Source organism: Zosterops lateralis (assembly GCF_965231275.1).
Source record: "Zosterops lateralis genome assembly, chromosome: 2".
NCBI lineage: Eukaryota > Metazoa > Chordata > Aves > Passeriformes > Zosteropidae > Zosterops > Zosterops lateralis.
This window is the reverse complement of record NC_139763.1, coordinates 74,862,271-75,006,449: the sequence shown is the minus strand read 5'-3', so window position 1 is coordinate 75,006,449 and position 144,179 is coordinate 74,862,271. Positions and strand designations below refer to the sequence as shown.

Sequence of the window (144,179 nt, the reverse complement as noted above, 5' to 3'; positions counted from 1 at the left end):
TGGGTGTGTCATACAGCCACCAAATCAAGACCACCTCCTATGTGCCAGTGTGTCCCAGAGAGGAGCTGAAAGAAGGAAGAGGACGGTGCTGGGGCACTGAACCTGGGGGAGACCTCCAAAGCAGGACACAGCTGAAGGCAGGGCAAAAGGCAAAAGCCATGGGACCATGAACAGACCCATAAAAAGAGAAAAGCTCTCTGGCTGCACCTTTGCTTGGCCAACTGAGAATGTAACTTAAACCAGTCTCCCTGCATCTCCTATCAGCTCGGAAGAGTTGCCCAACTCTCCCAGGTCCTGAGCATTCACAGCCAGTTCCTTGTCTCACTGCTCCACTGAGCAGTGGCTCTCCCCACCCTGACAGCTGCTCTCAGATGGCACAAGGGCAGATGGCAGCAGTGATCACAGAGGCTGTATTGCCCTATGCTGCTGCAGTGCAAATTCTCTCATTTCCAAAGCCAGGAGCTACCCAGTGACTGCTCTTTTTGTAGGCTCAAGATGAACTGTTGACATGCAAATGCTCTGCAGCCACCTTCTGCTGGCTCTGTTCCTGTGTGCTCAGGAAAATGCAGCTCAGCAGCACAGCCCTGTCCCTGCTGTGCTCCTGGGCTAACAAAGGGATTGTTCCTCCTTGGCCATACCAAGGGATTTGCAATGACAGTAAAGAACCTCTCTCCTTTTCGATGATCTACCTTCTGCCCTTGTACTTTCAGTATCCTGTCTCACAAGGATAATTAATTTGTGATTGAGGTATTTTTCTTATGAGGTGTTCTGGGTTTTTTTCTTTCCCTCTGTTTGCAATCAGCAAATGGGTCCTTGGAGTATAAGGGCTACAAGAATATCTGAAACTCAGGCTTTAGCCTGGAGGGATGTTATTAAAGAAGAATTTTGAAGATTTTGAAGACAAGAGTAATGGGGATTTAACTATTCAAATGTCCAAAGTTCCCAGACAACACAGAAGATATCAGAAGGAAGTGCAAAGGAGGAGCTTGAAAGGATAAATCCGTGTGGTTTAGGAAAGAGAAAGGATGAGATAATGTCTGGAAATTGATTAAAGTAGAGAAGTGACTGTGTAAACTGGGAGGAAGAGCATAAATCAGGCAAGAAATGTGTTCAGAATTAACTCAAAGGACAAGTCCAGAGAAGAATTCTTCTGTCACAGTTATGGCAGTAACACTGCCATATATCTTCAATTCAGTCCAAACAACATCTCAGCAGACATGGCTTTTTCACAGAACCTGAGCACCCTGCTCAAAGGAGGGACAACTTAAAAGAAAGATAAAGATTCTGAAGGTCATATCCAGTCGAGTTTTGAAGATTATTTTCCCCACAAAAAAAATTCTTTTGTCAAATTTGTTTATTTTCACTCTTCAAAGTGAGCAAGAGCTGGCAGCAGTACATCATGCCAGGATAGCTATGGCTTTGCTTAGAATGAAATACCCACAAAACTTTGCCAGTGATAAAGTCCCCAGGGCTCACCACCTGGAAGGAACTTCTTGGCAGATTTAATAAACAATGAGAAGCACTTAATTCTCAATTTTAATTCACTTTTGCACCACCCTCCCAATCCTCTCTTCAGATCTTTATAAAAACTCTCCTAGTAATCTCTCCAGGCTGGCTGTGAAAATCTGTAGGGCCAGCTGATACTATAAAATATCACAGCAGATATGGCCATTTTTAAATTATTTATTTGCTCAGTGCTTATAGTGGAACAAACTTTGTGTTCAAATGGCTCCAGTCATTCTTGGGGTTAGGAGTCTTTTGAAAGATTAGGTAGAAATAAAAATTACTTCAGAAGACATTTAAAAAGTCACAGAGTGAATAACAGTGAATGACTAAGACTGATAATAATTGCTCAGGAGGTCTATGTCTCTAAACTGGAAGAGCTAAGATCATAGCAGTGATGAATGTGTCATTTAAAATTACTGGAAAGTTAAACAGGGGCAAATATGAGGTCAGTATTAAAATTTGCTCCATAGGTGATGGCAGTAACCACGTGCCTCTTATTCCAGCTTAGATACTACAATGGGGTCTGCCAATCTGTGCTGCATCCACGTGCTGTGGCAAAGGTCTTTGCTGGGAAACTGCAGGGGTGGCTTCTGTGAGAAGATACCAGCAGCTGCATCCCTGTCAGACAGAGCCAATGGCAGCCAGCCCCAGGACATATTCACCAAAGCTGAGCCCACCAGTGATGCTGGTGGCACCTCTCTAAAGCATATTTAAGAAAGGGTAAAAATCTTGCACATCTGTTTTTAGACTGACATGAGAGAGGCAGGAATACAACATTTCAAAGGATGACTGATGCCCTTGGCAGCACCCAAGAATTCTTGATAGTAGGTCTTTTATCAAAGAACTATCTTTAGTTTATAGATGTGGGAACAATTTAACTGGTTTTATCTCCGCCGACATTACAAAGGCCATTGCAAGAATGTTTTAAGCCCACACACAATTTAAAGTGGCTGTTTCTCACCACCATCTAAGAAGGTTTATGTTCCTAGAGAAGGTCAGCTGAGAACACAGCTCCTGGAGAGTCCCACCAACTTATAAATGGGCAGTAAATGACAAAGAACCTTCTGCCCTAGGGAAAGATTCACCTAACCTGCAGTTAAGAATCTACAATGTAAATGTGTACATGCAATGTCATTAAGGCTACTGCAAGCACTTCATTCTTTAATTTTTATGTTTTGGCTGTGTGATTACCTTTTATTCTTCTGCTGATTTCTTATTATTTGAGCACCTGCACTGTTTTCAAATATTTTGTTTTTGTTGTAACTCTCTTCTTTTTTGTCATAGAGTGGAGGACTTAAGTTGTCCAAAAAACCCACAGATATTTCCTTTTGTTTTATATGTTTGTAGAATTACAGAACTGATCTTTGCTCTTCACTGGCCATCATGTCTTCACTTAGTCTAATGCCATCCTGCCTTCCAATAGCTTGATTAAAAGAAGAAAGGACATGTCACATATCACCCTAGGACTAACTGCCATAGCTTACCAGCAGAGAAGTTGCTAGACTCACTGAGTTCAAACTCCAGCTTTCCAGAGTTACATAATTAAAAAATCCACCCACCCTTGGCTTGCAAGTCAGTACTTTTCCTGCCTGACTAGAAACCTGCAGGTTAACTGAAAAAGAAGCAGTGAGTGAAGAGCAAGAGCTTTCCCAAATGATGAAATGTTAATTAGCAGGGATGTTAGAGACATCACTGGACTCTCAGGGAAGTTCAGTGTATCAGCAGGTCTACCCAAAAGTACTCATTGGCCCTGCACTCCAGCAGCACAAATTCAGCTGCTGATACTGATCCCATCATTTTCATTTCAGTCCATTCCTTACTCCTAAAGCTGGAAAAGATTTCTGTAGGGAAAGGGATGAGAAAGGAGAGGAGGGGAAGTTCTTTGACCCACAAAGATTCATCACTCTGGCAGAGTTAAAAAATAATGAGAGACAGGAGAGGGAAATATAAATCTGAGATTAGTTCCTTGTTTGTTTTCTTGCTCCCCACAGTGAAGTTATAGAAATGCATCCAGTCTTCTCTTTCTCCCACAGGCAGTTAATTACTTGTGTGAATAGTTTTCACTGCTTCCTGCTGGAGTATCTCAGAACCACTGACCCAGTGTCACTGTCTGCTAGACCTCCTCCCCGCACAGCCAAAAGGAACAATAAAAAATCAGCTTAGCAGGGTCTTTCTGCAACCAGCATCTCCCTTCTGCCACCTGCAGAGGCCAGACTGTTGAGTCTGGAGTTCGGAGTTTAGACAGAGAGGAAACAGGAGAAGATGTGTGAAAGCAGAGGACAGAGAAAAGAGGCCCTGTCAATGAGAGGGACTCAAACAGAGAAAGGCTCAGCTCTCTGACTATAACTGCAAACTGAAACATCTCTATTTTTTTGGCATCAGTCATCTTGGGGTTTCCTCCTCCACCTAATTCCTCTTTACTGCTTTCTTTAAGATTCCTGTACAGTTGTAGGTATCTCTGACACTGCTCAACCCTAACTTACCACATATCCTGAAAGCTTTATCATGCAGCCAGCATGCTTAATGGAGGGGGCTGATAATATCATTTATTCACAGCTCTTCACTGGACACAGAACCTGGCAACAGCCCATTGCTCTTGCTTGTGCTTACAGCCACTCTTATGAAGAAATTCGGTCAACACCTTAAGCTTAGAAAATTCTATGCCCAGGTGTGGCAAAATATCCATAAGCTATCCATTCTCCTGAGCAGGGACCCTGCTAACACAGCCCTTAATTTGTGTTGTTTTCTTTCTGACATGTTCCTGCTGCCCATGAGAGCCAACAACACAGGAAGACATCTTTGTCTTCATTGGCTCCTCTTGGGTGCTGTGAGTACCTGAGGGCCTTTATAATTCTACCCAATGGACAACATTAGAGGGTTTCAGCTGAAAGCAATATTTCTCCCTTCACCTGCATTAAGTGGCTCTTACAGAAACAAGCCATTCCATTCTTCAGTAATTGAAGCCTGGAATAACTTTTTCTCCCTATTTTCGCTGTGCTTATAGTGGTGGTATATATGTATGTAGATAGATAGATAGATAGATAGATAGATAGATAGATAGATAGATAGATAGATGATAGACTGACAGACACATATATTATACTGCTGATATATGCTGATATACTGGTAGTATAAACCTCACAAGGCAACTCTCCCTGGTGACATCATCACTGACTCTTCAATGGAATGGAAGCAGCTCACTCTACTCTGAAATTACTCACAGGATACCCTTGAAAATTGCTGTCAGCAGAAGTTTCTTCTCTGGCTAGATACATTGGAGGAACAAGGAATGAAACAGAGAGTCACATCTGAGAAAGGCACCACAGCAGAAGTAGGATCTGCTTCTGCTGGACACTCCCACCCTCTCTGGCTGCTCACCTGAAGACACACCTGGGCAGCTGGAGCCTCACAGCTCCATGGGATGATGCAGCCACAGGAAGTTTTTCTCCCACTCCCAGTCCCCAGTACAAGACACCAGTAAACTGATGAGAGGTCAGCAAGGACCACACCAGGTGGGTGGAAGTTGTAGCACTCATTTTGCAAGATGTGGTTGACACACTTCACTTTGTCACCTACACTTGATGCATGTCCCAAAGCAAAATGGAACAGCTTCCAGTGCAGGCATTTTCTTAAGCCTCAGTGAGATGAGGAGGAGAAAAGGAAAGCAAGGAAGAAACAAGTGAGAACTTCCACAGGGTGAAGGACCCTGGGACTGCTCCATCTCAAGTTTTGCCTCAGCCCCTGAGAGGTTTCTTCCCCTTCCAGTCCATCACTTCTCCTCACACCTCTCTCTCTCTTCAACACCCTCCTTGCAGCATTGCCAGGACCCTCCTCCGAACAACCACCTCCTTGAGGAATTTCTTCAGCCCTGCCACCCTTTCCTTCCTTTGCATCCTCAGGTTTCCAGAGCCCATGAAGCCCCCCAGGCAGTGCACACCAGGAGCCTCCCCAGTGCAGGCAGGCAGTGAGCAGAGCAGTACATAGCAACAGGCAGCACTCCCCAGGAGCTTTGTTGACACTCCCCAAGGACTCTCAACCACCCTCCCGGTCAATAAATTCCCCTGTGCCAACACCTCCATGCAGAGAGGTACCGAGCAGGTTTCTGCCATGCAGCTGTTGATCCTGGACATCCTCTGCCTGCTAGGCTCCTGCCTCGGGGGCACAGAGGCAAGGCAGTATGAGTCCATCCTCATGGTGCCAAACGAGGGGCCCTGGGGCTCCTGGGGGCACAAGCAGTTCTGCCCCAGTGGCTACGCAAAGGGATTTGAATTGAAGGTAAGCTTTGACTTCCTCTTCAGGGTAGGGAACAAAACCTGCTGTGAGACAATGTTATTTTGTTCTGATCCTAGCAGAGCTGGCCACAGCACTTTGTCCCATCACAGCAGTTTGTGTTGTGTCTGCATCATGCAGGCTGCTCAGGAAGAAATTTCTAGCGCAGAGTATCTCTCCAGGCTCCCTGCCAGTAAGTGATTTCTTACCAGAGGGGTCTCTTGGGTAAGAAAATTCCTGGGGTTGGTACAGCAGAGCCTGTTCCCAGGGGCAAATCCCACCTGCCAGCACCCCAGCTCTGGGTATCACAGCACATGGTGACAGGGTGGGCATGGCCTGGGACAGCAGCCACCAAGCATTTCTGTTTCCAGAACACCTGCTCCACCATTTGGAGAAAGACAGAGGTGGGCAACAGCAAAATGGGCTTCCTGAGAAGTGTCATGGATCTGCCTCACAGCCCTGCTCAGCTGCACTAACATTCTTGCTCTGTCCTCAAAGCCTCCTCATCACTATGGCTCACCTCATCACCTCTTTTAAAAGGGTGACCTCTCCCTTTTTCTTTGCCTCTTCTAAGGTCCAGCCCCTCCAGGGATTTCGGCTGTTTGGTGATGACACGGCTCTGAACGGGGTCCGCCTGCTCTGCACGGACGGCACAGTCATCAAGTCCTCCGTGGGGGGGTGAGCAGCCTTCCCTTCCTCATCCCCCTGCAGGGCAGCAGCTCCTGGGGAGCTTGAAGGGAAACCAGTGCAATGGTTTCTCCATAGGCAGCCACATCTCCTTTGAAGGTGGCTCAACATGCCACTGGAGGTGGGTGGGTTCCCCTTGGCCACAAAGTGTGAAGGTTTCAGAATAAAGGTTTGGTCCCAGGGAAAGGAACAGTTCTTTGGAAAATGAGGGAAAGATCAGAAATTATAAATCTTAAAGCTGTACTTTCTCATTTTCCTCAAATTCTTACTTTGGAAAGTACATTAAGTAACAGGGACATAGCAACCAGTTGAAATTGCCAAGGGGTTCTGCAGGAACAGGGCAGAGTGGACCTGGTGGTTGCTGGGCATCCAGGGGATGGTGGGAAAGGAGAGTGAAGCAGGTGCTCCTGGAAACCCTCCACACCCGTGTACATCCCTTGCCCCAGGACTGCCAGGACCCCGGTCAAGTTGTGATGTTGACTGCAGCACAGCAGAGGCTGGACAAGCCTTGGTAAGTTGTTTTTCCCTCTGGCAGGTGGGGGAACTGGACCAAGGCCGAGCTGTGCTCCAGCAACAGGCTGGTTTCGTTCTCTCTGCGCGTGGAAAGGTGGCAGTACCTGTGGGACAACACGGCAGTCAACAACTTCAGGTTCGCCTGCTCCAACGGGACACTGCTCGAGGGCTGAGGACTCTCGGGGGGGTCACTTCGGCCCATGGAGCAGCAACTGCACCTCTGGGGCCATCTGTGGGCTCCAAACAAAGGTGGAGAAGCCTCAGGGAAAGTGGGATGACACAGCTCTCAATGACATGAGAGTCTGCTGCAAGTAAGCCTGACTCTGCAGCCCATGCCAGCATCTACAAAGCTGCACAGCATTAAACCTTGAATCTGTCCTTGCACAAAAAGCAGTGTACAATTTTTTTCTGTCTTATTTTACCAAGGGTAGCCAGATCCCATGGCTACAGCACTTCATAAGGGTCTTTGTGTTTATGGTGATTAAGCTGCATAGCAAATTTATAACCTACAAAATCCCTGTGAGGGAGCACAGGAGATTCCCACACTGGTTGATAAGGCAGGAGGTGGGACTATAAGGCCTGAACAATCAAGTAGAAGAGAGATCATCTGCCCTGGCAGAAACTGTGGTTTTAAAGGAGAGGAAGGGGAACTCTATTTGCATTATAATGCTTAGGATGTACAGGGATCACCATTAGACATCCATCCATCCATCCATAAATTCAAATACACCATGCAGCTGGTGGTCCCAGGTCCATGCCTCTCCTTCCAGCCTTCTCAGCACAGCACCTCAATATCTCCAGGTGCCCCGTGCAAAAGAGGCACCCCGAGGATTTTTGCTTCAAAGACTGCAGTAATCCACATGTACTGCAGTCAGAAATGTGCCACTGCATAGGTATTTTTCCTAAACCCACCACTATCTCCTTCAGCATCCAAACCTCCTGCTCAGCTCTTCTCTGGAGTTCATATTTTGTGCCCCTTCGTGGGGCTGTAGACAATACCTTGAGTGTGAGGACTGTGGCCAAAACAAGGGTGGGGCAGGGATTAGCCACAAACCTCACAGGGAACACTTTAGTTGGAGAGCATTGTGGTGCACATGTGCAGGAAGGACTCAAGGAGGAAAGGAACAAACAGCAAGGATTAGGAGAGTTCCAGAGAGAATTGCAAAGATTTCAACAAACCCTTTCCTCAGTCTCAGGAGTACCAAGAGCAGGCAGAAATCTGAGAAAGACATAGGAGGGAAGGAGCATATCCCCAACTCTGTAAAGTTCATGGACTTTTCCCATAATCATGTAATTGAAAGTTGTTTGCTACAGTATTCTCTCTGATAAGTAAGTCTTGCTTAGGAAGACTGTGAGTGGTCCCCAGTACCACCTGTGAGCTGAGACTTTCTGTGCACACATCTGAACACACAGACAATGTTATCTTTCCTTAGTCCCTGCTGGGATCCCAAATGTTCTAGAGGTTTCTGAAGCATTAACTGTACCATCATTGCCCTTATGCATCCAAAGGGACTGCTTGCCACTTGGCGTGCAGCCAGGAAAAGCTTAAAATATGTACATTTATAAACACATTTAACTCTTTCTGCCAAGATTTTTAAAACAGGGGTTTGAAAGTCCAAGCAGTTATATTTTTATTGCCAGTTTGGTTGGTTTCCATATACTTTTCTTATTCCATACCTATACTGGTAAGGCTCGTAGAGCCACCTATTATCTCAGGAGAGTACTAGATTTAAAAGCAAAAGAGAAACACTGAATTTGTGATCTGGCAACAGGGTCACACATCCACATGGATGATTTCCAATTTTGAGAGATAAAGGCACTCTGGAGGCAGCTCAACTTTTGTTACAGGAATCTCTCTCTACAATTAGATATAATAGGAAAATGCATAACTCAGGTTTTCTGGAAAAAAAGGTTCCCCTAGGGCACTTTGAAATGCACTGAGACAAAAAGATGGGATTCTTGTCATCAATGTCTCAAGGGGTTTTATGTTATCTTTGCATTATTATATCACTTTCATATTATTCATTATTCATTCACTTAAGCAAGTTGCTGTACACATGGCATTAAACATGAAAGAGTTTCTGCCAACAGGGGGGTTCCTGCAAGAAAACTAGTCTTGAAAGTCATTTCATGGTCTTCCCACTCAGGTCTTCACCCTCCTCATCATAACAAAAACATTTGATTGGGCTGAATCCAAATGCCATGGCATTTTTGAATAATAAATATTCCAGTTTCCAGGCAGAGGATATGTAATAATGAAATGCTGGAAGAGATCCCTGTCCATTACTCCTTTAAATTCATTATTTGACTAATATCAGATTTTCTATTGTGTATGTCACTACTCTACAGCAGTGAACAGCAGGGTTTGTCACAGTCCACCACAAAGTGGCAAGGCTCATGTCAAGCACTCACTTCTTGTGCACTCACACCAGCATGTGACCACTCTTTTCTCGGGGAAACCAGAACGGAATACCAGATGGAAATCCAAGGCTCTTCAAAATTCATCTTGCTTCTTGTGCAGTTACTCACCCTGACGCACCAGGAAGAGCTGGTTGAGATGTTTAATCTTACATCCCTCACTACAAACATGTTTGCCTTTAGGCATCTGTGGTGAAAAATAGCCAGCAGCATCCACTTTTTCCTCCATGCATGGGACAGAACATGCACAGTACTCAAAATTGTATGTGAGGATATTCACAGCCACACTTCCCCAAAAGACACAGGTGATGTGCAGCAGCAGCTGATAATGAAGTAACATCAATTATTCACATAAGGAGGGGTTTGAGCCTCTGGGGGATGGGGACTAGCAGTGAAATAACAACCAGGGCTCACCTTGTACGCATTTTGTTGGCTATGGGGAGGGGTGGTGGTCTTGTTCTACCCAAAATAACAGCTTTCCTCCACAGAAAGTCCTAGTTACTTGTCCAGTATGGACTGATTCAGCCAGAGAAGTGTCACTACACTACAGAATTTCACTACAGTAAACAAGTGCATCAGGAGATATCCTCAAGCTAAAATCTTTGGAAAGGGAGCAGGTCATAAAGGCAATTCAATGATGTAATTTACACTCCAGTGAGTGAAATACAAACCATGAGGGTGTCTCGACTGCTTAGACATGCACCCAACAGGAGCATTCCTGTGATGATACTGGCGTGTCGGCCTTAAGCAAACCGCTGATAGCCCCTGCTCTATCAGAGGGGCTCTGTCTCACTTTTACTGTCTGTTCTGGTGACAGATTTTACAGATAAAAACCACAGTGATGGACCAGGGCTCCTGTGGCATTTGGCATTGTGCAACCAGGGAGCAGAAGGAAGGTCCATGCTCTAACCTTTGCTGCAACTTGAGCACACACATTAGCAGGCATCCTCTTCATGTGCTAAGTGAGGTGACAGTGCACTTCTTAGAAGCCACAGTCCTGTCCCCCAGCTGTCACAACACCTGCAACACCCTTCCTTGAGTGAGAAAATAAATATGAGTAATGAAATAGAGCAGGATGAAAAACACCTTGGAAATCTTCCTGGTGTTTCTCCCAAGAGCACTGAAGGAAGACACAGAAGGTTTGGATCTTTCCTATTCTCATTCCAAGGTTTGGTTCCCCTGATGCATTAGCAGCCTTTGGACATCACTGACACATGGCACAGCTGAAATAATGAATTCTAAACCTGGGAAACTGCAGTATTCAAAGCTTTGAAAAATGTTCATGTCAGACATCAGGAACTCACCTCTAGCCACTGAGCATTTCAAAAAAAAACATGTCTGTAACAGAGAACAGCCCCAGAAGTCTCAGGAAGTTTGTTTCCTCCCTGAAAGCAGCAAGGGTTGGACTCCATTATAACTGCACTGTGAGATGTTCCAGCCTAGAAGATCTCTGATGCTTATCAGCATTCTCATCCTCTGAGACCACCACATTCTCTTCAAAAAAACTGCAGAGTTTGAACTTGGCTCCACATTGAGCAAATGCCCCCAAGGTTCAGAACTCTTCCAAGCCAGCTTATTTCCTCTAGAACATCTTTAATGAAGTACTTATTTATATTTTCCTTGAAGTAGAAATACTGTGCCTGATTTTATCTCTTATTTTTTATTTTAGTAGGAGATTTGGTTTTTCTTCCACAAGTGTGTCTTTGACCTGTAATAAAATATGTACCAAAGTAATTTCTAATTCTGAACAAGTAACAATCCCAGTAAATCCAAGGAAGGGTACAAATAACTACATCCCTCTGACCTTTCTGTGTCCCTTTTCAGTAACAAACATGTACTTTGAGCAAAAGAACAAAATTTCTTGTGCTGTGGTTCTGCAGGGCAATAGCAGAGTGCTGCCTATACCCACATAATTAGAAGAAAGTTTAATGAATTGCTAAAGCACATGTTTCCAGTAGATAATTCAGACAGAAAGCATATTTAGGTAGCCTAACAGTTTATTAAATGAGATTATAATGGACACTTTGCTCCTTGGCAAGTGTCATTTCAAGATAAATTGATGTAACTCTTTACCTCTGGAAAGTCCATTAGTAAAAGAAGGGCTGTAATCTCTACTGATGCAAACCAGTGTCAGCTGTCATTTCTTTTGGTATTAATATTTTCCCCTTTTTTCTTTTCTATACCCTGACATTTTATATCTTCTCTTTGATTTTCTAGCAAAAAATAGCATTCAGCCTCAGCCATGACTTCAGATACACAATTTCTAGCACTTGCTGCTGTATTGGATTTTTCAGGTGAGGTTTCTTCCTTGTGTTTGAAGGGATAAGGACATCTTTTGAAAGCTTCCCAGTACCAACCTGAAATGGTGATACAGTGGGGGCATCATCTTAAAAAAATAGTAGGAAAAAAAATCCCCTCTCATTCTCCCTCTCTCTGAAATTATTTTCAACTATATTTAAAAAAAAAATAGAAAATTGATTCTATGAAGAAAGCAGACAGCACCATTTGCTGTTCTCATGATGCTTTCAAGTCTCACATCTGGTTTTACAAGAATAAGACATCAAGGAGGTGCAATAATTTCATCATCTTGCTAATATCTGTGTCTCGATTGCAGTTGTACTACATCTACCAAAGTCTCATTATGTAGTTTTTTGCCATTTCATCACAATGGCTTGTCAAAAAACAACTACTGTCTAGGCACCCAATTGCCCTTCTTCTCTAAATATTGCTTGTCTGCTTATACAGCTTTATCTAAATGCACCTCTGTCATCTGTAATGCTGTAATAGGCCTAAAGAGTACTTAGTGTCATCTTGTGTTTTCCACTTAGATACAGAACCCATTTTAAACCTAAACTGATGCCTTTTCTACAGATCTTTCTTTCTGCTCCTTGTAGCAGTTTCAGATACCATGTCTCAGTAACAGCAACAGGAAGAAAGAACATAAAACCATTCCAATGTTAGTATAATTTTCTTGAGCTGATAAGTCAGAAAATCACAGCATATCAGGTTGGAAAGGGATTTCAAGGATCACCTGGGTAAATCTTGGCAAAATCATGGTGTAGACAAGATGGCCCAGCACCCTGTCCAACTTAAAATCTATAGTTGGTCAGGGAGCATTTGTCGTGTCATCCATAAATGTCAGTTTCCCCCCACTTCTTTCATCAGTTTGAGTTTTATTCTCTTTGGGCTTTAAGCTGTTTGGGCTGAGCATAATCTTATCATGTACATAAGGTGTCTACCATAAGAGGACATCTAGACCCTGCAACAAAGGGTTTGCCTCCTTCCCCAAGGCTTTTCATGCAAACTTAGATAATGCCAAGAGGAAGAAATGTTGTGTCTCAGGAGAACCTGCTTTTGACTAAAGAATCTGCATCCTTTTATACTCCTGGATAATTTTTCTATGAAAATTAGGGAACATCTTGAAGGTTGAACACTAATTGATGGAAATTTCGATAACTGAGTTGGAAATCTCTCAGAAAATGCAAGATTTATAATAGTAGAGAGAGACAAAGACCACAAAACTTGCTGCAGAGCAGCCATTACAGTGTCATATGTCTGCAGCATTAATTTTCATAAAAAATGAGTAATATAGTTTTAGTCAGGCCCAACAGCTGCAAAAACCTGAGTCATTCCTTTGCACAGGAAGAATAAGTTTTGTTAGGGGTCAAATTGTGTTGAGGTTCCTCAACAGAAAAACGTAATTAATAAAGAAGCAAAAGTCCCTGTTAGGTGATGTTGTCCTTAACAGCACAGAAAAAACAAGTCAAGAATTCTTGGAGTCTCGTCCCTATTGTCCTTGGACTTGCCAGGAAATCTTTATTGCTGACCTGCAGCCCATGGGTCAGGCAACCCATACCAGGTTGGTTAAAAGGCTGGTGGAAAGGTCATCTCCAGCTCCTTGGGTTGAATATCTTTCAGTCATTTCTTTCTGTATCCTCAACTTTAGCATCTAAAGAAACTTCTTTTAATACAGTTTCACAAAGAATAATTGGCCAAATGAAGGTTTTTTAAAGAAAATCAGGTTTGACTTTCTTTCAGAAAATCACATTAAAGGAAGCTAGAGCAAATCCCCTGCCAGGGAAAGGCAGACTTTGTTGTACCTAACCACGCTGCTAAAATCACTAATTAATGGAGAAAATGTATTTCAGAGACACTATGATCTGTAGGTCCAGATTAATTAGGATAAACTTTAATTATTCAGTGGCAATACATGCCACCTTTGAAACCAAAATCATCAAAAGTGGGTGCTTGCAAGCTCAGCAACTATCCCAAACACATTTACTGCTGCTTGTACTAAGGGAGCAAGTAGACTTAATGCAATTCCAATTTTCTCTGCAAGGCTTAAAGCCACCTCAGTTAGGCAGATTGGTTCCCAGAAGCACACATGGAAGAGAAGAGAGGACTTTGCAGAATATTAGAAGAGCTGACTCAGACCTCTTGAAAACTCTTTTATCTCTCCTAATCTTCATATTGATTGGGGTGAAAATAAGAGGGAAAGTATTTTTTCCCAGCTGTTTCTCTCAATTGCTCTTCCATTGTTTTCTTTTCCTTGCTATTTTCAAAAACCAGTTTCGTACTTTCTCCAAGCACCCTCAGCAACCTCACCCAGCATCATTTCAGGGCCATCAGAGCTCCTCCTTCATCCCCTCTGATCAACATTGCCAACAGCTAGAGCAGCTTCCCCTTTTGTGCCTTGTCTCTCTTTTGGGATTAGCTTCTCTTCAGGATGGCAGGACCTCCTAGCACAGAAGAAACATCACCACCAGTGCCATTAATCAAAGCTCTACCACAGGTAAGAGCAGACATCAGCAGACTACAGGCAGTCAGGAAAACAAGGTTATTTCATTAGCAAATTTCAGATAAAAGCTGGACATCAGTCAACTGGATAACTACAATTCCTTCTGGCTTCCAAATTACAGAGTAAAACAGCATCATTTTCAAGTCTGGGTCCAGCAGCACTGTGGGAAGTGCATGACAATGGAATATGTACCTGGAAGTGGTCATTTTCTTTATGTGGCTCTGCCTGTACCACCACATAAATCAGCAATTTCTCCCTTAAACCTTACAGTTTTCTTGCTTCACTTTCTTGGCATGTACAGTAGTTTCCTCTGAATTTTCCAGTCATTTTCTCTTCAGCTCTGAGTCAGTAGGTGCTGGAGCTGGGGATGGTGGAGGCATCCATCACTGGAAACATTTTTCCCGCAGCCTAATTCCATGCTTGAGCTCAAATGTGCCATGGAGCAGAGTCATTATGAAAGTCATGCCAGTGAGGTGTGTTGATGTAAAATTGAGACTCCCATATAGGAACTTTGTAACTAAGGAATAAACAGAGGCAATGAGTCATTACATTTGGTGCTGTGGAGTTTTAGAAAAGCAAGTTTTCTGTAAGTCATGGAAATAAGACACGACTTTTACACAACATTTTTTTCATTTATTGTTAGCAGCTGTAGGAAGCAGGACACAGATTTTTCCAGCTACAGGCATTTAGGTGTCTCATACACAGATGCTGACAACTGGACCTCCTCACTCCTTCCCCAGATGCTGACACTTGGACCTCACAGCTTTCACAAACAGCACAGGAAGATCACAAACAAAGAATGGTTTGGGGAAAGGATAAAATACAAAGATAAGACAGGAATGCTGGGCATGCACAGGGTTCAGTACACTGAGCCATTTCTATCCCTCTTTCTTGTTGCCTCATGCTTCTCACTCCTTTACCCTAATCCCTTCCCCTAAACTTCCCATAATAACTTTTACCTAATCTCACAAACCTCTTCTGAAATCCCATCATAAGCTTCACATAGACCCCAAATCCCCCTCAAATTCTGAACACGTTTGCAATAATCACGTTTTCCCTCTCTATCAGTGACAAAGCTGAGACTGATCCCATCAAGGCGGTGCCTGAGTAGGTTTTTTACTGGTCCATTTAACAGCAACTGAAGGTTTTTTTTGTATTAACTGGATTGTGTTGGCTTGAGTTCCAATTGTCTCTGTCTCACCAAGGAGGGAATCTAATTTCTAGGTATAAAGATTTTGATACAGGTAATTAAAAGTTGTTATGTACATGTCAACATGTCTCAAGATCAAATCTAAAAGACTTGAAAACACACAACAATCATCTTGAATACAAGTATCCAAAATCACATCTGTAGCATAATAGGAAAAGGTAACTCTATCTCAGTTTCCCATCTCTAAATAAAAGGCAGAGAATCTTTCCCACAAATTATGATGTATTTGGGACAGAAACTGCTCTGGTTCTGTATAATCACAGTATTTCTTGTCTCATCCTCTTGGACACCCAAGTAGTAATAGTGTACTATCTTCCCTGTTCTTCAAATAACTTTTGTTTCAGCAAAGAAATAGCTATTAGACAATAAACTCATCATGCTAACAGAAAACTGAGTTAGAGGTCTGAAACTGATATTACCAGGAATGAACAAAGTCAGAAATACCACTGCATATCATTCCCAAAGTCTTGAGCCATTCCACCAGAATAAAGTTATTTAAAAAACAAAAACAAAACAACAAAACACAAGGATATTGAAAACTTCTTCTGCTGTAATTGCAAGCACAGTGGCAGTCGAGATTCACAAAACAACCATATAATCTTCTCAAGCTTAGGGAAATATCTGTGCTGCTCTTTGCTTGGGGAACTTTGGAGGACAGATGCCACATGGCTGTTTAGTCTGGAGCCAGGGACTCTTCTCAGCCCCTAGAGCAATAGTTTACAAAAAAAGAGAGACCTTTTTGCAAATGTAAGCTGTCATGAATCCGTAATCAAACTCTTGACCTTTACAGCTGTATGTTACTTTTACTAAATTTTCTATTTCCTGATGCTCTTGCAATACATCCAGAAACACTGAGGCACAAGGAACACCAGATCCTCCAAAGATACATATCCTATCTGAAATAACAGGCTCACTGTCAGCATAAGACAACTGTCAACACCAGCAACTGCTCTTCCTTGCTGTGCTCAGCACAAGTACAGAGAGCAGAGCTACAGTGCCCCTGGGATTTCTGATGACTTGACTGGAAGTGCCATATTACCCACAATGGTCTGAAGCAAGAGATCTCATCTGTTCAAGGGCCTATACCAGGGAAAGGAAAAAAACAAAACAAAGCAAAACAAAACAAAAAAACCCAACCCAACCCAACCCAAACCAACCAACCAACCAACCAAACGAACCCTCCCCCCCCCCCCAAAAAAAAACCACCAAAAAACGAACCAACCAAAACCCCAAACACCTGAAGTCATTAAATAAAATGGTTCATAAAAGTCAGCAAAAATTAAACACAGGGGCTTATGCAGCCAGAGAGAGAGGCTACTGATGTGACCTAAGGGGATACATAGCATCATTTATACAAGAAGAACTTGAGAATCAGAACCCAGCAGAACACAACTGGCATGTTTAAATTTGACCTAAATGGGAAAAGGGAAAAAAAAAATCATGTTCTTTTCATTAAGGGCAGGGAGACAAGGAGGAGAGGCATCTGACTGCTCCTGTCCAATCTACATCCTTGATTATTTTCTATCACCTCTTGTTTTCTTATCATCTTGTTTTTATGTGAAAGGCAGCAAAATTACACTTCAGAAGCAACATGTGTTGCTACAATACCTCATCTCATCTTGAGCAAAATATTTTTACAAACTCGAAGTAATTCCCATTCTGCCAAAATAACCTCCCTGCTGTTCTTCACATTTTCAGGATTGTGCTAAAGCTATAAAAACCATATATCCTAAATCTAACAATCACATGACATTTAACAGCATTTTACGAGACCAAAGATGTGAATTGAATAGTGGAATGTACCAACATTTCCAAGGTTTCATTATCCTCATAGGTTGATTATGGAAGTATCACATGTGAGTTACAGAATCATAAAAATTCCAAATATATTTATTGCTTTCTCTGTAGGCCATTCAAACAAAAACCAGTTTCATTGAATTTTCAAAATCCTTTTTGTTTGTTTTTTTCTTACCCATATACATCAACCATTAGATGTTTACTTGCTTTTTTGCCACTTCCAAGGTACGGGATAGAAGAGTGCAGGTCCCTGGGTTCTCTTTAGTCTGTTTTTAGAAAAATATTTTTCTTCTGCAAGTCCTCTGAGACACTGTCCAATTCCTTTGACTTCTAAAATATAACTGCTGGTTTTTATGAAAACTTACCTTCATTTTTTAGGGGCTGGCTTCAGTTAAATCCTGTGGCTCTAGACAGAGGAGAGCTCAGTTCTCCCTGCATACCCCATCCCTCATTAGAACATTCAAATATATTACCAAACATCTAACATTCAATTTGTGAAACATATTGAACTTTCACACCTTTACTAAGACACAATTTGGCTAATATCTTAGAACAAGAAAATTCAGTAGTGTTCTGTTGGCTGCTGCAAGACTCACAGGAGAAAAGTTACATTCTAAAGGATATAACTCCTATATAGGAGTAAAAAATAATGGCAATAATTTCCTACATAAAAACACAGGCTACAATCCACCCTTCTTGGATTTGAGTTTCTTCAATGCAGGTGTGTCTGTGTGAGGCAGGTGTCTGAGTTCCCATCACAGCCCATGGAGGGCCAGGCAGGGCAGGGCATGGCTGGGATTCCACTGACTCATCCCAAGAACACCCACACCGAGGAGACTGAATCACTTTCTCAACTCTGCTTACCATGCTGACTGTAACAGGAGTTTAGACATCTTCCCTATACTGGTGGGAATCACCCCTCTCCCAAACTTAAGCTGAGATGTATTCTACTCCTTGCATCTCACTACTGAGCAGCAAAAAACCTACACTTTTTGAAACATTTCTTAGTGAAACTGCAGAAGTAAATTCCAAGCAAATTCTGACGCATTACAGAAGAATTGAAGGCTGAGGATTACCTGCCAACATGGGTAACACTGCCTTTGGTGGCTTCTCAGAGGACAAAAGGTAAATTGTTCCATGTAAAAACTGAATTCAAGAAAAATAAGGTGTCTTGATTGAAATACATCTACAGCTCCAAAGTCACGTATCAGGTTCTCTTCCAGAGGATACTGATGGACATTTGAAAGATATTTCTTTCCACATACGGACAAAGCATCAAACAGGTCTATGATTCAGCTGGGAACAAACTCAGGGAACCACGGAGGTATTCAGGATTTCACTACCTCTTGCTGATGCCTGCCTTGGAAAGAATACTCAAATGGTGTCAGCACTGTCTCCTCTCAAGAAGGCTTGTCCCAACAGAAGGAAGAGATGCAGACATGGAATCACAGCTCATTACTTTTAATTCCCAAGGGCCATTTTTCTGTGATACTACAAAACTTGCCAAAGGTGACAAGAAAATGCTGCAGGACTCCCCCTGCCTATGGCAGTTATTAAACATAAACATATTGTCACATGTGAGATTTACCTTTTCTTTTCCCCCAGCAGTGGGAGAGCACATTGGAAAGAAGAAGAAAATTTTCATAAAAGCTGAGAGTTATTGGAATATATCCTTTTGGAAACAGCTGTGGATTATTTGATTATAAGGAGAAAGCACAGACAGCTTTCAGAATCTGAACATTTTGCTTCCTGCAGCAATGTCTTCTATCTACTTCAGGGAATTTGGGACTAAAAAAGAAGCTTCATGGCCACTGGAGGGTGCAAAATTACCCAGCACAAAGAGCAGGTTTTGTGCACTTCAAAACAACCTTTCTGCTGCACAAATTCCCAAGAGAAAAGTGAAAATTATACTCTCTTTCTTGCCAGTAAAGCTCTATCTGAAAGAAATTTTTCAAAGATGAATTTTATTTAGACTGCATAATGACAGAAAACTCAAAGTAGAAATACTGAAAGCTTTGCTTGGATGGAAAGGTAACTTTGTAAGGAAGTGTGAAGATTGTCATGAAGAGAATATAAGAAAATGTATTCTCTTTGAAAGTTTACTTGTTTCTTCCCCTCCCCCACTCCCAAAACAAAGTCTTTGAGAACAGGAACAAAGCTATGGGATATAGGTCTAGGCAATTTTACGCATATCATATTTGAATATATCAGTAAATATTTATTAATGGTATTTTCACATCTCCCCCAAATATTCTACAGCATCCAAATAGTTACTTGCTGATTTTTAGACACTGACACACATATAAGTTACTGAATATTTTGTTCTAACTCTTCTTTCTTTACTGCTGACAACTATTTTCCCCTTTGAAAACTTGTGTTTAGAATTTGGTCTTTATTTTTTTTTTTAAATAAAGTTAAACGTCAAAATCACTTCATATCTCTTTTGCACCATCAGTTTTTTGAGAGTCTTCCTAACTCAGCAATGACGCCATGATATCATTGCCTTCCTTTTAGTGTGTTAAACTCCTCTCCTTGTCCTTCATGAGCCTAAAAGTCACTAGATCCACTTCACATTTTAGTCCTCCTGATCTGGTCCCTACACATTCCTGTTATGCTCTCACATAGCTCTCTAATAATTTTCCTTTCCCTAATTTTGAGTGGATTATCATCCCTCCCATCAAACATTGCCCGGTGCTGCCCAGCAGGGAGTGCACACTGTTAAGTGGAACCCTGCCCCGGCTCTCATCTTCCTCTAGGTCCTTCCTCATTAACAGAGTGGGAATGAAAAGTATGAACTTTCCTCTGCTCTGGGTGGGTTTTTGTTAATGTCTAACGACATGCATGGCCCAATTATGTGACTGGGCAACAGCCAGCACAACAGCTGCTTTGGTCTGCAGCATGCTGATAGCAATACAATCTTTGTAAATTCTAAATCATAATGTATTTGTGGTATTTAGAAACAGTTTCAAAATGTCAAAATTAATACTATTCCTTTCCAATTATAATGAGTGGAAAGATACATCAGAGACCTATGATAGTATGACTTTGTTAACAGCTCTCAGTCTTCACTGCACGCTGCAGACACCCAACTTTTCTAAGCCAACTAAATATTCTGAAGGTCAAACACTATGAATATTTTCTAACGTCCAACTTCAAGACCTGCTTGTTCAAGTCAAAGGATTTTTTCTCAGCTCCAAACTCTCTCTACACATCTTTATATTCTTTGTATATTTATTTTAAACAATAATCCATCAGGAAGACATCCTTTGTACAGATCAACTCCCTCTTCATGACTGCTTTTCTCATTGGCCATTCATGGCTGCTAAGAGTGAAATTCAGTCAACCTTTGGCCAATACAAGCAAAAGGCATGGAGTAGGCCTTCAAATATAGGGATCTGCACCACAGCATGGCAAAAATATTTTGCCCAGAATTGTGACTACTCACTACATCTACCACAAAAGAGAACTCTCCAGCTTCAAATGGTGACAATGAATCAGTGGGAAAGTCAGACTTCCATATCTCCAAACAAAATAAAACTCTGAATTAATTCATTTCTTTAATCAAAGAATTGAAAGGAATCGAAATTTTCTGCTAGGCATCCTGTCAAACTGACAAAGTGACTCAGCGAGCAGAATAATTGGTCTGTAATGTGATTATATTTGGGGATTCAGGTTGGGATTCAGACATGCTGTTAAAGACTAAACTGAAATAACTGATTTACTGACAACAAAGTTGTCAGGCCTGCAGTTTTAAAAGGTCCTGCTGTCAGTCATTAAACAAGTGGGAACTCAAGGCAAAAAATAATTGGCTGCTGTGTCACCTTGCTGGGGCTTCATTAGTAAATATCCTTAATAAGCTGATCTAGATGTGAAACACGCTTCCTGAGAAGGTGAGAGTGATAGTTTTTAGATTATTCCCCAAGACTTGTACTCTTGCACAACAGACTTCTTTAAGGAAAGGGAGATAGATGATCAATAACCACACAGCCCATCTCCAATAAACAGACCCTCTCCAAGATCCCAGCCATCAGGAAAGGGAGCAGCACAGGTCTCCAAGAACTCCACAGGATCAGGCAGTACCAATCTACTTAACTAAGAGTCAGTCATATACAGAGGAGCTAAGCACAATACCACGCAGGAGAAGCACTCTTATTGCCACCCTGAAAGACTGCAGTGTTACAGGGGAAAACAAAACCCAGCAAAACAAAAAACAAAAACATGCAATGAAAACTGTGCAGCCAGGAATCTTCTGTGCAGCTAAAACGCATCAACCAGAAGTTGCACGAAGATGTCTGCATAAACCAAGTAATGCATATGGCGTAATTTAAGAAAATTAAACATTGCAACTTCATTGCCCAAATAATGCAGACACACAAAACACCACAGGACCAGTAGCATCGGAACTGAGGATATGATGGTAAGAACCAGAGTAGAGCAGAGGGGCACAACCCCCTCCCTCACTCTGCTGGCCACACTGCTTTTGATGCATCCCAGGATACAACTGGCTTTCTGAGATGTGAGCACACAATGATATATCACATCCACCAGCACCACCACATCCTTCTTGGCTGAGCTGCCCTCTGCGACTTCTTTTCCAGTCTGTTCTCATGTCTGGGATTGCCCTGACCCAACTTAGACTTGATGAACCTCCTGAGGTTCTCCTAGGCCCACTTCTCAAGCTTGTCCAGCCCCCCAGGATGCAATCCTGTCCTTCTGTTGGGCCAACTGCACCACCCAGTTCACAAGCTCTTGTGAGTTCTCACAATCTTCTTGCATGTCCTCGCTTCCCAACATAAAAAAACAATCCGAGCTTTCTAGCAGTGCTGTTTTGTTAGGCAGGGACTCATTGACCTTTTTAAAGTTAATTATTTAATATGCCAGAATTATATTACTGTTCTCATCTGTACATCTCAAATGTATTCCTGTTTGATTTGTGTAAAAAATACGCTAAGGAAGACAACCACATGGTTTAACTGCAAGACTCTACTTGGTTTTCATTAGTGGAAATGAAGACAACAAAATCATCACAGACAGCAGTTCCCAAGATTTGATTTGGAAGCTTTGCACAGAAGCTAAAAATAAAAGACTGTGCAGTCATAAATCATTTAAAAATGTGTTCACGGTTAAAGAGCATTTCAAGAATGATGCGTTCAACTGAAGTGGATGGAATCCCAGGGATGCAAAAGGAGCTGGAATCTGAGAGGATTTTCTAGGTGCCCTAAGCAACCAATATCTCAGCCGCTGGGTTGGGGCAGGGCATGTGCAAAGGTTTGGGGGGAAATTCACTTTGTCCAAAGAGACAGCAGGTTTGCAGAGCTAGAAAGGAGGGAAGCTGCGTTTGTCAAAACCTTCAGACACACAAAGTTCATGTTTGTAAGGAGTTCTGAAGATCAAGGTCCTGAGGATTAAGATTTCCTTGGAGGATGATTTTTTGTTTTGTTTTGTTTTGTTTTGTTTTGTTTTAATACTGGCCAAAGTATTTTTGCTCCAAAGAGAAAATAATTAAAAAGGCTTCCACAGAAGACTATACTTCAATAAAAGTGGGGAGCTGGTGAACAGGAACCTCTCAAGAAGCCATGTGTTGTTTGTAAAAAAGAGACAACAACCAAATTCTCTTTCCACTCTGCCTTCTAAAGTGTATTAAGTTGTTTATGGCTTTTAAAATCTTGAATCTAGTTTTCATTACAGATAATATTTTCCTCAGAGTTTTCAGGAATGGCCAGTAGCCTATACTTTTAAATTCAACCAACCTGACTGTAAATCACTGCTAGAACTCATGGCACATAACTTCAACCAGATCTCAAAACTCCTGCTGAGTGGTGATCCCATCACTGCCTGCCAATAACAAAAAGAGCACAGCTTGCATAGTGCTGTCAATTAGGTCTGTGACCAAAACAATGCTGATAGGACACTAAAGTTTTACATATTGTGAGCAGTGTTTGCACATCAAGGCCTCTCCTGTTTCTCCCTCTGCCCCCTCAGTGCTACGAGTGTGCAAGAGGCTGGGAAGGGACCCAGCCAAGAAGATGACCTGAATAAGAATGGTATCACAGCCATGTCTGATTTTCAGCCCACTTTTTCCTATGGAAATCCAGACTACAATCCTAAGAGTTCATTTCCATCTCACCTTTTACAGACGATACTAGTTTCTGACTCTACTAAAGCAACCCTTCCTGTTGCATTTGGTACTTGAGATGCTCGCAGAAGCCAAATCTGTAGCAAGAATAAGGGGATAAGAAGTTGCAGCAACATCAGTAACAGTCCAAGTGACAGCAGGAAACAGTTTAGCCAGTGCACACAAATATTGCAGGGTGAACATGGATGTGGCACCAATTGCTAGTTGCTGCAATACAGCATTGATGCTTAATTTTGCAGATGACTCAACAGGGTGTAAAAAAAAAAATTAAAAGCAGAAGTAGAATTCAAAATTATCTCATCAAAATGAAAATAAAAAAGGTCTATAAAAAGGTAATGAAGTCAATAACGATAAGAGCAAGAACACAGACTTGGGTGTAATTTGCTATAATACCAAACTGTTGACTTGAGAGCAGGAGATAATCTAAAGACTGCAGGTAGTCATGGGCTTCACTATGTCAGAAGAATAGAAAAAACAACCTACAGGGAAACATTGAAAGAAAATGCAGATTTTATCCTGAAGACGAGAATTTGGAGACAGCCTAACTGCAGTCCTCAGATATGCAAAAGCAGCCTCCAAAGAATGAAATAATGTTTCACACATCTGTAACAGACAAGACAATAAATACTGAACTTGAAGCAAATGTTTCATGATGATAAACAGACCTAGGAATGCCAATGCGACAAATGTACCTGAATTTCTCTTTGGATTCTCTTTGAATTTAGATAAAACTATCTCCTGTCCTCCTCCTCTGATTCTACGGATGCCACAAACCACTTATGAAAGGCTTAAGGTTTACTTAATATATTTTATAAATCCAGTATTAGCGGATGAAGTACATGAACAATTAAAGTTGTAATTTCTTTTGCATACTTGAAACTACCTTCTCCTCATGATAACTTCTAACAGGGTAAGAAACATTTTCCTGTATCACTAACTCAAGTTACTCTTATCCCATATTTCAGAGTCCTTTCCAAACAATACCAGTAGTTTTGTAGTTTTGCTGAAACCAGAATAATAAAATATGCACAGACCATGAGTCAGAGGACTTTTCTACATACAAGTTGGATATTCTTTGTGAAACATAGCCCTTCCCTTGAGGAACACAAATTCTGAGAGAAGTGATGTCAGAAGAATTGCATTTCCAGCACAGCACTGCATAAAGACCTGAAAAGACAGCCACCTCTGCTGCTTCCAGCCATTATCCCAGGGGGCAGATGAGACTGGAGGCTACATATGCTTTCAGAGAAAACAATTTTAGTCATGCTTTACACGACCAAAGACTGCACTTGAGCTAAATTTGGTTCAGCATTACCACATTCTAAGCTACTACCAACAGCTACTATTTCACATCCTGTTTGCTAAGCAATCCTTCCAGTAACCTAAGGAAAATCAAAACTCACTGTCCCTTTTATCCATGGCTTGCTGGTGAACACAGTGTAAATCAGACATTAGATCACTACAATCATCATCAAAGCTTACTTTTAAGTTATTTCTCTTGCAGTGGCACCAACTGATAAAGGTGCTACGAAAAGTAATTCACAACAAAGCGGATTTCTGTCTCTACCAGACTTATTTGCCAAAATGTGGCAGTGGGGGAGGAACGGGGAAAGCATCAGATCTTCAGCAAAGCTGCAAAAGACCACCAAGGGACTAGAAATGAACACTTATTCAACCCTGTAATATTCAGTGAACTACCTAATCTGAGCAGCTCATAACAATTAACAGAGCTATACAGGGCAGTAGTTTAGCAGGAAAAGAACAGGAAGCACACTGAGAGACTTACACAAAGCCTTAAACTCTCCTATGCCAAGGACTTTCCACCTTCCACTGTTTGCAGCCTTTCCCTGGAGCACTGCAGCCTTTTGTTCACAAGTCTGCACCCTTTCTCTTGTGCTGCTGCAATGTTTCTGTCCATGTCCTTCTGTCCTTGTATCGTGTTCTCCTTGTTCTCCCAGCTCCCTACCTGCAAAGCCCAAGCCTGCTATGTCAGGGTTTCCACAGAAAGTGGTGGACACTGATTCAAGAATGATCCTTTCCCCATCTCACACTTCCCCACTCTCATTTAATATCTTTTACACAAAAGAAAAAAACAAAATCTAGCAAATAAAATGGTGGAAAGTGGTCCTTGAAATAGCATGCAGGCATTTCCTAGTGACATCATGCTTAACAATCAATTAACATGCAACTCTTGCCTCTGGTCAGAGCATGCTTCAAACAGCTCTAATGGCATCACAAGCAGGAAAAACAAGCAGGGATTTTGAGCTGCTTTTGATGAAAACTGTAAGGGCAAAGTATTATGACAAACCACCTGTGACACTAGAGGGAATGCCCAGGGGAGGAGAGTCACCTGGGGAGATTCCTGTGATGATTTTTTTTCTTTGCTGGCCATCAAAGAGTGTTTTCCCTTGAGATTCTTCTTTTACTGTTACCAAAAGTAACTCTCACTATTAAAGCTGTCATTAGCCAGCAGCTATGGACTGTCTCATTATCTTTTGTGCTTGAAAACACTACTTCATATTGAAAGAAAGTACAAAAGAATTGCATTCATTCTTGTGCAGGGGGGCAACAGCAGGTTTATCAAACACATCCTTCATGAACGTTTGTGTTACTGCAATGACCTCAATTTAAAGACCACAACAACACAAAATCAGAAGAGTATTTTCTGTACAATTTCCTTCTGCAGCAATGTATTTGTATTAATAAAAATGTTCTTAAAATGTACACCATTTTCGAGAAAAGTTCACCATGATAATTACACACTGGCTAAATACAATATAAAAAAAATATCAGTTGTCTCAAAGATTATAAAAACTCCAAAAGCAAAAGTTACATTTTTAAGAACTCTAATGGCCATGAGGATATTATCCTTTTGGTTGCTCAGCTGAAAAAGGAAAACCTAAACTCACTGTACAAATCTGGTTTTTCAGGCTTACAGCTACATGTGATCCAGTGTCCAAAACAGAAACAGATCATCAGCAATCAAACAATATCCTATATTTTACAATATATTAGCCACAAATAAAACATTGGTGTTATTCTTAACATCTGAAGTATCCATTAGTGTAATTCATGGCTTATACAGTCCTTGACTCCAGGTTGCTCTCATTCTTTCTTTTTGGTGAAGTCATATGGTTTCCACCACTGTGCAAACTGCAACACCTTTTTCCGCTGCTCCTCAAAGTTCTGTCTGATTCCTTTTCTCCAGAGCCGTGGTTCCAAGTCCAGCATGCCACCAATAATTTCCTTTGCAAGTAAAAGTAAGATAATGATAAATGCAAAGTTATCATATAACTTAACACTATCTTATCACAGAATAAAGAAATATGTATTTTCAAATTATGAGATTTCAAATTATTTTCTTCAAGTGCCAATTAAAACTTGAAGTTCTGAAAAATATACCAATTTAAACATAGAACTGCCTTTGTTAGATGGTTGCCTCAGCAAAATTCTTGTAAGCACAGCACATTAATGTACTGCTTAAATATCCTAACACTGCAAAACTGTTAATGCATTAGTGCATTTGTGATTAAGGTAAGTTCAGAAAAAGAAAGCTGCCCACTTTGCTGATTCTAGTGTTATATTTCTCCCCAATCACTCTTCATGTTTTTGCAACACTGACTCTTTCAGAAAATGTTTTCTGTGACATAATAAAGAAAGGAAGAATTTATTACAGCTCTCCCTGTATATACATTTTACACTATACATACTGTGAGTAGCAATTTAACCACACGAGGGTTTTAGTAGGACTTTCTATGTGTACACACACTAATTTATACAAGCGTCAGTGCACCTATGTATCAATACTATGGCCATGAAAATTCTTAAGTAGATGCAAGTATCTTCCATCTGTAAGATTATATACCTATAATGTCAAATATCAGCAGTTCAGATCAAGTGAAAAGAAACACCAATTTAGAGTCACAATCTCACTATCAGCTAGTGAAAAAATCAACTACTTCTTCATTCAACAAGCCAAGTTACAATGACTCATCAAGAAAAGACAGATAATAAACTGAGATAGAGTACATCAAAGTAACTGTTCTGGCAGCATCTTGGTTTAATTACTTAAATTTTCCAAAACAGAGTATAATTGGTAAATTAATCTTTTACATAACAATACCTTTCCAAAGTAATGAGGGAAATTGTGTTGATCTTCAATCACATGAGCAAATCCTCCCTGAAGGCCAAAGTCCACAGAAAAGTACGGCAACCCTTTAGGAACCTACACATGCAAAAGCACATTTTCAGATGTTTAACAAACATTGTTGGCATTTAGTCAACCTCCCCACAGGAGAATGAATTTGAACATGGCTTTGCAGTTGATAGTATAGTTTTATTTTAAACTACCTCTCAAACCAACTACATGAGGATAAAAAATTACAACAAAGAAATAGTAAAGCAATAGTAAAGCAGGTAAGGGAAAATAACAACATACAGCAACTGGACAAAAAGACAGTGAAGAAAAGATGACTGGGATGGCAGAACTTCCAGAGGGCACAGCTGGAATAGCAAGTAGATGGAAACCCCAGGCAGCAGTGTGCACAGTGGGCAAATGCCTCCTTGATTCCACATCTCTGAATTATGTAACTTTAAGAAAAAATTTAAGATAATCACTAGCAAGCTGCATTTATTAAAGATAAGATGTCAGAGACCGGTCATAGGAAATATTTATCCAGTGAAAAAACTGACACTTATGGGGAAGGGGAAACAACTTTTTGGACAACAGATTACCAGAAATCCCCTCTATGTGAATGGACAGATATTATCCTTAACTTGCCAAATCAGACAACTTAATAATTCCATCAGCCTTCCAGGGAGATAATGGATATCTGCCACAAGAAAGACCCTTCAGTCTAACAGAAGTGGATCCATTTATTGCTACAGTACCACAAGTAATTTCTGCTGTTTCACTGCAACAAGTTATTTTTCCCTCCTTTAATTGTTGAGGATGTTTCTGTACTGGTAAGACTTACAAAGACTCCAATTCATAAGCTTTCCTTTGCTACAGTCCAAATAACCATAAAACTTTCAGGAGGAGTGTTCCATGTATCACTTGAAATATTGACTTTAAAAATAATTAAGATTAAATACAGAAGAGCAATGCAGCATAGCAAGAGACATTTAACACTTTAAATGCACTTTTAAAAAATCATTAAATAAGAAAAAATGGCATGGCAGGTGATATCTTAAAAAAAAAAGTCAGCTTTGTCTTATTTCTCACAATTTCTGCACACAATCCTCTGACTGGGTGATGTCTCAGCCATGCCTGACCTTCCAGCCAGGTACCACCATCTCCCAACACAACTCTCCAAATTCCCAAACCTCAGTTCAGTCTCCAAGCCACACTCTCCCATCTTTGTGAAGTCTACAAACATCTCTTAGCCTACAATAATGTTAAAATCACACGACTGTGTAACAATTTATGTTCAGATACATTGTATTAATGTAAAGAACTGTCCTGATTTAATCTGAAAACTGGCCTACCTTCAATAAATATATTAATAGTCACAAAAATGTATGTCTCTATAACACACATCTTCCAGCTCAATATTAAAATGAGGAAACAATCTTTGAACAAAACAGATCCAGCATAATTCCTTTAAGATTTGTTTATATAAAGATGTTTCATCTCAGTATCCAGGAGACAGAGAAGGTACTGTTCCCTTGTTTTACAAAAGAAAGATTCATAATGCTATTTATATTTTCACTCCATAAACTTAGCAACACAAATGGCTGTTCTAGGTTAATGAAAAAGACACATCATATTTGTTCCAGGAAAGTAATTTGCAAATCTTTGATCTACCTTAATTCTTAAAGTTAATCAAGAAAATTATGGCAGTACATGTCCTCAAAGTGTCAGCTTTGTTCTCAGATAATGCTGGCAGCTTAGTCCACCAGTTGTTGAAATAAATGGGAATCTTTTCCCTGATGTCAGTTAAGAGCGCAGACTGATAATTCTCCTCATACCTATGCCATCTTCTGATGCACTAATCTAATTGTGTTTCCTTTCTTCTCTCTTTGAAACAGATAATAATGGAAAAATGTTAGAAGAATTTGATGATAAATTCAGGATACAAAGCACTTCATTACTTACAGATTTCCGAATATCTTTTGAAGAAAGATCAATTAACTTCTTGTTCATGGACCACTCTTCATCAGACTCCATTATAGCTTTCTGTAAAATGATTTTATCTAAAGGTGAAAATAGTCCACCATATAGCAAAGGAAGAACTAACTTTAATGAAGTACATTGTAGTAGTGCAAGTAAGAATTACTTCTTAACAAAATAGCTTTGTTTTTGGTAACCTTTCTCATTTCCACAAGCTACTTTATAAAGATACCATATAGTATCTTCAGACCCACCCAATACAGTTCCTCTGATTCTTTTTTTATTTTAAGTTTTGCTTGACACAAGTTTCAAATAAAAGGTCACATTCTCTTTTTACTCACCCACCCCACACAAAACCTCTTATGAATTTATTACACTAAATTAGCCTTCTTTCTCTTTTAAACACTAAGAGAAGAATCCAGCTTAGAAGGATGATTGCCCTTAAAAGCCCAAAGCTGACTCTGTATGAAACTGGGTATATATAGTGTAGGGGAAGTACCTTTTAAATTTCATTTGCTGTGCATTTGAATGATACTTCCAAAATAAATGACATTGCCTTAAATCTTGCTCTTTCCTTGTGTATTCAAAGAAAACACAAGTTTTACCAGCACCTGAAGCACAGCAGTCAGATCTAACAGGTGGAGGGTTTCAAATGTGGTAAAAGTTACTGTACTGTTGTTCCACATACTGCTGCCCCACTTCATCAAAACCTAATCATATTATTTCCAGAAAGCATAAATAGTATTTCAAAAATCAAATAAAATAATTTACTTATAAAAGGCAAATAATGAGTCAGTTGCTGAAAGCTGTAAGGACTGAGTTCCAGGCAAAAGCTTCAATAAAACTTTTCTTAAAAGGTCAGGGGAAAGAGCAGAAAAGCTATAGAAGAAATATCTATCATACTGTATAATGTTCATCAGAGGCCTAAGACACATTTAGAATTTGGACTTACTGAAATAAAGTGGGGATGAAACAATATCTACATTGGTATTTCTAAAATTGGGTAACATTATTTTCTCATTTAATGCTTGCCAAGGCACAAGTATTGTGTTTTAAGTTTATACTACAGGACTCAAGTAAGAAGTACTGCAATCCAAAGCACCTCAAGAGACTACAATTCTCTCATCTTCTTCTAGTATTTTCAGTGCAGTCAGACTTGGTACAAATGCTCAGTGAAAAACAGCTCTCCACTGACTACTTAAAAAACTGAATTATTTCACATCACTGATTTTAAGATCAAGGAATATTAGCAAAGACTGGATACAGAAGAAGGATCAAAGAACACATCTTTTCAAAAATAGCACTTGATTATCAAAAATGTTTTCCAGAAATAGATTAACTATGATATATACATTCAAATGATCTCAGAAAAAAATTTTCATGTACCTTAAAGTAGATTGGAGCCATATCTCCTACTTCTTTTGGAAGAGGAATGCATTCATACACCATATGATACCGCTTCTTCATACTCATGTTTGTTTCTAGGAACACACAGTCCAAGTCCTTAGCTTCAAACATTTTCACCAATGCATTTCGGAACACCTGTTTATAGAAAAAAAAGTGTTATTTAAACTAACTGTGCAGAACTTTCAGATATAATGTATTATTTCACTAGCATAGTATATTTGTAATAAGCTAACAATAAAATGGAAAACAGTAGCAATCATTATTAGGAAAATTCTGTATTATTTACTAATTTAATATTAACTGTATTTCCTATGATAAAGACATAGGAAGTCTAGGAAATTATTTTGAAATACACAAAATAATTAACACTACAAACTTAGTTTTAATAAATACCACATATTTTTACAGCTGAAATTGAAATTATGTTGAATTTCTTAACTGTAGTGCTCCATAAAACAACATGGCTTTAACAGTAGGTCTCAAGCCTGCAATTTCTAAGAAGGTAATGAGCTGGCTTTTACTGACTATAGTTACAATTACCCTTTTAGTACTCCTTCCAATTATATAGTTTAACAAAAAAAAAAAAAAAAAAAAAAAAAAAAAAAAAAAAAGAAAGTATTTTCATTAGATATGCTTCATCTTTAAGTTAGATACTAATAATTGCCTCAAAAAATAAAGCCAACATTCTCACTGTATGGAAGCAAACCAAATGTACTGCTGAATACATGTGGCCTCACACTACATTTCCCTGTCAGAGGGATGAGGTGCTGCACCTAATGCAAAGTATTTCAATTACTTCTGATAGCTCCAGTGTCAGGGTCCTGCACACACCCAGGAAGCCCTGCAGCCTCTGCCTGTTGGGGCTCTGGCTGCCCATGTAGGTGGGAAGCTCTGATGTACTGCAGTTGTGAACTGGATTAGATTCAGCAGAAAGAGATGGGGTATTAAAGAGTGGTGAAAAGTGTGGACCTGGCCTCGAATTCTGAACAAATTATCAAGAACAAGGGATGATCTCTGAGAATCATTCAAAGTCATTTTCAAGTGCACAAAAGATCTAACTTTCTGGTTGGGTGAATGCTTCTGCAAATTTCTCAAGATCTTGAAAAATGCTTTTTAAAAATAAAGATTTTTGTCTTACATGTGCTTCTACATCATTTCGAGTGTAAGCCAAGAAATCACTGAAACTGTAGGAGTCCCATAGATCAAGGCACCATAGTCCTAAGATTCACATAATTCACAGGTAGTCCTTTTTGCACTGGTATTTTTTCCCAGTTAACAATGCTCAGAAGTACAAACAGCACCATTAAAAGGCTAATCCTTAATCTACTTAAGATTCCTTATCTTAATGTAAATGGAGAGCTGATGAATCAAACACATCATCAATATCAGCAAGCACTGAAGTAAAATAGAAGGAAAACAAATCACTACCAGGTTTTCAATGCAACAGGACTAGAAATTGAGCTCTCCATCCTTCTCCCATCTTGCTCAGTATGAATCAAACTGAAAGTCTAAGAAACATGGCCAAATATCTATCTGAACTAGGTATTTCAGCTCTTCAAAGCAGGCCCTTGTGCCCTGAATTTCTCCTCACTAATGAGCTGCTCCATGCTGTGACAGGAGCATGCTACCATCAATCCCCTCAAGCAACTGCTGAATTACAGCCAGAAGACACTGTCCAGTGTTCCATGACTGATCTGGGGCTCTACAGCACAGGGTGACAGGCTACTCTGGACTAACAACTTCTGGTCTTCTTGTCGCCCCAGCCACCAGACCTCTACTCCTGAAACACATTGAAGCAAGCAATGTGGTGAGATACCAAAAGCTGAGAAAGACTATCACTTGCAGCTGCTACCCTGCAGTATTAACTGAAATACAAATCTGCCAAAAAGCCTAGAATATCAGCAGATGTTAGCTAAATTTCCCCAGTTGCATTTTCTTGTTTTAAAATACATTGGACTTCTCCTCCAAATTATGAACAGGCCAAAGCATCAAGAATAATTAGCACTAGAAAGGAGAAAATAAGAAAATAAGAGAAATAAGAAGGCTTAGCTTATGCTCAGATGCACACAACATCAATACATGCAACAGTTCAGTCAACACAGAATGTGTAAAGATTTATATATTTTCATATAAAAAATATTCCATGCATATTTGCTTGGGCAAGTGAGCGCATCAGTGTCTAAACTACACAATATGTTAAATTCAAGAGCTTGAAGGCATACAGTATAAAGGAGCTCTTTTTGCTTTACTCCAATATATTCTAAAAAAAAAAAAAAAAAAAAAACAAAAAAACCAGCAAAAATAGTTAGCTAAAACACATAGTTCATACAACATTTTGTGAATACTTAAAAGTGTGGTAATTTTTTCCCTTCAACAGTAATAAAAAATATGTCTCTGGCATCATAATGTTAGTTTAGTCATTGACTATCTGCTTATGCTCTTGCTAAAGCTTTCCAGACTCCTCCTTCTGTAATACATAGAAGTTGGCGAAAAAAAAAGTCATGTATCCATCACTTTCCAAAATACTTCACTGCAAAGAAGCATCTAAGTTGCCTATGAATATATTCATAGGATCAAAGGATAATGGTTTTAGCAACTAGCAACTACTAGCCCTTTCAAGCAAGTAAAAGACTAGTGTTGAAGACAGGGACTGCATCTGCTTATCTGCATCTGCTTATAATTGTTTAGTTAAAAGCTTAGGGTAAACAGAAGATCTAGGATAAACATATTAATCACTTTTCTGCATGCTCTTTTGTTCCTCCTGATCCTACTTGTTGCACTTATTTGCTTCTTATCCAACTTTCTTAGTCATTTCTGTCATATGCAAGAGAACTCATTTTCTTCCTGGTTGGAATGGAACATAATTTACTATATGAAACAGTATCAGACATGAGACTCGATGTGGGGAGCAAATTTGAAAAGTCAGAGAATCCATCTGCCAGACTTGAGGCAAGAGCAACATTATTTAAATTGTTGCAAAATTATTCTGGTTTTAAATCTCAGCAACTACAACAATGAAACCTTTCTCCAAGCTGATATAGTCTCCAATATTTCAATATAAGAGGTTGCATTATAAGGGGTTGTTTTCCCCTTGTAATAATCCTGATGGCATGACAGGGGGTTGACAAACACAATCAATCTCTTAGGCAGAAGCTTGTTACATCCCTCCCTTGATTTTCCATCTCCAAAGAAAACAGAACTCAAAATCTTCAAAATGTCTTCATAAGGGAGTTGGAAAGCACAACCCATTATGCTTGGCACTTTATTTTAACAATTCTTTTTAAAAAAAGGTAGAACATTGGATTTGAACAGGGATCTCATTGACTTTAAGAGTGAGATAGTTGTCTGTTGGTTTCCGCCCAAAAACAGATTAAAAAATTGAAGATATGTAAACAACATCATGGTATTTCATTTTAAGTAATCTGCCTGCTCTAACAATTCTTTTCTTTTCCTTGGCACTCCCAAGAAAATCTTATGAAGCCAGTTATTCTATTTACTGTAAGGGATCAGCTGTACCTACTTCATTTCCAATAGACATTCCTCTAACATGGTTTCAAAGACCTCCAAAGGATGCATGTTCTGCAGCATTCCAAGAAACTTCTTCTAGTGCTTACAAATTGAAAATTTGCTTCAGTATTTACCCTGCCTCTCTTTCCTGTTAATATTTGACCACTAATTTTCATTCACAATGTGAGAATGTTATGCCCCTTATTGGAATCCAAGTAGAGCTGCCAGACTGCAAAATATGAAAACATAATGTACTAATATTACTATCTACAACAAAATTATTTTACAAAAGTGTTAGAATGGGAGACAGTTTCTCAGCAGACCTGGATTTCTTCCCAGATGTCTTCATCCAAAAGAGTGGCTGCAGTGTGGTGCTGTAGAGGGGCTATCAGGCAGTGACCTTCAGTAAGGGACTGGCTGCTGGGTAGAGACAAGTATACCTAGGAAAGGCAAACAAAAACTCAAGTGCCCAGTTTTCCAGCATTAAAAACCTTCTCATTGCTGAAGCTAAGAAATTAATCATTTACTAAATTCAAACCAACAGCAGCCATTAGCTACTAATTACAGCAAGGTATTAGCAATTTTAATGCTTTTTAAAAGGGCCCATTATCCACCAGTAGCTCATATGAATCAGGAGTATCCAGAGAGCAGTTCCACCACCAAGGCAGTAATATCAGCCTTATAAACCAATTGGTTTAAGAGCTGTTATGAAAGCACACTCTTTAGTGCATTCCAGTATTTTTTTAATTTACATACATAACTGTATGCATTTTTATAATATATGTATGTATGTATATAAAAATAAAAATATATAAAAACTGCATACAGTGGGATAGGGGGAAAGAATCCAGAAAAAAAGTAGAATTTGTGGGTTGAGATAAAGACAGTTTAAAAGGACAGGAAATTAAATAACGATGATGATGATAATAACAACAACATACAAACCAAGTGATGCACAATGCAATTGCTCACCACCCACCAACTGTTGCCCAGCCACTTCCCATGCACTGGCCTCTGGCCAACTTTCCCCCAGGTTTATCCACTGAGCATGATTATCATCTGGTCTGGAATATTCCTTAGGTCAGTTAGGGTCAGCTCAACTTCTTGTGCCCCTCCTGCCTTCCCACTGGTGGGGCAGTAAGAGAAGCAGAAGAGACCCTGAGCACTACTTAGCAACAATTAAAAACATCAGTATCTTATTAACATTACACTTATCCTAAATCCAAAACACAGCACTGTATCAGTTATTGGGAAGAAAACTAACAATCCCAGCCAAAACCACGATACCCTGTATACTTATCTATCTATTAGATAGATAAACAGAGATTATATACACATACATACACATAGATATGCATCTGTGTTAATTTATATATATACACATATAATCTCTAAAAAAAGGAATGCAATGTACCTTAAAACATACCTAGACACCTAACCTCTTTACCTACAGTTTCAGCTCAAATGAAAGCACCAATAATAAATGAAAACTGTAGAGAAAAAAATTATAAAAAGGCTCTATTGAAGAATTTCAATGTTATAAATCCAAATATTTATGCAACTTTTAAAAGCATTACCAGAAGCAGAAAGGTTTCCAAACCAAATTTCTGTCTATTTCAAAAGATTTTAAGCTTAAAAATTCAATTCTCCAACTAATTTTCTTTGATATCAAGATACAGTTCTTTACCAGTTCAAATTTCCTCCAGTGAAGTTTGATTTAGTCTTCCACAAATCCACCTACAGTCTCATCTCTGCACTGAGATCTTTCATTATTACTCCTGTCTTCTACAAACACAACATCAAAGATTAGCTTTAAAATTCATGACAGATTTATATCTTTTTTCCTTCTCAGCCTTGATGAAGTTGTGGAATCAACTGAAAGGGCAAAGGAAAGTAAGATGCAGAACAATAAATCCTTCCATAGAACCTATTTTGTTCCTAATTTTAAACACTCTAGCATCATTTCTTTTTTACTTCTACATTTGTGTTAAATTGCTATTTTCTTACCTTGGTGCCAATTGCAATAATAAGATGTTTAGAAAGTTCACTGCTATCAAAGCAGTAGGGACACTTTTCCATGCTTGCAGCAAGTTGCTGGTGCTCACGGATTGCTTTTCTTCTTTGTACTTCCTCCTCCTCCCCACTGCGTGCTCTCTTGGCTGCTTTGGAAACAAACATGTCATCCAGAGTGTAGTACTCTCTGTCAGTTTTCTCCATGAGCTGAAAAGATATGCAGAAAAATTGCACATATTTATAAAGTAGCAAGCAAAACTACTTAGCTCTTTGTAGTATTCCTTACTTGAGAAAAGCATAGAGTACATAAGCTGTAGCATTTCTTCCTTTCATATGGCATCTGCTGCAGATGGAATCATCAGGTACCTCTCCTGAGAGCAGTCATACACAATCTTAGCACAGATATTAAAATATAGATATGTGACAGCAGTGAGAACAGTATATTACTATATTCCATTTCAAATTAAGGGCTAGGTATTTCAGTATTATCTTGACATAACTTCAGCTATCTTTAAATAGATGCACAATTTTATATATCATATATTTTATGAGTTATATTTTATCCTCCCCTTTCTCCTCCTCCTCTCCTTTTGCAACTACCATTAAATCATCTTTTGTGAAATAACTAGACCATGACTCTGCACTCATATTCACATTCTGTGAAAATATGATGACAGCTATTCTTACCAAGTGGACAGGACTAAGCCATTTTGGGAAGAAAACAGTCTTTGCCTTCAGTACTAAGTCTTTCTGAGTGCACTTGTTGCACACCACAACAAATCTTAATATATTTTAGGATTCTAATTAGGGTAGCCCTAGCAAAGGACTAATGTTAACTCAAGGCATTTGAAAAGCATGTTATCATAACTGAAACACAGTCTCCAAACTAAAGAAATTCTTCCAAATATCCCAGGCATAGTTCCCGTAGATTTTATATATATATATATATATATATATATATATATATATATATATATATTTGTAGAGTACATAAGGTACTTTCCCCAAAAAAGACAGCACCTCTTGCTTTTCCCAAATACTGCAGTTCCCTAGCACAGATTAATACCTTATTTTGAATATGCTCAGTAGTTTCCTTATCAAACAACTGAGGAGGAGCGTGCTTAATATTACTTTATTCAGCTATAATACACTTAATTGCTTATGTGCATTTCCTACTGGAAGCCACTGCAGACTAAAATCAACAGTTCAAGAGTTCAACTACATTCTTCTTCCTTGTCTTACTATAATGTTGTAATTCTACATTTAACAGAAAAAGGAGATTCCTAAGATTTAGAAAAAGTATGCAGTGGTTTGGATGTCTAAAATAAGTCTCTGTTCCTCTGTCATATAAGCATTAAAAAGGAAAAGTTAGACCTGCAGCAGAAGCACTGCTTAGAGAATAGCAGCATTTTGTTATTACTAAACATAAAGTTTGGGGTTTTCTTTTAAATAAAAAATCTGCCATGAGAATTGAAATACACAGGAAATATGACAGTTGGCAGACTAGAAAGGAAAGGAAGAGTGGAAATCACAACACTTTGTCTATCAGGAGTATCACAAATAGCACAGAATACCATTACTACTTTGCTCTGCTTGCACTTATAAGTAGTCATGGAAATTCCTGGTTTGTTACACACAACCTCTTTTAAAGAATAGTACTTTTCAAATATTCCACAGAATCACTTGTGATAGACTAAATATTCATCTTATTAAACAGCCTGGAAGATGCTTCCCTTCAACATGGGTAAATGGCTGTATACAACATGATATCTGGGATGCAAAGCAAAATTCTTACATACAAAGTAGCAAACTTTCATAAAGTAGGTGCTGTCTAAAATCCAGATTTTGTTTCTTCTGGTACAGTCATGACAAACAGATCATAGAACCAACAGTTTAGGTTGAAAGAGACTTTAAAGATCACCTTTGTCTAAGCCAAGTTGCTCAGGGCCCCATCCAGCCTGGTCTTGGACACTCCAGGGATGGGACATTCACAACTTCTCTGGGCAACCTGTGCCAGTATCTGAGTTCCCTCAAAGTAAGGAATCCCTTGCAAATAACTAAACTAAATCTACCCTCTTTCTGTTTGGGGCCATTAGCCCTTGTGGTATCTGCCTGTGTGAAAAGTTGCTCTCCCTCTCTTTTCTAATCCCCCTGTAGGTACTGGAATGTGTTATAAAGTCTACCTGGAGCCTTCCCTTCTCCAGGCAGAACAACCCCAACTCTATCAGCCTGTCTTCATAGGAGAGGTGCTCCATCCCTCTTTTCTGCCAATTGTATTATTTGGCCATAACTAAATCTCTCAAAAAGAAGTTAAAAGGAGAATTGAAAGAACAAGAAGAAATCATTCTCTAAAATGCCAGAAGGAAAGCAAGTAATCATTTAAAAACTGATTTCTTTCATACATATATTCTTTCATACAAGAGGCAGAGCTAGTACACATCCAAAGAAGGAACTATGCTGATGTATTAGAGCTGCTGGAAAGCTGCTGTTCTGCATTACAGGTGCAGCATCACACCTGCTGAACTTGAAGCCAATGCATTTTGGAAGTTGTGTATTTACTACCCTCACCATGATTGATATTGTTTGGTATCACCCTTGCTGCTCTGTTGCTGCACAGAGATCAGAAAAAAGCAGGAAGTCATTTTGATCTATCAGTTTAAAGTTAGGATGTCCTACAACACATCATTGAATTACCTAAAGCTAACACAGGAAATTCAGGTATTTCTAAGGGCAATACACCTGAAGTCCTTGTTTCTACCAGATGCTGAACAAAGCCCAGCGCTGTGCCAAACTGACATGTTCATAAGACAGATCAGCTCTACAGTCCCCATTCTTCTCCTACTTCACCTTTCTTTATTTTTGGCTTATTTGCCACATTCTTCCTTCATATACACCCTCTTTTTTTCAGCTTTCTTTTTTGGCAAGCACTGATTAACCAGAGGACACAAAGGCAGCTTTAGGACCAGGCAAAATGTCATGGCCTCCCACATCTCATAGCATAATTGTGCAGCTATCTCATTTCTACCATCCATCTGATTTTCCTCAGCCAGGATGCAGTTTTCATTTAATCAACAGAGAGGAATCATAACTGTGCTTGCCCTGGCCAAGAGAGGCCTGTAATACACAAACATTTAAACAGCAGTCAGGGAAGGCATCCAAACTTCTCTCAGGAGCCCTCTGGGCTTTCATTTGGACAGCTTAAATACAGTGCAAATGTGGCTAAAACCCAAGGAAAGGGGTGAGATCTCTAACCATTTAGCACAGGAGTTTAGAAAGAAATCAGCATCTGACTATGCATAAATTAGAATGATTTGAGAGAGGGAAAAATTACAGTGTTGTATTTTCTGATTAAATCCTTATCATGATAATTACCATGAATAGTATGAATATATTACATGAATTATTTCATTATATAACATTCTGTTTACTAAATAATTGAAGCCCTTCTTAATTTGTTACATTAATGGAGCCATCAGGCACCACGGCATGGGGCTACTTCCTAAAGTAACTCCTGCAAATCTGTGCAAGGTACACCTCAGGGTCAACCTCATTTTTCTGCCAACCTATGTTCAGGCCACTGGAACCGATCTCATAGCTTGATTTTAAACCAATTCTGTTTCTCTTATTCCACAGTAAAACCCCTGGTGTCTTATACACTGCTGGCTTCCCACACGCTCCCCCTGAAGCATGCTGCACGTTGTGTCTCTTATTTCTCCCTCTGCTGCTATTACTTGCTTTTTGGGTGGCCCCTTCCGAAAAAAAAACCCTGCCAGAGAATTTAGTATCATTGTGATGCTGAAAGGAAACCTTAAGAGACAGAACTCCTAATGATTGAGATTATACTTGTATAATACCTCAAGTATACTTTTTTGCCCTCTTCAAATTTCCTTTGAAATTTGAGGATAAAATGGGAAATTCTATTAAACACAATTAGCAGAGGAACAAAAGATACCTGCATGGTTCCAGTGTGGGTTATTTTCAGCTTTTCTGTACTGTTTCTTTTCTGCTTATTTTCTTGCTCCAATTTGTATGCAACTATTGAACTTCTGTTTTTCCTGTTTCCTTGCTAACGCAATCATAGCTAGAGCTACTTCCATGTAAGCTAATAAAAGTGCATCTGCTTGAAAAATTTGTGGAAAAAAAAGTCTATAGATTGTATAAAATGTATCAGTTTGGGTTTAAATTGTCATGGCAACACTGACGTCTTTAAATGACAGAGTTAATATTTGTGGAATGTTGTATCATAATGTATTTCAGGAAGCTGCAAAGAAGAATAATCTATTATTTTAGAATACAAACCTGAGTGACATAAGAATACATCTCATCACATTTAAATTTATTCAGCATTTAATACCTATTCTTAAGAACAAAATCACCTCAGAAAAGTTTTTCTGATCTCAAATAGTATTTGCTTAAGACAAACAAAGACAGAATTTTATCATGTAAACCTTTTTGCAATTCCAGTCTCCCTGTGAACACAGACATTTGAATTTGTATATTTAATTCATCATATAATTCAGCAAATAGGCATTTTCAAAACCTATCATCACACTGAAACAAAGAATATTTTAAACACATAGTATCAAAGGATTTTAAGCTATCACTGCACAGAGTGCTTTTAGGGCCTGTGTCACGGAAAAGAAAAGATTACCCACCACGCTGGTGAGCACAGTAGTTCAGGATTACCTTTGAGCAGCAGAAGTCAAGCAGAAAACAGAAGTCAGGGGACTGCTCAATGGCTAGGGACCAACCTCCTTTTTGTTTCAGCTATTTGAAATTAAAACTACACATCTTGGTATAAGTAGTTACTAGGACAGATAAACTTTATATAAAAGCTAATGGTATAAAATGTAAACCAAACAAAAATACCTTCAGCCATAGAATTCTACTATTAAAGTTCTGATTAGCATTTCACTTTACTGTTATTCCTGGCCATAATTTTAATATCTAGGAAAGACTGTCCTGCACAAGTCTTCATTTCCAACATATCATGTAATTTTAACAAAATCCTGGAAGAATCCTAAATGCTTCTTATTCAGTCATTTACTATGGGCTACATCTACACAGTTCTTAGTGTTCCCAGGTTGTCTTCCCTAATTCAGCTGTCACTGCTGTTGATTTGTTTCCACATGCAGGAACAGCTTTAACTTTGTGTCCACACAATATACACAGAAGGATTTTTAGTGCTTTGCATTGAAATGTAGCAGAACAAGGTGTTGGAAGTTATTTCTCTGGGGTTTTTGCAATAATTTTTTACAGCAAACCATGCACATGATCTTTAAGTAAATGTAAAAAGCAACAGGGCACCAGAGCTTTGCTGGCTTTATCATGTCTATTAAATATTGTGCTAAAATTGCTTCAGCGTGTGAAGAAGGAGAAGGAAAAGGTTCATTACATAATAGTAGCAGCAGAAGCAACATTTTGCATTTTTCACTTTAGCTTCTAAGGTTTCTTCAATACTATCATTTTGGTTTACGATGATGGAAATGCAAAAATGTGAACAGGCAGATTTGCACAGCAAGTAAAAATGATAAGGCTGAAAGTAATTTTCTATTTTACAGACTTTTACACAACCAAGGAAAGCCAACATGCAAATTTCCTTTTTGCAAACCTATAATACCAGAACATCCCTAGGCTAAATCCATAAAGGAAGGTCAGCATTACTAATAAAGCATTTTATTTTTCACTGCTGAATTCCTCTTAGGAATTACTGCACATATTTTAAAACAAAATTAGTTTCTGGCCAAAATTAAAATGTCATGATGAACAACACAAACTAATTGTTCTCTCTTTCTTTAAGTAAAATATAAAAAGGAAAGAAAAAGCTTTAGTAGAATTAATACATACAAATACAAGGTAATTTCTCTTGAGGTAATGTTCTACGAATCAGTCTCTAAACACCCACAAGCATCTATTGACATAAGTGAAAGGATTACATAAGTCTTAACAGCATGAATTTGGGAAAATTGAACCACTTACAACAGTCAGGGGCTGAAGAAACTACAGACAGGGTACTTAAAGCTATCAGTAGTGAAAATCTAAGACTTCACACATATTTTATACTCTAGAAATGTCAGAAAAAAACAGTTTTCAAATATTTTATTGACTTTTTTGTATCCTAAAGTCATGCTTCTACAACACTGAGAACCAAAACCACTTTTAAAGGTGAAGGAAATAAAAAGTAGAAATAGTGATTTAAATGGATGTTTTTTCCCTTGAGATATAACAGTGAAACATGAACAAATCAAACTCTAGTCCTGCTTTTTTTTCCATATATCAAAAAGATTAGTGTTCAGTTCTAAAGAAGTTTCTTTTCACCAGTGTAAATTAAAGATTTGGGGCTTTTTCATGGTATTCATAAATTTGACATAATAGCATGCATGGGATGGCTGTGGGAAAGGCAGCATTTCAAACTGCTGAGATAAATGACACAACATCAGCCACCTTCAAACAGAGGCCAAAGGGCAACAGGGGGTAAAAGCCCCAAGCACAGCAGGGCTGTCTTAGAACCCTGACTATAAAAATAAGAATGGACCAAGGGCAATGATAAGTCAGAATCTAAATTTAAAACAAAGAGTCAACAGGTAAACAAACAGCAAGGAGAGAGCAAAATCCCTCCATCTCATCTCGTTGAGCTCTTGAGAAAAGGAGAGGTGGGAAAAAGATTTAATAAGTACAAGTATGGCTTGAACACTGCAGATGTTTAGTCTGTCAATCTGAGTGGGAGTCTGGCATGAGATAACATACAGACTTTCATTTGCCAATGGGATTAGACAGAGGTTTCATGAAGAGAGACTTTGGGTCTATGTACTGATGTTTCTTCCAAGCCCCATTTTAAGGAAATAAATCCTTTCATGCATTATACCCTTCTATTTCAACATCTCCATCTCTCTCTACAAAACTGCAATTATGTTATTATCTTCAATAACAACTACCTTGTATTTCACTTGAAATACCATGAAAGCACTAAATATCAGGAGAGTAACACTGATCTAGAGCAGAGCATTCAGCTGTGTTTTTTAACACACTGGTCTGTCGCTGTCACTCTGTTCCCATTTGTGTGAGAGCAGTGCCTATTCCTTCCATCCTCAACAGCCATGGGGCTGGAAGTTTCTTTTGGACATAGTCTGGGAAAGTGACAGAAGCCCTGGGAAAATCCAGGAAGGAAATAATAGTGCCTTAGGTAATTCACAGTGATTAGATGAATTAAATTACTGAACAGAATTTAAGGGACAGAATCTCCTTTCTCCCATCCTAGGTAGGATATCATCTGCAGCAGTTTCCTCCCACCACTCTTCTGCAATAAGACAGATTAATTTTTGTGGATAATTTTTTCATTCCTCAAATGAAGGCAAAAAGAGAAAGTAATTTGTATGTGTCAAATTTGTGTACTATGTTATCAAACTAAAACTGGCAAAAGAGGTTTATTTGCTAAATTTCCTGCTGGAATAAAACACCTTGCTGAAACCACTGAGGAGAGAAGAATTTTGAAGACTAACTTACTGAGTCCTAAATCATAATGCAGATACTCCATGCAGTACAGGCTTATAAAGTACATAAATAATCATCTAGAATATCTGACATCACACCCAAATTTTTCAGACTGCTGCCAACACTTCAGTGGTAATACTGATCTTGTGCTGTGAATAAGAATGTATTCTACAGACATGGAAAGACATGGAAATCTCAGGGAGGCCTAAGAGCCAGTTTCTTAATCTAAAATCAAGAAACAACCACCATCTGGGGAAGACCATCACATTTTGTGGCAACAGGATCTGGGAATCACCTGCACAAAAACTATCAAAAGCATTTTAGATCTTAATGGAGAAGAACAATTGGCATCTGAAATGCTTCTTTTTATGAAAGCTAAACAAAAGTACTTTCAAAACCTAAATGTGACATTTCATAGGACTACAGTACCATGAATTAAAATATAGACATTGTAATGGCTTTGACAAAATATCTACTTGGACAAAAAATATCTACTTTGACCACACACTCCAATACACTCAGCCAGTAAATAAATAGCATGGCTCAATCTTAAAAGGTTAGTCAAGAAACTTGTTCTAATAAAATAATGTGATGTAGTAAATCTTTGCTTAGTAACAAAAAAGAAACACATTACATAGCATCTGATCCAAAGCTCACTGAAGTTTGCAGGAATTCAGAGCTTTCCAAAACTAAAATGAAGTATTTGCATAGGCTAGGAAACACGATATATTCTTGTAACACTATCCTTCAAAAAAACTAAACAAAAACAAGAAAATGAAAACAAAAATGAAACCAAAAAAGAAGGAAAAATGAATGAAACATACTAAACCCAGTTGCTTTCTCACCCAGTATGACCATTTCATGTTGCAAAATCAATCTCCAGCAATGGCTAAAATATACGGGGAAAAGTTCACAGAACTGACTCCTCTGCTACACAATTGCAGCTCTCAGCATTTATTGCGGAAATCCTGAGCCAAAACCTATCTAGATCTCCCTATTTCATATTTAACAATGAAACAGTATGTCACTAAGTTGCTATATCTTTTTTTGCCCCCACTCACAATTAAGGCCTCCACTGCATTTCATGCTCTACAACACAAGTTCTACAATCACCTTCTTCACTGAAAAAAAATCTCAAACCTTCATGTTAAACTCTGTTCTGTGGCCACTTCCCATATGAGAAACAAAAGTAGTTGTATTCTATTAAACTTTTATGCTAATTGTTCTAGCCTAGCAGCTGCCTTCCCCTATCCACCCACTCCCCTCAAGCTGAAGAAATTTTGTTTACTTAGGTTTTCTTCAAATGGTCACTGCTCTGTGCCCCTGATTAGAGGGTACGCTTTAACTGCTTGGGCAGCATTCAAGATATGGGCACACCATGCATTCACTACACACTTTAAAATGTTCCTAAATTCTCTCTTTTCATAACCTCCAAAATTCTGATTCTCTTTTTAATCTCACCAGCACTGAGATGACATTTGCAGACTCACAATGACTCTCAAATCAAGCATCAACAACCTCTTGTACATGTACAGTCATGGACTCACTCAGCTTCAACACTGCCAATATTTTGCTTTCATTACTCTGTCTTTCATCTGAATTTATTGTCTCAATACCTATGATGGGATGTCTTCCTCTTTATTTGAGTTCTATAGCACAATCTCCTGTGCCTGAACTAGACATTTTAATTCCTTTTATACCCATAATGCCTTTCAGATTTCATTTAAAATAGGCCAGGCGACTCACATCACTGAAATATGTACGTCTCTCCAGTGACTCTAAAGTGGATCTTAAGATGTTTCACAATGTTAGAAAAAATCCCCGCTTAGTAACTGGAAATTCTACAATTTACAATTTATAATTACCTCTATTTTTGACAGTCCTGTAACCATAAACAATTCCAATCTCCCTCCAGGCCTTCCCATTACTCAAACCTCATGTCCCCCCTGATATTTGTAATAATAACATGCTAATTAAAAAGTCATACACACAACATCTTACCTTTGATGCCATACGCATGAACAGTGAGTTTTGATCCTCTGCTGTTCTCATCTTCTCATTTTTGACCAAATCCTTCAGGTTCATACTATCATCATCCTGAAAATACCTTACTCTCTCCTTATCTACATGAGTAGGCATCTGGAAGCAAGCACATTAAAAATAAATATTAACCTAATGAGGAAGATCAGCTGTAAAATTCAGACCCTAACAATTACAACAAGTTTAAAGAATCATGAATCAAGCTAAACAGATCCAAAACAACTGGGCTAATAGCTCCATTTGATTTTAAGAGAAAAACTTCTTTCCCTTTCTTCAATTGCACCACTATGTCTAAATAAAAATATAGCCTCTTCCCAAAATCACTATATCCTTAACATCCTTAAGGTATCAGAGCTACAACATTATCACTCAGGAAAGGTAGACAGTATTTCACTGAAACAATTAGCTCATAAAATTGAAATATTCTAAAAAGTAGTTTTATTAGTTATTTTAAATTTATTATAAATTATTTACAACTCTAAAGCTTTTGTAAAGTCACAGACATTACTGAAACATAGTAATCACAGTCAGTACTGAAAACTTGTGTGAATATGGTACCTCTGGGAAATGTTGCCATCTTAGACAGAGTACACAAGAAAACAGAGATGTCCCTCAGGATAGGACTAAACTGAATTCTGAAGGAGTACAGGGAGTGGTCATTAACATAAAGCAGGATAGCATTTTCCAAAATGGAAACAACAGGACAACGACAACAAATTCCTCGTGTCTTTCACTTCCCCATAGCAGTGTTGCAAACTGATCTGTTCTACTAATCAAAAATGCTTGCTAGAATTATGAGTGTAGTGTCACCTCCTCTTATCTCAAAAAGATGAAAGTGCTACTATATTTACTATTGGAAGCAATCATGCTAAGAATAAAACACTGCTCCAGCTTCCAAGCTTCTTATTAATCCCCAAAGCACTTTGTTAGAAAGATTAGGCAATTCTTATCATTAGTAGCCATATTTTTTATTAGAACTAACGTGAAATTAGACCTGAGTATCTCAGCAAAGTCTTTCTTAATTTGAAAATATGTAGCTCAGCTAATCTTTTTTATTTACTTAACTTTATGTAATATAAACTCAGAGACTGATAATTTTTCCTTGAACATGCATTTAAATAAGCCCTAAAGTGATCCCTTGGGAAATGAAATCTGAAAATAAACAGAATACATGCTTAATAAATATGTACTCTAATACTTAATTACTATCATCTTCCAAAAGGAACTTTTTAATTACCTACTGACATTCTGATAAGATACTCATTAATTACAGCATCATAAAAGTAAAACTACAAAATCATTTAAGAATTGCAGTTCAATACTCAGATTTGTAAAACTTACCATCTGCTGCTTTCTTCGTCCTCCTTTTGGCTCCAGTGGCTCCGTTGGTCCCATCACAGGCCATGCCCTTCCACTTCCATCTGTTCTGACAAGGACCACTTGCTCTTCTTCTTGACGGCTCGAAGCCTGTGTCAGGTTTTAAGGCATATTTTAAAACAGATGGTACAGACAAGCCAAAAGAAATACCTAATCAACATTAAATACATGTTTTAAGTCCTAAAGATTAAGTAACAGATTCTTTATATTTTGTGTGTTCAGTATAGTTCAAAGTAGACAGTTTCACCTTAGTGAGGTATTCTTTTCGCATTCAAAAAGAAAGAAGTATCAAAAATACATTCAGTTAATTAAATGCAGGGCTTTTCTTTCCCAAAGAATCACGTTTGTATTCTTGGATTTTTCGCATAAAGCTTTATCTCCTGAAGACACACAATGCTTCTAGAAGAGTTAAACAGATAATATTGAATTAATATACATTACCATCATTATAGTGCTGTATTCCTGAAAACCATCCACAAAGCTACAGCCCACTACCACTACTTCTGTGGATTGGGGGTGTGGAGAATGACCACCCTCACCCAGTCCCCTAAAAAGTTATACAACCTGTCTTCATGGAAAGTTCTCTATAGGGCCCCCAATTCATAGGAGTGTTTTCAAACTTAAATAAAGATATATTATCTATATACACAACAGAGGTGGAAAAAAGGCAGAAATTCCTCACCAAAAAGTAAGTATTTTACTTTCTAAAATATTAAGAATAATTTAAAAAATAATTTAAAAGACTGTGAACTTCCTGATACACTCCAAAGATGTTTAGGGACATCAGTTGATTAAATTAGAGCACATAATGGGGTCACTACTTAATCAGATGATATTAGGACAGCTTTTGTCAAATCTTATAAACAATTTCATTAATCTCCATTTCAAGCTATTTTCTACCAAACTGCTTTCCACCTGCCATCCTTGCCTAAGGAAAGCTTGTACTGGAAACCCAAATAAAGTCTGGGAAAACCTGTAGATACTGAAGTATACTCAACAGCTTAATTAATTCCTGATATTTTTCCAGGAAAGGAAAGTCATATGAAGGTAGAAGTTATGAACTAAAAAGCTGCCTGGGTAAGCCAGACCTCTCTCTTCTGTAACACCAAAGGCAAATCTCATTTTGCAAAGCAAACCAAGATGTCCAGCACTACTTTGGCTCCAATAAGAATACTGATAGTTTCAGAGAATACAACAGGACTTACTTCTAGCATCAGCCAGATACATTGTCTGTGCGCAACCTGTACCTCACCTGTTACTTTTTGACCAGGTAAGGACTTTTGTCCCTATTGGGATGGGGAGAAAAGGTGGTTCATACCAATTGAGAAAAAGGCTGTGTGCATTCACCACACACACATCATGTGATAAAAAGATCACAGCTGACTGAGACACAAACAGCCAGACTGGGAGGACCATGTTTTCAGGCCATCACTATGCCACAAAATCTTAATTCACAGCAGATACAGAAAGCAAAAAAGTTAACATCAATAAGAATGTATCACAGGAAACTTCTCAAATGCCACAATTCCTTTAAAACTTCTCCCAAATCCACACAGCAGACTCTTTACAGTTTCCAGTGAATAATCTACCAAGTAACCACGTCTGAAGGGTCCTATTTATATGAAAACCTCAGTCAGGAGCATCTTTCCAATCATTCAGCTCCTTTTACTTGCTGCTTGTATAAAGTCTCCAAAAGGATGCTAACTTCAGGTGTCTCCTTCCCCACACCTTTGTGTTACTGAGACAAGAAAAAGGATGAACTTTTCCATTCCCAGTCTCTAAACTTTAACCTCACTGTATACTTGACTCTTAAAAATACAAATCATTAAAACCAATAGTCATTACAACAGCAGTGCTTCAACAACTGCAAAGAACAGTAAATACCAGATTCTTACATCAACTTACAAACATTTAGTTCCTCTTAAAGTCATCCATTCCAAAATTTGTCTTCACTAAAATTCTTAATACAGGCATTTCAAAAAGCATATCACGGATGTGGAGGCTGTTATTTTCTCAAAAGTTAATGGAATTCACAAGGTGTTCTATGTGTCAGACTGCCTTTGCTTTTGAAGAAGGGCTCTAAAATGTTAGATCCAAGCAACATTTGTACCTTCTTTTTTCTTCCCATTTCTGCATGCTTACACGCTAACATACAAGCAGCAGAAGAGTATCTTCTGGATCTGAACCATGGAATGAGTTAGGACAGGGACAGGGAATGGAGAGGGGAGCAACAGATATAATACACACTAAATTCTTTGAGTCATAACCCTACAGCTAGCAAGGTTTTGTCTGCCTTGTGAGGGTTTGAGTTTTTTTCTCCTTAATTTCCAAGAGTCCTGAGTCCTGACACAAAGAATGTAATACTGACTATAATGTATTTAGATTAAATATTCCAGATGGAAAAAAGGGCAAAAAATTACAGTAATTTTTAGCTTTAGAATACAAACTACAAAAAAATAGCAGTGATCCTTCAAAGAGAGATTAAAGGAAGCAGATAAAAGGATAAAATAATTATGGACAGTATGAAGACTAATGTGAAGTCATGTGAGAGACTAACAGCAAATGCACACTAGGAACCAAAAGGAATCCAACGGATGCAAGCCAAACGTGATTATTCAGAAGATTAAAGATATTATTAGAGGTAAAGACATCCTTCAGAACTCAAAACTCCATCTAAATAGAACTGACTTAAAAATACAGCATAACAGAAAATTAACTTTATTAACGTAAAAAAAAAATTATTTTTAGGAGAATCTTACTAACAGTAATTAGTAAATTTCTAAACACATCAGAAGCAAAAAGCTTTCTGGTAGAAAAGGATGCTCAGGTGGTTACAGAATTATCAGAAGGTGACATTTGAACAATATATTAATTAATTGTATTTTATTCAGCAACCCTTTTTGAAAGAAAAAAGAAAAATAAAACTAGAACAAACTTTAGAAATCATCTTTAAACTGTAATATCAGTAAAAAGCATTTTTTAAGCAAGGTGCCACGAAGTAATGATTTTCTCTAGAGCTTCCAAAAAAGAATTCCAATATGTCCACATCCTTCAGCATACACTGTATCCCTTAAACAGGTCTCAGTACAAAAGTAGTGGAAAGCAGCCAATATAATAAAAAGCTTTAAAATCTGCCAAAGGCTGATCCTGGGAATTCTGGAGCAATGTATCTAACATCTGTAATGGACAAGTTCACACAAGTGTAACAAAAACTAGACTTCCTCTACACTTGAACAGTAACACCATACTGAGAAAGAGCCTTTGCAGGAAAAATCCACAACTCACAGAAGTAATAGACTTTTTCAAAGCAGTGTGGATATCAATTTAAATGCAAGAGTTACTTAATGTTCTCTTTTTAGCTATTGATTTTTTTTTCACTCACATTCCCTTGACTGTATGACATGGTATATGGTAACACAATGTGGTCATTGTGGTATAATAAATACTCATTAATAATTATGATCAGATAAGTAATATTTCTATTAAGTACAACATAAATTTAAAAACATATATTAAAGTACTTTCAATATACCTATTGTTAAATGTTAAAATTGAAGCTGGAGAAGAGGGTCATCCACTGTCCCTGAATCTTGTGATGATTGCTAAACAAACAATATCATTTACAGTTTGAAACAAATAAAAATAGTGTCTATTTCCAGAATAAGAGAGGAATTGTTTGTTGCCATTAATTAAGGCACATGAATTTTTACTTCAGGCCAATTAAATATGCAAAGTACACAGTTGTTCTCACCAAATGTACGAACTGCTATATAGCAATTAACACTCAACTGAACAAAACAAGCAGACAAGTCTGGTTTTGAAAGATAAAAGCTTTAAATTAAATACATAAATAAATAAGATACAGATCTGAAAAGGGTTTTTGAACTCTCCAGAGATTATCCCTGCTCCACAATCCAGCAGAAGGAAGTGGAAATCCTCTGCCACACCAGGTGCACGGCTTAATTTGAGGAACAGACACTGGAGCAAGTGAACAAATGGAATAATCAGGCCAAGCATCTGAGATAAGATCCACTCAATTAGAACTGTTTTTCAATCCTAGTAGCTAAAGGGAAAAATATATTTTAATAGTCAGTGTACGGTGGGGTAGGGAACAACTAAAGCTAAAAAAACCCACTTTTTTTTTTAAATTACTGAGCCAACAAAAAGCTGGATGTTGCATGATTTGAAAGCTTTCTGCAAATGTTTACTGAGAGCTACATTCAAGTGGTACAAGTACAGTGTAATGAAGGAATAACAAAGGAACAGTCTTCAGCAAGGAACTAGCCTCTACAACCAAATGCTAGCTTTGTCAAATCAGATGCTGCCATTAAGCATGCCACCTGTTTCCTTTCCCCTACAGCCCTTAGTGAATGAAAAAGTTTTGAATATTGCCTTATTCCTCTATTGGATTAGTCTGTCCTTATGTTACAGTATCTCTAAGTGTCTGAAAGATATCTAGCACTTCTCAGAGTGCTGGACTCAGCTATTTCTTCCATCCACTGTCTCCTTGTTCTCTTCCACTGCTCTTTCTCTTCCCACTCCAGTTACCCTTCTCCTAGGCTCTCAGGTTACATTCATACATAATGACCAGTTACCAGAAGCATGAGTAAATCCTGTGTATAAAGAGCATTTGCCTTCAGTATTCCTAAGGGCACCATGTGTCATACTCAGGAGTATGACATACTCATTTTATTCCTAACCTGGAGTCCCCAAGTAACAATTCCAAAGCATCTAAGCTCCCCTTCAGACTTTAAGATTTGCTGTGAATAGTGGCACTGTAACCTACAATTTAATATCTATAAAAATCAGTAGATTAACCATTCTCCTTAGCAAGACTGAGTGAGGTGTGCAGCTCACAGGAAGATGAAATTAAAATGGTCAGAGGTTCTGTAACAGCAGCCCACTGTATACATGTTGTATCTTTGATTTGGTTTTTTTAAAGCAGAAAAAAGGTAAGAGTAAGAGAATCAGCAGCATGAGAAAGGAAAGCAAAAGCAAACTTCTAAAAACTAGGTTAAAAATTTAGTATTTCAAGAAAGACTTCATAAATATATTAATGAGTCACTATTACACATTCAAAAGGTGCTAACACAGTAATGGGATTTTTAAAAGGTTTTACAAGATCAGAAAGTTGGACTGCCTTAATTAGGCCCTTGTGTTTAACAGTGAAGAGAGCATTAGAAAATCTAAGGCAGGCTGCAACACAGAGGTGAACTATTCTACAGAATGGCACCTGTATCGGGTAGTGCTTGGCTTGTGTATAAACCACGAGACTAAAAGAAACCCCAAAACTCTAAACCATGGAAAAGGATTAAGTCTCTATCCTTTCCTTCTGCCAGTAAGTGAGTGATAGCAGTTAATAACACAATATGTAAAAAACTTCATTTGTTCTTATTGATATAATCAGTTGTCCCTTAAAATTCAACAATTCTTTGTTCTTATATTACAAAAAGATTATTTTGGCTAAACTGTTTATTCCTCAGAATAAGCAGTTTATTAATCCTTATTAATCTCCTCTTTACAACAAATGTCTCTGATCAGCCCTGCATACAGAAATCTTTCTATTTCTGCTCAGTACTTATTTTCTTAGAGCATCTTTAAGACAGGGTGATCAGAGTATCATCTCTTGAGTAGAATGACCACACACAAAAATCTAAAGTCAAATTCAGTAAGAGTCATACTGCCAGTCTGTGGAAGTAAAACTGGAACTAGTAATATATAACTTAAAGCAGCTTGTAATGTGTCTGTCCAGTGATGCACCTAGAAACTGGGAAAATTAAAGCAATTGAATCTAAATTTAAAATAATACTGGATATCAAGAAGCCATATAGCCATGAAAATACAACTTTAAAAAATGCTCTAAATATTCAGTTTGATACCCTTAAATCGTTAGCTACACTTTGAAATGGTTAGTCACTTACCCACATCAATGAGACACTGTAGGTATGAGATGCAAGAAAACTTGTAAAAAATGTAATGACTAGATGGCTTGTTTTTACAGCAAGAACATCTGACACAAAACATATATACTCAGACCATAAAAAAAGAGAAGCATTGCAGCATGTTGGTTCTTAAATCCACAGATTTCCATTTCATCTTATCAACTGATTTAACACAGTGAAAGGGTAAATATAGCAGTAAAAATATATAGAAATTGAACATGGTGTTGGGAGAAAAACAGAGCCAGAAAAAATGGCACCATCACTTACAAATGCTGCACTGGACTTGGATATGGGTTTTGTCTATGGTGTCAAAGCATACTTGCAAGTTTTTGTATTCTCAGTTAGAACTCTATGTTTTAGCCATTCTGCCCTCTTATACATTTTACATGGACTGAAACTGTAAGGTATTTTACATCGTTTAGTTACTGATACAATTTCTCCAACATGTTTTAATTGCAAAAGCCAATTTCCTATAAATTACACCCAGGAAGATAAACCACTTTGTCTTAGTGCGTCTTTGTCTTAAATAATTGTGTAACCCTCTCTTACTGACATCAGCAAGAATGTTCAGGAAATAAACAAATCACTAACAGCATACACCAATTCATTTCTAAAAGTATGCATGAAAGATATGAAAGCTGTTCTGCAGAAGTATATCCCCTTCATTATTCCATGTTACATTTAGAGCTAGTCAAGTCTGTATGGAAAACACAAACTTTTGCTGGAGAAAGAATGGCACAGCCATCTTGCAGACAAGATTCAAGTGTGATGGAACAGCAGGAATCAGGAATTATGACGAGCTGAAAACAGCTGAGAGTAAACAGGCAATGAGCCATCTGTTGCTGTATCTCCCCACCATCTGAAGTTCCAAATAAAATCTCAGATTTTTACTGTGCATTTAGTGAGGATCATTAATCCCCAGACTTCTAGTTTTTATACAAGTGTTTCAGCTATACTTCTCTGCAAAACAATTTTAAATAATTTTAAAGGATTCTTTATGTATATAAGCATTCCTACAGCTGTATTTAGGTTCTGCAATGGTAAAGTCAGAATGAAAGTTATGAAAACATATTATAGGTAAATTTTGACAACCAAATATTTTCATTGCAGAAAAATATCTGTGTTTATAGTCTCAATCACCAAACCTAAAATTAAACATCCTGGCACACCTGCAATTTTGAATGTTAATTTTCAGGGTGATTTGGCTTTTGCTTTCTGTGTGTTTGTTTAGCACTGCCTTGGTTTCTTTTTAAATAAAAAATCCCTACACATCATAAGCATTGATTATTTTCCTTCTTTCTTTCATTTCCCACTCTGAAGTACTAATCACTATCTAAATTTTACATGTATATACACACAAACACACACGTACATGCACACACACCACCTTAACTTTGAGATAACTGTCTCTTTCTCTAAGGAATCACTGTCATTTTTAAGCTATTTGTGAAAAGGTCAATCTTGAAAACATATGAAAAATAAACATACATTCTTGTTTTCCCCATTATCATTACTGGAACCAATAGAAATTATTTCAGGTTTGTTCCACACTGATTCCTCTCAGCTACTTACTCCTAATGTCACACAGTTTATTTGTGTCAGGATAGTAACTGTGCAGCAAATCATTTCTCTGGATAAAGATCCAGCATGTTCCATCCTGTCTCTCCTAATGCAGAACTATATACAATGGGATGCAATGGATGAAATCTTGTAGAATCAGAGAATATTAAGGGTTTGGGAGGGACCTTAAAGATCATCTAGTCCCAATAGGCAAGACTTCCCTATAGACCAGGTTGCACAAGGCCTTGTCCAACCTGGCCTTGAACATTACCAGGATTGGGGCATCCACAACCACCCTGAGCAACCTGCTCCAGTGTCTTACCACCCTCATAGTAAAAAAAAAAAACAAACAAAACTCTTCCTAATATCTAACCTAAATTTCACCTCTTGCAGTTTGTACCCATCACTCTTTGTCCTATCCCTACAGGTCCTAACAAAGAGTCCCTCTCTGGCTTCTCTGTAGCCCCTTCAGACAAGTATGATTTGAGATTTAAACCAAGCTGTTTTATTCAGTTTCTTTTTGAAAATCGAGTGTTTGTTCTTCAAAAAGAATTTTAAAAGTATTATTTATACTGAGCTAGTTTCCCTAGAATTATCCCTCAGTCTGGAATCTAATGAATCTCAGGAATCCAAATTAAACATCAGCCCTTCAATACATCAAAATTTCTGTTCAGACAGGAGGCATTGGAAACATAATCAACCGTATTATTTATACTCAAAAAAATAATTAAATAAAAATAGCAGAAGCACTTGAAGTACATGGAGCTCTTAATATTATGAATGTTTTCACTAAAAGCCCCACCTATGCCATAAAACTCACTAAATTAACTTTTCCCCGCACCATAAATCTTTTCCACCTGAGATGCACGAGCAGTAGCCTGGAGTCTGTTACTCTTACAGATGTGACAGGTAGCCTAGGAAAGGTTTTCTCCTTTAAAGCAGCATCGTGTCAGCCATTGTAAAGTGAAATGCTGTGCCTGCCAAAATTCAAGTCTTACTCCATGGATATTTCCTATGCCCAAGAGGCTTCACAGAAGCACTGAATACTCTTCAGCAGAAAAACACTCATACTAGACCAAAGGCTGAAGGACTTTCACAGAAAATTCACTTATTCAAAATGAAGAGTTTATGTGATTAAATAATTCATATTTTCCCTATATATTCTCAAATGCATAACAGAAAAGCCTATAGCTGTTTCTATTTTTCAGAACTCTCTTCTTTTAAGTAATCAGTGATACTATACCCTACCATGTTATTCTGCTTAAAGTACCACCTTCCAGCTTTCATTCAATTTTGTATTGATTTTGTCTTTCAAATGCAATTCATCATTATTTAAAACTGTCTCTAGCATTTGCTCAGCAGAGACTACTTTCTGTTTCCTGCATACTAATTATGTTCTGTGGAATACAGAAAAAAGCTTAGGGTTGAGAAGCTTTTCTTCTAAGTCATTTGGGACTGAAAACAGTTTTAAAAGATGCATACTCTTACACTACATTCATCCACCACCATGTTGTTGGACTAGATGTTCATGATAAGTCCCTTCCAAAGGATATATTCTATATTCTGCCTCTTCCTCATTTAAATTTTTAACATCCAATTTTTGCAGTAGCAAAACCCACTGCAAATTATGTGCCTCAAAGGAGTGCTAATGTTCCAGATATGGTTTGTTAAATAAAAATACTGAATGAAAGTATAAATTACATCAGTTGTGACTGGTACTGACAATGGCAGAGATGGTATCTTCAGAACCAATGTAATAAAATCTAGAGTTGTGCAGCACTTTTAGAACAGAAATACAAACTATATTTAAGAGGTAAACTATGAACACATGGAAGTTGTTTTCTAACAGCTGAAGTCTCCACAACTTTCTGCTGCCTCCTTACATTCCATAAGTATCATTTTCATCACCTATCCCAACTCAGAAACCCTATGGTATAGCAGCCTTCTCTTTACACAGTTTCCCTAGGACTCAAAGTGCAGCCTTGCTTTCTCAAAATGCCCACGAAAAATTAGACAATAAGCACGTGAAAATAAGCATCATTTTATTCTAGCCCAAGTGAAATCAAAAGCTTTTGACCTCCACAGACCCTGAAGGTGGCCTCCTGCTCAAACTTAAAGACAAAAGCACAATCTAAATGTGGCCCAAGCATTTAAGTACAATATCCATTAAGACCCCAAATTCTATTCACAGATAATTTAACTGTATTCATACTAAAATGGTTAGGGTTACATACTTAAGGCAGCCTGCAGTGAACAACAGAGGGTTTCTACCTAAACTGAAACTTGGTGAAATGTATCAGCTGAGACACACAACATTTTTAAACACCAAACATCAGTTTTTGAAAACTGTACCTTGCAACCACGTTTTTGAGATTTACTGGGGTAGAATTCTTGTCTAAGTCAAAAAAGTTACAAAACTAGTCACTAAATCGCACTGTTAAAGCTATATTTGCCTCTTCTCTCACAGACAAAATTAAATTATATAAAATTAAAAAGGGATTAAAGCTAGCACTTTATGGTCCCTTCAGTCTGTAGTTTCTCAATCACTTTAAGGCAGAATAAACCAGCACCTTTATCAAAAGAATTGATCCTGTCCTCTGTGCAAACCCCAGCCATTCATACACCCCCTTACACAAGCATAAGTCTTCACTCAGTCACACAGGGAACAGAATTGGAAAATTGATTCATGTCCAATTAATTAAGAAAAAAAACTTCCTAGGGAGATGCATTTAAAATTGCCTTCACTGCTTCCTCATTTATCTCCCCAGCTCTCCCAACAGAAATTGAAATAAGGCAAAGCCACATTTTAGGACCTCCCAGTATGAATTGGCCATGCTGCTCTGCAGAAGCAGAGACAGAACTGCCTGAAACAAAATGCTTCATGTTTTTTACTGGTAATGGAGGCAAAGCTATCAAACTTTGGGATCAATAAGATAGCCATTTGGAAAACCATTTCTGTGGAAACTGCTTCAGGTACCTCACTTGCAATACACCTGGCTGAAGTGCCTGAGGCTGGTGCTGGGGTGGTCTAAGCCACAGAAAGGCTGAGCCACGCAGAGTCAAACACATCCTCAAAAATCTGCTTCCCCTGTGTCATGGGATGGGCTGTTGAGACACACGGTGTGACACAGCTGGCCCTTGATACACAGGAGTACCAAACACATCCTGCTCCTGTCCCAGTAGTCAAAAACAATTTAAAGCTGTAAAATCAGTAAGAACACTCTGGAATTACAAAGACAGGGCTTATGACAGAGCAAATGCAAACTCTGCTGGACTGACACTCAAACACCACATAATACAGACTAGAAGAAGCCAGGAAAGAGGTACAGGCAAGGCATATTCATAAATACTTACATTTTGTATTTTTACAATGACTGTTAGTTGTAAACATGCTCTAATTAAAAATTAAGACAAAAATCAGAATATGGTTGAAGGCTAGGCCTGACCAAAATGATTATCCATAACTCAGTATCTAAGGAATAGGTGGCCACCAATATTTCTGAGGCCCACCCACAACATGCTCTTTACTTACCAGTTTTAAAATCCGAATGGATTTTTCCATATATGCAAAACATGCCAAAGAACTGTACTACAATGAAGAAGAGTCTACCTACACAGAGCTTTTGTAATTTTAAATTCTTGTGAATTCAGGGTGTGAGACTTAAATACTATTGTCACAAGACAGTCAGCAAAGACCACACATTATAATTCAGTTTAGTTTGTCTTTTAAAGACTGGACAAATACTACTTTATGTATGAGGTCTGACATGAAGCCCTTTTGGACAAAAAAAAAACTCAGTAGCTTTTCAAACTCAACTCACTAGCAGCTGAATTTTCACTGTACAACTGAGGTCAAATTGAACAAGAATATTAGTTTTTGCCTGAAAGTTTCCTCTCCATCATGAGAACAGAACTCATAACTTAAGATATTGACCCTATTTCCTTATATCAGTCTTAGTGCAGAAGAAGCTTTGTTACATTTCTTTAATACCACCTTTCAAAAGGAATAACATTTGAAGTGCCAACTTCTTCAGAGACAGCAGTTATGTAACAGTCAGCTTATATCAGTTTCATTTTTAATGGAAGATATATATCTTTGGTGAAGAAATATTATCAGTAAAAAAACCCCCATTGAATTTGCCAAAGCACCACGGAGAAAGTTTTGTTTACCAAGAAAAAGTACAATTCAATTTGGACACTCACTCACCTGAAATCACATTTTCTAATATTCCTAAGTACATCTGATGTTCTCCAATTCAGCTGCTACCTGTATCATACCATTGTGTTAGTGCAAAGAAAAGAAAAATATTTTTCCACTTACGTCTCTGGCAGCCTTTGCTGGAATCTGTCCTTGAGTCTCTCTCAACTTGCGAGCATTGTCAAGTTCTGCTTGAAGCTGTGAAGCTAAATCCTTCAAAGATAGTGATAGTACTCCATTAGTTTAACTATCTTAAAATTTCAGGAGGTTTCTATATCAAAATGAACTATTCATTTCATTTTTTGTGTTTTGATATAACATTTTAAACTCTAATGACACAGGAGACTAAAGAAAACATCAATATAATTTGCACAACTCTTTATAGGATATAACATTAAAAAAATGTTCAGAATAGAGGCATCTGAAGTATAGGAACAAGTATTGCCCTACAAAGACCAGAAAATATATTCCTAAACATTATTAAGTTCTACTAATAAATGCTTTGCATAACTACACATAGACATTATTTTATGTACAGGAAGCTAAATAAGGAAGCCTTAACACATCATATCCTTTTTTTCTTTTTCTTTTTTTTTTTTTTTTTTTGCTTTTTTTTTTTTTTTTACACACACACACAGATACACACCTTTACACACATATATCAGCTGTATGGGTCTAGGGAAATATCTCCCAGAAATTTTTGCTATGAAGTTTCACATCTCTCTACACTCGATGTCCAACTTCTGCACTTCAAACCTTATTTTGAGAATTAAAATGTACAAGAGGTAGAAAATAAGAACTGTTTACAGTCTTGTGCAAATTGGTTTTGATGCTCCTGCTCCCTTATCCATCTGCCTATTAAGTAAACACAAGTATTTCAGAATATCCTGGATTGCTAGGAATTGCCAGCCTATCAACCTGTAAAGAACAGAACCATTCATACTCTAACTCCTCTGCCAGTTTCATTGACTGGACTCCATTGTGCCCACACCTGCCACCCCAAAATTAAGTCATTTGATCAACACCAGGCAGCAAATCAGTAACAAAAACAGTTTGAGAATTCATTTGGCTATTATATATATTAAATTACCTATTTTATTATTTAAAATGTCGTTCTTTGGTTTTAGTTTGGGTTTTTTTAAACTAGGTTGATTCAGAGTGCATATAAAGAAAACTGTATCTATAAAAATAGCAATAAAATTGTAGTACTGGTTTCTGCCACATGATTTTGGGTCAAAACAAAACAAAACAAAATGATAGAATAGAAAATGAAATATGTTCTCCCCACAGAATACATGTGTATTTTTCATCAAATCACTTGCATTCTGTTCCTATCAGGTTGAAAAGAAAAAGGCCAGATTTGTGCCCGAAGTTTTGTTTAGGTGAAGCTACTGAAACTGAGAAGTATCAGAAAAAAAAAGTTAAAGTTTACAAATTTTTGCTGCTTTCCATCAGTCTTTGGAAAACCTTCACCTCCCCAGTACTTAAGCTAACTAACGTGTAGAGAGCTTACACTACACCAGTCCCTCACAAACCTATCATATAATTACTTTCATAAACATATTTTTCCTCACTAGTGTATGTTTTTCAGTATTAACTAAGAAAATTAGAGATTAACATATGGACATATCTATTTAAATCACTAATACTACACCTAAGTAGGAAATACATTGCTTCAAGTTGCTTTTCATTCACCTTTGAAGCTAGTAACATTTAAAATGGACAGGATTTCTAGATAAAGTACTGCTGTTCAAATGTTTAAAGCTACATACCCACATCTGTGTCTAAAGTCTGTGGAAAAAGAATTCATAACATAAAATTGGTTTGAAAAGAAAATATTTCTTTCCTCCTTAAAATTTTTGATTTATCTGATAGGGGCCTTAACAAGGATCAATACCATGTCCTAGTCCAGCAATAATGACAAAACATACTTAAACTTTTCACAAATCAAAGAATAAATAGCTCTTGAGAAATACTAATTTACTACTTGGAAACATAACATGTTTTATGTATTACTATAAATAAATATTTATTTATTATTTCTTAAAGATGCAGACTTTGCTGTAAATATTATGTCACAAGAGGCAAACTAAACAGGTGCAGTAAATATTAATCTTAAAAAAATAAATACAAAAGCCCACAGTGATAGCATGTGCTTCTAAAAATTATGAAAATAGTTCCTTAAGAGCAGCTATACAGAGCCAAGCACTTGAAAAACACAGCTTAATAACTAACAGACTCTGACCTTGTTATAACTGAAACTTCCAGACAGTACTACTGAAGGGAATTAACTCATTATAGCCATGTTTAATGTAATAAATAAAATACATAAACTTCCAAATTAAGTGTTGCACAAGAGTGAAATTCTTGTTCCTTCAGGTAGCTGGCTGAAACAAGCCACGTTAAACGTGCAACTGTTTCTCCCAGCTCCACAGACCAACCTCAACCAGGGCAGGGCCACAAGACATTCCACAGCTGTTCTCAGTGCAGAGCTGGCTGCAATGGCATATGCTATCCCGTTCAGTTTTACAATTTCTATTTCATAATTAATAAGCCTGCTGATACAGCAGAGCTATGGACCACAAGCACCAACTTGTGACAAACTGATGAAATAAGTAAAACCCCAAACACTGTTTACCTTGAAACAAAGACAGGGAGCTTTGTAGTTTTCACCTGCTCCCTTTTTTATAAAAAAGACAATAAATACTATAAAAAGGGCAGTGAACAATTTGTTTTAGATATGCTGCTTATCCTAAAAGCCTGGGGTCCTGAATCCTCTACTCTAGTCTATGAACTATTGTGTTTAAAGCAGAAATTGTGTAAAAGCAGTATCTTCAAATCCTACCAAATTTTTCAAGTCTTTATTTGCTTGAATCAATACCCTTTAAAAAAAAAAACCAAACAATTAAATCCCTGTGAGCTTTGAAGAAAAATTGCAGTAAATCATGACATTGTTTCACAGTCATTACCGTGTCTCCCATGAGTTCTGCTTTCACAATCCTCGCTCCCAGTCTGTTCATCTCCTCTTCACTAAGGACCCGAGGCGGCTCATCCTTTGATGATCTGTAAAACACCAGCTGCACTAAGGCCACAGAAAACCAGGGCAATATTCACCTGTGTAATTAAGTATGATAAGCATACTACACTTGTACATGTGCTTCTATTGGCAAAATAATTGAAAACAACATATTATAAAAATGTATTTGCAGACAGAAGTTGCCAAGGACTCTGAAACCAAAGAGCTTGAATAAAATTTTTATGAGGTCTTTGCTTCCTTTTACTCTTGAGATCAACTCAAATGAAAAGCACTATCTATGAACATTTTCCCAGCAGGAAAAAACAGTCAAGAGTCAGTAGCAGGTATATGCAGGAAAAAAACAAGGGAAAGAGAAACAGAAAGTGTTATTTTAACCCACTCTAATTCTTCTTTCTGGCTTTGGCCACGCTTTTACTTCTCGGCTCCCGCAAAATCACCCATTTCTGAGTTATTCTGTTTGTCAAATGGCCTTCCACCTCTTGAAAATTACTTATTTTCCCCTATTTATCTGCTCACAGTACAATCTTTCATATGAATATGCTATGGCTGATACAGTAGAGATTCCATGGAAAATTAACTGGTACCATTTTAAAAATATGAAATCCCCTTAGAGAAGCCACAGCTGGTAATAAAGAACATTGTACCCTAATGTTAATACTAAAAACTTAGCATACGAATTTTTATGATATTTATTAAATAAGAAAAGAAATAATGCAAAGAGGCATCAAGTAAGTTTGGCTCTTGCTCTCTGGCCCTAGTAAAGACTAAAACCAATTAAAAGTAAAATATCTAACACAAAAGATACACAAGAGTATAGTTATGATATTGGTTCCTACTGTTAGAGAGAGAATTCGCTCATTAATTGATTTGGTTAAACCCTGTAGGATTTGAAGAAATCTTTGAAGATGGTGTCCTCTTTATGCACCAGATCTCTCCAGTCCTGAGAAAATTACAAAGTTGCTTTTCATCATTTTTAGGATGGCCAACCCAAACCCTCAAAACTCAGGAGAATTTACTTTAATTTCACCAGAAACAAAACATTCAAAGATTATGTTCCCACTTTTCCTTAAACTGGATCTTTCAAAGCAAGGCAGACTACTTCAGAAAAGGGAACAAAAGGTGTTTATTAATTCCTGTATGCTTTTTTTAAGTGGTGCTAGTGCTTGAATCATTGTCTGAACTTTTTGAGACTTCGGACATTGTTTTGATTTGCTTTTTATCTTGTCTCAAACTCTGAAGCAGTCACATTATTAAGTGTGACTTCCAGCAAACACTAACTGATGGACTTTTCCATTAAGGGGAGATCCCTTGGACATCCAATCAGCACTTTTAATTAACCTGTGTCATAACTGTCCAAAACACTTTGATTTATAGGCTGAAGAAACTTCCTCTGTGCTTTAGAAAAGACAAAATTTAAAAGCCCTACTTGCAAGATGAGAGATGAGGAACTGAACTGGCAACACCTATTAATTCAAGCCTTCACCTCAAAGATTTACTTTTTGTGATTGACAACACTACCAGAAGAGTACATGTATCACAAGTCTTGAAACTTTAAGAAGAAAAAGAAAGCAGCAGCTTATAAATTACTCTCAAGAGGTATCTACTGCACATATCCAAACCTGAAATGTTCCAAAAGCCAGAATCTTCTACAAAATACAGTACAAGGAAAAAAAAAAATAGTTCTGACTCTAGGAAACAGAAAGACAGGTTATTCACTATTTGAAAACACACAGAATCTCAGGAGTTAAAAAGTCATCTTAGCAGAACTTGGAAATAAGTTATGTCAATAAGGAGAGGCTACATGGTTTTGCAGGCCTAAGTAATCCCTACTTTACAAATGAGTCAGCTTAGTAATTGCATTGGCTAAGAAATATGATTAAAATATCAAAGAAGATGCACAATTGGGTTTAACAGCACCAGAACGGAAAACACATGCAAAAGAAAATACCAGCTGAATAGTTTCTACATCTAGTTCTCTTCTGTGGGGAAAAGAATTATCTTTTCTATCATAATAATTGAATTCTTTGAACTTGAGCAAGTAAACCACTTCCGCACACAATCTCATTTCCCAAAATTTGCAGCTTTGTCCAGTTACAATTACCATTTCACTTAGTAAATGTGGCAGTTCAAAAAAAGTCACCGTTTTTGTACCTGCAACTAAAAAAAGTGAATCACCATTATTTCACAAAAAAAAAAAAAAAAAAAAAACAAAACACAAAAACAAAAAAACAAACACAACTTGAAAAGAGTAGCTGCTTCTTTGAAGAAAACAGTACTGAGGCAATGGTATTACTAACTTCTACTCAATGATTACATATTCTACTGTGTCTGACTGGATGGGATGGAATTTATTTTTTCCACAGCAATGTGGTACTGCGTTTTCCTCCACACTGTGCCTACCCCTCCCCTTCCCAGGCCATTCTGCAATCCCAGGAATTCCTGTTATGCTTTGGCCTTTGTGGACCAATGAAGTATCCCTTGACTATAACATGAATTCTTGCCAGGCTAAGGTGGCACCTGGAACTTTTTGGTGCCAGCCACAGTGGGAACAAAGGCAGAAATATTCAATCAGCCCCTGGCAGCCTCTGATCATTACTCACATGAACACAGCCTGAGTAAACTGTACCGTTGCTAGTGGAATTTCCAAAATTCCAGTGACTGAGCCGGGCTGTGGCCAGGATGCAGATGTACTGATGGCTGTATATATTTATGCATTTATACACTTCTATCCCTATATATCTTTTTGTCCATGTGTATGCACATGTGAATTAAGGTACCTTACAGCAAGCAGAGTATGAATGTTGCAATCTCAGATCTATAATTGTCACTGTTGTGATAGTAGATCCTACTGACTCACTATATAAATGTTATATTAGTCAATAATTAAGTACTGCTAAAACCTTGTGAATCATCTTAAAACTCTAAATATGTTCAGACTGCTGCTATATCAGAAGCCATGTAAAAATTTCACCTGTGGTGAACTGATACTTTTAAAACATCATACTAAGATCACCTCTTGATGATATCTTGGACAGTGGTTCTTCAGGTGATCCTAATTAATTACAGATGTAATCCTTGATATGTAAATTGTTGATCAAGTCTGAGACAAAGATTGGACCAAGCCACACCTAAGCTTCATCAGGAGTTTAGAAGCAAGGGTCTGCTTAGAACCTTGTGACTCAATGGAAGGGTCCCTCTAATCCTTTTGTGTCTTCAGACTCTGTGTAAAACATTCTAAATCAATTTTAACTCAGTTTTCCTTTATGTGTTTCATTCATGTAGTAAATAATAGAGTGAAATCGACCACTGAACTTTGTTAAGTCTCATTTTTATGACTTTTATAGATTTATATTAAAATTATATTATTTTTGCTAATACCTTAGATGGTGACTCTTTGAGCAACCCTAAACCACTCATTAGTTAGTGACCAGCAGCCCCTCTGGTGCTGTGCTTTGGATTTCTCTGGAGACAGTGCTGAAAACACAGCAGTGTTTTGGCAGTTGCCTACACAGCCTCAAGGCTTTCTCCAGTTCTCACGGTGCACCCCCAGCCAGCAGGCTGGAGTGAGCAGAGGCTTTGGGAGGGGTCACAGCCAGGACAGCCAAACTGGCCAAAGGGCTATTCCATGCTATATATTGTCATGCCCAAGAAAAAAAGCCTGGAGACAGCAGTCTTGCCAAAGTTGCTGCTGCTCAAAACCTGGCTGAGTATCAGTCTGCTCGTGGGAGGTGGTGAGGGACTGACTGCCTTTGTATCACATGATGTTGTCCCTTTCCTTCAGTCGTTAAATTGCCTTTATCCAATAATGAGGTTTTTTTCCCTATTGCTTTTTTGGTTTCCCTCTGCAGGAGTGAGAATGAGCAAGCAGCTGGGATGTGCTTAGCTGCTCACTGAGGTCAACACACCAAATGCACAAAGCAACAACCAGCTCCACACCTCCACCCCATCCCCAGCACGCAAAGGCAGGCAGGGAACAACTGTGGACTGTGACCTTGTACCTGAACAAAGTCATGAACAAACCAGGACCCAAGAGCTGAGGAAGTCTCAGAGGCTTCACTTCAGACATGCCATGGATCATTCTAACCAGATGGATCATTCTAATCAGAAGTTTACAAAGAGCATTTTACTGGTAAACACCAGGCACTTCAGTGCAATAACTATTGGGGCAATATGTAGGAGAAGAAAAAGGATCATTAAATTTGAATGCCTAATGTCTCATACATACCAGGTTTAGTGCTACCAGATCATTTTTTCAGAGTAATTAAAACAACTATAAAAATATACTTCTCATTTTCCAGCAAAATAGCACCTAGGCAAACAATAAAATAAACGATAAAACAAGACATGACAAACACTTATGAATGGAACATAGTGAGTACAAACTCGTCATGCCAGAATGTGGAACTACTCCTGCCATGACTTGTGCTCAAGCTCATGCTTTAAAAAAAGAAACAGATTAAGTGAGCATCATGCAAATAATTTACATTTTTGCTATCAATTGAAATTCAAATTTCATTGGCTTCTATCAAAGTATAGCAAGTAAAATCTGGAAAAAATACCCAACATACAAAATAAAAATAACAGTGTAGACTAAGATGCCTGCTTCTGGTTAGTCATGCAGTAGTCATTAATGTACATTTTTTCTTTGGAAATACATTATGAGGTATATAAATACTACACGTAGGAACAATTATAAATAAAACAAATACTTCATAACCCTGCTATAAGAAGTTTTTTCTGCAAGTAACTGACACAAATATACAAGAAAGAAGGAATTATATTTGATCATATTTCATTAAATGCTTTTTTCAACCAAATTATATCATTCTTTCATATTCCAACCAAGAATATTTACTTGTCCAGCTTTCCCAAGCAATTAAATAAAATCACTCTGACTCTAATGCACATGTCTACAAATTATTCGAAAGATCTGAAAGAAAGGATTCATAGTAACAACCACACTAGTCAAATCACTGGAAGAACCAGCAAGCTGCTGCTGCTGGAGCACAGGAGGCCTTCAGCAGAGCAAAAGGTCAGTTCTCTACAACTTACTTGTCTGACCACCTCGCCTAAGTACTCTCCGTTGTCTCTCACAAAATCAAGTCACAGAAAATTAAATTCCTGCTCCCTATTAAGTTTGTGTTTCCTTTCCCACTTCTATTAATGCATCCTCTCCAACACAGAAAATGCACTTCCTATTAAGTACTTTCTACTATTTTTCATATGCTACTACTTTACCATATGAGCTCATCTCACAAGTGGCAAACCTATCCCTGCTGTATTAATTATTTCAGTTTTTAGTCAGCATTTTCTAACGTTTCAAGATTGTATTTCATAAATTCAATGACTGTTAAGATATTCTGCAGGTTTTTTTGCCTAAGAGGCCAATTTTACTGCAGTGTGAACCAACATTAGAAAGAAGCAGAAAATAACTTATCATTAGTAATTCTCAAATGTGCTGAAGAGACAGATCAGGTAGGGGATGTTCACCACTTCTGCTTAATTTACTTCTAGGTGCCCTTAGCTGGAGGCTAAGACTCCTCCTCCAAACTAAAGAGATCTGATAGAATCATTGCTTATACTGTCAAAAAGGAGATAGAGCATTTTTATATCTTGCCATAAAAACACAGCAAATAAAAAGCAAGTTAAATATACCTAGAGGATGGTGTTTTACTGTCAGATAAAATCTGTTTTTTCTCAGGGGTATCACTTGCGTGTTCCTGTCGCGACTTCTCTTTTTCATCACTTGGAGCTCTTTTCCAACTTTTGCCATCAGTTTGTTCCCTAGTACCTGATGATTTTTGATCAGATTTTAATTTCTCATTGCTATCTTCTGTGTGTGTTTTGGTCCACAGTGCAGTATCCTCACCAGGTTTCTGGAAACGGCTGCTCAAAGAGCTCTGAGCTGAGTCCTCCTTGGACAAGGACTGCTTTAACTTGGAGTCTCTGGGTGCACTGTGAGATGTTAAATCATCTTCAGAGGGTTTCAAAAATTTGTGTTTCAAGTTGCTTAGAGATGAAGTCTTTTCCTGACTTCGTTTTTCACTGGAGTATTTTTCTGCTTTGGAGCTGTAGCCCCTTGATACTGAGTCCATGCTCCTGCGTCCACATTCCTGGTCTGCTCTTGACACATGTCTTTTGTAACCCTTGTCTTCCTGCTCCCACCCCTTGCCATACTTCTCCCTGGAATAGCCCCCAAACGTGTGTCTGTTTCTATCATCTTCATCTCGTGTCACCTTTTCAGTATGCTGTTCTTTCTTGTCTTTCTTCTCTTTCTCACTTTCTGAATAGTCGGTCTTCCTCCATCTTCCACTCCTATGATAATTTTCCTTTTTGGATGCAGCTTTTTCAGCTTCTTCTAATCGTGACTGAAATATCTCCACTGACTAAAAGAAAGAACAAGGGGTACTGTGTAAGTATTTTAAATTTGCTATAAGATCCCATCTATTAAAAACATTTAACAAGAAAAATATGTAAAAGGCTAGAAAGCTTTAAACCCTTCATCACTTGAGAGAAGCTTCAGAAGCTGTTTTTTCCTGCTTCTTTTCATGTGTCTTACTTTACACATTAAGTACTTGTGCCTTTATATGAAAGTAATCTTTTCCAAGCATCTATGAGTACGAAGAAAATTTAATTGAAGATCCTTACTCCGTATCTCTCAGCTACAATTTCCTCAAAATTTCGCTTCTCTCTCTCAGCCTGCTCCTTCATCCTTTGGTATGATTTTCGCAGCCAACTTAGTCCAGCATCTTCTACCACTGTAGAAACTAAAGTAGAAAACAGTGAGAGGTTGTAGTTTTACATCTCAAGTAATTTTTCCTATTTAACCTTATTCTGTATGTGACATTATAAAGTTTCACCTAAACTTACTGTAAAAACCGAAGGAGTGTAATAGAAAAACAGAATCCAAATACAATTACGTATTTTTATAAGTTAATGCTGGTTATACCTCAGCAATACCTGGTCTCATTTAATTTAGGCTTCTCTAGTTTATCACAAGCAGTTTCCAAGACAGTAGTGGCATATGAGAAGTTGTGGAGTTTCTTTATGACATTAAAGAACCTTCCTGTTGTTCTGTGTCCATTCTTGGGCATATCCCTTACACACAAACAAGTGAATTCCCACTTTTAGAAATGGAATGAGTAACCCACTGCTTCCCATGTGAGAAGCCAGCAGTGGTCTTAACAGTCTGAACACACACTCACTGATTCCTGTCAGCTCTTACAGATCTCTGATCTCTGTGACTCCTAGAAGTGGGCATGAGGCTAATGAGTTCTGGGACTGACTGTCCACAGGGAAAGGCTTTCAAAAAGCACAGACCCCACTCTATTCTGTTGACAGAATACAAGGACCATTCTCACAACATAATAAATGTTTCATGACATTAGGAAAAAGTTTTTGATTTCTGTGTTTGCTGGAAATGAGCAGGATAACCCTGGGGTAAGGAAAAAAGTGAAAAGGCTACAGAAATACTATTTTTCACAAACTTCATCTGTATTGTACTTCATTTTGATGTGACTCAGACTTCTGTGGGTGAATACTTTAAAACTGTAATTTGTGCAATGGAATGAAAGGAACCAAATGAGTTGACAACAATTCATCTTGTCTTGGTTAAATCATGCTTTACTTTAATTAGTGGAAAATGGAGAATTTCTGTAAGGATACTGAAGGTCAAACCACTCAAGACCAAAACCCAGTGAAGAGAAATTCTGCAAAACAACGTACTACAATACTAACCCAATATTCACAATGGAACTGCCATACAAATTTTACTTTATTATATATATTATTAATAATATATATCATTCATAATCCTGTTTCAACAACATTAGGAGTAATTTGTTAGCAACAGAGTCAAGAAATTGTAGACAGAAATTTAAGATTATTACTAAAAGCTGCTCTTTACCTTTTTTAACTGAAGCTTCTTCATCCTTCTCTGGTGGCAAACCGGTACCACCATCTTTCCAATAGGGATTGAGTTCTCTCTCAGACAGCATGGCCTAAAACAGAAATAATTTCAATGTGTGCATAGCATATGGTTCATATTTTGTAGAATATCTGATAAGTTTTGAGAGTTTTGTATGTGAAGTCTGTGTTATATTGTCAATTCACTACCACCACTTTCATGGGCTAAGCATCTGTTGTGCACATTGTTTTGGGTACCAAAGAAAAAGCAGACACTCTGGTGAAGAAAAGAGGAGTATAAACCTGCATGGAGAGCGAGTAGTTGTGTGGGAGAGTCTATAAAAATCACTCATATCTAAGATTTGGAATACATATAAATTGTCATTAACCATATAATACATGCTGACATTCTGGTTATTTAACATGTCCATATTAAATGGTCCTCCAACAGCTCTGAAATAATGTTCAGGAAAAAAAATTTCACAGAGAAAAAGATTTTAAAAATATTAATCCCTTGTCAAAAGACATTAACCAAGGCACTGCATACTACACAAGAACAGTAATCCACATCAGTCTGGTTCCCTATCTGGGAACTCTAATGGGAAATCTAATGGCAAGAAAGAGCCTGCTGTGAGATGTGTGGACAAAGAAATATTAGCTAGTGATCCGTCTTTATGTTTTCAGATCAGACTACCTAGCATTTAACAGGTAAATGAACAAATCAAGGAAGCATCAACTGTATGTAAAAAGAGTTAATTCAATGCCAGCAACTCTTTCGCCAGCCAGACCCTGAGTCAGCCATGTGTTCACCAACAACTGAGACATGAAAGGCACAACAACTGCTCTGAGTTCTTTCTTTAGGGAATAAAAAGCCTCAGTACCCTACACTTTAATACAGTAACTTACTTAAGTTTTTATCACACTAAACAATGGTGTTCCTTTCACTATGGTGTTTCCTCACCATGGAGAAGGCCAGACCAACAGTCTGTCATTGTCACTAACAGAACTAAATACTAACAAGGTTCTCCTTACCTAGAAGATAGTTAAAAGGCTTTTCTCCACAGGCCTGATGTATGAAGCCTTCCATCCAAACAGATCAATTTAATTAAAATCATTATCACATCAGGTATTAGTTTTAATAACAATAAAGATGTACATATTTAACCAATTCATTAATTTATTCATTACACAAAAATTAGTAAAAGGCAGAAAAAAATAAGATATTAATTCCTCCTACCTGCTCAAGTTCTTGAGCTTTCTGTCGTTCCAATACTTTATCTTTGTGTCTTTCACCTTTGACAGCTGCTACTGATGTTGTTTTCAATGACATGAAGTTTAAATTCATCCATTCTTCTCTCTTTAAAATAAACACAAAGAATCAGTGTTCATAATTTCAACAAAAACATGGCTTATGTGCCAAATCAAAGCAGTGCAATTACTGACAAATGCTGCTAACAATAAACAGTAAAGGTTCTACAATAAACAGTATTTGTTCTACAAACACATATTAAATACTTCAATGAAAAGCAAATATGATTTTAAAAACCCTAATCTTCCAATTTTTTAATACTTAAACAAATTCCATGTCTTGCTGTAATATGAAATACATATTTACAATGGTATTTAAGACATTAGTAAACATGCAGATTGTACAGACCACTAATGATTAGCATAAATAAATACTGCACATCTCATTCAGCTAATTCTAAGCTCATAATCTCTTATATCTCTTCTATTGTATACAAAACCTGCAGTCAGTATCTGAGCACAGATCACACCTCAGATATCTAGGCACTAACTGTACCCTCAAACTTAACAGTTATACATCTAAATTCTGTGAACTGTACCCACGATAACAGCTAGAAAACTGCATTTACAAAACCTAAACCAGACCAAGGAGATTTTAAAACGAGGACTAGACTAAAGAAAACCAGCATATTAAAAGCCTAGATATATCTACTACCTTTATACAGGCAAAACCTGAAGCCTCAAAAGCAAGCAGTGACATACACATTGTAAACAATTACTCTATAAAGGCAAGTATTTAAAGCAATTCTACAATTCTAGCATAGCAACCAAAATGACCAGATTACATCTATTTTGAAACATGTCCTTGCAGAAGAATCTTCCTATCTTCAACAGAGTTCAATTTTGAGTCAATCTGAACAGATGCAATATGTCAATTTGTCTCTGTTACTTAAAAATTATGTTAGGCAACATGCCAGAGAATTTCAGAGGTGAAACACAACATTCTATTTCTCAGATCTCCTCCAAGAAAGCAAAGGAACTGAAAAATGATCTATCTTGAAGTGATTCAATAATATCTGTGTCCACATCAGCAAGCAATGCACAACAACAAATGTGGATATGCACAGGACCTCTGGTGTTCATCTGGTCCAAACCCCCAGTCAAGCAAGGTCACCTAGGGCCAGATGCCAATTTATTCAATTGTAGAACAACCACCAAAATTATGAAGAAAAAAGTAACATGTCTGGTCAAGACCTTAAAGATGATGGCTTCAAGAAAGCCAAATTAACTTGTAAGAGCCTCAAAACCTGATAGAAGGAATTGGTGCTGGGCAGCATTAAGAATAGTGCCTTGTTAAATGCTAAGAACTATAAGGTAGAGAAGTCTTCCAATCAATGAAGAGTACCATTTATCTGGCTAAACAAAGACATTTGTCTGTAAAATAGGTTTTGCTCAACACTCTGCAAAAGAGCTCCCAAGAAACCTAAGCACATTGCACAAGCTGAATTTATCTCTGGAGGAGCTGTGAGTCTGCCCACCTGCAGGGAAGGTTCTTTTGCAGCATCTGGTTGCTTGTTGACCTTCCAAGCCTCTTCTGTGTCATCTGACTGTGACACATTTGACTCAACCCATTCAACTGAAGAATCCTAAAAAACCAGTTTAATGTTAAGAATAAAAATAATACCTTAACACACTACTTCATAACATGCAATACTTAGCAATTATTTGATAATCAAAATTAATGCTGATTAGCATTACTAATATAATACTGTTTAGTATTTTAAAATACTGGTAATAAATATTGATATTGATATTCCTGTAGAAGATTGTTCCATTGTGACCAAAACATTTCACTTCATGAGCACATAAGAATGTGCAACACTACCTCACACTGGCAGTTTATTTGCACAACTCTGCTAAAATTAAACGAGTCAGAATAAAAACAAAATCAAAACCAATTGAGTTTATAAGATAACATAACAAAAGCAAAGTTGTAAAAATCTAAATGCATTACTAAGTGTGTTTCACATTTATAAAGTTAGATCAGTTACATAGCACAATATAAAGCATGGTACATGCTATTGCCTGCTATTTTTGTATCCAGCTTCCTACACTAACACTTGCAAACACTGTACTGAAATTTCTCACTTGAATCCCATAGGACTGCATCAGTTTCTTTGCTATTCACATGAACCTGTCTTAGAAGTAAAAGACTTTGGATGGAAGTTACAGCCAAGACTGTGTTGCATCCTAGGAGTCCCTGTTGCAATCTGAAGGGTTTTGGTGACTCCCACCAACAATGTGGGACATTTGTGCCTTTGGTAACTTCCCACACTGATATTACAGTTTATTTCTGGTACTAATCCCTGAAAAGTAAGTCTCATTATAATGGACATTCCTTCACTCCATAAAAGCCACTCTGAAAATTAAAACTAACAGTGCCACCCGACTTTTATCAAAAATGCTGGGAAGATGTTTTCCACAATGTGGCCAGAAGGCAGCACCCAGATTTCAAATGCAGTCTCTGCACTGTTTTGCCATAGTGCCCTCCATGTGAAGGCATCTCCTTACAGATTCAAATGTACAGGTCTTTCAGACCCATGTACAACTCCCATGTTGTTGGGACTGTTCATGGTTAAACATCTGTGGAAAAAGGCAGAAGTAATTCATGCTTAAAATCAAAGTCAAGTATTTGCAATTTTAGACACACCTTTCTATCATATACCACAGTCTACAGGGTATCTATGAAATTTTCCTCTCGATATCAGAATGAGAATTTTTTCATTTTCTCTCTGCATAAAAACTAAAAATCCCTTATTTCCTAATGAGTGAATTTAATATTATAAAATTCACAAGCACTCACATAACAGCCTATTTTAAACTGATTAAATACTCAGTACATTAAAACTGACAATTTTTGCTGCAATTTTTCCCAACAGAAAATGATAAGAATGAGCTTTAATTTTACTAACCATGCACAACCACGGGGACTAAAATGGTTTGAGTTTTAAGACTGCCATTTGAATTATTTTAAAATTTCTTACTTACTGAGGAACTATCAAGTAAGTCATCCTTCTTTTCAGATTTCTGTTTCTTACTTTTCTTCTTTTCCTTCTTAGCTTTTTTGGAATGTTTATCCTTTTTCTTTTTTTTCTGCACAGAGTGTTCCTACAAGTAAAGGTAAATGAGATCCAGTAAATCAAATCACCCATATACAAAAAAAAAATCAAAAGCTACTTACCAAATCACACTGAAGAAAGGTAAAACACATAAATACCTCTAACTTTTATTACCCTCTCTCTTTTCTCTGTGGGGAGGCATGGGCTGGGGTGGTAGGGGCAGGGAGGGCATACCTCACATCCATAATTCATTTTTCTTCCCCTTCTCAGTATCTTTTTCATTGAACTAAGGCACTACAGCCAAACAGATAATATCTACTGCAGTACATTTATTTTATAAACCCATTTCTTCAGGTATCACTACATTATCAATACACATCTTTCCACTGTTGAAATGTCTGCACATTTAAAGGATGTGATATTCACAGGCTCCATTAAGGCTTCTTCTGTGAATTACCACAAATGAGACTGCTACGAAGCCTTGAATCCTCCAGATTTTTCCCCATGGGTCTATCATTGTCTGATAGCACTTGTTTTTCTGCATTTGGTAGAAATTAAAGCTGGAATTAGATGACAGAATTTTTTCCTCCTGGCGAATAAAAGATAATTTCTACCTTAAAGAAAAGCTAATATCAAAACAGAGAAACCAGAAACTGGGATGCATTTAAAGATTGTCTTAAAGCTCTCAAAGTCTTCTGTTCATACATTCTGTAAAGGTAACAATCCAATTCAATTATTTACAATTTCATCACCTTTTCCAGTGGATCCACACGTTCATTTGCATCAGCAGACATCCATGTACCTTCACCTTTCAGATCCTTTAGCAGCTTGCAACTCTCCTTCTTTTCATAACTAATTTTGGCCTAAGATGAACAGAGAAGAAAAATAGTCAAGTGGAGCTCAGGAGCATTTCCTTACAGACACACCTCTGCAAGCCAGACTGACACAACCACACACAATGGCAAGAACTGCATTTCAGGCTTCAGAATGTTCCTCCCTTTCTAGTTATGGAGATAAAACTAGAAATACTTTCACTACTTCTGAAAAAATAACCATCACTGCAAGCAGTTTCAATTTTTAAAAAGGATTTTTATAAGCCACATCAATAAAATAATTATTTTTTTAACCTCTGAAGTTCACTCTGTTATGTTCAACATAAACATGACTTTCAGAAGCAAGTTTACTTAAGTATAACTTGTCTTAAGGAAATTCTTTATCCCATATATCATATGCTATATATCACCATACCCTGATTAAACAGGAGGAAAGTTATTTTATATTATTACAACCCTAAATTTGTGTTAGATAAGTCTTACAAATTTTAATGTGCTTTTGGGTTTTTATTTATTTGAGGGGTTTCTTTTAAAATAACTAAAATCAAAACAAAAACTAAAGCTAGAGTTTGGAATTCTTATCCTTAAACACCAACTTTGACCAGAAAATGTTGTCAAACATAAGCCAAGAGAACACATACAAGTTTAAGAAAGATCAATATTTAAAACAAACAAATAAAAAAGCCTCTGCACTGCACAAGACTGTAACCTCCCTACCAGAGGGCAGATTCTCTTTTTTTGAGACAGCCAAGAAGGAAATCTGAAGCTTTTGTCCTGAGAGAAAACAATGCTTGCAGGAAGATGATCAGTACACTATAAGGGTTCAACAGAAATACATGCTAAAAAAATAAGATTTAAAAAACACTTTTAAAGTGCTAACTGGCAAAATGGGACTGCTGTTGTGTTTTTGAACATTGGCACGAGCATATTGAAAGTGACCCAACACAACAAATTAAAAAAATAAAAAGCCCACCACATATGTGTTCCCAAACAAAACACCCTCTTAAACTACCTTTTTAAATCTCTCTACTTTCTTAGCAGCTCCATGTGATAAACTTGTAATACACTTAAATGCAAGCACAGCAAGGCTGCTACCCAGACTTCTCGATTTTAAGCAAAGGAATATTATAAAACAAACAAACAAACAAAAAAGTATAAGTCATCTTGAATAAAGAGGCCAAGACTCAGACTTCCTCCTCTAGAATGAAGCTGACAGTCCACAAAGGTGAATGCTATCTCTTAAAATTCAAAAGGCAGGCATAAAGAAAGAACGAGTTCAGAACACATTCACACATCTATTCCAACATCAGAACATTTTCTAGTTTACAAGTAAACAAAGTAATAAGAGAATGAGCAGGACTACAATTCAGTGAGAGTGAAAGAGCTGTTAAGTACAACACAGCATCACTAAAATCATCCAGGACTCCAAAAATGCAGGTGTGTTTCCTGCAACTTCTCCATGATAGAGAGAGGTAACCGTGGCCACCCTAAAACATCTGGGACAACACCCTTGAAAATTCATACAGAAATATATCAGATTGATATATTCTCTTCTAGTCCATAGAGACAATTATGGCCCTTTTGTCTTAAAAATATGACTGAAAAAAACTGACTAAAACAAAGTCACTAAACATGCCACATTTTCAGATGACCAAAGGATAATAACCTCAGCTTTGCAACTCACAAAACATCTACAAGCCACAGACTCCAAACTTAACCTTATAACTGGACACAGATGAAAAAGTGGAGATAAAGGGAACCTGAATATAGTTTGAGGGTAAAAAAAAAAAAAAAAAAAAAAAAAAACCACCACCCTGACTCCAAGCTTGTTTGCTCCAAAAGCTCCACAAGCAAACACAAAACAAGTTGCCAAGATGTAGACTGAAAAAAAGGGCAGGTTTTTCTGCCTATTCCATTTCACTTTTGGTTGAGAAAGAACTGCAACTGGAGTCAATAGTTCTCTTCCACCCCTTTTGCAGTTCTCAGGCCCATAAATCCATAAATGCCACAAATAAAGGTTGTCAACATGTCTTCATTGTAGATGATCCCTGCCTGTCATGGAAGATTTAGCCTCTTAGCATTTCCTATAATAACAAGTATATTTTAAATAGCATTACTATTTTCTTCATGCTACCAAAGTTACAAATAAACATTGCATAAAATGAGGTCATATTATAAATAAGGCACAAACTGAGCTTTTATACTTTTTATTAGATCTAAAATAGACAGAAGAAATGAAGGCAAGTATTTAAGTAATTGAGATACAGCATTCTAATGAAAGAGGCGGATCATCCTTTTGGCTGAAGTACACAAATACTCATTTAGAACACAGATTGACTAGAAATCATCATCAGACTACAGACTGCTGTCTCCTGAACACTAAATGAAACAGGAATGGGCAAGATGAATGTGTAGTGGCAGATTGACCACCAGGCTGTTAAAAAGAGAAAGACAAACAAAAGCATCAGATGGAAGTTTGTGTTTCTCCTAAACAAGGATACAAAATATAGAAGACTCTTAACAATATCAATATATCTATGCAATAAAAAGAAAGAAAAATAAATTTAAAAAAATAAGAATGCTGCCTAGAGATCTTAAAATATGAAAGAAGTTATAATTTCACCTAAATTATCATTTTAACACAAGACTAGAAAGTTAGCAGCAATACCCTCTAAATCTTTTTATCTCTCAAATCTAGCTCCCTCAAATTAAAATACTCAATTTTTACTGTTTGTGATGCTTTTCCCTCAAACACACGCACAATTACTTCAAGAGGAAGTGAGGTGGAAAACCTGCCTACACTACTTTATTAACTTCAAAATTTACCTGTATATTCTACTTTTCTTTTCAAAAGCTGCAGGGCATTCTGGTATGTCATAAAATGTAAAAAAAACGAAAGAAAAACTAACTAATTCTCCTGGTAGACTTACAATTCTATCTGAGGACCAACTCTAATAGTTCCACATCTGTCAACCCACAGGACTCCAAGCATTTAATTCACATTTGGGTTCATTAATACTTACATTACCACAGGAATATCCAATAATTTATACCTTCCCCTCTACAAATGAGGTACAAAGGAAGGACAAGCATCATGCTACACTACACACCTCTGCAACACCCTAATAAAATTGCTCATGATCTCCTCTGCAACAAAAACAAGGTGAAGTCTAATGCTGGGAAGGCACTCTGCAAGGTCTGTTGTTAAGGTGCTGTAAAAACAGTAAATTATTCTACAGTATCATGTCAGCAATGTTTGCCATGGCTGAAAAGAGCCAAATTTTACAGTCTTTACCACAAGTAGGAGAAAGGGGTTTGAATTTCACAGATCCATCTGAATGTGGGAGGAAACCAAGTTCAAGAAAAGTGCTTTCTGGTTTCCATCAAGCAGGTCATCAAGGCCAGCCCGCCCAGTAGCTGACAACAGCATCTACTAAATGAAGAATAAAATTTGCTCCAAAGCAGCCTGTAACACACTGCAGATGCAAAACCCAGAAGCTATAAAAATTACATCATGCCTCACCAGGAAGAAGCAGAAAAGATCAAAGACACTGCCAATAGCCAAGTTATAGGTCACACAATAAATGGAGCTTGTTACACAGCAGTCCCTCAAGGATGTCCAGAAGGAATGGAGGGATGTCACCTAGAACTAAAAATTCCCTCCCCAGCTCACAGAAACCCCGACCAACACTCTTTCCTGACCTCAACTCTATTTACTGTTTCAGCTCTCATGAAGGCCAGGGGAAGTTTTCCACACCACTACAAAGACCTTGTAAATTTTCCACCTATAATTGTGGTCAGCCTCTAGTTCTTTAAATAATAATCAACATGACTCAATAGTCGACTTCTTCATCCAAAAGGAGGAAGATCCCCTTTTCCTCCACAAGCAATCAGAAGAAAATCTACAGCACATCAGATCATTACAGAGAGAGCACCAGCTAAGCTGCTGTCCTGGCCACCTGCCACTGAAGGGTTCCAATCCCACATCTCTCCTCTCTGCACTGCCACTCACATTCTCCCACCACCTTACCCACCCAGGCCTGTTCCTGCATTCCAGTCTCAGGCAAAGTCACTTCCAGGTCCACCCTGACACAAAATAAATCTCACCAAAAGCACGGTGCAGCTTCCTGCAGAACAACCTTACTTACAAAGCTGCCACTCAAGCAAGGTCATCAAGGCTACCAGTTTAAGCTGGTAGCTTAAAAGTGCATTTTGGGGAAAAGAAGTGTGGAAAAAGTTTACTTTCAGCAACAGCTTCCTGTCAGGAAGGTTCAAAAAACCTAACACCTAGCCAGTCCTTCAGACACCAACATCAGGCATTCAAAATATCTACAAGGAGTTTTTCTTTCTCATTTCAGGATCATCTCCCATGCTATCATACAAACCATTCCACTGTTCTAACTGTTTTGATAACCAACTATCAGAAAGATGGCTGTGGCATGTATTACCCTCTCAGTTTCCATGACCCCAAAGGTCAGGGACAGAGAGCCCTGGTTACATGAGTGCTTACCCCCAGGGAACTTAAACATGCCCTTCTTTGCAGTTCTGATGCTTTTATACCAATTCTCTGCCTGAATAACACACTTACTTTGGTGAATGCTTAGATTATTTTCCTAGTCTCGATATTCCAATTATTGCTACATCCACAAAGATCTCCCAAGGAGGAAAGCAGTGGAAACACAAGAAAGAGCTCAGTTTCCAGCCCAACTTGGCAACTTGCAACTGAGTCAGACAGCTGCCTGCACCACCACCTCCTCCAGACACAGCTTTGCCAACTGGAAATGTCACCACTCTTGTCATTTTCACCTGCCAAACGGCACAGATAAAAGGTCACTGAAGCAACTATCACTTCAATCATTTAAGCTTCTTGTGATCAATAATCAAAAGTCAGATGTGATTTAAAGAGCAGGCTGCAGGAGATGTCGGCCTTCAATCAGAAACATCTGGGAGGCAGCAGCAGTTCTGCTGGTACACAGGCAGACACAACAGATAACTACAAGCTATTGCTACCAGGAAACCATAAACAGGTATTTTGTGTTAATTCAGGACCTCTCTACTGCTGTGGCAAAGCAAGCTCCAGAGGAATATACAGAATACAGCAATGAAGACATCTGGTTTCATCACTGACCTTCAAAACCAACAGGTTTGTTCAAAGATGTTGCTCTGAAAACAAATAGAGGTGCTGTGGCAGAAACCAGAAAATCCTTTGTGAAAAGGTAGTATTCACTTCTCAGTACCATTACTTTTCTAATATCACAGATTGAAGTGCTGAAGTGCTTCTTTCCTTCAGCAGATAGTTAGGGATGTAACACTTCAAGAAGGATTCAAAAAGGAAAGAACAAAAAAGGAGGTGCTTACTGTTACAGCACAGAAGCAACTATAACCCCTAACAGAGACATGTTTTGCTACTAATTCCTGCCTAAGGAGAGAATTCTGTAATTTTCCACTGAAAACTGCAATGTAAAATACTGCCAAGCACTCCATCACCTCAGCAAATACTGATCACTGCAAAAAGCCAACTGCTAGGCTTTTAGGAGGAAATACCTGATCGTATTTCACCAGCAAAACCAGCTGATTTCACAGCTTTAGAGCTCTAATGCTGTCAACTCAGTGATACTATTATACACTGTTGTTTGTTTTTCTTTAATTTTAAGTTGTATTTTCAAAGAAAATAACACAAAAAATGTAAACCAAAAATTAAAGGGTGAAGTCTAATCAAAAGCATCAAACGAGATGTTTCTAAAAATAATGGCTTGCAAATCTCAAATCGATTTTTTCAGAAATATAAATAAGTAAAACTAAACACATAATTTCTTGTTTGTGCAATGAATTTGTTTCATGCTATCAATTTATTTTCATTGTTTCAATAATATACATTATTTGACTGAGGTATTATTTATGTACACTCAACTTCCAACTTGTCAGTAACCCTTAAAAATTATAAGGAAGGATTTTCTGCACAAGGAAGGGTCAAATCACATCACCCTCGGAGGCTGAAGAGTGAAAGACTCCAAGTCCATGGAAAAAAACCCAAATAACAGAAGACCAACCCTAAAATACAAAAATACCATATGATGCAACAGATGTAAGAATAATCCAAAATTTGAAGTCTTGATAAGAAGTGTTTATGTCTAGGAAACACACATCACTTACCACAACATCCATCAGATTATTTTCCTGCTGTAAATTTGTAAACCAAAGTAACAGTGTCATGAACTGTCGTGCTCATCAAAACAAGATGCTATTTCTGAAACTTTATAACAATTTGCATGTCAACATTTAATTATTTGATTACTGATCATTATCGTGAACATTATCAGCTGCTGGGTTTTATCAGCGTGGTTTGGAAGACAGACACAAACAAAAGAATGCACTTCCAAGACTTAAAAGAGAAATTTCGATCAATGAATTGTGTGGCATTTTGGTTCATCAAAACAAGTGCAAGTTCAACATTTCATAAGAAAAAGCTCCTTAAGGTGAGTTGGCTGAATATCTCATCTTTCCAGAAACAGATCTGCTAAAGTACAGTGATTTCTGCAACTTTCTCAGATTACCAGAAGAAAAGACAACACAGCTTTCCAACTGTCTTTCCCAAAGTAAAGGGATTCCAGCATTACAACTACCAAATAACTGTCTTGACTATATTGGCCAGCTGTGGTAAGTTCTTGCTCATTTCCTGCTGCCTTTCTAAGCAAGACAGTCAAAATACATTGAAAAAATGTCTTGCAATAGTTTTCTCCTAGTTCTGTTCATAGAATCACAGAATATGCTGAGTTGGAAGGGGCCACAAGGATCATCAAGTCCAACTCCTGGCCCTGCACAGGATGACCCCAAGACTCACACCATGTGCTGGAGAACGTTGTCCAAACATATTTTGAACTCTGCCAGGTGGTGCTGTGACCACTTCCCTGGGGAGCCTGTTCCAGTGCCCAAACACCCTCTGGGTGAACAACCTTTTCCTGATATCCAACCTAAACCTCCCCTGACACAACTTCAGGGCATTCCCTCTGGTCCTGTCACTGTCACCACAGGGGAGAGGTCAGTGCCTGCCCCTCCTCTTCCCCTCCCAAGGAAGGTGCAGACCATGGTGAGTCTCCCCTCAGTCTCATCTTCTCTACACTGAACCAGCCAAGTGACCTCAGCCAGTCCCATACACCTGCAGCCTCTAAGCCCTTCACTGTATTTGTGGCCCTTCTTTGGACACCCTCGAAGTCTTTCGTGTCTTTTTTATATTGTGGCACCCAAAATTGTCCCCAGCACTTGAGGTGAGGCCACCCCAGCGCAGAGCAGAGGGGACAATCCCCTCCCTCAGCTGCCTGGCTGTTCTACTGCAGCCCAGCCACAACCACAGTAAAGCAGAGAAAGTCAATACAGGACATTAATCTGCTCTCACAGGCAGCAACAAGTCCATTTCTGAAAAGGAGACAGTACAGTATTGACATGGCAATGATGACATCCTCACGCTTGCACATTAAAAAAATGCTAAACTGACTTCTCACAGAAATAACAGAGTAGCTACAGGAGAAGTCTTAAAAATGTTGCCCTTTTACACAGCTATATTACGTTATTGTGTCTATAAATGGGAAGAGGAAACATGACATGAAAAGGTTTCATTCCAAAATTTCTCTATCAGCCAAATTAGTAATAAAGGAATCTCTACAGCTTCCTTTGGCCCACATGGACTTGTACAGGATAAAATGCTTATGATGCACTTTTGCTAACACATTCTAAACTTTGGTGTAGAAAAGGGGGCGGGGGGTAAACTCCCAACCTTCAGTATGGCCTCTCCTTATTTCACCTCCTCGTTCTTGCTGCATGGAAAAGAAACACTTCAAGGACATTCCTAAGATGATGAACACAGAAACTCCACAAGCAACAGCAAAGAAAACCATTTGATCATTAATGTATGTTTCAGTACTACCCAATGCACCCAAGAGAACCTTTGAAAATCAGAGAATCTGACTTAGCTTTAGGTTGCTTGAAAGTGAAAACATAAAGTGTGGAAATATAACACAGACACTACACTGTGACTTTCAGCAAGAAGCTGAAAAGCCACATGGGGGAAGTTTCTCATCAGCCATACAGGGACAAGCATCTCTAATGATTAATTTCTGAAGAAAACAACATCATTGTCTCCTACATTCCAGGAAAAACAGACTGGAAGAATCATAGTGGCTCATATTTCACAAATTATGCTCCATTCTGTTACCCTGTATTGGATTTCTCAGTGCTCTGACATTCTCACAACTGAGAATCTGAGGTATATCCCAACTGAAAAATGTCCAGCAATACCCAGGAAAGCTGAAATGTATACAGGCTTAAGTTCAAAGTGAGCCATCTCCAAAATATTCCTGCATCCTCCAGCAATTTGAGGCTCAACAACTTTTCAATCAATAGCTCTCAACATTTATTTTAGATCTTAAGCTATTCTTTTGTGGATGGAAGTGCAGGGCTGGTATTTGCAATATGCTGTACAAGAGACCCTACAATTTCTCTGTGCATCATCTGGCAGTTCACTTCTTTTGTCTGCTTTAAGCTGGCTACTGGTAAAATCCTTAATACAACCTAGTTCTTACCCTGAAAGACCCAGCAGACAGCACTTCTCTATTTCCTTCTCCATATCATTTAACAATTTTACAGAACTCTCTTGTATTAACTTTATTTTCAGCCAAGTCTCACAATCTCATACTCCTTCTCTTACACTTCTCTTGTTATCCCCCCCTTTAACCCCAAAACAAGCCCTGTCACTTAAGTGATGTGCCATTTGTTTTGTCACCATTCACTCAGCCTACAAGTCTCAGCAAGAATCACCACAAACACCAAAACCAGCAGGTTTTGAACGAAATGCACCAGGACTAGCACGGGTCTCCAGGACACAGCAGCTCTACCAAAGCACCTGGGAGTGAGAGTCTCCTAATTCTTGCCTTACATCACCAGGCAAGTAACTGACCCTACAAAATCAGGCTCCCCCTTGTTGACACACGCACACAACTCCAGGTTATTACCACTCCATGACCAGAATGTTGCAATGGAGGGATACGGGCTCTTTAGGAAAGACAGGCCACAAGACAAGGAGAAGGAGCAGCCTTTTATGTCTCATTTAAGGAAAGGCTGAGAACTGGGCCTGTTCAGCCTAGAGAAGGCCGGGGAGCCAGGGTGTATCAAGGTATAAAAAACCTGACGAGAGAATGTAAAGAAGACCGATTCTAGCTCTTTCCAAAGGTAAAAACACAGAAATACATCAGTGAAACACCAAGAGGATCAATACCACAACTGGTAAAACGCCCGAAATCAGGTGTGTGTCACTCAGAAATGTTACACTGCGGGTGCGGCTCCCCCGGGCACGGAAGGGGCTCTCCCCACCGGGTCCCCCCATCCCTGCCGCGCCTCAGGAGCGCACCCGCCAGCACCCAGCGCCAAGCCTGGGCAACGGAGGGGTGCTGAGCGGCCCTGGGGCAGGGCTGGGCCGGTCCGGTCACCCCACCTGGGCCAGCAGCGCCTCCCGCTGCTCCCGCTGCTCCCGGCTCCGCTCCCTCTCCAGCCCGGACGCCATGCGCACCGCCCGCCGGAAACCGCGCAGCGGCCGTACGGCAGCCCCGCCGCGACACTGTCGTGAACAGCGTCCCGGACAAGGGCGGGGCGGGGCGGGGGCGGCTCTTCCCGGCGGGGACAGCGGGAACGGGGGAACGGAGGGGACAGGGACATGGGGATTACGGCGGGGACGTCACCGCCGCCGGGCCCTGGTGCCGGGTATCTCAGCCCCTCTGCTCTCGCTGGCGTCCGTAGTGACGCGCTCGGCTCATGAGGGGGTTATAGAGTGAGAATATCCTGAGTTGGAAGGGACCCACAGGGATCATCGAGTCCAGGTCCTGCACAGGACCGTCCCCAGGAATCCCCCCGTGTGCCTGAGAGCGTTGTCCAAGGGCTCCTTGAACTGTCGGGATTGGTGCTGTGACCGCTGTCCTGGGGAGCTGTTCCAGTGCCCAAACACCCTCTGGGTGAAGAGCCTTTCCTCAGTATCCAACTTAAACTTCCCCTGACTGAGCTGTATCCCTGTTCCCTCGGGTCCTGTCACTGTCACCACAGGGAAGAGATCAGTGCCTGCCCCTCCCCTTCCCCTCACAAGGAAACTGTGATGTCTCCCCTCAGTCTCCTCCAGGCTGAGCACACCAGTGACCTCAGCCATTCCTCATTCGGCTTCTCCAGTCCCTTCACTATTTTCGTTGCCCTTCTTTGGACACTCTCCAATAGTTTAATATGTTTCTTGCATTGTGGCACCCAAATCTGCCCCCAGCACTGGAGGTGAGGCTGCCCCAGCTCAGAGCAGAGGGGACAATCCCCTCCCTTGCCTGGCTGGCCCTGCTGTGCCTGATGCCCCCAGGACAGGGTTGTCCCTCCTGGCTGCCAGGGCACTGCTGCCTCATGTCCAACCTGCCACTGACCAGGGCCCCCAGGTCCCTTTCCATGGCACTGCTTTCCAGCATTTCATTCCCAAGTGTGTCCGTACATCCAGGGGTTGCTGTGTCCCATACACCCAGGTGGGTTCCCCCAGAGCTCACCAGCCTCATAGGTGGAGTCACAGCAAATACCATGTCATGGCACAGCAGCTTATTGGAACCCTGGGCTGCTTGACCAACAGGACCACACAGTCCTTCAAAGGGCATTAAGGAAACTTCCCTGCCCAACCACCTGGAAGCCTCTCCAACACCTGAGCTGGCCCTGGCAGCTACACACCCCACAGTCAGACAAAGTTTCCTTACCGGCTCAACCCCAGGTTTCCCATAGCAACATCTCTGACGTCTCAATCCTTAAAATAGTTTAATCATGATACTACAACAAAATAAAATTTGAGCTGGGTGCCTTCAAGGAGGGACCCCAAAATAAGAAACCTCAGGGCTCTTAGAGCCTCAAAAGCACAATCCAAGCAGAGTCATGTCTGAAACACTTGGCCCCTTCTGTGTCCCTGGGTGTCCATGTCTTTGAGTGTCCGGGCACCTGGCTGGCACCACACGTCCCTGTGCCATTTGGCACTTTCATAGTCTCTTGGCTCAGGCTGCTCACCAGAGTTCAGCCTGCAGCTGCACACCGAGCACTAAATGTAATCCTCAACAATGGGGATACTGATGTCGAGGCTCATCCCTCCTGCTGGGCTGAAATTCCCTTTAGGTAGACTCCTGCCTGCTTGTCCAGACCGACATTAATGAGAGCAAACAAGGGAACGTGGCCCAAAAGATGCTGACAGGTCCCAGTGCCATGCAGTGCCCAGTGCTCCCCATTGCTGTGAACACCTCCAGGGGATCTTCCAGACACTTTCTTGCCAGTTCAGTGCATCCATGCTAGATTGTGACCTCTGTAAAGTCATGGTGCCAGCTGCTCAGAATGTACCTGGGTGAGCAGAGAGAAATTCAAAAATAGGCATGTTCAAGCACTTGAAAGTTGCAGTTGGCCAACAGTATTTGACAGGGCTTCTGTGCCTCTGGTGAAGCAAATATTTATCTGGGACATAATTTCTTTGGGATGGAATCAGAGCATTATTAATGTGTCTGACACCAAATGTATCCACAGCTGCCAAGTAATAACGTTCTTTAGGCCAAGGTCTGAGCATAGAGCTCGGGTAATTTGTTAGCTATTTGCATGGGACAGTATGTTTTCAAAGTGATAACAGTAATTTAATCATCATCTCCATGGTGGTATTAAATGTGTAAATTGAATTTGCATATTTGTTCAATTTATGCTGACAGTTAACAGCATCTCAAGAAAAACCTGTTGTAGATCACGACTAGGTGTAGAATGATAACTGATAGACTTTCATAGGCACCATTTGGAAAAGCAGCATGTGAACCCTCTTCAGGGAGCCATTTACAGAGCAAACAGATGGATACAGAAGATGTTCCAGCAGGATTGACTAATGCTACTTTCAGTCCTTGGCTATATGCAGCAAAGTACACTGCTTGAGAGAGGAGAAGCAAGAAAAGAGCATGTTTGCCCCATTAAGGAAAGCCTCTTCTCTGATTGTGATGTGCTCTTCTCACAAACAAATTGGTTTCTTTCTATCCCAGTGCTACCACTTGTTCCATGCAGCCAGCAGAGTATCTCAAGTGGGTGCTCTCTAACTCGCTCAGCACACGGCCAGGCATATGGGCTTAATAGACTTGTATTAAACCTAAAAAGCAAATTGATAGTCAATGAGCTGAGCCAACTACTTATCACTGAATCAGTTTAGGAAGTATTTAAAAATGAGAACAGAAAGTCTGGAAACTGTGGCATAATGTGAGTAGTGACAGATGTGGACAATTTGGGAGTGAGAACGGGGAATGTGTTTTCTACAGCAGAAAGTTACAGACAAAGAAGAGGATTCAAAGCACAGGATGAGCTCTTGCAGTGTTAGGTGCTGTTGTTCATACCTGTAACACTCCATGTCATTAATAGGGTGGTTGTGTAAATTTTAAACCATTTTCTAATACTCCTGATTTTAGGAAAGCAATTATGATGCAAACACACTCTAGAATCTCATAAACTGATGAACAGTAAAACCTAGAAAGTAATTTCCGAGAAATGCCTTTAATTTTGAAGTCAGCATTTAGGGAAATGGTGACATAATTTAGTTTTGTTTCCTCTTCTTGTTCCAGAAAAGTATTTTCTCAAAGAAAGAATGTAAAAATTAAAGTTCAGCCTTATTTCTTTCAAGATATTAGTATGTCTGAGACCTTCTCATATGCTCAGAAATCTTCAGTGAGCCTAGAGAACTACTTGGCATACCAGTTTTAGTGGTCAGCTGGGCACCTCTTCAGTAGTCTCATTCTCTGTGCCAAAATTAAACAGGCTAATAAAACCTTGGAGATACTGATTTTTGATGAACTCCTTCAGGGAGGAACTGACCTTTCCTAGTGAAGTATTATTTTCCATTTAATTGCACATTTTACACTTTCTCTGAAAGAAAATGGTGACTCTCCAACTGACCTGTGTTATCAACCTCCATGCTTCCAACTTAAACCATTTGCCTTCAACTCTCAGTTTGATGTTTTATTCTTATTTCAAAAAGGTTAAAAAAATTCCTCTCCACTCAGTGTGATCCTGTGCAGTTTTCTTTAAATAAGAGGCAAGGTTTGACTAAGGGAAAAGAGGTTCTTTTTTACTGAGAATACAAAATCTTTTCCCACCATGATGCTGGAGAGAATTTCTTACCTCAGTTATAACAAAACATTATGAAGTCCTCATACTACAGAAAAACAATATCCAGTTAGATGCTGGTAAGAGGACAGAAAGGGGACACACCCCAGTCAAAATGTACTTAGCTTTAGTTAATTCTCATTCTGTTCATTTTTAGAACTACCTAGTTTTCAGTTGCCATTGGTACTATCAAGCAGACTTTGCATTCAGTTCTGAGAGATTACTTAGACTTAGATAGGAATTTTCATTGTCTTGTCTCAGAAGTAAAAATGTCAGTCCTTGGAGAAATTGCAGCAAGAAAAAACCCAAACAAACAAAGAATGATGCAATTACAGGGAAAAGCATATTTCTTTCATAGAAATTTCATTATGTTTACTCAGGAGAAAATTAAAGCAACTGTGTCTAAATTCACTGCCATGAAATGATAGAACACCTCACCCAAAAATCAATGCAGCAGCAATGCCCGGGTTATTAGTTGCTCTTGCCTGAATTGTGCTGTGAGTGCCTCCATTGTGCAGTGAGCACCTGAAGTGAAAAACCAGACGATTTTCTACTGTCCATCAAGAAGAGTGCTCCTGGCAGCAACAAAAGAGCCCCAGTGACATTGAGGCTCCTGACAGCCTCGCTTGGAAAGGAGAGCTCAGCTTGCAATGAGAACAAATGAGGAGGCTGCAGTGGATCGAACAATGATTCACACATTGTTCCATATTCAATAGCAAATTGCAAGTTGTCTGCCCCTGAGCAACAGTTACTTTCTTAATTTCCTCAGCTTCTTTGAAAAGAGATGATAATTTCGGCCGTAGTTCAGCAGACCAGGGGGATGGGGTTTAGAAACATCCATTTTCCCTCTCCCCACTCAAGTTTCATAACTGTAATAAAGTGAATCCTTCATCTGGGAAATACTCTAGTGACAACTTGGCAGTTCTGGGTTAGTGGTTGGACTCGGTGATCATAGATTAGAGGTCTTGTCCAAACTATTTTATTTTATTTTATAAATAAATGTTTTGTGAGGTAGCTGTTACACATGTGAAATAACTTGTTCAGTTCATTTCTTGGGAAGCTTTTACATGCTTTTTTTGTTTGGCTTTTTTTCCTTTGAGAAGTTGAAAAATATTTTATCAGACAGGAAGCTCACAGCAGGGGTAACACTCATACTGTCCATGATATGCTGAGACTGGTAACACATTTCTCTCCTTTGGGGAGAAATGACTACATCTTATGGTGCCTGTTCATCTTGGAGAGGTCCAGAGCTGCCCATGTCAGGGAGCTTCAGATCAGCTGCTGTGAAAATGAGACACAAATACTGACTCAAGATCACCTGGCTGGGGCAGGGGATTAAAGCCCTGGGGCTTTCATTTATCGGTCCCTATCCATCAGGCCAGTGCAATAGTAACTAAAATACTCCTAGAGTTTCAATGCAGTGCAGTGGGTTGGTTTTGGTTTTAAATGAGATTAAAGCATATTTTTGGTTCTCAAAGGTAGGCCAGCTCCAGAGGCTACGTTGTAGTGTAGCCCCACAGATTTGTATCAGCCCATTTGTTGCAAGAGCAGCAATACCTTAAACTAATATTGGAGACACTTTATAGAGTAACCACAGCCTTTGACTGCTCCTGAAACCTTGGGGCTGCCTTTGTCCTTTTCTCCTGCAGTGCTGTAGCTCAGCCCAGTGCTTGCTTACATGGGCAGCACACAGCAAACTGAAGAGAGCTGCAGTAACTGTGCCAGCTGGGCTGTACACATAGAATATTGTAGGAGAGTCTCTGACTTTCACTGCAATACAGAGAATAAAAAAAGTTTGGAGCATGTTTTTCTCTTATGAAAAAGGTGAACACTCGTAGGAAAAAATTGTTGAGACCAGTGAGGTCTTGCTCCATGGAAAGGGCTCCAAGGCACTACAGCACTGTGACAATAATTGTACAGAGAATTTGACTGCCACAAAGAGTGTTCATAATTGTCTCTTTCAGCAGCAACTTGAACAATTTACTCCTCTCCAATTTTCACTCCACAATTCCTGAAATTACTTTTCATTTTTCTTTGTGTTATACTACTGTGTTTAGAGGGAAGGGCAATTTCATATCCAATTCTTGTCTTAGCCCTTGACCCAGAAATAGCTGTAAATACTGAGTAATATGCCTGACATCCCAAGTCACTGTCTTTGTCACTGTTCTTGACAGGAAATCCTCTGACAAGCCCGACGCTACCAGCTTGTCTTGCCACTCACCTCATTTTGAAGCACAAAGGCCCCTCCAGGCCCCTGTGGATGCTGACACACAGGCATATCTCCAGGCATATTGCCACCATGCTGGATACCACTGAGCTGGAAAAGAGACCATAAGTAGGAAAGCACTGGATTTTCTTTATTGTGTTTTTTGGGCTCTTCTGTCCTAGAAGTTTCAAAATGGGAGCGACCATAGTATGTCCCGTAGTCAAGTTCCATTTAATATTTCCCCATGATGTGGTTTCAAGCCCTCACCCTGCCTCTCAGAAGCATCTTAGAGAGCTGCTGCACAGACAAGATATAAACACATTCTGCCAAGATGGTGGATTCAGAAAGGGACTGGTCACATAGGAATAATGTCTTATTATAAAGTCTTTATGCCTTTTAAAGCCAAGCGCTTTTTATACAGGGAAGATGGGCAAGAAGTGATTTTTGACCCTGTGTTTCCTCCTGTTCTCCCAGGAGACTATTTGGCATGTCAGTCTGTACAAGTGGATTGACCCAACTGAGAGGATTATTTGGAAAGAACAAAGGTGAGGCAAGAACTCTGGCCATCCTAACAAACCTCCTACCAGGGATCATGTAGTGATAAATCTAGCTGTGGCCTGCAAGCTGCCTCCATCTCTTTCAGGTTTTGTAACAGAAATGAAAGAGAATGTAAACAGCACCAGAGATTGCACAATTGTGTTTATTTAATCTGCAAGATATCAACAGAAAGAGATTAATCTCAGTGATTCCTCTAATCTAAAGCATGCAGATAAGCTACATCTCCATAATCAGCTTTTCTTCATTCAAATGAAATGGTGCAAATGTTTTTTACTCCAGAATACCTTCTAATTTACATCTTTGTCACATACAGCCTGAGACCCAAGAAGAATGCATGATAAATAAACTTTTTTTTTTCTTTTTTTAGTGTATTCATGATACTCAACAGCTGAGCCAGAGGAAATACCTCCTCTCATTGTGACAGCTTGGTGTCAAGCATTGATGAATTCTAAATAAAACACCCTCTGAACCTTTCTCAGAATATGGGATGAAGAGTGAGGAAAGTGAGATGTGAAGTGAGTACATACAGCAGAAATCATTACAATGGCAATAAAAAAAAAAAAAACCAAATAGGAAGCATTCCTCAAAGAAACCAAGCTCTCTTGAAAGGTATAACCCCTTAACAAAAGGGTCAGGAAGAAACTGCTAGAGACTGGTTCTTATGTTAAATTAAAACCAGCATCAAGCTAGTTACCAGATGGGTTACTTACTAAAAGGGCTTTATGTCAAAATTTCCCAGCCTGAGATACCTGTAAGAGGCTCAGAGATAAATAACCTGAAGAGAGGATTTGAATGGGAAATATAAAGTGTTAGGATTTTCAGGAACTCAAGCATGTCATTACTTATAAGTCAAGGAGTTATTTCTATATTGGTAAATTAGGAAATCTAATGTGGGTGAGAATTCAGAGGCCATGAGGAAATACGTACTTAAAGAAAGGTAAAGAGATGGATGGCACACACAAGCAAGTCCTGAGAAAGGAACGTTGTGCATAAAAAATTGATTTGCAAAGGCAGAAAGAGCGGGGGAGGGGGGGGGGGGAACCAGCATATTTGTGTTAATAGATTTAGAGAGGACAGGAGAATGTGTAAAGACTTATGTACCGTGCAAATGACATGTGGAAACTAAGCAAGAGGGAAGCAGAACAAAAAGAATGAACAACCTCTTCTCTGTTTCTTATCCTTGCCATCTTTAACTAGAATAAGGCAGTGTGAAAAGCTGGGGAGCTTTGAAATTGGAACTGAAGGCAGGATTTGCCTTCTAATAGCAGGAACGTGGGATTCACTGTAATTGTTCTAACAGAGCTTCAGATATTGCCAGATTGTAACTTGAATTTTTGCCAGAGAGTGCTGCAGCATACTGTAAAGGACCTGCCTCCCTGAGACGGGTGCTTTAGCAGTTCCCTGGTTGCAATTTTATACTTTGAATTCATCCAAGTGTAGGAGGAGCCTAACATTAGGGACTGATGTGTGTTTGAGCAGTTGAATGTAATGAGAAATGTGCTGCTTCATCTTCTGCTCTGCACAAGTCATCAAAGATGAACTATCTGAGGAGACAGGATGGCTCAGCAACACACTATGAGCTACTTTTCTTCTTAGTAATTTCTAAACTCTCTCTAGGCCTTGGAAACATTTTCAGTTTTGATCTAGAGTCTGAATAAGACATCACATTAAAAAGCACAAAATCATTTATAAAAACACATATTATTAATTTATTCTACTGTCTTGTGCTTTGGTTCAATATTTTTCCTTTTAATTAAGTTTCAGCAGGAATATAAGACAAAGACATACCTAAGAATAAATACATCTATATAGTTTATTGTGATTGAAGTTTGGTTTTCTTTTTGGTTTCTTTCAGATAAAGGGCATTCTTTTTTTAATAAAAGTAAGGTTGTCATCCTGTTAAAGTAATAATGAGCATTTCTGCATTGCAGGGAGAAAATCAATTACTGATACTGCACTGACATATCTCTCCACCTTATTTGCTTGTGAATTGGAAATTTCCTGCCACTGTGTTCATAAAATCAAAGGAAACAACAGTACTGCTGTCATTGAGGTTGCTGTTTAGTAATGGTAAAGCATAAGCATAGCCTGCTTAAGGAGTAGAGAAGAGTTTCATATCAGAGCACTCTCTCTGTATCCCTGATCCAATTTAAACAAGGATACCTTTAAAATAGCTTAAAATAATGGCAAAGTTTCTGAGAATTTTACAGTATTTGCACACCAGTAGTGGCTTGCTGCAAGTGCAGAAATGTGACAAGAATACTGTACAAAATTATGTCAGCCACATAAAAACAATCCAGGGTCTTTGCTGTTGACCTAAGCTGTAGATTTCAACACAGGTGTCTTTTACAGTTCAGTGAGGTGGCTTGGTGGAGAAATTTGTGGATGAGAGCACCAACACGCACAGGAACAAGCTGTCTGCATTCAACAAGCATCTCTGTAGCAAGTATCTGTTAAGGAGGCAGGTGAGAGAAGGAAAATGTCTCATTTGCAGCCACTTGAGATGTCAGGCATGATCTTTCAGAAAGTTTAGACAAAGCAATGCAATTCTGATTCTGTCCCCAGAGGACATATACTAGTTAAGGCAGAGAAAGTTATTTGTGTAATAAATTAGAGCCCAAATGCGGATGTTGTCAGTATAATCCTTTAATATAAAGCACATTAGCACACCTAGAAGAGACTTGTAATAAGGAATGAAATGTCTTTCCCTCTTTTCTCCACAATAAATTATAGAAAACCATAGTGACACACAGAAAGTGATAATGACAAGAAATCCTTAATTGTAGCAGCAAGAAGAATACACAAAACAAAGCACACTGGAGACAGTAGCTATTAATCTTCTTTAGTATTCCTAGGCAAATCTTTATCATTTTCACTTTGCAAGTGGAAAGTGTTTCTGTGATACTTACAGGTGTAACAAACCTGGAATTCTGAAACTAAAAGGGTTTTTTTAGATTCTGGTAAACATGAAAATTCTGTAATGTATGGAAAATGTTATCACTCTAAATCTCTCATAATTTAAGTGTTTGGGAAAGCTCCCCAACCACCTAGTACTGTCAGGGGAACAGTTTGCAAAACTCAGAACATTTGCTGTATGCAGTGACAGATGCATGACATTTATTTCAGGCACATGGTTTCCCAAACGTGCTCATTGACATTCACTTTATACAGAGAATGTCTGACATCTGTATTTGTACTTACATGAATTGGAAGTTTCATACTCATAATGCTTCTGTGAGAGGAAGAAGATTCCTAATCCTGGTATGAGAACAGGAAGCAGCTGCAGAAACATGTGATGAAGTGACCATAATGCCCATTCCCCATCCCTCTGTGTCATTGCAAGGAGGAGTTAGAGGATCATAAATAAAATTAAGACTGGGAAGAAGGAAAGGGTGAGGGGAAGATGTTTTTAAGATTTAGTTTTACTTCTCCTTTTTCTGCTCTGGCCCATGATGGTAATTGGCAAGTGATCTCTGTCCAGTGATATCCCAACCCATGAGCCTTTCATTAAATTTTCTCTCCCCTCTCCAGCTGAGGAAGGGCATAATTGAGTGACTTTGCTGGCCACTAGAGAGTAAGAGAGTTCATCTTTTGCTCACTGTGCCAAGGCCAGTCCTGCAAGCTCTCTTAAGAGAAGCTGTGGTCCCCATTCAGCTTTTTGTGTTCTCATTCAGCAAAGCAGTGCAATCAGTATGTTGTCCCTTGCCATCTGCTGTCCTACACCTCTCCCTGCTAAGCTTTAGTTGAGCACTTCCAGGGAAATCCAGCCTCTCCGAGGTCTGGAAGAGTTTTTGTCACAGGCTTGGCTGCACCAGGACCTGAAGAACCTCCATGAAGTTAAAAGAAGTCCTCCACATTTTGCAGGTTTCATTTTTTGCCCACCCTGGAACAAGAAATCACCTCATCATGTGCTTTGCTTTAAGCCCAGGGCTGTTCTGAAGCCCCTGTTTTGTCAGGGCAGGACAGTGCAACACATGGTACAGGTTTGCCCAGTGCAGGATCAGGACATCTGACTTGGGGTGCCTTGGTGGTCTTTGGAACGGGACGCTGGAAACAAGGGGGACAGTGACCCCCAAAACAGCCACCTCTGGTCACACCACCAGATGTTTGTCTGTATGTGCCCAGAGCTAAACCAAGTTCTGGTTTAGCTTGGGTCAGAGTAGAAATTCCCACCTCCCTAGTCTTGGGTGCACCGAGGCACTTTGATGACGACTGGGACATCAAGGAGGAGTCACAGGAGAGGCATTGGCATTCACAGCACAGGTCATGATCACGGGCAGCTTTGCTTTTTCCCTTTATCTTCTACACTGCAAATGAATAACCATTTGAGCACATTTGTTATTTCAATAAGGCCAAAAAGGGAACATAATTACTATGAAAACCAGTGCACAAAGAAACCTGTAACATTTAAACCCAACTGTTGACCTTAGAGTTTCATCTCATTATCACTTCCAAGAGATAAAAAGGGGCAAGTGAGTACTGCAGAGGGCAGCTGTGGTGGCACATAATTCTGTGTTGTAAATCTCTGCAATACATTTTGTTAACATCTACCTGCCCTCCTCCCTTGTCATTTTCTCCTTCAGCACTTGATTCCTCTTTGAGCATCTGAAGAGACCCTCTGCCTTTAACCAAAGAAATATTTTGTAACATTTCCAGGCCCTAGAGGATGTCAGAGTACTTTTAACTTTTCTACGGTCTTTGAAGAGATGGCATGCTGCTGGGACCATGCTCTGGCTCACAGCCCTCAGAAATGCCAGGAAAAGCCTCTCTGGTAAGGAATTATGTACTGCATGTTCAACCCAGTGTGCCTGTCCAAGCAGTGTTGCTCAAGCTGGTGTTCCCCATGCCAGAACCTCCTTCCAGAACCAGGACCCACTGGAACTCGCCACCATTGGGCTGCCTAGGAGAGGGACAGCGACACTTTCTGCTGTGAGCCAGCATGAAATGGATCGAAAAAGCTGCTGTGACTCAGCTAAAAGGAAAACCTTGCAGAAGACTGCTGGCATCCAAAAGACTGACAATAAAATCTGACTTTTCTCTCAGACGTGCCAGGTGCTTCACTGCAGACCTGGTGAAGGGAATTTGATCTATTCATACATATGGCAATCAATAAATGATGTTAATCAGCTTGGAAGGCAAGAAATGCTAAATATGACACCAGACACTGCCTAATGCTGCCTCTGCCAGGGAAACAGAGGGAAAGCAGGAAAGCTTTACAGGAGCCACAGGGCCTGCAAAAAATAGATCAGTATTACATAAAGTCCACATTCAATTATTCAGGCTTTGTCTGCTTGATGCATTCGAGCCCCAGGTTAGAATAGTGCTTAACCCTGTGTCCAGTCAGAGCCAGCAGTGGATTTAGAGGCAGCACCTCTGAGCTATCCAGAGTCAGAACAAGAGTACACTGAGTAATCAAGCACAACTGCAGACCTGACTCCTAATTTGTCACACAAGGTCATGATATGGCAGCATTTCAGAAGGACTTTGAAGCAGTTAACTGTTCCTTGCCAGAACACCATACATTCTTAAAGAAAATGAAGCTACAGGCAATGGACAAACTCAACAGCAGCTGCTGTGTGCTCAGCAGGAGTCCAGGCACCAGCAAACACAGGGCCATGCAGACACAAAGCTTCAGAGATGTGCTCTCCTACTTTATTCTACATGAATGGAATCCACATAATCAGAAATAACAGGGAGCCCAGTTCAGTGAGTTAGTCACTGCACCGACACCCAGCAGAGGCTGTCCCTGCCCTTTCTCACAGCAACAACACCGACATCGTGCAGCATTGCACCCTGGAGCTGTTCAGGTCCCACAGTCCAGCCAGGAAAGGGGTGTCCCAGTACTGAAGCCAGCTTAGGCCTTGATACAGGACACGTTTCCTGCTATGTGATATTCATTGAATGTGTGCAAATCAGCCCCTGAACATGCCCAAGAGGGCTCAGTGCTACAGACATGCTTCCTTAGTTGTCCAAATGAAAGAAACCAGTTAGGCCGAGGCTGCTGCTACATGGAGAGCTTGTGCAGCTGAGGAATGAGACCTTCTTTCCCAAGAGCTCTTTGGAAGCAGACTGCAAGCAAAGCACAGGCCAGGTGAATTGTGGTGACAGCAAGCTCCTCTCTTACTGCTCTTGTTCCCCTCAGATTTTCTCCATTACAATATGGGAGCCTTGGAGAAATGGTGACTGTGAGCAAGTTGCCAGCACAGCAGCCTTTAACCTGCACATGGGAGGCAGGCAGGAGTAGGCCAAGCTGTCCTTGAGCTGTCCTCGAAGATCCCACATGAGTTAGGACGGGCACCTCGGTTTATGTGCCATTATTTACAGCAGCACGACCTGCTTATACCATAGATCTTGCTGCACCTGTAGGCGATCAATCAGTGTAACAGGCAATGATGGCTTAGCAGCACTGCCTTCCAGAGGCACCAATAGCCATTCACCCTACAAAAGTCAGCCCATTATTTTAGTTCCAGAAATACATTCCAGGTGTCATGCTCCTTTGGTAGCACAAGAGTTGTATCAAATAAACTGCAGTCATCCTTGTAGGTCCCAGCCAAAAGGGCTGCTCTGAGTCAGCCAGCCCAGCATTAGTTCCCCTCTACTCCAGCCCTGTTCTTCTGAAGTGCATTAAATAAAACTTGCTCCACAGCCAACATTTAGGGGTTGAAAATACCCAGCAGAAAACCTGCACCAAAATTGCCTTCACTTTAGTATTTTTCCCTTTTTTTCCCCTGGGGGATCTCAGGGTCACCCCACCCCCACAAGTCCTGGTGCTACAGGCACAGAGATGTGCACTTGTAGGAATGCAGGTGTGTAGCAGACCTGATCTGGCTGTTTCACCTGGGCTGAAACTCACACCTCACAGGAGCTTTCACACAATACTACAATAAAGAGCTACAGAAATCTGGGTATGGACAGCATGAATTGTGGGTATTTGAGAGTCAAGGAAGAGAAAAATGTCTGTGGCATCCCCACAAACTTTCCAGTTCCCTTTGAGAAAAACATTATTACCACAACAAAGAGAGTAAATTCCAAACTGAAAGAGATATGTCATCCCGCATGGACACCAAAACAGGCAGGACCAAACTTGAGGTAACAGTTTGACTCTTCAGCTTAACTGCTTCATATGCCATTCACTCCCTCCTCCCTGATCCACAATTTTACACAGCAAACAGCTCTGCCTTTCCTGCCCAGAGCTCCATTCCAATTAGCTGTGGACTGCAGGGAAAGCACTGCAGATATATCAATATAAAATGGTCTGAGAAAAGGGAGAACCAGGACCTTTGTCTTTAAAAGCTCAACACTGGCCTTAGTGATTTGCATGGGCAGTATTTTCCCACTTAATCCTCTTCACTGTAATTCAGAGAAGTAAAGCAAACACTCTGCAGAGGTAGCTGAGTTTGGCCATTATTTTGTTAACATATGCACACAGTCCTAGCCACTGTTATTAACTCAATATTCAGTCTTTATTCTGTTATTTTAAAACAGGCAATAGCTGAAGCCTGCATTAAAAATACCTTTCACTGTAAAAAACAAAGAAAACTCCACAGATAGTAAAGGAAGCATCACAGGCTACAACTTTTCTAGAATCACACACCAGTTTCCCTGATCATAGTAACTCTTTTGAACCTTCACACAATCCAGGGATCTGCACACTGCTTCCAGTTCTCCTTCACAGAACACATGGTAATAGCGGTGGAAAACAGGGCTGAGTTCTTGCGATTCTTTGGAGCCACTCGGAACCAACACTGTATCAACACTTTCCTCTTTCTTTTTAGCACCACTTTTCAGGTGCCAGGGAACCAGCAAATCTTGAGAGTGAAAGGAGGTTCTGTTAGTGTGAACAGGCAGTCTGAAGTCTGCTACTGGCTTGGCACCACAGCTTTCATCCTTCAAGTCTTTAAGGAGTTGGTCAGACCATGCTGAGTCTTGGTTGCTGTTATCAGGCTCTTGGTCACTAAATGGTCTCTGGGCTGTGCCAGTATTCATTTCCTTGTCCTTGTTTTTACTACCATTCTTTTCCTTAAGGTATTTAGACTTCTGGTTTTTGTATTCTTGTTCCATTGCCCAGACATAAATGAGTGCTGTTCCACCAGGTCTTAGAAGCCGAGCTAGTTCCCGGATAGTAGCAAGCCTCCGCTCCTGGAAAGGAAAAGCCAAAGTGTGAAGCTAGTACATAAACAAGAAGTCAGGAGAATGAAATGTCAGCAAGTGCTCCTTACCCAACGTACAATAAAACTTGAAAAGAAGGTGTTTTTTCCCACTATTTATATTCATTCCTAATGTAGCTCATCACCGTGTGCAACCCAAGACATTTTCCTAAACACAATTTCTTCATCAAGATATTATTCATGTCAAGCACTGGAAAAGGCTGTCCAGGGCAGTGGTGGATTCACCATCCCTGAAGGTATTTAAAGGACCTGTAGATGTGACACTCAGGGACATGGTTTAGTGGTGAACTTGGAGGTGCTGGGTTAACAGTAGGACTTGATCATCTTAAAGGCCCTTTTTTGCAGCCTCAATGATTCTACTATTCTCTTTCCATTTGAAAATAGTTCTCTGCTGAGCAGGATTTCTTGGACATATCAGCCCATCTGGAAAAGACAGACACCTTTTTAAGAAGGTGATTCAATATTTAAAATCCCAGATTCAAATCTACCGCACCTGATGATGCACAGGCTAAATTTGCAGCTGAAGGGGTCTGATTTACAGCTTAAACACAGGTCTTTTGACCACATGAACCACAAGATATGTCAGCCTTCTCCAAAACAGAGTTCCTTCTATGTTTTTTTACTGGATTGGGAAACATTCACTGCATTTCCATTATGGAAAGATCTGTGGGGCCCCTCTCAGATGGTGTAGAAACTTGTTCCACGGCACAGTTTCTGCCAGGAGAACCTTACCCAGCCCAGAGATATAGCAAACAGGTGAGTAGTCTTCCTTTTGTTTGGAGATGGACAACCAATGCACAGATTAAAAATTGCAAAATCACAAGATCTGCCCAAAAGCTCAAGATAAGAGCTGGGAAACAATGCACCTCTTGACTCCCAAAGCAGAGCCCCCTTCTCCAGTGTCTTTAATTGCAAGCACATGAAAATGAAATCTAAACATAGGACCAAAGCTTCAGAGGGAGCAAGGCCATCTGAGAAGAAGGAGAATATGAATACAAAGTCTAAGAAGCAGCAGCAGCACAACAGCTTAACTCTGCTCTGACAACTGCTTACACCAAATGCAAACCTTGGACTTCTTCCTATTTTGTTCTTGCCTTTGCTTGTACTGCAGTATTAGCAGCTCTGCACAGCAATCCAACAGTAGAGTGGAGCAGAGAGAGGGGTGACTTACTGCTGTTGAGAAGTGGTGGATTACAGCAATAGAGATGCAGGCGTCACAAGAACCGCTGCGGATTGGCACTGACAGGGCATCACAGACAAATGCCTGGAAATGTTTTTCTCCACAAATATCCACCAGGTTTTTGCTGCGATCACAGCCAACCTAGAACAGAAAATATTTCATTAAGCTTTTCATGAGAGGATAATTACAAGACTGGAATATGATTTTCATTTGATGCTTAACAGTAATGGAGTTATTACAGTCTCCTACTGAGGGAACACAGTTTAAAATCAAAACAAGAGCAAATGTGAGAAAATAGCCTTAAGAGGAGTATATAGTTACCAGATAGAGACAAAAAGAAAACAACCCTGATGCTGACTTAAAACAAAGATGAAAGACTAGATATTAGACAGCTCATTTAGCACCAGCTTAAGATGGACCAGGTTTCAACCTAACTTTTCTTCAAAACTCATTCAAGGTGTCTTGCAATGAGCAAAATAAGAGGTGACCAAACCTCAGTATTTCTTTTTATGTCAACTGCCATTTGTAACTTGATGACATTTGAAGTACCCGAACACCTAACTCACAAAAGCTGATCTACAAGTGTAAGCAATTATTCAGTGACTTTGGTGGCATCACTAAAGTATGGCATACAGCTTCACTCATCACCCAGGTTTTATCATTTCACTGCGAGGAAGTGCTCAGATGTCTTTCTCTTACCTCTCAGCATCACGATCCACAAAAAAATTTAGCTCAACATAGTTTTCCAAGGTTCCAAGCTACAGTTTCGTGAAGTGACCTCTAGGACCATTTCAGAATACCTCACCTCATAAAACATTAATACTTTTCCCTCTTTAAATCCATTTGTCAGCCTGCTACGCCTGCCCAGTGTCCATATCAAAGGCAGTACGACAAAACTTACCATCTTTGAAAAATCAGCATCTAGAAATGTTTTTTACATGCTTGCATAAAAACAACAAATCTAAATTGATCAAGGCACCTTCTGAAAGAAACAGTGAGGCATGTGCCACTGTTGGTTTTTTGTCTGCTATGTACATTCAATACTCAAACCAAAGCCCTGCTACCAGGTTGTATATCAAACTTTGCATGTATGAGAATAATAAATTTATTTGTTTGCAATGAACAGAAACAAGTAGATAACAGAGAACAGGTTCAGAATCCTAAATAATTATTGTTGACTGTGTTTATTGCACTTGACACCGAAAGAATATTAAACCATCTTTGATGCAACAAGAATAGCAAACAACTTGCCCTGCTTAATCAACCCAGAAGAGACAACAGTACCACTAAAATTAAAAACCTCTTTTGCAATGATTAATGAAAATATATTTATTTTCCATCATAATTTTTCATTTTATCTCTTCAAATCCTTTTATCTTTCAGCCTACTACCACAGTTTTGAAGAAAACCTGAATTCTCTTCCAGTCTTATTTCATGAAAGCTTACCAGTGAGTGAGCTGCCTGCTACCCAGGTCCCTGATTTTTGATCTGAAGTAAATGAAACAGTTTTGAAAATGCCAGCCTAACAATACAATATAATCCTCCACAAAAACTGTATGTATGTATTATCCTGTCAATTAGCAATAAACAGACCTGAAAAGATCAATCCTAACATTGCTTTCTTCACACTCATTCCTTGGTCTCTCGAATTTACTAAAGCACTGAGTGAATTGCGTTGTTTATGAATAAAAAAAGGAAAGCCTTGTTTACTTGAATGCAAACAAATCCCCATCATTTTACACTGGCAGCCAACTGAAGTGTCTTTAAATTACTCTGACAACCTGCATGTTAGTGATTGCACACCTCATTACCGATACCTTTAACTACTTCTGCAATTAAGACATTGGCTGGCAGCACTTAATAATAAAACTCAAAGGACCAAATTCACCGCCGGCAGAAGGAGGAAGAATAATACTTGCAGCTTCCACTGAAGGCAAGCTTTCCCAGAAAGAATTGCTTTGGTCCTCCACATCTAGAGTGAAAATAATAGGCTGGATAATGGAACACAATCCCTCATTCCCAAAATGACCTTGCAAAGGACTACAATGTATGTTGATGAAATCCAATGAACTAAGAATGACAACAAAGGCATGACTGCCAGATTACAAAGTCCTCATTTGCATCTAAATTATATCAAATATTATAAAGTCAGGTTTACTTGTATTGACATACTTTCTAAAGCAAATGTACATCCAAAGCAAAAAGATGCTCTTTCACAGTGAAAATGGAGACCTTGAAGCAGAACACTTCGAACACACAGCTACTCTAAAATAGGTATTGTAGGGTAAAACTTTACATGGTTTTAAATGTGAACATGACAATAGGTGCTTTGCATATATGCAAAAATGGTGAACACAAGAAGTCACCAGAGATGCCTGGTGCTGAAGCTAGGCAACTTTAGCATCCTTACTAGAATTATCTCTAGGTGATATTTCAAAATAAATATAATCATCACATTCCTGTATTTTCTAACTTACAAGAGACATGCATTCATTAAAAACCAAAATACATTCATTTCAGTCACTTAGAAAACAATACAGCAGCAAAAAGCAGGTAAGTTTAGTGGTGCAATACTAGCTTACAGATGGAAAACTAGCCTGTGGTTTTCATGAGTACAGAAAACATTTACAGCAAGGGGCACAGATCCCAAACTCAACTTTTCCCAATTCCATTACTGACTGATTTTTAAATTCTAAAGCATGCAAACTCTTCATCTACAGAAGAGTTTGAAGGACTGTTTTAATTGAGAACAGGTTATTCTGTAATTAAATATATAATCAAAACATTTAAGCAAATCTCAAAATGTATCTAGACAGCTTTAATTTTTGCCAGTTCATATCTCTATTTTCAATGCTCAGGACAGGATATTTATTGTCTTTGCTGGCATCTCTTCTAGAAGAGTGGAGAAAGGCAGATGAATTACTATTAGTCCAGCATCCAAACCCAAAACAATCTAGTACATCTCTTGGTGAGTCAAGCTGTATGTGTATGTTTTTAGGCTATTTCTTATTATCTATGATTCTTTTCAATCATTTCTTATATCTTGGCTTTCCAAATGAAATTTCTTGCTCAAACTCCACAATTTCTCTTATTTATCTCAAACAGCATAGCTGATTATTCAGCTGAGTCTACCTCAGCACGTCTACCCCTCAGCAAGTTGCTCCACACCTTTCAATATTTCCATAAAGGAGACTGGCTTCTCAGATTTTTTTCTTCAGACATCTGTTCCCACATCCCTGCTTTTTTGGGAAGTACTTCCACTCATCTCTTCATCACTTTTTGTGATGTAAACAGTGGCTCACAGGAGCTCAAGAGTGGCCACTGACAGATCCTGTGACTGAAATTCACGTGGATTTCAGGCATTGATTTCAGTGTATAAGGATAAATATTAACTGCATCCAACTCTTAATTTAAGACAGGAAATCTGTATTAGTATGGAGGCCTGTAACTAGAACCCCAACACACACAAAACTTAGGAAAGGGGCAAAGGTATGTCATCACTCTGGCATACCACACCCTCTCTAGGCACACTGGATAATGCAAACTAGACAATCAAAGCATCCAAAATAAATAAATAAATAAATAAAAAGGCTAAGATAAAAGAGGAGAAGGGAGGGAGGGGAGAAACAAATATAACACCTGTGACTTGTCTAAGTTTGCAGCAGCTCTATACTGGCATCCTGGAAATGGATAACATACACAGTAATGCCATCTTGCTCCTTCATGTTCCCATGCACCTTCACCTCCACCTTTACAGCAAGGAGTAGCTAAAGTAGATTTTATAAAATCTATTTAATGCAGTGTTTTGGTATCAATCATTAGGGGCCAAAAGACACTAATAAATAGCTTGCTTTCTAATGATGCTGCAAATCTGCAAAAGATAAATCCTCTTGCATACTGAAAAACAGACAGGTAAAGACAGATTGAGGTTACCCACCCCTGTGTGTTTTCTTCTAACATTATCTCATTATAACTAACTCAGCCTGGTAGACTTAGTTCATTTAAGTATCTGGGAACATGATTTATTCAGCACATTACAAAGTGATGGACAAAACGACATCTAATTCTGAAATCCAGGCACCGAATGGAATTACGTCGCTCTCCAGAGAAACGCCTTAGCTATAACAGCATGAGAAGCTCGAGAAACCAAATTACATTCCAGCAAACAATTCATCTGAGTCAGGCTTTCAGCATTCCTTTCATGTAGTGTTTTGGTTTTCCACTGCTTGTAGCCAGGGTATCTCTGAAAGCAAAGTGCTATGCCTAAGACCTGGAGTTCATTTCTCTGTGAACAGTAACAGAACCAAGTTGAGCAATTCAGCTTTCATTCTAGTTTTGTGCTGCTCTTGCCCAGTTCCTTCTGAGCTCTCTTCCCAGATCTCTCACCCATTTAATGACTCCTATTCACTCAGAAAAAAGAGCAGGAAAGGTTCATCTCTCTTACCCTTCAATTGCTAAGATATAGTGAACTTACTCTTTACTGATTGGTTTTGTCCTTCCTGCTTTCACCCACTACTAAAAAGTCCTTGGCAGAGGAATCTATTCCCAATCTGTACACACCCAGTGCAACTAAAACCCACTCAACTTTACGCAACCATACCATAGTAAATATTCACTCTCTCTCCTCCCCACACCCTGGAAAAATCAAATTTTTATATGGTTCCAGTAGATCTCACTTTGGGACAGTAATACAGAAAACAGAGGTGCACATCTCAGAGCAAAAGTGGATCTTGCAAGGTCTTGTGAAATATAAACTGCATTACCAATTACCTCTCAATGACACACACAACAGAAATAGGAATGTCTGTATTAAAGCAAATCATTTTGGCTCCTCTATTGCCATATTTTTTTTTCTATCGTCACTATTCTGTCAATTAGAGTCATTTCTTCATACAAAAATAAAACATATCTACCCTATGGCATTTTCAGTTATTTGCACTGAATTTCCTACCAATTTACCAGTTCAATTAAAAATGTAAACCACAATATTGAAAGACTTCAATGACTTTTCATTCACACTGTAGCCCTGTGAGGATTCTGAATGTTCCTGCAGAGACTTACACATCACCACACCTACCTGAACACTGGAAACAAGGAGACAAAGCTGAAGTGCATAGGAATTCATGAGATCATTGCAATAACATCAATGAAACCCTTGTGGTCATCAGGGGAATGGTTAAGGCTAAAACACATTGTTTCATAAAAATAAAAGCTCTGCTTACAGATATGAATATTATGCTTGAAAGCAGCTAAATAAATTCTGCTAAAATAATTCCTCCAAATGAGATTGAGTGGGGAATGAATTGTGGAAAAACAACACTAAAACCATGTCTCTTTTTTGCATTCATTTAAACAATAACAAGGTGGGTAAGACAGAAAAAGTAATCTGAAACTTCTGTTAAATTAAACCTTTCTTCAGCCTCTGTGCTAGCTACATCAGACATGGATTCCACCTCCAGCTGAAACATCCTAATCTGAATTTGTTTGTCATGGAATTGCTGCTCTCTCACTGTCAGAATAACTCATGCTTTAGAGTTTTTTTGCTGTGCATATCTGGACTCGTGCATTTCATTGTCACACAGGACACTCAAGTAGATAAGGTTACATGTAATCACCCAGAGAAACTGAAGCAACTACAATAGCACAGGCCACAGTGGAGATATTTTCAGACAGTACCTGAAGATTAAAACCATCAAGAGAGCTACCTTAGCTGTGATCTACCATTAGCACTGCTACTTAAAGCATAAAAGTGCACAGTAACCTGTAAAGCACATTGCTTGCCTTCAGGAAATGCTTGCCTCAGATTTTCAGTACTTCTGAGACAAAATATCCCAAGCCACAAAGGCATGCCAACAGTGCTTTACCCAATCCCTACACAACTCCTAATTTCACAGCTCTGCTTTATTGCTTCTTTCCCCACAAGAACTGGGCTAAGAGCTCCATTACACTGTGCACAAAAAAGAGAATGTAGAATTTACTAAGTTTATGCCTGGATTTTATGCTTCCAACTAAGGAGGAGTAAATGAGGGAGAAAACTGATGTCCTGCACACAGAGAGCACTCCCTTTATCCCAACGGTGCACCTACATAATACATAAAACATTCTGTAATCCCTTACCCTCAGCTCCATGACTAAACCATGGTAGATGGAATTAACAGCACCTGAGATACCTTGTCCAAAGTCTAAAAACACCTGTAAACATAATACACGCAGGGTTTTCTTTAACCACACTTTGGCTGCTACAGAAAAATAAATCTGGTAGAAAGAAGGAGTCAAATCCATCCTCCTGAGTTCTGTGATGACTTGTAGATGAAAACAACCAAATGCAAAATCTAGAGTCTATCTCCATCTAAGAACCACTAGTTGTCACCAATGGAAAATAAAATGTCAAGGGAGGCCGACTAAATGAAGCAATTCCCAGATTCTGTTTTTCAATTGTTTTAACTGCTTCTTTAATAGTTTCCTCCCTTTCACTGTTATTTTTCCTAGTTTTTATTTCTCATGCAGACACATTTGAAATTAGGTAACTCCTATAGTAACAGAGGACAGGAGCTGGCTTTCCTCTGACTGCCAGCCAATATGTGATCTTTCCCTTCCTTAGCTACTTAACTGTGGGCTACAGAAAACGGACTCGTGCTGGCAATTTCTGAACACAATATATTGCATTAATTTCACTTTGAAAGGCTACCACAAACCTCCACAACTGCAATTTACCAAATCCATTCTAGGACCAGTTGACCTTCATGATACCCTGATAAATCTTTCTCTCTAGTTAGGCTTGCTGATTTTTCTTACAGGAATCAGGACTGAAAGACTAGAAGAATGAAATGTACTGAAATTAATACGTAGGTTACAGCAGTCAGGCATAAAGATGTCTACTTATTAACTGGTTGATGTTGTTCTAGCCCATAAGAACAAGAAGGGAGATAATTTACTAACACAACAGCATTGTAAATAACAACTTATCTTTTTTAGCTGAATATAAATAACAGGACAGAAGCTCCTGAAACAGATAAACAGCTCCAAGTTTTATTAACAATAATGAATGCTTTGCCTTGCATAGAAGTTTTGAAGTCTGATGGATTCCAAAGTGTTTCACAGGACAAACACGTGAAAGAATCAGACAATCCTGCAACAGGAGGGAGCAGATAACATAACAGACGCTTCTCTGAGATTTCTTTTGGGTTAAAACAATGGTAAGTTTGACTCTTTTTTATTTCCCCCAAAAAGGTCTTTTAAATATTTGCAATGAAAGTGACCTCTTGGTTCATGTTTGCATATACTTTCTCTTTCCCTGATAGGAAGGGAGAGAAGTAAAACCAGACTAAGTACAGACCGCAAGACAGTGAAGGAGAGAAAATGAGCAAGAATTATGTCAGAACTGTCTAAAAATGAAGAAAAGGGAGTGAAAGAAATCTGTACCAAAGTTGAGATCTCCCTGTGAATTTTATGTTGGCATATTTACTGGGCCTGTGCACAGAGCCAGAGGTGGAACAGCCAAACCTGACGTCATTCAGAAACAAGATGTGTCACCAGCCCACAGGGAACTGAAGAGGTCATGAAAAATAGTGTTTCCCATGGAGATTTCATCGACCCACCAAACAAATGAAAAATTTGTTAAAAGCATTCAAATTGCCCAATCATTTAATAAATTTATTCAACAATGACAAAAAAGGCTAAACCATCCATTACAATTTTTCAATCCATTGCACCCACTACTATTTTTGCTAACATATTTTTAATTACAAAGCAGAAGTGGCTTTGAAAAAAATAAAAAGGTAATGCACATAATGAATACATGTGGAAACTTTAGACAATTGGTAATTGATCTTGGATCAGGAAATAGCTTTCTGTTCTTGGCATTCTTCCAATGCCAACCTGAACCTCCAGCATGCTAAAAGTGTATGATTAAATAAACACCAGGACCAGTGAAAACAAATGACAGTAGCTACTACTTACCATGTACAAATTCTCGTTGATGCCGAGGTACTTCCCGTTACCACAACCAATATCAGCCACTATTGACCCTGCAGGCAGGGACCTAAGAAACTCTGTGATTTGGGGCCATGGGCTGTGCCTGGTACTGCTGAAGTGTGTGGCAATCTCTTCATACACCTTGTGTACATATTCTTGCTCCAGCTTTGAGGCCTCCATCTCATTCTGGGGAAATGAAGGTTGCACCGGTCTCTGCTGTCCTTTCTGGCTGTCACAGACAGATGGGTAAACTAGATACAGTAACAGATACAAAATATTAATTTTTAAAGTAATTCCTCATTGATTAAGCATACTCAGTAAAATTGAATTACAAGTGAAATAATAAAATGCAAAAAATGCTTAATTTCTCCTTTACCTTTTAAAAACTGAAATGCAGGTCAAACTACAGAAGTGTTTGATGACCTGAAAATAAATAATCAGCCCACTTGTGCCAGAGGCTGTTTGCAGTGATCATTAATCTGCTACATTAATGATGTTTATGTTCTCAAAACTGAGATAGTGCCCCCAGTGCCAAAGACCACGACATCATTACAATTCACCCTCTGAAATTCTGTTCTAAGGGCATAAATGGACTTCAGTTCCACGTAATCATTGAGCCACCTGTCTATTATTATCTCTACTGCCCAAAGGCACATTACATGGCTCTGTCACAGCAGATATGACTGCTTCTCCTTCTCTAATGTACCTATTTTCTCAAAATTACAGGCCTCCTCAAAAAAAAAAAAAAAAAAAACCCAGAAAAAACCAAGAAACAAACTGATCAAAAATGAGGAAAACACTTGAAGAATAGTAGTTATTTCTATTTTGTTATATTATTAAGCACTTGAAATGCCAATGAAACACAAGACTCCAGATTACACTTGCCTGGCTCTGGAGCAAGCCAAATGCCTTCCTGTATAGAGAAACTCCAGCAACCACATGAATGCAAACAATTCAAGCCATATAATATGCTATGAACCATCCAGGAACAGCTATGACAACTTCCAAAATTACCCACAGGAATCAAATGATTTTCTCAAAACAAAAAGAGCTACCTATAGGTGATAAATAACAATTTTGACTTGAAGGTTGTCTCAAAACACTTACTGCAATTGCAAGGGCTTCTCCTCACTTTCCTGAATGTAAATGATGTCCTTGTTTCCCTTCGATTTAATGTTAAATCTCCAACATCAGCAGTGATTGCTCTAACTTTGTGCCCAAGTTCTTCTGATGCTTGAATAACATCATATTTTCTGGGTGTGATCCTAAAATAAAGCAACACAAAATAAAGGAATAATTCAATTTGCATCAAAAAAACCCCAATCCATCTTTGTAAGAAGGCAACCCTTACATCCTATTTAACATACTTCTGCCTCTCAGTTTTCAACTTATTCAATTTAAGAGAGAAAAGAGATGACACATAAACTAATGACATGAATTAAAATGTTGTTTAATTGCATGTAATTATATTTCCCTTCCCTCCCTCCATTTTCTTCCATAAAGTTTGATTGTTTATTTGTCTAGTACTTCTCTATATATTTTTAAAATATATTTATTTTTGTCCTGGTTTTGGCTGGGATAGAGTCAATTTTCTTCTAAGCATCTGGGCTAACAGCAGCAGAGCTGTGTTTTGGATTTAGTACTAGGATAATGTTGGTAACACACTTATGTTTCAGTTGTTGCTAAGCAGTGCTTACTCTAAGTGAGGACTTTTCAGTTTCCCATGCTCTGCCAGTGAGGAAGGCACAAGAAGCTGGGAGGTGGCATGGCCAGGACAGCTGACCCAAACCGGCCAGAGGGATATTCCACACCACAGAGCATCCTGCTCAGTGTATTAACTGGGAGTGGGCTGGGAATCAGTCAGTGGGTGGTGAACAACTGCATTGCACATCTCTTGTCTTTTTTGGGTTTTGCTCCTCTCCCTCACTTCCTTTCATTACTCTTGTAAGGATTTCCCAATGTCAAAAATAAAATGCTGCACACCCTCTTGTTCAGCACAGAGTGGTTTTACTATTGCAGTGCCAAGAAGAGAGTTTTGCAAGGTTATCCAACCAAATATGAAACACATCAGTAATGAACTTAATCAGAAAAGTCAGAATTTTACTTTCACCTATGAGTCAAAAAGAGAATACATCTTTACTCCTTCTTGACAACACTGCATAGCTTATTTCTAAATCATGTGTTTCCCTTTCACAGAGAACTGAACAAAAATGCTTTTCCTGTGCACTTTGTTAATGGGGTCAAAAAAAAGTCTCTAATTCCTTGGCATCCAAGCATACACAACAGAAACATGTCCATATTAGTTTCAAAACTGACTCTTGTGCTCTTATAATTTGACTTCTGAGGTGTAGATAAAAGGCATCACAAATGTTATTAAATACATCTTGACATTATATATGCAAGTGAATTAGTTACAACTTCTCGCTGGATGATTTTAATTTTGATTACAATACGATGTTCCAGTGACACAATGCAAAGCTTACTCCAGTTGAATATCTTGACCCACTACTGCTTTTAACAACATATAGAAAAACTGCACTTAGGAAAGGTGGACAAGAACCAGCACCGGAACCACTTGTACCTGAGTAGGAAGGTCTGGCATCCTCATTTTCAATGTAGTTTATTCATTGCTTCTCAAAACACAACCATCACTTAAAGGAACAAGGGAGTTAAGTAATCATCTCATTCCACATTTTAATAGACAGGTACACTATTCCACCTTCGCTGGCTGCTAGCCAGTACTGCAAGTGCCCAGCATGCACCATTCTGCCTCCTGGGAGTGTGGCTGCCCAGGGCTGGCTTGGAAGGAGCAGAGCTGATAGCCCTGAAGAAAGTAGAGGCCTCAGAGAGGGTGAGCCCTCCTTCCCCTGGGAGCTGTGTTTAAATGGAGGCTGTCTCACTGGCCCTTGTTCCAGTTACAGCCTCAGATGCATCCCCAGCTCTGTCTGTGCATGGCCTCTCCTTTGACCCCAGGCTGGTGTTCCAACCTGGCCTCAGCATGGCCCATGGAGCTGCCTGATGCCTGGGGCTGGGGACTGCCCACTGGCTTCCCTGGCCAGCAATGTCACTGACATGGAAACTGCACTGTGTCCTCAGAGCTGTACATGACCTTTCCAAAAGACAACTGACGGTATTTGACAGGACAGCATAAGACACTTACAACGCTGGTACCCGTATTCAGTCCTGTATATCAAACAACAAGGGAGTTCACTGCCCTGGGCTTCTGTAATGGTGCTTTTTACAGCTATTTAATTTAACGAGGGAATATACAGGAATATATGAGACCTCTATAAAATTAATAACATAAAGGTTATCAGGGAGTTCGTGTTCATCCTGTTTTCATAATACATATTAACCAGCAAAATTAAAAGGCAGAAAATTTTCTGCCAATAAAAGGATTTGGTGTTTAATTTACACAGAATGTAATTAGGGTCTCCAATTGACTGCTGAACCAGTGACGGCTTAGGTGAAATAAAAGAAGAAATGCTTACTATGGGCATTTCTGTCCAATACAAGGTTGCCATACGCTCCTGACAGGTTTTACTGTCACACCCAGAGTTCACCAAGGTTTTAGCCTTTTGGCCAATTTCAGCACTCCAATTGGAAGTATCTCCCAGTGGTGCATGATTTAAAAAGCATGTATTCAAATTCTACAGTAAGCAAAGCCCCAAGACATATTTCAAGAAATTTCTTTGCAGCATCCCAAAACTGCTCAATGCAGTCTTACCAGCAGCTAAAGTGTCCCTAAAGCAGCTGGGAACAGCTCAGGAAGACTCCCCTCTGCCACCCTCAGGCTCTCAGTGCAGGGGAAGTCAATCTCTTACACTAACCCTTCTCTCAAGCCTTTGGCATATGTGATCCAATGGGAAAAGTTGTGGGCTGAAAAGAGAGAAAGGGAATGGTGACACTAATTGCACTACAATCAATTCTTTGCCAGCTCAGAGTCATTGAGAACTTTCACACTGCAGATATGAGAGCAATTTCTGACTGAAACTTTACTTGTGACAGCAGCAGGAAACTACACCTTAGGGACTGGCAATTAGCTTCCTAAATTCCTAAGTTTTTCAATTTAACCTAAGCAGCATCTGAGCAGCCAAGTGAATTTGTATATTAATTATAAAATTTGATTTCTTTCAAATGATTTTAAACACGGACTGTCATTAAAAAAGCAAACAAACAACATTTATTAGTCCTCCATTACCAGCAATGCAGGGACTCTTATACATACCCATGTGTCCACAGGTATCTGGATTCTCCAGTCATCACCAGTAAACTACATCGGGGCAACATAATTGCCACTGTATGGCCATCAGGGTGTTTGAAATCCATCACAATCTAAAAAGAAACAAAACCAATCACCATGAATGAGCATGACTCATAGAGCTTCATATACAAGCCAGATATTCTCAAGTCCAAGGTTTGTTTGTCTCTCTAATGCATTCAACCGAATACTGCGATGAAACAGCTACATCTATCCTAGCAATGCAAGTCTCCAGGTCTCCTGTCCTAAAGCTCCCTCCCTTTCAGCACTAATTTCTGCCAGTCACAAATATATAGTATATAGAGATAATTAAAATTACATACCAATTTTTTTCACAATAAAAGCATTGTGAGAACAATACCACTGTTCAATCTCTGTGTGTACCTGTGAGGCAGGAAAGGGCTGCCGTCTCTCAACTAAAGGCAGCTGCCTGACAGGAATAGAGGGCTCATTTGCTGTATCTCAAGCATCTGAAAGTTATGTACCTGGACTAAGGCCATCAGCTACTGTCTTTTTGTGATGTCTACACAGAGAGACAAGTTTCTCCACAGGGTTATTCATTCTAGTGTAAAATGTAGAGCTAAGTGATGTGGAATGACCCTATGCCCTCTGGAACTTCCTATCCATTCACAGTGGATGAGCTGAGACAATTAGCTCAGTACATACATAACATTGAGATATGCAGTATTAGGTGAGAGAAATCATTTCTAACCTGCCCATAAACTTGGAGATTTGAAGCATAACAAGCCCATCCCAAGATCCTTACTAACATGCCAACTACCAGACCATTCTTTTATTATCTGCCATTTGGCTTCCAGCCACAGCAATATACTGAGGTAACACTTTCAGCTTTATTCCAGTTTCACAGCCCAGATGGCAGTGGTACATTTTGATTCTGCTTGGGCTAGGAATGTTATCCTTTTACATTTCCCAAATGAGAGAAACTCTTGCTGTGGAAAATAAGGAGCAGGTCATTTAAGCAAGCCAAACGACTTACAGAAGACTTACTGAAAAAGAAAAGTGGTCAAAACCTATTCAAGTCAGCAGTTCGTGGTACACTGGAGAATTAGCACCATGAAAATGCTGCCATCTGATTTGTAACCTACTAAGCATGCAACTTAAAAGCAGACTTACTCCAGTATGCCAGATTGAAACAAATTAGGCAGTTCTCCTTCTGCGTACAGACGTGTTTAACAAAGGAAAAACAGTGGTGCAACAATCAGTCATTCAGCACAAAAACCCAGCATGACAGAGACTGAATAAGCAAGACTCTTAAACACTACAAATTGCCACTAACAACAATTACTATTTAATGTTGTGCACACTGAAGAAAAGCACAATGGCATTAACATTTTTAGGGAAAAATTATTTATGCTGTACTACCACTCAGAATGACACAGCCTCTCCTGTTGGGCTATCTAAATTTATAGCAAAATGTGACAAGGTTGACAAACAGCGGGGTTGAGAGGGGTAGAGAGATATCAGGGAAGAGTAATAAGGTATAACTATAAGCTCTGATTAATGATCATGAAATGTTTCAATAGCTACACAAACAGATGAATGGCAGCCACTGGCTACCGTACTCCTTCCCTTGGACTTCACAATTTCTTCTAGAAACCTCAAAGAAGCAAGCAGTGAAGAAGGAAAAAATACAATAGGCTTTACAAATCTGATGGGGATGCTGTCCTGTAAAGCACAAGCAGCAGCAAGTTCTAAAAACATGTTGCTATCTGGCAAGGTAAATAAATCAGAAGGTAACTAATCAGGACCAGCAAGCGAGGAAAGAAAAAGCATGAAAAGAAATGGGAAGTGAAGTGGTAGGATGAAATGGGTGAAATGATGCCTCAGTCTGTCTCTTGCCTCTCTGGCTCACTGCTGCTGGGGACAGGTGCAAGGGGACAAGACAGAGTCTGGGTTCTTCAGCAGTATGGCATAATAAACTGAACACAAGAATGTCCAGATTCCTTCCTGGAAGGAATCCCGTTACCTCACTAGTCCTCTTTCTGAGTCAGTAGTAACTACAAAGCTTTGTTCTTGAAGATGATATTAAAGAACTGCACTTTATTCATGAATCAATGAGGAGACCTCTAATGAGTCCCCTGCATTTCCAGCTCCCATTTCCCTCCAGGGCCCAAAAGCAGACCTTGTTCCCTTTCACTTCCACAGGCCAAGCTGGTGACTCCATATGAAGTAGTGGGAAACAACAGTATCTCCAGCTCCCTGACTTCTCTGTTTAACCTCATTCACCTCCAGTTCCTCTTCCCCCATCATCTGTGTGACCCCAGAGTCTCTTCATAGGAGATGCTCCTCAAACCCTGTCTGGTAAACAACTGTGCATCCGAAACAACAGAGGTTCAGAGTATTCTATAGGTGGGTGACATGATGGGAATGAGAGGCCACAAAACTATCCCTTGGCAGCTGGATTTTCAGGCAGCAGTGGCAGGAAAATAGAGAAGAGCATGTTATCCTGGCTGAATTTCAACTACAGTAACTCAACAAGAAACACATGAAACAAAATTTCTGATGGTGCAGAATTTGAGGCTGAAAAGCAAGAATTTATCTTGGTAACATCTAGTCCTCACCAGAACAGAATCCCAGCTCTGTTCCTGCTCCCTGCTTTTCTAGGGAGGGAAAGCTTCTGTACTATAATCTCACTTTGTGTAGCTGCTCCCCATCTAACTAAATTTCATCCTTATGAGAAGCTGTGATGATTTGGTATGAAAAATATAAATAAAAGATTAATTTACTTGCAAATGGGCAATGACATCAAGTAATTAGCAGTAATTTAGAGTTGAAAATCCAAATCCAAACCCACTTTTGCTTATGAAGCAGACTGAGGTCCTCAGCTACAATATATTAAGGTTTTGCACTGATTTATTAACAACAAATTTGACATTGTAATTGAGACAGAGAATAAAATATAAGGAACATCTGAAGAAAATTATTATAATTTCTATGCTTCATTCCTTTACCTAGATTAATTACACCTGAATGCTTAAAAATCCAAGCAGGAGTAGTTCTTCTCTCCTTTGTTTACAGCACAGTAAAGAATATTCAACCCAGAAGGGTTTTTGAAGAAGTCTGTTCTTATCTCTGGCAAGCCTGTTACTGAATGAAGTAGATAACATTCCCACACTACTCTATGCATCTTTATGCTGGCAGAGCATTCTCAATTGTCACCGTCAAACACACACGCACACAGAAGATTAACGCATTTGATCCTCTTTTTAATTTACTAAGGACTTACAATCAATAAAGCAACTTTGCCACTGCTGAATCAATCTGCTTCATGACAGCTTTGTTCCACAGGAGCTATTTCCAATTGCTATTTTTGTTTTTACCTATTTTCTTTGTTCTCTTAGATGGCAGAGTCAATAAAGATCAAATTTCCAGCTAGCTCATGGTGCATCATCCAAGGATTACAATCAAAAAATAAAAACAGTGGGTGCTATATAATTTTACCATTTTTCCTTCTACTATGGAAAAAGTGTGTCTCTGAATATAGCAAAAAAAAAAAAAAAAAACCAACAAACAAACAAACAAAAAAAAAACCTTAAAAGAAACAAACGGCTAATATCTACTTGTGGTTTTAAGTAACTTATGATGCCAAGTTATTTAAGAGAGAGCGTTCATGACAAGGGAGCACATGAAGCAGTAAACAGCTTTGAAGGATGGCTAAACATCAAAGCAAAGAGACACCCACATTGTGAACGTTGTTCCTGTGGCATAAAATATGGCAAAGTGCAAAAATCAGAAAATAACCCAAGATATAAAGTATCTTTTCCTTAACACCTCAGGGTGCACAAGTCTGCAGCACCTGTCAGTGCAGTGGTACGGTACTTGATGAAAGAATAGGAGGATGAAGGTGAATGACTGGTCTATCAAACAAGTAAAGATTCAAAGGCAAAACAGAAATAATGCAACAGAACTATAAGGACAATGTCAATAGGAAATTCACAGCTACAGTGAGGATTGACAATTATTTTTCTAAGCTTTGTCTCTGTTACAATCGGTATTTGATGCTAATAGACTATCTTAGACGAAACATACTCTCAAGCTAAAAAAAGTACAATGTGGAATGCTCCTCAAGTCTCTGACATTATTTACTGAATTTTCAGAGAGCAAAGACAGATTATCAGCCTACATAACAGTTTCCCACAAGTAAAACAAATGGAAAAGGATGTCTACTTCAAAGACAGCTGAGAGGTTTAAAGCCCACACGTGGAGCTTGAACAACACAGTGAGGCTCTACACAAAGGCAAGAGCCTGCTGGTTCACATAGGACCAAGGCAACCAACTGGTAACATACATCACCTTTCACTGCAAAAACCATGCTAAATTCCAAAATTTGGGATTCAGAAAATGCTGAATTTTAAAAGGAAAAAATTAATTTTATATTAGGATTATCTTTCCTGAAAAAAACACATCATAGCAAATTTACCTTATGTAATATATGCAGATATTTACATTGTGTATCATGTTCTCTGGCCATACTTCAGAAACAAGTGCAGCATTGAGAATCGTGACGATGAACTATTTCAGTACTGCCTTTCTCAAAAATCTCTCACCACATGTGCAGGCCTCCCCCATACCAGATCTACACCAAAGCATACCATCCATCTCTTGCTAAGTCTGTTTATCCATTTAGGCACTATGGTGATGTTACTCAGATGCTTAATATACTCACTAGGCTTTCTTTCTTCAAAAACTGCATTCAATTTTCCATCCATGAAACATGTTACTATCTTCCTGAATTCTCTGTGTCATTTTAAGTATCTATGCATTTCTTCTTCTTAATCAAAGTCTAGCATATGAGTGTTTAAAAAGTATTTCAAAATATGGACAGCACTTCATTCTTTTATATCTGAGGTCTCACCTTGTTATAATTTTCTTGATAAAACCCCAGAGTTGAATGCATCCACTGAACAGCACACCAGTATCTCTCCTAGTTATTCTGTATGCCATTGACTCCATGATACAAATTCCTTTATGGTCTGGCCCCTGTCTAAAAGATTCAGGTAGTGCATAAGAAGAGAAAAACTACTGCAATTTTCAAGCTAACCACAGCTGGATGGAGGAGCTTCTAATCCTCTGCAAACCTTGTCCCAGCTACCTGGAATATGCACCATTCTCCTTCTGTACACAGGGATCCATGTCTGGAGGTTCACCAACTCCAAGTTATTAGAAATTATCAGTCACCTTGCTAAGCTAGATGCCAGCTCCTTGTGATGTCCAGCCAGGTGGCTGCTCTGCCCACCCTTGGCAGAGTTTGGGATGCTGGTGGTACTTCTGGCACCATCTCACCAACTTCTGATTGCTGCTGTTCCCACTCCAAGATCATTCACAGCTGCTACAAATGTTTGTGCTTCACTCATGTGTCTTCTCAAGCTGACTCCTTGTTTCAAAACCCTTTAAATATGTCAGTTCCTACCACCTCTAAAAGTATCAAGTTTCTTTTGTATGTCAGCACATTACAGGTTGTCTTTGCATCATCCCAAATCATCACCTGTGTTAAAACTCAATGTTGAATATTAGACTTGTATAGAAGAGGTTTTCAATCCCTACAGTAAAAGGTAATAGTTGCATTACCATTGCTTCTCTCTCTCTCCTCCACCCCCCAATAGGTATAGATCTCTCATTTCCGGAAAATGCTATCTAACCAAAGCATAAAACCTTGATATCCTGTTATAAATCCAGTGACAAAGACTCTGTCAAGTTCTCAGCAAGAAGCAAATTATTCATTCTAACATTTCATCTTCATCCTTTAATAAATTGTCTCCTTAGCTCTTAGCTTAAACTCTTTTAGTACACAGAAAGCAACAGGCTAATGCTGTTAGTCTTCATTTAATTTCTTTTACTGACTTAGCCTCCTCTGTAGTATTTTCCATTCTTTCAGCTATGCATCTTTCCTCACATCCATGGGTGCTACTACACTGACATACAGGAAACTGCACCCAACTATACCAGGGCAGAATGCGCCAGAAACGCACAAAATCCTTCATCCTCCTTTCCAAAGACAAGGAAATTACTAAGGTTTTGCATCACTTGCTTTCTAATGGAGTATAGTTCAATGGAAGAGCACAGGAGGACTCCTATACACCCTGACCCTGATGGCCTCCAGAGGGCCCAATTTGTTAAGATGTAAAGCCCGGGCATCCTAAGAAAGCAGTTCTGTGTCCTCAGACTTGCACTTAATGTATTACTGCTGAAAGCAAATAATCCTTACTCACATGTCTAATACTGTGCCAAATGTCCATCAAGAAACCACGGAACAAGTCCTTACAACACAGACACAGCTGTTGTGTAATAAGCACAAATTTATATGCAAGTATGATATTTAGAGGATCCTAAATGTGGTAACACATGTCTATGTGATGCTGTGGCGTATCTGTGGTGTATCTGTAATTCTTCCACACATTTAGAAAAGTTCTCAAGAGATTTTCAGTATCTATGTAGAAAGGGAAACACTTCAGTATTCAAAAAGCACATCTCACCTTTCTAAACCACTGATTGTTTACTAATATCTGTGGAAATACACGCAATTCTCACATTACTGAGGTTGCAAATACACATAAGCAGGACTCCCTTCAACTGTAATTTTACTATCTGTACATTTATCATCCTGTCATCAACCATTACAGGCTTTAATTGAAAGTTTTCTACAGCAGAAGCAGTGTAAGGACCAGTGAATAAAGCCTCCATGCAATATAAACAATAATTGATACAGCAAAAGCCAGTATTTGGCTAGGTAATATTGCCAAACATGAAATAAAACAGGTAAGTGTAATTTGCAGGGAAGAGGACCTGAAATATTTGCATTTGAAGTGTAGTCTCATACCAAGTACTAGTGTGGCACAGACCCACCAGCTGTTGTAAAATAGCCCAAGTCCTTGCAGGTTCAGTGTATTTCAAGGCATAAGTAAAACATGTTGCATGTTCATTAGCTTATACTGTGGAAAACCATCTTCTCTCTATACAAACATTGGGATTCTCCTCTGCAGGTCTCAGCTTTCTGCTTGCAGTGCTGTAGTACAGAAATTCAGGCTAATTTTAAGTCTAGGGTGGAAATAGGCAAATCAGTTTAAGATGAAGATCTACAATCTATTAGGGAACTGAAACTTTTGAAATGAAACAAGTGATGTCTACTCAGCATGAGCTGAATTACCCCATAGGCTGGACTGATTTAGCCCCACTGATTACAGAGGAGCTCAGGCATGCAGTACACACCTACTGGTAAACACTAACATTTCAGTCTCTTAATCCTGGACTAAATACCATTGACAAGTTATTTAATAAGACACCCAAGTATGGGGATTCAGCAGATGCTTCAACATCTGTTTAAAACAGTTCTGCTTTAATTAAAACCTCTTCCTGCACTATTATCATCACTAAAATCTTGGCCCCTACATACTGAGAAAGTAGTATGGAAACAGTGTGGTGCTGAATACCTATAATTCAAAGGGATGAAATGATGAATTTATGCACTCACTGTTTGAAACAAAGGTCTGCTAGTCCTTCTCATACCTGCATCTAACCACTGTCCCAGAGATCATTACAATGAAAGAGAACTGCCAGGATACAAGACGTGCAAACAGTGCCCTCCCAAACTAACTCTTGTATCATATCTCATAAAGGCTGACAAGACATGGTTTTTAATTTATTGCTATAGAAACTACCATATGGCCTGTTTCTTAATCCTCTACATCTTCACTGTAAAAGGGAAATCTACTGAGGAACAAAGATCTGGCATGAATTTAAAGAAATTGCTTACATACATTAGGAAACCTCATTCCTTAGTAGTCAAAAGCATATAACTCTCAACATCCCCCCCCAAAAGAAAACCAAAAAAATCCAAACAAAACCCAAAAACTAATGAAAGCCAATAAAAGCCATCTTCTTAGTTAATGATGTTTCCTGTGGCCATAAAGTGTAATTCGAAACACTGCATGACCCAAATGACACAAAGACACTTCTTTAAAATCATTTGAAGAAAACTTTTTTATCAATTACTCAATTACTATGTTTCACACCATAGAGGTCCCACACATCTGACATATACATGTTATTTCAAAGCAAGGAAAACAACCAAAAAGGGAAAACACATTCTGAAATTTGGATAGGCAGTATTCCAACACTGCTGATTTTCATCATAAACAATGTCATCTCTTTCTTCTGTCATTCCCTCCATCTGCTTCATTAGCACAATGACTGTCTTCTCATAATGCAGCCAAAGTTACACAAAAGGGCTGTAACCAAGGCCTCCACATCTGGCCCTGAACTTACAACTGACTGTGCTAACACACATGGCAGAAATACAAGCAGTAAGAGGAAGGGCAGGAGTAACAAGAACACCTCCCAAGGGACTCTGAAGTATCCAGTTTTCTGCTTTCTGCTGCACCATCAGTCTTGGCTTCCTCCAACCACTCCTCCGCTGCCCCAGCAGAAAACAGACCAGGGTTTTCCCTGCACTGGCCCTGGGCAGCACCAACAGGCTGCCTGCCTACTTGCTTCTCTGCCAAGGGCACAACTCTCCTCCCATCGACAGAATCCTTCTGCCAAGTGTATCAGCATCACACGCCTGACAGCTCCAGCACACTTTAACTGCTCAAAACTGCTAGCTCCTCAGCAAAAGTTCAACTCCACTGCAACAAGAGCTCTATGGAGAAACTCCTCCCAAAACATAGCTGGTAAGAAAAACAGAAACATTAAAGCGTGCAAAATACTCAGATTTGTAGAGTATAAACATATTTATAAATATATATATATATATATTTATATATGTATTTATAAATTTATTCTCAGATAGTATAAATGCAGACAGACTTGTAACTCCACGTGCCACACATACTGCTATTACAAAGTCCTGTCCAAAGCCAAGAGAGACAATACACCACAGCAGGAGCTTAACAAGTTAAGCTTGTTTCTTTGCTTATAAGCTACTTGTGATTATTATTATTATTATTGACTGACTAGCATTTCTACATGAAATTTGCCAGAGTCTTAAAATAGGCTCCTTTGACAATAGAGATGACATCAATGGCTAATGAAATTAGATTTCCTTATTGAATTCCAAAACTGAAGTACAGTTGAAATGTAACAACTAAAGATAAGTTTTTAATGTTCCAGCTTAGCCTGTTTGCTTTTAATTGGTAGCAGACACCAGGATTCCATTTCATGCAGCAAGTACTGACCTTCTAAAAATAACATGTAGAATTAAAGTAACTTCCACTGATTAACATCTTGACAAAATAAAAAAATCCTTTAAAAAAAAAGAAATTGGTAAGTACTAGAAAACAACACACAGGTTTCTACTAAAAAAAATGAACTATATTTTAAGAATGCCAACTCAAATCCTGACTCAAAAACATTTTCAGCTGTAAAAATACCAATTAAGATGGAAATTCAAATGGTCTGTTAGTTTTCACAGAATCATAGAATGGCTTGGTTTGGAAGTGACCTTCAAGAGTACCTAGGTCTAAACCCCCTGCCTGGGACAGGGACACATTCCACTACACCAGCTCAAAGTCCTATCCAGCATGGCCTTGAATCCTTCCATGGCTTCAACCCTTCTCATGGGGCATTCACAACTTTCAGTGTCTCACCACCCTCATGGTAAAGAATTGCTCCCTACTATCTAAATTAAATCTACCTTCTTTCAATATCAAACCATTACTCCACATTTTGTCACTATACTCCCTGGTAAGAAATACCTGTCTAACTTTTCTGGAGGCCCCTTTTAAGTTCTGGAAAACTCCCCAGAGTCCTCTCTTCTTTAGGCTGAGCAATCCCAACTTTCTCATCCTGTCTTCACAGCAGAAGCTGAAGTTCTCTTACCAATTTCAGGATCCTCTTCCAGACTCTCTCTAAAAGGTCCTTGTCCTGCTTATGTTGGCAGTCCCAGAGCTGGATGAAGCACTACAGGAAGGGTCTCGTGAGAGCAGAGTTGAGGGGGAGAATCCCCTCCCTCAGCCTGTTGACCACATTGCTTTTGATGGTCTCCTATCTGATGCTTGTTTTCTTTTATTACAATAACTGTATTTTTTTCTCTGGAATAAATAGAAACTTCATATTTAAATAGTTAATTCATCTCACTACCACGGAAGAATGGTTCATGTATCATAGTGAAGGATACATGGGAGACATGAAATACAAAGGAGAGAAAAAAAAAGTTTTAATTTAAAATGAGTGGTCCTGTATACCACAATATAATGTTTTTTCCAAGACTGTTACCTATCTACATTTTTCCTACCACATGAAAACCAATTAGAAATATGTAGCAAAAGCTATGGAATAGCAAGACTTTTTATAGAGCACAATTACTTCCACTGAAAAATTCAGTATCTGTATTTGTGTGTCACGGTAGCGCCTTAACAGCCAGACGTCTGAGAATTGAAAATGAAATGGTGCTGCCTCAGCATACAAAATAAGCACACTACAGAAACAGCAAATAGCCTGGAGACAACAGGTTCTGTTAAAACAGAATCAAGTTGGTAAAGGAATGAAGTGGAAGTTTTCCTTCATTATTTAGCAGTTATGACCCCAATCAGAAAATCATAAGCCCTAATGCAGACTGCAAACATTTTAGAAAGTATTTCAGTCACAGTGTGAGTTTTCTCAAATCACACAAAAATAACTGGAACCGCATGACATTCTTTATAGCATCTCTATGTATTTTTCTATGTGATATTGAGTGGATTTCATTTTCAAATTCTTCCTAATTGCAGTTTCTTTTATGTCTCCACATTCGCTTTGGATACACTGCCCAGAGGAGCTCAGGAGACAAAGAGAACATTCTTCCCACAACCCTTTCTGAACACTAAACAGCTCAAACAAAACACAGGATGCTAAAAAGAAAAACCAACTGACTGTGAAGAAAGCAAACTGGTAAGAACTGCAGCTCTACCTTCCCCCTCAGTAGCCAAAATAATGGACCATGAACAGGAAACAAAATCACTGCAGAGAACGGAGTAAGGCAACTTCCCACTCTAGCAGACTCAGGAGAAATAGCTCAGCAAGTCACAGCACATTCTGCAGATCAGAGATCCCACAGCAATCAAACCACAGGGTGCCTTCCTTCCTCAACATTGAAGTAGGAGCTACTAGGCTTTGCATAGTGGGGAACAGCTTTATGGAAAGCCATGGGGGATGATAAGTTTCTTCCTTTTGCGGAGAGGAAGGCAGGCTGGTATAAATCCAACAGAAGGCAGACAGGAGACCAATCTTTGCAGATCTATTTACCTGATATTGGCCCACTGGTAGTAAGTGCCCAGCCTCAGACAAAGAGGCAGCTGGAAGTTGTAATGTCTCACCACTATGAAAGGGGAGCAAAAAAGCACATTTTTACATACAAAACTTTGAAATATGGCTCTGTCATAGCTTAGCTTTAATTTTGTCCTTCCCAAGTAGCTGAGAAGATATCAGAGAAAGCTCCTAGAGAAATAATGCTATCAAATCATTGTTCTGGGGGCAATTCTGACTGAAAGCTCTTCTTGTACCATCTCAACACAAATTGAAATTGATTAGCAGATTCTACAGTACTTGGGAAAAAAATGCTTGTCTGCATTAATTGCACAGTGGGTGCCTTGCTCTTGTTACCTTTGGCAAAAACAGGAGTTAGGCTATCCACAACCAAGGAGGGTTTTTTTACTGCAGCACAGGTTCCCTCCAAACAGTTTACATGAAAGCTGGGCTTTCAGGACCCTTCCAAAGGTTAAAATAACCCATCAGGTGGAAACATCAGCAGGATGTGTTGGTATCTGTGAACAGAATCCTGGATGCAAATGGGGAAGAGACATCCAGCACAGAAAAAAACCCCTCAGAATAGAATGTTTCAACGTTCCCAAAAGAGGCAGTTAGACTGCTGTAAGTGCTCCCATGAAGAGGCTGCATGCTTTGTTGCTTATCTCAGATGGCATATTTCAATATTCAATTACATTAAAAGGAAGTTCTCCCTTGATTTTGGTGGTTCCTGTATCTCATCCAAGCTCAGTGACAGTCCATCATGATATGACAACTGCAAGTTGCTATTCTTTTGGAACCAATAAATTCCATGACTGTAAGACATGTTTCTTGAGTTGCACCTGTCTTGCAGATTGCAAAAGCCCATCAGCTTTAGGAATCCTACCCAATCTGAAAACACATCTAAGTCAGCATTAGGTTGTAGTGATTAAAATTAGAGACAATTTGATTCTGCCAATGCAATCTCTTTTTAAGTAGTGACGACTATTACTACTATTTCCCCCACTACCATCATCCTGCCAGCACAGATAGAGAAAAAAACCTTTGGTATAGCCACTACCATAGTAATTCTTTAAATAGATAAGATGGTTTCTGCCTTCCCTTACAAGAAAATTAAAGCAATAATTGTAAACAGCAAATTAAACAGAATTAGCAACTAACCAAGATAAGCAGAGTAAGAGCTGGACCACACAGCAATATCCAGTGCCTGCCTATCTTATTAAAGCTCATGCAAGACATGAAACAGCTGCTGTCAAAGGCTGGGTACAGTCTAGACTTTCTAAAGGCTTCTCATAAAATCTCTCAGCTATTACAGAAACAGCTGCTGCTACACCAGCTACAGGTTTCTGTTTGTTAGCCAAAACAGACTGGAAACAGATCAACAGATAAGAAGCAAAAGTGCCAGAAAAAGGGTCAATCATCAGACTGAGAGATGAACAGAAGCAGCATACCTCATTCCATCAGTTCTAGAATGACCATACCCAAAGGTCTGGTGAAGCTTTTCTTTGAAACATTGCTCTTCTTTCAAGGCTTAAGAGAATCACAGGGTTTTTTTACAGATCAAAGCATTTAAGATCCACAGGCTAAGAGATGATGAACATGTTCAGATGAACAGAAGCTAGGCAGAGGTCAAGGATGATCTATACATGCCCTCTCCCTCTTTAACCTTGAGCCACAAATCTGGCTGACATTCCTAAAGCTTTCCTTCCTCAGACATTGGGTCAGGGCCTGGACAGAGCATCGGAGAGCAGTTCTCAGTGTTTGTACCAGCCTTTTGCCAAGGGATAGGAAGCAGAGTAAGGCAAGGAAAAGCAGAGCTAAGGAGAAGAGAATGACCAGTCTGGGGCTGCATCTTGGGAAAATGAGACAGAGCAGCATAAATCAGGATATTGTGCCAGCAGAACAGCCCTTTTGAGCAAACTATGACTGTGCTTTGCTCTCTGGCAGGGCACAGTGGGTGTGTCAGGGCAGTCTTGGACACAGCAGGGCAGAGATGATGAGGAGGGACTGCAGGGTGTGGGTAACTTTAGACTGGGAGTAAGATCTGCAGCCAGGAAGGGAAAATTCTTCTATGGGCTGCAGACGTTCATAGCACTACTTAGCTCAGAACAGAAATGCTACCTCTGTATTTCTAAAGTTTTAATGAATCAAGGCTTACACAGCAGCATTTAAAATGACAAATTAGGAAAAGTGGAGAAACAGAAATCTCAATATTGATCAAGATCCTGCTGCAAACCTGTGAAGAGAAATTTGACACAGGCTTTAAAATTAGGATTCTTTTGAGACAGCTGCAAACTTGGCCAGGCTTCTAAGATGAAATACTGTAAAACTGTAAATCTTTAGAGACACCAAATGGAGGCACTGAAAATAACACCTAACTGAAATAAAACCAAAATTCTCAACAGAAAAGACTGATCCCTGTTTTGCAGTACTTTGTTCAAATTCATGGACACAGAACATGATTTGCCATTAAGCTGAATAAAAGATTACTCACCTAAATTTAACACATTGCCTTGTCTTTCCTAGTATGACAATTTCTGAATAAAAGGAAGTTGCATTCAATAACAGAGCATTGAAATTGATATTCATTTATATTTTCAGTGTATTGGCTCCTACAAAGACAGGGTGAATGTGGTGATCTATAAAATGCAATTACAAGCCCACAGGACATTCTAGAAGTCTCATTTTATTCTGCAATTTCCCAGGAGATGGCAAAGAAATGGGTTACAAGCAGGAATGATTAGCCTGAGACCCCCAGTCTTCCTGAAGTATTATAGGACAAGACAAATCACCTCTCACTGCTTTGCCCTCTAACTATTCAGTAGTTTTCATAAGCTAGGCAGAAGTGCAAAGCAATAATGAGATTTTCCTCCTTCAAAACAAGTTTAATCCATCTTGTAAACTCCTCAAAACACGATGGATTGCACCAATCAGGGCAACCACTTGGTGACTCTGTGCCTCTTCATAAAGCTGTTTCATGAGACTAAGATAGGAAAGAGGATCTCACACCTACATTTCCACCTCATTTCACACAGGTATAAGAACCTGGATTGCTGTAGATTATCTGATGGAAGACAAATGCAGTGTTGTGAGGAATCATGCCTTTATTTCACAAAATTATTTGTGAATAATTTAAAATATTTAAAATGAACATACATGCCAATAACTATTCATTTTTCAACATAAATCAGACTTGCAGAAACAAACTTACAATGATTCCTCTAACAAAACAGTACAGAGTGCTTTGTTACTGGATAAACTCATTCCCCACTGAGGAAAAGACTGATGCTCAGTAAGGTGAGTTAGGTTGCAAGGTACCACTAAAAATGGCAGTGGCAGGAAGTGCAGTTGGAGGCACATCACTAGTGGGCTGCCCTTGGGATTGATGCTGGGGCTAGCACTGTTTAACAACTTCATTAATGACCCGGATGATTGGGCAGAGCACACATTCAGCACATTTGCAGATAAACTAAAACTAGGAGAAGTGGCTGATACCAGATGGTTGTGCCACCATTCAGAAGGATCTGGACCGGCTGGACAACTGCTGCCAAAAGGAAGCAATGAAGTTCCACAAACAGAAGTGCAAAGTCCTGCACCTGGTCGGGAATAATCCCATGCATCCCTACACACTGGCAGCTGCTGAGCTAGAAAGCAGCTTTGCCATAAATGACCTTGAGGTCCTGGTGACAAGAAGCTGAACGTGAGCCAGAAATGTAGTCTTGGAGAAAAAAGGCCAACAGTGTCCTGGGTTACATTAGGAAGAGCGCTCAGCTGGTAAAGGGAGGTGATCCTTCCTTACTTATCAGCCCTGGTGAGGGGGTATCTCTTGTACTCTGTCCAGTACTGGTACGGGACTGGGCTTCCCACTACAAGAATGCCATGGACTTATTGGAGCATATCCAGGACAGGGCCATCAAGATTATTAAGGAATATCTTTACATAAGGGAATGCTCAGAGAGTTGAGACTGATCAGCCTGGACAAGGGATGGCTCAGGGTCAGGTAAGATGGCTCTTATTAATGTGTATAAATAACTGATGGGAAGGAATGAAGAAGAAGGAGCCAGATTCTTCCTGACAATGTCCATCAACAGGACAAGACACAACGGGCACAATTTAAACCCCACGCCATTCCATCAGAACACAAAGAATCAGTTTGGATTTTTACTGTGACAGAGGTCCAACACTGGAAAAAATTGCCTACAGGGGTTCTGGAGTCTCCATCTGCAAACATATTCAAAACACAACCAGACACAGCTTCGCACAACCTACTTGTGCTGACCCTACTTGAGCAAGAGCTTGGGCTACATGACCTTAAGAGATTCCCTCCAACCTGAACAGTTCTGTGGGCCTGTGAAGATGATATAAGAAGTTTGAGAATCCGTGATGATAATTAAGTGACTAGGCTAGAAGGGCATTTGTTTTTAGTCCTCTTTTCTGCCAGACTTCTTTTTCATAAGCCAAAGCATTTATTGTAGTTATTAATTATCCCAATCTGCCTAACTCAGATCCTGGAGGGACAAGCATATAAGCAATTGAAAGAAATGCTCTTTCCATTACTCAGTATAATGAGGCATTCCGCTTCCTTTTTTTCCTCCCAAGTGTCTGCCAATTTCCAAACTAGAATACAAAACCAGCTGGGTTGCAAGGTTATTTCTTTATGGAACTTTTTATGTAAATGTGTGCATTTACTGTTGAGGAGAACAAAGAAAGGAGAAGACACATGGCTTGATGCATGTTTTCCACCACATTGCAGCCTAATGTATTCAGGTAGGAAAAAAAGTCATCCTACAGAGAGAAAAATAAAGAGAAGATGAGAAAGATACCAAAGGCTGACACTGTATGTGTAAGTACAAATATTTATTAACAGAATGTGTAAATTTTGTCTGTTGTAAGATTTAATGGGAATAGAGAAGGGGGCTCCACTCCTAAAATATTACTGCAACTGATATTTCATTTTAAAATCAGATGAAGAGCTAAGTGCACAAAACCACAAAGAAATCATAAATAATGGTAAAAGTACTAGAAAGAAAAGCCACAAAAAATATAGCATTTCATGGGCCACTGGCTTGTTTTACTACATCTGTGCTTTGATTGCCTGCACCTGAAAAGTGTATTTATGGCCCATTAGGAAAAGGCATTGAAATTTGTAACATGCCTAACAGGCTGTCATCCAGCACCTACACCTGAAATATCCAGAAATGGTCCAAGTCTGGCTGTTGTGCCTTGTTGAAATGCACACATTCCAACCTTTTACAACTTCAAAACACTCCCAGCAGTCCACTTCCCAGAAAGGTTTGTATTTTACACAATTAAAATCACTGGGCTTTTGGCCATCTTTGAGACCATCACAAAGGTATGCTGTAATACAAAAACCTGGATGCCAAGATTTAAAAATCCTTGATATCACTGACAAATTGTCCAGTGACAACTTTGTATTGCAGTTCCTCATTTAATTAGCATATCACACCATCTTTCATACTTAATATCAAGTTTGGACGAATGTGGACAGACACCATGGAAATCAATGCAAAAATGGAATTTCTCAGTAAAGCATCAGACCAGATGCAAACATTAAGTTTACCTCAGCTCCCAAACTGAGAGAGATTATTTCATCTTCAAAAGCAGAATGTGTATCAGTATGAGGAGGAATTCCTGTTTAAAAAAAAAAAACGAAACAACAAAAAAGTCAATATAATAATAGCAACAACAACAGTAATAGAGTGCTATCTCCACTAGAAAGCTCTATTTCTATGGATGTCCATATGGAAAACTGGGATACATACGGTCAAACAAACAAAACTTATCATAAAAAAGGGAATTGCCTTCTGTAAGGATTCAGGGCAATTGCCTTATTTACACACCCAGATTAGATGGACTCAATTAACCTAAGCGTCTTGTATAATCAGCAGAAATACCTAGAACATAGTTCAGGTTATTCCAAGGCCTCACTCACTCCTGGATGACTCCAAATTCTCTCCCTGCTGCAGAGAGCAGCTCAAGCACTTTGCTCTCCTTGTAGGCAGTTTAGCCCTTAACACCAACAGTTATAGTATGGTTATAGTACAGTTATGGTACATATGACAATTTTGGGCTTTAGTTCATCCATAATCATACATTTCTTCCTCACTCCCTTCACAGAGAAGCAATCTCAAATCCCTCTGTTTCCTAAGCAAATGACAGCATTAAGGGCTTCAGCTTTAGCATTAGGACCTACTACCTCTGAGGCAGGCACTGTTAAGATCAAGTCCTGCCTCTGCTTTGCACTTCCTAACTAAGTGACACACATCACTGCTAGGCTAACCCCAGGATAATACATCTGTTAGTGCATGTATGAGTACACAGATATAACTGAGAATTGCCAAAAGGACAGTCATTTCTTAGGGTTTGTTTAGATTTCTCTTTCACATCTGCTAATTGGAAAGAAACTGCCAATCCCTGCAGCTTGTGTCACACATTTTAACACCAAGTGCTAGAACAGCAGTGTGCAGCATGTCACAGCAAGATCTCACCACATGGTGGGGAACAGCAGTCAGCAGTGGAGCAAGGGGGAACAGCAGACAGCTCAGAAGAACTGCAACTGCACCTTCCTCTGATCCACTGCAGGCCAAGAAAGACAGAATCATTCCTATATTGTCCAAACTGAAACAGTTAAAAATTCTACCCAAGTTCATTTTGGGTTTTTGGGCATTTGGGTAGAGAATTCCTGAGCTGAAAACAAATTTTTCTAAAGTGTCAGTCAGCTCTATAAAGCACCCTTATTATACACCAGATTTTGCATCTAAATGTAAATATTCTGAATTCCATTAGTTTCAGTGAAAACAATACAAGTGCTTTATGAGACCAACATTTAATCTGACAGAAAATCAGTGAGACTTGAAAACCAAGGACAGGTAGATACCTGTTTGTTATGGCTCATAACTTTGCCTTGGTACAAAGCACTGAGGCTCTGCCTTAAGAGGCACACTGAAGTCTGTGCAATGCACTGTGCAGCAGGAGAACACTGACAGCTCTCTACACTGTCACTGATAATTCAACCCAGACCACACTGACCTGTCCACCTCATTTAATGTATCTTATGTGTGGCCCCTCCTGCTTAGATACTCATAGCTATAACTCATTTTCTAAAATTTCAAAGATCATTTCCAGTGAAAAAATGGCTCAGAACCAAGATGCAGGCAGGATTAATCTGATTGCACTCTGTGCTCAATCGTATCATAACAATTTGCACTTAAGAAAGGGTATTTTGCTTTGGGCTTGGGTTTTTGTTTAATTCTTAAAAAAAGTCTGCTTCCATTCTTGATAGAAATCTACAAATCTAACTAATCTCCTCAGATACCCCAGCCAGTAGTACACAACTAGATCAATTTAACAGATTGCCAGATAAACAAACAAATAGCATCAGCTTTTCAGACCCTTGTTCAGCAGACACCATAATAGCTGTCAGACATTAATTCTGAGAGTAAAGCCATTGTTCTTTCTTCCTGAGGACAAATGAGATGCTCACCCTGGAAAGCAAGCCAGATACTTAACTTTCATGACTAAGCTTAGCAAAAAGTGCAGCATGTGATTTATCCCCTAGAGGTGTGATTAGCAGCTTATTTTTCTTCAGAAGCCTCTAGTTTGGGAAAAATTACAAAAACACAGTAATTCCTTATTTCTAAGATAAGGGAACACTGCTTGCATCATACTTAAGACTCCCTATATCACATGCACCAACATTATATCATATGTACTAACAGCAAGAGCCATTTCCTGGAGACTCTATGCACATTGCAGGAAGCAATACAAGTTTGGAGTAGGAAAAATGCACTTAACTAGAAGACCAAGTATGACTACTTATTCCTGTATCTTTTTATAGTTAGTTTTCAAATCATGGCCTTGGACTCAAACACCATTATTTTCCATAATAGTGGCATCAAAAACTGCACTTCTGAACCTAAGTTCCCATGTGCAGAAACCAATATTAAGACTTTAGTTTTGATTCAAAGCATATCTGGTCACAGAGGAAATACACCAAGCAGGTGTAAAAATCCTGTAGGTTAAATCCTGTCCTTACACCATTCCACAGTTAGATGCTCCACTCTCCTGCTTTTTAGTGAAGTTGTACTGGCTTGGCTGGGATGTAGTTTATTTGTTCCACAATGTAGTTTATTTGTTGCCTGTATGGTGCTATGCTTTGGATTTGTGGTGAAAACTGTGGATTACACATGGATGTTTTACCTCGTTCTGAGCAGTGCTTACACAGCATCAAGGTCTTTTATGGTTCTCATGTTTCCTTGCCAGCAAGTCAGCTGGGGGTGCAGAAGAAGCTGAGGGGGCTGGGACAACTGACCAAAAGAATATTTCATATAATCAGTAACAACACTAAGGGTCAAGTTTACAAGGGATGTCATTACTCAGGGACGGACTGGCTGACCACTGATTGGCCAGTAGCCAAGGATTTTTTTTTTTTTAATCACTTGTCTTCTTTTGTGTGGTTTTTTGTTTGTTTTGGTTTTTTGTTTGGTTTTTTTTTTTTTTTTTTTAACTTATTTAACTGTCTTGATGTCAACTCATGAGTATCCTCACTTTCATCTTCCAATTCTCTCCTCTACCTCAGTGAGGGGAGTGAGCAAGCAGCTGCATGGTGCTTAGTTACCTACCATGGTAAACCACTATATAAAATAAAGAGCTCAAAATTTTGGAGGGACAAATAAACTTACCTTGTCCAGGTTCATACTGATTCACAGTCAGTTGATCAGGCTTATGTTTGATATATCCCTGCTTTAAGCACTTCTCCAAGAATGGGCTGCAAATTTCAGGAAGACCTAGTTATAGAAACAGAACTGTAAACTAGACAGGACAGCTTTTTACAATAAATATAATCAGGAAAATAGCTATAACTAGCTTCATATACATGCAAGTCCATCTTTAATGATGATTACTCTGCATCTGCTGCTAAAACACATATCAGAAATTTTTAAGATCTCAAAATTAAAAAGGCCATTCTCCCAAGGCCTCTGCATGCAAAAGCAGATTACTTCTTACAAATGCAAACTGTAGTACCTCTACACATAAATAAAACCACATCAAATCAGAGGCAAAATTTGCACCAATTACAATAAAAAGTTGCAGTCAAGAAGCAAAATTACTATGCAGAGAGTCAGTTGTGCAGAGAGCTCTCTAAAAAATTATTCCCTGGAATAAATGCTACTGAATTAAATTAAATATCACCAAAAAAATCTACTGAAATTAAGCTGGTCTTGAAACAGGAATGGAAGGTATAGTCCTCCACTGAAGCTTTGGTTTGCTATTTTACCTGAGGATTTGATTGAAAAATTCTGCTGAAGGTAGCATCAACAAACATGTTACTACTCTCCCTTCCATGAATCTACTGATTTTTATTCTTGTTTTCTCCCAAGAAGTGTTTATGCTTTTCTCACACATAAAATAGTCTGTGAGACTAGAAAGCAATTCACATATCAATCTTCTTACCATGATATAGCTTCACAGTTAAAATCTTAATATAACCAGACTCCTTCTGTTGCATGCTACATCCACCTCAGCACACATGCATCACCTTAAGCACCTTCAAGTTCTACAGGAATTTAACTCTCCCATTTTACTATTTTTAAATCTATGTTTATGAGATGACTCACTTGCTTTGCTCTGACTCACAGCTTTCAACTCCAAATATGAGTTATTGAAACCTTTACAAAATTGCTTTCAGAGCAAAGGAAATTTTATTTGAGTGCACCCAGCAAGCTTCAAGCTGGTTAAGATAAATATATACAGCAATATACGTCACATCCCCCAAATAAATTAATATGCAATTTGAAACACGTAATTGTTTTATGGAAGAAAAAGCTAAAAAGGAATGACAATTGCAATCCCAAAAGCCTTCTTTGACCAGACCTCAACAAAAAGCAGCAATCTCTGGCTCCAAGTGACTGGACAACAAGCTTAAAGCACTAACAATAATTTGGACTGAATCTCAAAATTCAAAAGCACTTTCATGTGTGCTTAAAATACAGCAAAGGCGCTGCTTTAACCAGACTCTCACAGCCATAACTCAGCGAGGCTTAAAGGCTTTACATAATGGTTCAAACATCAGTGTAAAATAAGCACAGTTTAACAGGGAAGTTCTCACCTCCAGGTAATGGTTTGTCTTTATCAACATTATTGTTATCATAGCGAAACTCATATCCAAAATGCTTTACTCTCCTATGCTTTAAAGTCTTCTGGGCTGTAAAAACACGTAAGTTAAAAGTAAGATTAGACTACATAAGACTACATGAAACATTGCTGGCAATTTATTGTGTTTCTCTATTCCATCCTACCTGTTAAGCCTAAACATTCTTTAATTAGCAGTTAAAACGGTGTATGTAACCCTCGTTCTTCATGCACACACTTCTGCTTATTATCTTTTGCAATTCATCAAGCATCACATTCACTGCTGTTTTGAGTCAAAGGGATGATGGGTTTGTACATGCAAGAAGCAGGGAATATCAATTTTTTTGACCCAAGCTTAATGCATCTTTTTCTTGCCCTGCTCTCTGAATTTACACCTGATGAACACCCTACTTTAATCACCAAGTTACACATTAGTAAGGTCAACATAACCCTTTGCATGGAACTAATTGACACAGGAACTCTGAAGTGATTTCCAAGAATTTGTTTACTGAAGGATTTAACTCCACAAGTGAGAGTATAAAAACCTCCAGAATGTGTGCCTCACTAAGTTATTTTTTTACATAAAAGAAGACATGGCTCTTCAGTTGGACATCAAATTACAAACAGTCTTGTGCCAAGCACATAAAAAATACTTTAATTGTCTTTGGATGCAGGTTTGTTATTCAAGTTAATCCATTCTAGAATATCAATTCAGATCACTTGCCCCAAAGAGCTGATCATTTGCAGTCTAAGATCCAAATTCTAATATGCTAAGAACAAACACAGAATCATTTCTGACAATACATTTAGCAAGATGTAAACTTCCTGTAACCTGAAACTGCAGGAAAAAAACAGCCTAAAAGTATAGAATGTCTGGATTCCTATAGCTGTACCCACCATTCTGAGTATCTTCATCTCCTTTCCAATCAATACTTTCCAACATCTTCCTTTCTTCCTCTGGAGAAATAATCTTTTCAATCACCATTAAGCCTGGAGGCAAGCTTGTAGGAACAGCATTTTGCAAGGAAACTGAGGTATATGAAAAAAAGAGAATTTTGTCACTCTCTAGAGAAAATAAAACCTATGCTCCCTATGGGGATATAATTACTTTGTATGAGAATATAGTACAGCTGTAGAAATGTTTAATGATACAATCGAGTCCTCATTGTGGTCTTATTTGGAGAATGAATGATCCCTTTTTATCATGATAAAACAGGGTAAGGTCTGAGTTTTGCATCATTCAAGCACCTTCGAAAAATTTTACTGCATAAGACAAATAAGACTTTACACTATTCAAACACAAACCCCCTTATGGTTTTCCTGTAAAAATTATGGTAAACAGAATTTACTAGTCACTTCAAGGTTCTACCTAAATTTAATTTTAATTTTGTAGAATATTAGTGATTTACCATATCAGCAGTTTGCTTCCATAGACAGAGAGTTCTCTGTAATCAAATATGTACAAATGTGGAGTAAGAATAATACCTTGGTGAGCACGAAACATCACTGATGCTGAGACATTCAGTTTGCTACCCTAAGAACTCAACAAAAGCTCTTTGCTGGCAGAATGCACAAGAAGTATTGGGGAGAAGGGGGAAAAAAAAGACAGAAATTTCATTATACATATTTTTCCTCTGGGAGCTGAGATAGAGATTGCTAGACTAGGGACACACAAGAAATCCACTGAACTGTCCAGAGACCCTCCAGGCTCCTTAATCACACAACCTTCATGTGCAGTATTGAATGGTCAGGAAATTACTCAAATCTTTTTTTCCCTTTTGCTTCCAAGTAATAGAGTTGAAATAAGAGTATCCTAAACTGGAATACAAGGGGCAAAGATTATTTTACATCCTGAATCTCAGATTCTAGCTTTCATTCTCTGTGTCTACAAAAACTAATGTTCTTTTACCTATATTTACAACCCAGGAAGTAAAAGCAAAGGGGAGCAGTATGCAGGAAGCTGGATATATAGGAGAGCAGAAAAACTACCTTTTTCCACAAAATTAATATACAGAACAATGTTTTGGCCACAGTCTTCCAGTGTTACTTCCTTTCCATTAAGGGCATTAAATGCCTTCTTGGCATCTTCTGTTGTCCTGTATTTCACAAATGAATATGGTTTATTTGGTGGCATTAAGAGTGTTTCCATTGCTCCATATTCTTCTAGTATCCTGAGCAACTGCTGTCTACTCATCCCATTACCAAGACCAGCATTGGCAATAACCAGGCTCTAATTGAAAAAGAATTAAAGAACAAAACAAAAGAATTAGTGTTTATTGGTGGTTCATTTAAAACTAACATTTTACGAAGAGAATAGCACTATAAATTAAACCCATGAGCACTCTTTTATGTATTCTGCACAAGATATTTACATTTCCAGGAGCTTGTTATACAAGGCTAAGGCAAGCTTTGCTTGCCCAGCACATAGTCTGGCTAAAAGCCTTGCAGCCTCTATCAGAAACACCTCCCCAGTTAATGCTCACTTTGAAGTGGCATGTGTGCATCAAGTGTACTGCAAGCAAACAGTGACACTGGCACACATAATTTTGGAGGTCTCTGAAACAGCTGGGGAAAGTGTTCAATTATTTCAAATGACAGCATTTCATTTCTCTTAAAAAAAAAAAAAAACCACAGAAAATGAGGTTTAAAACCAAAGTGGAGGGCCATTTAAAAAAATAATTATACACTGAGCAGTGCTGTGATTATGCCTATTGTGAAGACTCTGTTAACATCTGTTCTAAGCTCTGTATCAGGCTCTCCACTATGGATCATGTTTTTCATTGTTTACCTCATTATTAATTACTGCCATTTTCTAGAACATTATTGATGGAGAGACCCATGTGTGTGAAAGACAGGCAGAAGTTCAAAACCCTCCTTTCACCTACTCTACAAAGACCCCACTACACAACTGCTGCAGCACATGCAGCAACTGACGTAATTTAGGGATAGTCAGACTCTTACACAAAGCCTGGAAATATTTTCTATAATCCTGACACAAGTTTACCACTAGCACTATGATTTTGTTTCATGTATCACTTATTCAAATATTCTGTCACCAAAAAGGACCTTGCTGGACCCCAGAATTATCCTTTGGATAGATTAGATGGATAATTTGGTACCTGGGACAGTTTCAAGGGGAACAAGTCCCAAATTACAGACCCATTTCCAAGCAACACTAGAAAAATAGTCTTTGTTCTAAAGAGTTTACAATATAAACAAGATTGCTGAGCCATTGACATCTGTCCATTTGGTGTGAAATCTGAGCAAAAAAATTAGACCACATTTTATTGTTAAAAAGTATAAAGGTCTGACCAATGTTTCCATATTTGAATGGGAAGAATTTGCAGGATCAGGATGAATAAGCATAGAGTAAATTATACTGCTCTACAGCATTTCAAGCCATTTATATTTCTTCATAAATGAGAGAGGGAAATTAGAAACAATAACCTCCTTTTCTGTCTGCAAGCTCCTGTCACTTTTTGCTACATCAGTATCTGATAGGTCATTCTGTGATCTGCTGTAACTACTGTGGCAGAACACTACAAATCAAAAATCTAAGTTGCTAGGTCTCTTTTCTGCAAGGAAGAAGAAAGCTGTCCCCACTTAAACAGCTACAACTCAGCCAACTAGTTCAATTTCCACGGAACCACAGCCTTACTTCGTTTAGAAGAAAAAACAAAATGGAAAGGATTTCCAAGATAGACATGCTTTTAATGGGGAGCTTAGATGAGGTGAATGACACTTGACAGAAAACTATGGAGGATAGAAAAATACAAAAGTTAAAAGCCTGAGGAAAAAAAAAAAAAAAAAAAGAAAAAAAAAAAAGAAAGAAACCACAGAGAAAGAGAAGAAAAGTTTATCTACTTCAATAGCATTTCCAATGTTCGCTCCTCAACGCAAGTAACTACTGTTCCAGGTTAGAAAAAAGCCTTATCCAAAGGCCATCAAAGTCTCTCCAGACACCGAACTGCTGAAGTACAGTTCTACTCTGAAATCAAAGAACCACAGAAACCCCTCAATCTCAGGAAGTGCACTTTTAAGAACTGCATTTTACACAAGACATGTGTGAGAAGAGAACACAGATAAGCAGCATTTTAACAGCACCATCAAAATCACAACTACCACTCACCTGTGTGGCGTGGGGGATGCACTTTATGCCCTCATGTCTCATCAGTGTATGCTGAGCTCTGACCTGCTTCCTCAATACCTTCTTCTTCATTTTCTGGACTTTCAAATGATCTTCACTGGTTTCAGCTTCCATACTGGTGTTCTGGAAAGCAGAAATAACAACACATAGTGAGTGTCCTGCTTGAAAAGGATCTCTCTCAAAAATAAAGCTTTAAAAGTTTGCTATGATGCTTGATTTCATTTTCCCATTTTTCTCTTCCTCTTCACTCCTTTATTCACAGTCACATTATCACTACATCCGTTTGTGGGTTTTAACCTGTCTGCCCCTCCTGTTTTCATACAGTAATTTCAGCTGATTTGCTTCTCTCTATAGTTTCTCTAGAGTAGAACACGAGAAAAAAATTATGTGTGGAACTGCCATGAGATTTGTATTGTCTCAGCTTCTCAGTTATTCTCATGCCTCCCCAAATGCTTGAGCTGGAGATGAAACGTTTGGTTTCTTTTACCTAGTTGCAACCAAGTGTGACATTTGGCCAAACTTGCCTTTCTTGAGGGTAAAAGAATGTGTGCAATACTTAGATGTCCTAGAGCAAGCAACTAGGATGCTCCGCACATCATTTACCACACCTCCCAAACATAATGCAAATCACATTCCTGTTGTGAGAAGGAACAGAAAACTGTGTACATATATATATATATATATATATAAACAAACTACTGAATTTCATGGCAACACAGCATTTACCAACCAGTGAGTACTTAAAGGTCACTGGCATTCTCCAGGTTTTGCTGCATCTTTTGCCACTAACACTATATTGAGATCATACAGTACCTTCCCATATTTCTCTGAGCCTACTTTCTTTTCCTTCCTTTTTCCTACTTCCTTCAAATCCTAGGGAGGAGTCTAGATCTCATGTAAGATCATGAGAAAACTCCCAGACATTGACGCAGCTTGACTTTCTCTCTCTCATCTTTATCTCTCCCTATAACATAACCCCTTACCTGTATTTTAGAGGTATCTTCTCTTCTTTGCCAAAAGTCCTCCTAACAGCATAGCTGGACAATCCAACTGCAGTTGTCTGTCCTATTCATTTTTTTATCATCATCGACCTGACAACAATCTTTCCATCTTCTCTTCCTGTCAAAAAATGGGTTTGTTTCAGTTATTTTTAAAGAAAAAACAAAACTAGGTCAATTACCCCTATATGTAAGTCACTCCTCCACTTGCATGCCTTCTGGCTTGTATGACTACAGAGCTGCTTCCCAATACCTAAACTGCAGACACAGTCATGATAGTATGACAATGTACTACAAAAAATGGTAAAGGTAAAAAACCCCTCCTTTTAGTATTTGCTGCAACTTCATGTTGAATGACTTAGCAAAAACTTCGTTTTAAACAAGCACGGATAAGCTAGCAAAATTGTTATGAAATATTGAAGCATTGCACGGGAGCTGTAAGTATGTATTCCCTGTCATTGCTGCAGCATTACCATCATCAGCTTGCACAACTTTTAACTGAACTCCACAAGAAAAAACTTTAAAAATAATCAGAATGACGAAAGCACTCCATGGAAATAAAAGATTCTAATCCTCCAAAAAGCAGCAGGATAAATGCTGTCAAAGATGACTCAGTCTTTTGCCCTTCTTTTCCACTTACTAGCTCATTCCTCTTCCATTCTCAAACACAATTTTACAGTGGTCTTAAATGAATTGAAACCCTTGTCAAAAACAATTTCAAGCAAAGGTAGCAAGTTACCAGCATGGTGGGCATCAACAATTCTCTCCTGGAATGGTTTCAGATGCCTGCTGTCAAGTTTGAGGTGGCACGTGCAAGGCTGTAACAGTTTGAACCCTGACTTCCTGGCACTATTCAAGTTTTTATATATTAAAAAAAATTTAAAAAAAAATTAAAAAAATTAAAACACAAAAAAAACCCCCACTTAATAAATTATTCAGCACCAAAATCCATCCTACAACCATTAGACTCTTGACATTTTCTAGGATCTCTTAGAGAGAACTCAAGCACAATCAAGGCTCACATGCAACGGAGGCAAAATGCAAGAGACAAAAATCTCACAAGTAATATAACTGAAACAGGGCAAAATGTTAGAAAAAAGGAGAAGACTACGAAAATAATTATTACACATGACTTCAGAAATTAAGTGTAGAGGCTGAAAAGATTAATGAGTTATAGAATCAATCTTGATCTCTGCAAAATTAGTTTTATTACAGATTTCTTAGGAACTGTGCCATTTCCCTTTAAAGCAACAGTGCTCATTAAGGACTTTTTGCCTACTTTATAGTCTGATTTTTCCCCTCCCTTCCCTTCCTCAAACTCTTGGTTTAAACCTTCTTAAATAATGATTTTGCCTTCCTGATGGCACACTTGCAAACAGGCCACAGCTCATTCTTTATTTGCCACACACAGGTGAACAAAGGCCCACATCTTTACGGCCTACACATGTGCAGGTTCCTCTGTGCAGGGTGTCAGGCAGTCCCAAACTACTTCACAGGAAAGTGACACATCTTTAACTTTGAGTTTACAGAAAGAGAGTAAAAATACAGGACAGGTTAATACTCTGGAACCAAGCAAACTGGACTCAGATGGAAAAGCAAGGAGGCTATGCACATCCCCCATACCAGTCAGACCACTGTCAAGCAGAACAGAGGACTTCAAACTGAAAGGGTCAGGTCTCTCCTATAACATCTACACCTCTACAAACTGGAAGACTCCATCTGATCTCTGGGGAAAGCAGCTCTAAGTTTAGACAGGCCTGGAGTCAGGTCCTCACAAACTCCCACATTCTCCAGGCAAAAGCAAAGAAGTCATGCCACACACAGTATTTGTCAAACTAGCACAGAAACTGAAGCTGGAAGACTACTTTTTATCCTTTCATAATCCCTGAACAAGGGACAGCTGAGGTACGATTCAGCTGTCTAAACAGCACATAACACTGGCAGACATGACCTGTCCCACAACACTCAGCAGTTTTCGCAGAATGTGAACTGGGTCTAAACTCCCTGTCTTGTCTGTTGCATCATTACCAGTGGCTCAATTCAGCAGACACAGAAACCAAGTCTGCCCTAATTTCTGAATAAAGGAATCACACTCAACTATAGAAACTTCATTTGCTCGGATCTCACACCTCCTTTAGAAAGGCCACTATGACTACAGAAGAAAAAGTGTTAATCCACTGTTGCGTTCATTACTGTTACCACCTAGTTTTACAAGTATTTATAAAAGTATCCCCTGAAAATACAAACTGAAAATGCCTTGCAATACGAGCTAAGGTTATATCACGTCACAAAATGGCCTGAAGTTACTACAAAGGTTAATGTAAAGCTTTAATGCAACGCTGATTTTGTAGAAGCCTCTATTTGCTGTAGAAGGCACCTCTGAAAACCAAAGTACCCGGTGGCCGGGCAGAGCCGAGCAGCGGCTGTCGGCAGAGGGAGCGCCACGACCAAGGATAAATAAACTGGGCTTTTTGTTACTCAGTTTTGACTTAGTTTTGTGCCGCAGACACGCCACACCAAACGTATAAGGGCACAGTATTCACACAGACATTTGGGGAAATATCTATATATATCTTCAGGAGGCCAGAAGGTGAGATTTAATAGCCCTGTCATTGGCCAAAGGCGCCTGAAGGCACCAGCACATCCCCGCGGCGGCCTCATCCCAGCCCTGCCAGGGCCGCCAGCACCAAACCCCCCACCCCGCCATCCCCGGGCTCTGGGCACTGCTGCAAACAGCAACGAAAACAGGAATAACCACAGGAGCGCGCCTTAGAATCACAGAATGTTAAGGCTTTGAATAGACCTTAAAGACCAACCAGCCCCAAACCCCGTGCTATGGGCCCTTAAAGATCAACCAGACTGGCTTTCTCAAGGCCTTGAACAAGCCAGGATTGGGGCACCCACAACCTCCTGGGCAACTTGTTCCAGGGCCTCACCGCCCTCACAGCGGTGTCCCTTCTGCTCTGCCCTGAGCACACACGGGGAGGCTGTAAAAGCCGTGAGGCAGGCGTGGGGACTGCCGTGGCCTTATCCCCCTTACACCACCTCGTCCTGACAGGGACACAGACAGAGCGGGAGGCGCGGCCAGGCCGCCACGGGCTCTGCTCCTCGCACAGGGCGGCACAGCGGGGATGGAAGGGGAGGGGAACCAGGGGCAGAGGCCCCCGCGGCTCCCCGTCCCCAGCCAGAGCCGGGAGAGGCCCGAACGCCGCAGCCCCGGCCCGGCGGGCGCGTTACCTGCAGGACGCGGCCATGTCGGGGCGGGCACCGGCACCGGCACCGCCCCGCGGCCCCCACAGCACCGCCCCGGGAGGGGAGGAGGCTCGGCAAGGGTTTAGCGAGTGAGGATGTGTGTGGCTTTATTACACGTCAGGTAAGCCAAGCTTTGAGATTGAACGAGACCGAGTGCCGAGTCCTGCTCTTGGGTCACAACAACCCCAGGCAGCACTGCAGGCTGGGGGCAGTGGCTGGGAACTGCCTGATGGAAAAGGACCTGGGGGTGCTGGTCAGCAGCAGCTGAACGTGATCCAGGGTGTGCCCAGGTGGCCAAGAAGGCCGATGGCATCCTGGCCTGGATCAGCCATGGTGTGGCCAGCAGGACCAGGGCAGTGACCGTCCCCCTGTCCTGGGCACTGCTGAGGCCACACCTCAAATCCTGTGCTCAGTTCTGGGCCCCTCCCTGCAGGAAAGACATTGAGGGGCTGGAGCGTGTCCAGAGAAGGGCAACAGAGCTGGGGAAGGGTCTGGAGCACAAGTGCTGTGAGGAGCAGCTGAGGGAGCTGGGGGTGTTTAGCCTGGAGAAAAGGAGGCTCAGGGGAACCTCATCACTCTCTGTAACTGCCTGACAGGAGGGGGTAGCCGGGTGGGGATCAGGCTCTTCTCCCAGGTAACAAGTGACAGAACAAGAGGACGTAGTCTTAAGTTGTAGAAGGTTCAGGTTGGACATTAGGAGGCCTTTCTTCATGGAAAGGATGATTAGACCTTGGAATAGATTGCCCAGAGAGGTGGTAGTCACTGTCCCTGGAGATGTTTAAAAAAAGACTGTATGTGGCACTTAATGCCATGGTCTATTTGACATGGTGGTGTTGGGTCCAAGGTTGGATTGATGATCTCCAAAGGTCTTTTCCAACCTAACTGGCTCTCTGACTCTCTGGCAGCTGCTAGTTCTATGTGCCAGGATTTCCCAGTGACCAGGCCAGGGTTCTCCCGTGGCATGTGGCTGTGTGGATCCAGGGCAGTTGGTGTGGCAAGGGGAAAGGGGGTGAGCAGCCCCCTACAACCACCTTCCATGGACACACACTTACTGCCCCTGCGCCACCTCCTGTTCTTGCTCACTCCGTGCTTCCACTTGCCAGAAGGCCCTCCTCTGGGAAGTGGAAGCATGCCTCTACTTTTCTCCAAGTAGAGCCAGCTCTTTGCCATCTTCCTCTCTATCTCGAGTCTCCCTCTGAGTTCTCACAGAACAAGTGCAATGCTTTAACCCTATATGCAGAGGGACACCATCCCACAGCCCCAAACCTGCCTCCATTCCTTCATTGGAGCCTCCTCCAACACAGGGGATCCAAAACCAGATGGGGGAAGCCACATCCAGACTGCAAGTTAAAGACAGCTTCCACCAGGCCAGGATGGATTAAAGGCAGCATCACAGCTTCCCCCAGGCTCGGGTGCTCACCAGAAGAGACCATACCCTGGACAAGCCACCATCACAGCCAGCACTGATCATGTTACCTTTGGCACACTGCAGCACCAGGGACAGAGGGAGATAAAACCATGCCAGACCAGACAAGGCCATATGAAGACTGAGCCTCTGGTTGTAGATAAATAAATATTCTGCTGCACCACTCCTGACCTGGCCAGCAACCCCCCTAAGGCTGTGGAGTGAACCCACACTAGTGAGAGGCCAGCCTCACTGAAAGGAAGCATCTCCACACCTCCCTGACTCCCTGTGGAGAAAGTGGCCCCTTAAATCAGAGATACAGTGTGTAAGCCTTTGCTTCATTTTTC

General features: G+C 39.3%; 3 protein-coding genes across 4 annotated transcripts; 1 reads left to right on the top strand and 2 right to left on the bottom strand.

Annotated features, from left to right (window-relative positions):
• Window positions 1–5,613: 5,613 nt before the first annotated feature.
• LOC310906184 (vitelline membrane outer layer protein 1-like) lies at window positions 5,614–7,290 on the top strand (the record flags this gene model as incomplete). Its single annotated transcript, XM_083855244.1, is given in 4 exon segments — window positions 5,614–5,781; window positions 6,350–6,453; window positions 6,998–7,145; window positions 7,147–7,290. Coding segments are annotated over 4 exon segments (564 nt in total).
• Window positions 7,291–25,652: 18,362 nt separating this feature from the next.
• Window positions 25,653–84,676, bottom strand: CWF19L2 (CWF19 like cell cycle control factor 2; the record flags this gene model as incomplete). The annotated part of the gene is made up of 18 exons (XM_083855945.1): window positions 25,653–26,580; window positions 27,458–27,559; window positions 29,432–29,512; window positions 30,833–30,988; window positions 34,684–34,800; window positions 36,368–36,580; window positions 45,866–46,003; window positions 47,246–47,371; window positions 59,105–59,194; window positions 61,951–62,044; window positions 67,674–68,404; window positions 68,667–68,785; window positions 69,925–70,018; window positions 71,161–71,280; window positions 72,710–72,817; window positions 74,220–74,339; window positions 75,043–75,153; window positions 84,608–84,676. The coding sequence occupies 18 exons, from the start codon at window positions 84,674–84,676 to the stop codon at window positions 26,440–26,442; spliced, it is 2,730 nt and encodes a 909-aa protein (XP_083712071.1). The 3' UTR covers window positions 25,653–26,439.
• Window positions 84,677–96,350: 11,674 nt separating this feature from the next.
• Window positions 96,351–142,556, bottom strand: ALKBH8 (alkB homolog 8, tRNA methyltransferase). Of its 2 annotated transcripts, XM_083854310.1 has the most exons (13): window positions 142,413–142,556; window positions 139,161–139,296; window positions 138,160–138,300; window positions 136,020–136,260; window positions 134,928–135,059; window positions 134,008–134,103; window positions 132,581–132,685; window positions 129,460–129,530; window positions 112,608–112,714; window positions 109,487–109,644; window positions 108,365–108,630; window positions 100,397–100,546; window positions 96,351–99,196 (listed from the first exon to the last, which is right to left on the bottom strand). In XM_083854310.1, the coding sequence occupies exons 3-13, from the start codon at window positions 138,289–138,291 to the stop codon at window positions 98,627–98,629; spliced, it is 2,028 nt and encodes a 675-aa protein (XP_083710436.1). In that variant the 5' UTR covers window positions 138,292–138,300; window positions 139,161–139,296; window positions 142,413–142,556; the 3' UTR covers window positions 96,351–98,626. The 2 variants fall into 2 exon arrangements, with proteins under 2 accessions (XP_083710436.1, XP_083710437.1); XM_083854311.1 differs by lacking the exons at window positions 136,020–136,260; window positions 139,161–139,296; window positions 142,413–142,556 and having other exon boundaries at window positions 138,160–138,270.
• Between the last annotated feature and the right edge of the window lie 1,623 nt (window positions 142,557–144,179).

Bases quoted from the DNA above. Each gene is read 5' to 3' on its own strand.
- ALKBH8 (XM_083854310.1), bottom strand. From the start codon at position 138,291: ATGGAAGCTGAAACCAGTGAAGATCATTTGAAAGTCCAGAAAATGAAG. The intron at 112,715-129,459 runs GTAAACTTAATG...GTTTCTTTTTAG, and splicing joins CTCTCAGTTTGGGAGCTGAG to ATTGTGATGGATTTCAAACA. The intron at 109,645-112,607 runs GTATGTATAAGA...GCTTTATTTTAG, and splicing joins AGATACCTGTGGACACATGG to GATCACACCCAGAAAATATG.